At 40.8% G+C, this 144179-nt stretch overlaps 1 protein-coding gene across 2 annotated transcripts; it reads right to left on the bottom strand.

Moving 5' to 3' along the window:
- Positions 1 to 44813: 44813 nt before the first annotated feature.
- Positions 44814 to 136574, bottom strand: PTCHD4 (patched domain containing 4). 2 transcript variants are annotated; one of them, XM_086623649.1, is made up of 3 exons: positions 135975 to 136574; positions 108235 to 108715; positions 44814 to 46447 (listed from the first exon to the last, which is right to left on the bottom strand). In XM_086623649.1, exons 1-3 carry the CDS (start codon positions 136572 to 136574, stop codon positions 44814 to 44816), a joined length of 2715 nt encoding a protein of 904 aa, XP_086479775.1. The 2 variants fall into 2 exon arrangements, with proteins under 2 accessions (XP_086479775.1, XP_086479781.1); XM_086623655.1 differs by having other exon boundaries at positions 136149 to 136574.
- Between the last annotated feature and the right edge of the window lie 7605 nt (positions 136575 to 144179).

The raw sequence follows: 144179 nt of genomic DNA, 5'->3' as shown, positions 1-144179 counted from the left end.
TTCAATCTCATTTTGCTGTGACCTCACAGTGATCTCAGCTACAGGCAAAAACATGGCAGGAGAATCTGTAAGCAAAGGGATTGAGCTGGAAAACAGGGCTCAGCTGCTGCCTGCGCTCCTGACGCATTGTGTCTGCACCGTACACTCACAGCTCCAAATGCTGTGTCTCAGAGGAAATGGTGGAAGAGAGAAAGAACAGGTGAAGGGCAGCAAATGGTGTTATGGGACATGGAACAGCTTCTGTACAATGACGGGCCAAATGAACTCATCTTGGAAGAGGGAGAAGTCTGACGGGATGTGATGCGGATCACAGCATTGAAACAGTGAAAGTAACTCATTTACAATTTTTTCATGGCACAGAAATCGGAGGGCACCAAATGAAACGTTCCAGTGTAAAACAGCAGGCTTGAGTCAGAGGAAAGGACATGCATTGTCCTGGCAGCATATCATTAAGTGGCGGGGGGGCACTTGTCCTGCAGCAGAATTTGGGCCACTGGCCTATCGCGTAGAGGTGCTCCGTCATTATAATAAGGCAAAGGTATAAAGTGGCTTTTCTGTAGGAGCCACAGGAGATCTTCCTGGCAGGGTCTGGTCCCACGGATGTGACATAAAGCAATTTACCTGGCAAAGAGTTCAAGGACACTTGAACAGACTTGCTTTAATGGCCCTGGGGAGGAGTGCTCCTCCCTGCATCGCATGGGTCCATCAAAACAGAGCACGGCGCTTTGATTTCGTTGATGCAGGTTTAGATCCAACGACAGGTATTTCAAGGCACTGAAGAAGGTGTTTCGTCTTTCTTTGAAGGTCATGCTTATAAATGGCATAAAAATAGTTCTCTGAGTGAATCAGGGGTTATTTCTATTAGCTTTCTTCAAAGCCAGAATAAAAGAAAAGATTTTTTTTTTTGGCCTTTATTTCATAGCTGTTACTCTGATATACTAAAAAAGAAACAACAGGTTTTGTAAAAAAAAACTATGAGCAAAAAAATTATTTTTAGATCAGTAGGAAAACTATAAGATCAGAGAGCACACCATAACAGATGCATCTCCATGGAGATTTGGAGATTAGTGAGGAGCTTTCTGCTTATGGTAAGCTTTTTCTGTAGTGGAAGCTGAAAATAAAAGAAGAATTTAATCAGGATTTAAAAAACGAAGAGGTTCTGGTGCATGTAAAACTTATGTGTGGATGTTAAAACAACCAGGGTTTGCAGCTAGCAATCAAAGAGGGGTTTGAATCTCAATATAGAATCTTGGGCTCACTGTTACATTAAGCTAAGCCTTGCTCTTTATCTGAGTTTGATGTGAACCATCAGTACTTCCATGATGTGGTGCTGGAGCAACCCTAGATCTCACAGAGTTGGTGTTTTGGGTCAACCCTGAGCTTTTAAAATCCTCTCCACATGAGAGCTCTCCCTGCTTGGTAGGAGCTGCAGTCCCCAAGGGTGCAGGTCTGCAGTATGTGAGAATCTGGTTGGGCCAGAAATGGGCTCATAAAATTTTTAGGTAACAAGAAATCAAGTTTGTGCGAACCCGTCTTTAGCTTTACTGACATTTCCTCTAGGGTTCAGTAGGTAGAGAGGATGGTGGAGTGGTGAAGGCAGGACATCTTTTAGGGAACTAGTATTTAAAATAGACAGATATTCACCTTGTGGAAGTGAGTCCCCTTTTAGGGCATTTCAAGATGTTCACCACAATTTAAGTCTTGGGTTAGATATTTTTTCCAAATTCCTTCTCTTTACTTTTAACTGTTAAATAGAACAACAACAAAATCAGAAAGGGAGAGGACTCAAATGGACACAGTTTGAAGTGGGTTGCTTTCTGATCTCGTTCCTCTGGAGTATTATTTTTCATAATTTGACTCTTTTCTAATTTGGATTTTGTGCTGATAAATAGGGAGAACTTATGATTCCAGCTATGTTGGCTATAAATAACTTTTCTGAATTTCTTTCTCCTTAAAATATTTGGAAGTACACAGCTGTGTTTCGAATTATCTTGATATTTTGTTGAAAATAGTGTGCATAATTTTTCCACTCAGAATGGTGCATGCTTGATTTTTAAAAAAATATTTTAAAACCATGTAAAGCAAATGACATATATTTGCCTATCAGAAGGAAAGCTGTGATAGGCTTAAAGGCTACATACATCAAGTGGGAGTCAAATGTCAGGCTTTAGTAAAATTCTGCTCTTTGCCTAAATCCTTCATCTGTATACCAACTGTAATTATGATTTTTTTCCTATTTTCTATTAACACCTTTGAAGGCTTTTCTTGAGATCCAGAATAGTGAGTAGTGTAGGGTGCACAGAGAGCAAGTGGTCGATGAAGGTTCAAGTGCCTCTTCCCTGCCATTGGGAAAAGGGATTTTAATCAGAGTCTGCTGTATTTCAAAGACTCTCGATCACATGTCTGTACAGTTAGTTTCTCTATTTTTCTCTGGCTGAATTGCTATTCAATTGTTTAGCCAAAGCGAGTTGTCCTTTTGAAGAGACTGAGAAGTAGAAATTGAGATTCATATCCGTATCTCTCCAGGAAATGGTCTTGCTTTCTCTTCATCAATCTAAAGATGACTCTAATGCAGCTAATACTTAATTCTCTAATTCTTGTCCAAAGAAGTAGATTGTAACCTTGAAAAAGCTACCCTAAAACCATGTGCAAACTTTTTTGATATGGATGTGAGTCTCAATTTCTGCGTCTCTGAATGTTTTCTTCACTTAATTCACTCTCAATGATCAGTATTTTAGACTATGAAATCAGAGTTCTCTAGAATTATTTCCTAGGACAATGTCTTCATTACCATGGTGAAAGAAGTCTTTTAGTGAAAGATTCATTAATTTAAATATAGATGAATCTTGCAATACTTACAATTTTTCCAGGAATAATTTTGTGGGTTTCGAAATCCCTTAGGGGAGTGCCTGGAAAGGTGTTTAGGTTTTTGTGTGAATCAATAACCACAGGATGTAGTTTTGTGCCTATCTCAGGAACTATTATGAATTACTGCTATATGAAGAAGCAAATCTGAAGGAAAAAAAAAAGGAACAGGGAGGAAAAAAAGAAGAAAACGGTACTCCAGCCGAAAGAAGTTTGCTGCTCTGTATCATATTTGCAATAAGGTAGATCTGGGATAATGGAAAAAAAGTTTTGTTCTTGAAGTCTTATTGATGTTTGTGCGAAGGAAGTGAAATAAGGCATAAAAGCATCATGAATGATGCAGAGATAAAACTGCTAGCTTTAAATAAGATAAGGTTTGAAGTTGAAGCTTTGAAGTTTTCTATTCCTATTCTGTTCTCATCTAATGCGTAGTCTTCCAGAAGGTGCAAAATATACACTGGATTATAGTCATATGGAGTTTTACATAGAAATTGTTTAGCATTAATGCTCTAATACATCATAGCCATCTTTGAGCAAACAGAGGGCCGTGTAGCGTTTTGGAAAGCAAGTGAGAAAATGATGTCAGCTCTGTAGCTGGACTTGCAGCTTAGAAGAATGAAATGCATTGCTTATCCACTGGTCACTCCAAGCTGACCCTCTTCATGGTCTGCTGTTGGGGCACTGGTGCATGCACAGGACCTGCATACTCACCACCCACCTCCTTTCTACCAATATACTATTCCTGTGGCACTACAGGAACAGAGAAACCTCAGAGTACAACACATATGATTATAAGCGTAATATTGGATATACTTTGACTGAAGTCTGCTAAGCAGAAACAGAAATACACCAAGCTGGCTTTACATCTGTTTTGGCTTTCCTCGTGCACAGCTTGAAGGATGGGACAGCTTCATGGCCATGCTCACTCTTCCAAGATCGCAATGACTCTCAAAGACAGCCTACGCAAGCAAAAATACCTGCAGCATGCTAATATTCTGATTGCACTCCAACAGTCCCATGTTTTTGTTGCCTGTTATTATCTCCATCTCATGAGGGAATCACCTTTATTCCAAAGGTTTCTTTGCACTTCAGTGTCAGTTTGACTCATTTATATCGCTAGATTGGGAAATAGTCCATTGGCCATGCCACTGGGTAACTGTACATTTTGTTATCACTCATTCCTCTTCCATCTGTGCAAAGGGATTTGGTGTAAGACAAACAACCATCCAGCGACACTGCTGGGATTAATACCAGAAAGGGCTGTACGGCACTAAGGCAGTGTACAGCATAATAAAAGTCATGTTAAGTATCATAAACCTCACCCAGTTTTGGTGCCATAGCCAAAGCCTGTTGCTCCCAGAGCTTTTGCTTCAGGAGCTGAAGGAATAGAAGCAAGAAATCAGCCTGCAGTGCTATTTACCAAAAAGCTGTATCTCACTGAGGAATGGCAGCATAAGGAATGTTTTCACCTGAATGGCTGAATAGAAAGAGACATCATCAAGTAACAGATTTGTTCCTGTATAGATAGGCATATAGGGACTTGTATTAAGTACTGTCAAAGCCCTGCTGGGGATATATCCTCATCCTGCCATGTTTATTACTGCTTACATCAGTGACAAGGATGCTTTCAGGGATGCATTAAACTCTGCTATTTGAGACAGGGATATACCATTCTGTGGAAATAAAATGGGCATGTAACTGAGGCTAAGCCTTTTGAAGAAAAAGGTTTTAGTGGACAGCTGACAAACCATTCAGATTTGGCATGGGGGTTCCTTCACAGAGGGTCCACTGAGATAAGAAGAGAAGCCATAAATTCTTGTAGTCAAACATGATTTTTTCAGAAGCTTTTGCTTTTTTCTTCTCTAGTTCCACTCCCATTTTCCCCTTCTCTGGAAAATTCTTCCAGTCCTCATTTGTCACAATGTTTCATTAACTTTCTTGTTCTCTGTGCAGACACAAGCCAGGATAATGTTTTTATTACATTGTAGTCTCATTTTTGAAATGTTGCTGTCAACCAGGGTTTCGTAGAACAGCTTATGTGTTTTGCTTAGATATTGCAAGTCTGTTTATATCAGTAAGTATCATTTTTTTGGCTTAGATAAATGTTGAAAGATATACCAATGGGAAAAAAAGATATTTCAGAAAAATAAAAAGTAACAGCGGATATCTTATGAAAAGCTGTTTATTAGAATTTCAGTCTTGAAGGCTTCCAAAAAGAAAAAAAAAAAAGAAAGAAGGTGTAATTCACCTTCAAAAAGATCAGTTTATTATATTTGCTTACCTCCATGTAAAGCTCCTTTTCTTGTTAAAGGATGACAACTGGTTGAGAAGGAAGCTAGGGGAGAATACAGTGTTTTTCTGTTTCTGTATACAAGCCCAGTGCTCTTCCAAGGTCAAGTTCACCAGAAGGTAGGAGAGTGTGACACCTCCAATATATTTGTATTAATAAAAAGGGCATACTTGGCAAAGCAATGTTCCTGGAAGAGAAAAATGTAGAGTCTCAAGCCTATGAAAATGCTTAAGAATGGAAAGTTCTTGTCCAGAGAAAAATCTCTTTGCTAATTGGAAATAGGTTTATTTCCTCCTCTGCTAATAGGGACCATGCGTATGCCAGAAGCAAAGGAAGTATCAATAAGCTTAGAAGCATAACACAGTGAAGAACGTGTTCATTCAAACATTAATCTTCAAGGTACTGCCATCTAGATGGCATCAAAAGTGGAATTGAAATACTCACATTTAATGTGCATGTAATTGTTAACATTAGTCCCTTTAGGATGCCTATCCTACTATTGCTGGCAATCTGGGGTAAAATCCAAAGGAAGCGAAGTCAGTTCCCAGTAGATGTTTTCAAGGTTTCCCTGAACATACCATTTCTGCTCTTGGACATTTTGGTGCAATGCCCACAAAGCCAGTATAAGTATCTAAAATCTTTTTGGGCTGTGCATCAGCTCCTGCCAGAGCTGAATCCACTATTGAAAGAGGAGACTGCTGCCATATGCCCAGGGGCCAGCCAACCTTCATCAACAAGTCTGAGCTGCTTCCTCACTGTGGTGTGGGGAGATGTTAAGACACATCAGCAGGTCAAGAAATGGCAGCTGGCTGCTAACTTTAGTATAGGATGGCAACGAACAGCTCTTTCAGTAGCAGCTGAGTGTGAGCACTCCTCCTCCACCCCACTGTAATTACTGTGTCCAGTTACTGAGTCTGGCAGATGTTTCAGAAGAGCCTTGGTCTGCAGTATATAAGTAGAGAACATAAATAATAAATAAAAACATAATAGAAAACAGGATCTCTTTTAAGCACTGATCTTGATTAAGAGTTGCAACAAATTATGGAGGGAAGATGTCCTTGAAGTCTTTAGTTCAAACCCAAGTGCCTTTTAAGGAAAATAATTTAGTTTTCGGTAGTCCTATGAGGAGCAGGGAGTTGGACTTGATGATCCTTACAAGTCTTTTCCAACTTGAGATATTCTATGAAAATACAGTTTAGCCATATATGCAAATTCTGGGGTGTTATATAGAAGTGACTGGGTGATGCACAATGGTAGGGATATGGAAGAGGCCAAAGACAGATGGCCTGACTGTGGTCCTCACCTTAACCCAATGAGCTTCTGCAAATGTGCTGTTGAAGGATAGATGGAGATAGCTGGCTGTCTCTTGGAGGGTGACTGACTGAAGTTTACACAAAAGGACAGGAATTTGGCACGTGAGTTTTATCAAAAAACAGTTTCTGATTTTGAGCTTAGTCTTTCTAAGCCATTCAATCTTCTTCATTTTATTTTGATCAATTAGTGGTGTTGGAGCAACAGAAGGACAAATCAAATAGTCCATTCAGTTCATCAAATCTCTTCCTTACACAGCACTTGGGCAAGAATAACCCTGTGTTTTTTCTGTAAGCAGTAGGAGCAAGTAAGAAGATGGGTCTTTTGTGTAGTGACTGATGCGATCTGAGGTGACAGGGCACTGCCTGGGTACAGACACACTGCTCCTGTCCAAAAGCCTGTCGACATGGTATTGCACCTGGGAAAACAAGATTCCTCATGGCATCAAGTCCTCTCTGCTTTGTATTCAGCATTTAAAATTCTAGGTGTAACTTGCAAATGCCCTGTGTGAGGGAATTGTTATATGTAGAAAACCTGTTTTTGCTACAGGGCATCAAGAAGGGAGATATGGCTTTTAATTTTTTTTTTTTTTTTTTTTTTTTTTTTTTTTTTTTTTTGTAACACTAGGCGTAGTAATGAGAAAGCCTGAAGGTTTCGGAAATTAAGGATTATTACTAGAAACACAACAAGTTTGTTGCTTTCTCCTGTAACTCAGTATTGTAGGAAAACAAAATAGTCTGGAAATTAGTTGGGCAGGAAAAGCCTCTTAAAAACAGCAACAATGAAACTAATGATACAAATAGCGCAAAGTAATTAGCTGGAAAATCCAAATGCGTACAGATCAGCCCAACTGAATGGAATATAACCTAGCATGCAGCAGGAATTAGAGAAAGACATTCCCGAGGCCACGTATATTGTTTTAGAGAGACAGGGAGGCAGAGAATTTACCACAAAGCTTAAGAGAAGACAAGGGAATACCATTTTTCAAACAGTAGGCGTGACGATTTCCATAGGGTAACCTCGCGTCTGCCTGTAGCAATGCAACAAACAAAAAGGAAAATAACCAAGAGCAAGCACTTGAATCACATTTTTCATAATGTGTAATACCTTGTTCCTCAAACAGAAATGTTGATGGATGGAGACTGTTCAAAATGTGGCTTTTTTCCAACCGTTTTCTGCCACTGAGTTTAATAAATCTTCATTGCTCATCACCACTTCTTTTGTGCAAATGACAAGTTCTTGAAATTAACTTGTTGGCATGACTATCCAACAACTAGAGTGTTCATATAGCCTTCAGCTCCAGTTTTAATGATGCAGCAATTGCAAATGTTCAGTTTTTCTAGAATGCCAGATTGCTGTAAATATATATTTTCAGTAATTTCCATTCTCACAGATCTAAGCTTTCTGTCTAAAGCTACCAGGTCCTGGAAAGCAACAACTGATCACAGTGCCCAAGACTGCCTAACCCAGGACCGTCTTCCAATTATCTTGGAAGAAACCTGGGTCTGTGAGACATGAAGAATAGGAATTACTTGTTGGTTTCTTGAATTTATATCCAGTAATAGTCAAGATGACTTCTAGCAGGAAGTTTGAATATGAACACTTTACCTAATAATAATTAAGAATTATACTAAGTGAGATATTTGTCCTACCAGTATAAGTATGTGATCTAGCTGGCACAGTTGTTTGACTGCCTTGTGTGATAGGATAGTCAGGGAATTTGGGAGAAAGTGGTTTGCCAGGTCTGAGATAAAAGTCAATACTATCTGGAATGCGGCAATTCTGGCTTGGATGGAATGATAATTTAGGACTGAATAAAAAGCTTTGGGTTTGGTGGGGTTTGCATAAGCAATTCACAAAACCTTCTGAAATCAACTCAATTTCTAATGCTAGACACCGATCTCATTGTCAGGGGAAGGTGAATGGTTTTCATCTGTAACCCTGAATTCCAGACAATATGTACTTTTCAACCTACATATTTAGCATTAAAAAGGAAGACAGCCTCTGAATAAATTATGCTTGTAGTAAGAACCTGGAAAGTCCAACTAGAAACAAAAAGGAAAGAAACAAAAGAAATGCACTAATTCTTTCAGGTCACTGAACATACTTTACTTTGTTTCCTTTTCCTTTGTGTTGTTGTAACATTCCCTTTAGAAATTCCCAAAGGGCATGTGATTTGAAGACACACACTCTGACTTTTCACTGCAAACTAATACACAAGTTGCACCCAGTCTGACCCAGCCATGGGATAAAAGGAAATTTTCCATTCCATTACCCTTAATCCTGGGTCTTTAAAAGGTAGTACTGTTGACAATGAGCCAAATGTAGCACATAATGAACCATATGAATCACAGTCATTGTTCCTATGGGGTAAAGGCACAGTACAAAGGTTATTGAATATATTAACTACTTCAGTGATTCAGGTCTTAATTATGAAGAAAAAGACTTGAATGGCCACTTGGATGTGTGTCTTTTCATTTATATATATATGTATATATGAAAGAGCTTACTGATCCTTCAAGCATTGATGACGCTATACACATGGTAGATCTAGCTCTCTTCCTACCTTCCTAGGAAAGCCAATGAGAATTTAGCACCCATCTCAATAAAAGCAAAGAGGAGCATAGGAGAACTTTACCATGGCCATCTCCAAAGCTGATTCAGTTGAAAAGGAAGAAATAGCTTTATATGGCTTGTGCATTAACCTACACTGAAGCTTTATTAATTTCTCTCCTCAGTTGATTGTGCCTTGAAGGAGATGACTTCTCTGTTATGGTCTTTGAAGCTCTGTTTTCCTTACCACATGGCCTGTAGGCCTACGTATCATCTGTGAGAGATCTCAAAATACTCCAGTCCTGAAAAGCACTTTATGCACAGCATCAGAAGGGACTATACAAAAATTTGTTATAACTTGGAATTAAATTCCGTATTTATTATCATTTATCTATTACTTGTTGGATATATAGAATCATAGAATCATAGAATGGTTTGGGTTGGAAGGGACCTTAAAGATCATCTAGTTCCAATCCCCCTGCCACAATTTGTTGTTACAAATTAGCTGACCTCGATGCAATTAAAACTAGAACCTCAGAAACATGGTAGAATTTTCTTTACTTTTTCTAGATGACAAGTTGGTCACATACGTTGAACATTAAAGCAAATTAAAGTATGAGATTCTGTTCTTTTCCTTCTTTTTTGTTTTTCCTAAAATGCAAACCAACACTTATAAATGCTTTTTTTTTTCTTCTTTCCTATTAATAGCTATTTTTATTTCCACGGGAAATAAAACCAGAAAAAATCTTGCCTAATAATGTAAAAATCACTTCCCATTCCCCACAAAGGCTTTTTGATGCAGATGTATACTCTATATATGTATATAATGCCATCTATATGGCATTGTGAATAATCACAGAAGACAAGGAAGAAAAATGACAGATTTCTGGTGCGCAATGCCCAATTTTTGGAGCAGAAAAGCTCCATCTGCAGTAGACTTAAATAGTGTCAGAGTCCATTCTTTGGTGCAGCAGTCAACTGGCACAATTTGGACAGATCTATAGTGTTAAAATAAGATATTATAATATAAAATCGTACAATTGTAGACAATTTAATTTGGAAGAGAAAGATGACATCTGGAGGTCAGGTAATCCAAACCCCATCTCACATAGGTCTATCTTCAAGGTCACTTGGGTTTCAAAGGGCAGTTCAATGTCCAGCTGAGTTTGAATGTCTCCAAAGGTGGCAATTCAATGGCCTCTCTGAGCAACCTGTTTCAATATTTGACTACCCCTATGGTAGGAAAATTCTTTTCCTTGTATCTCATCAAAATTTTCCTTGTAGCATTTTATGCCCATTGTCACTTGTCCTTTTATTGTCCACCTCTGAGAAAACTCTGGCTTTATCTTTATTCCTTAACCTCAATCAGACTGTGGAAGTCTGCTACAAGATGTACCCCGTAAGTTTCTTTTTAGTAGTCTGAATAATCCCCATTTCTACAGTTTATTTGAGTATGTCATATATATCTCCGACCCCCTGACCATCTTAATGACCCTCAACCAGAATCTCCCCAGTTTGACTATGTCTTTATTGTGCTGTGGAGGGGAGAGATATAACTGGACAGTACACTGCAAAATTTGCTCCAAAACTATTCCAAAGACTGCTCTAACAGGTTATTAGTATAGACAACCAAGTTCTAGTAGATATATCTGGCCCTGGCATTAGTATGACAACACAGAACAGATGAAACCAAAAAGGCAGTGAGTATAGCAGGACTGTTATTGGAACAGACTCCCTCAATGTGAAGTGTTCTGTATTGGACGGAGTGGCCATTTGTCAGAGAGGTAGTATAGCACAGCTTTTGTGTTATATTATTGTCATGGTTTTAACCCAGCAGGCAGGCAAACACCATGCAGCTGCTCGCTCGCCATCCCCCACCCCTGGTGGGACGAGGGAGAGAACCAGAGGGGTAAAGGTAAGGAGACTTGTGGGTTGGGATAAAAAAAAAAAAATTGAAATAAAAATAATAATAAACAATAAGGATAATCATAATGTTAATAAGGAAGAAATTTTTCACTCAGAGAATGGTCAGGCACTGGAACAGGTTGCCCAGAGAAGTTGTAGATGCCCCATCCCTGGAAGTATTCAAGGCCAGATTGGATGAGGCTTTGGGCAACCTGGTGTAGTGGAAGGTTTCTCTGCCCATGGCAGGGGGATTAGAACTAGATGATCTTTGAGGTCCCTTCCAACCCTAACCATTCTATGATTCTATGATTCTATAATAATAATAGAATATACAAATGAGTGATATACAGTGTAATTGCTCACTGCTTGCTGACCAATGTCCAGCCCATCTCAAGCTAGTGAAGCCGGAGAAGAAAAATCCCAAAACTGCAGTCCTGGAAGAGAGAGTGAACTTCCTGGACACCCTCATCTATATACTGAGCATGATCTTGCATGGTATGGAGTACCTCACTGGCCACTTTGGGTCAGTTGCTCTAGCTCTACTGCCTCCTAGCTTCTTGCGCACCTGCACACTAGCAAAGCATGAGAAGTTGAAAAGTCCTTGATTTCTTAGCAATAACTAAAACCATCAGTGTTTAATAAACATTCTTCTTGTACAAAATCCCATACTAAATCCAAAACACAGCATTAGTCTAGTTACTAAGAAGAAAATTAACTCTGTCTCAGCCAAAACCAGAACAATTATTTGCATCTTTATCCACATTTTTTCAGATTGTGTTCACTACAGAAAGGAAAAGGACTCAGAGCGAGAACTGATCAAGCATCCACACCTCTGCTCCATGAAAAGTACTCTGTACACAAATTTAAACTTTTAAAATGAAATGTTAGAGTTTTGATCTATTTTAAGAATGAATGGTTCAAAGAAGAATACATTTTGAAAATTTTGTCTTGAAATGGTAGTTGAGATGCATCATGGTTTTATTTTTCATTGTGACTAGAAGCCTGAGACCATTGTATATATCACAGAGTGCACAACCATGTGACTCTCATGACGCAAATGGTTCAGGCAGTGGGGTCTGCTATTACAGAGAGAAAAAATGAGAATAATTTTCAATCAGAGATGGGATCACTGCAGAATGTCAGCAAGTTTGTTTTCAGGTTACAAGAAGTATGTGCAGACTTTTCAGGTGAACAGAAAACTTGTGAAATCTAACTTGTGGATGATTGATATGAAAAACAATAAATAAATAATAACCAGATTGGTCTGGTTTGTCATATGTGCAGCGCTGCATGTTGAGCCACAAGGAAAATGTTGTGTTAGCAAATAAAAAAGCCAACAATCTAGAAAGAAGGTTTGTCTTCAGAGAAAAAAAAAAAGATGGAATAAAAGGAAAATTTGGCACATAAATAAACAATAGAAACAAAGAAATGAAGATGCTAAGCTAGATTTCTTGGGTTTCTTCTTGATTTGGAGCCATTTTCAAGGTGGAGTCATGGGTTAGAATATTCCAAGGGGACAAGTGGTGTTTTCTGTCCTAAATACTTCTTTTTGTAAACCTTTAACATAAAATATTGTTAGCTGATTTATCAGTCACCTTCACACTTCAGTACAGAGGATGCTTTGTTTGTGCTTTACAAATGCAAAGAGCTCTCTGCTGTTTTGCTTGCCTGTTTTAAATGTAAATATGAAGACATATGTTTGCTTTTGTTTTTGACCTTTCTTGCTATCTTCTGCAAATGATGAATCTAAAATGACAACAGACTTCTTCCCAGCTGATATTCCTGCTAGAACTTCGACTAATTGTAAAACATGAAGGAAAACAGAGGAGCTGGCTGTAAAATTGTTGCACTCAATAACCTCAGTATTGGCCATTGATGTCAAAACAGGATGAGCCATTCCTGAAACAAAGATTTAAAGACCCACTAGAGAAGAATCTGAATTTTTAAGAGAGTAGAAAGCTATTTCTTACTAACTCAGGACTATTCTATTATATATACTACCAGGAGAGTGAATATCTTGATTAGAAATTCATATTTATGCATGATGTATAGAAGGAAAACATGGATTTTAGTATCATTTGGAGATCCTAGAGAGTCACAGGAAAGTTGTGTTGAACAATCTAATTGAAGCAGTTTTTCATTTACAATCCTTATTACTGAAGACAGTGTAATCTGGTATACTAAACCCCAATGTTTTGTATCAATTTTTCTCTACATTTACTAATACTGACACTAATAAATGCAGAGCACAAAGCACTATATGATGACAGTATTCCATTTTTGAAAAACATGCATTTCATTAAGTGTCTCAGCTGGTAGAGGAGTCTGAGCAGTGCCTGCATTCCTGTAGTGAGCCCCCTGGCCTCATGTCTAAACCAGATAAATAAAGATGAAGCAGGATTGTAACCACTGCAAAATCCTTCCTTACTTACTATAATACCAAGTGGCTGACTTAAAAACAGTCTGACCCTGTTTAGATACTTTTCCCCGAGTTAAATAGACTAGATGGGAATCATTTCACTTGATTTAGGGACCAACTTGAGGGATTCATAGCACCTAATTTTGCAGACAGGATGAATCTCCATATTCAGACTCCTGTCTGGGTGTCTACATGTAAGGAGCTACGTCAGAGATATTAACTTCAACCTAGAGTAGGCACATCAGTCATAGCACAGCTGCCTAAGATGAGAATTCATCCCACTCTTTGGGAACTTTTCCTGTTCCATACAGACAGAAATCAATATACATCCCGTCTATATACATACCCATATAGTGGGTCAGTATAGACATCCCGGTAAAAATTCTCACCTTTATTCCCAATCTCCAGACAAAAATATAATCAAAGAAAACTGATGGCCTTTTCTCAAAACAATCATTTGTTTGAGATGAAAGCAATGGCAAGAACATGAAACAGGCAAAATAGGAAGTACTGAAACTTAAATAATATAAAAATGGTTTAAATAATTCCATTTTTCTAACATTATCTCACATTTTAGGGTTGCTGTGACTATCTTGTAGGTATCAATTTGGAGGGGATGTCAGAAAATTGATTTTCAACATTGCTGGTACTATAAACTATGTCCCAGAAAATATATGACCACTGCTCGGTTATGCTTTTACAGAGATGAGAGATAGCCAGCTTTCCAAAGTGGGGTTAAAGGACTATTTGTACCGCAAAGAGCTACCTTGTGCATGAGGGTGATCCTGCATGTTTCAAAGATGAAGCAAACAACAGAACATAGAGGAAGGAAAAGTGAAACAAAAATAGATGATGTGATTAACCTTTCTCTGAAAGGACAAAAATGCAAGGGTATCAAAGACATCTGAAATATATAGGTGCTTTCTGAAAATTACATTTCTATCCCAGGAGTCACAGGAGTGGCATGAGAATTTTCTATACATGTACAAGGGAAGAAAGGAATAGGCATTTTTTTTTTTAATTAACATGATCTCAGCAAGAGGGGCTGAATTTCTAATGTGGGTTGTTAATGCCAGAGCATTAGATCTGCTTATAAGAGGAGACATGATAAAAGTGTGCGTAGAAATGAATGATTTAGGAATAGCGAAGAGAAATCTATAGCACAAGGCTAACAAGATTGTAAATGAAATCAAATATGGCAAATTATCTGGAATAGGATTTTTTTTAGATGATTTATGGTCAGTGGAATTCATGCTCTCAGCAGTACTATGTGGACCATAGTGACCTTTGAAGAGGGACTGACTGATTGCAAGGATAACAAGAATAGCAAGAGAAATTCTGATTAATATTAAGAAAAAAGTCCTTTGTTAGGGGTTTTGAATCTTATCTTCCAGATGTTTAATTTCTCTTTAAATAGTAAGAGATGTGAAGAGATTTTATTGTGGAGATAATTTACTGCACTTCTATCTGGTCTGGTTTTGATGTTCTTTATTTTTGATGGGTTTTTTTGCCACCTGCTTCTCAGCAGGACACACAAACCCAGAGTGAGTAGATTCATGCCATGAATGGACAGCTCTGGAGCCTGTTTTAACGCATTGAGCCCCATTCTGGTGCTAAAGTGCTCCAAAGTGTTCCTTTGCCTGCCAGTGAACTGCAGAGGGTGTTCAGACCCTCAGCGGGAACCAGACGTATTTTGTCATTCTTTTTGTCCCCTCCATACAGTTTCCAAATTTCTAAAAGACTTTCTATTTCTAAAAGAATAATTGCCCTTGAGATCTAATCTGAAATTTTATATCCAAGAGTAACGGCCAGCCTATGGCGCTTGTTATAACATAATGGCATACACTGCAGTACTATGTTATAGATTATTGATATCATAAATTGCAGTGATGAATTCAAAACTATTGTCCTTTGTATCAAAGATTGCTAAGGCACTTTACATGTTCTTACTTAGTGGGACTTCACATTTTAAAATGGATATAATATTGTGTAAGCATACTAGTGATCTGATGATAACACAGAAACTGAAGACATTACCGTTGGTAAAGAAATCCTGGAGACAGGATTTGCTTGGACTTAAAAAGATATCAAATGGATTCACAATGTTGTACTTTGGCCTGTGTAGTCAAAGGGTCAACTTGTGATTGGTACTGCATCATTTATGAAATGGCATTAATCCATAAAGCCATTGTGCTAAATGCTGTACTTATCCAGAACAAAGCCTGCTCAAAGTGCTTATGATCTGAACATGAGGACAAGGGACAAGGGATGAGTACAGGCAAGCTGGGAGTACATGGATGAGGACAAGTAGAGACTAGAAAGTGGAACATAGTTGTTCAGCATGAGAGGCCTGTGTTTCTGCACAGGAACACTCCAGATAATGCTAAATCTTTTTCATGGGCATTATGTTGGAAATGATTTGCAAAGTAGAGACAGTGTGGTAGTGTTTTAGATTTCTGAGATGTTCTGCAGAGTTACTCCAAAGGATGTCAAGAGCTCAGAAGAAAACTACTGATGGACAGCAGTGGGTCAAGACTGTCTCTCAAAGCCAAAAGGAGAACGTTGCATCTAGGAAGAGCCTGGGCCTGATTTTGCTTGAGCAGACAGGGAAGGAATATTGCATCATGGAGATAGATGCAAACAGGTTTAGAGAAGTTCGAAGCCTAAAGAATTATCTTCAAAATATCATGTAAAAGTGACAGCTGAATTTGTGTTCATAAGTAAGGAGATCAGGAGAGTGGAGACTATCTTCTCTGTAGAAACCTTACACTTTTAGAAACTGTGAGCATGTACACAGGAAAAACTTACCATATATGGATTCATTTTCTTATATTCTTTCCATAAATATCTACCTTAGCCATTTTTTCAGATGGATATGTGATTAGATGCCACTTTGTTGTAGGCCAGTGCAGCAATCTCGTGTTCTGGTGTTGACAAGAATGTGCACAAACATTCTTTTCTGTTTGTATTGAGGAAGCTTTTGTCTTAGATAGGATGTTTTTTGTCTTGTAAGCTGGACTCTTTTGATTTCCATGGCATTTGAGAGAGAAGTGAGATCTGAGAGAAATGGTCATGCAGACACCAAGGTCAGCAAAGATGGAGAGGGAGGAGGTGTGCCGGAGCTGAGATTCTCCTGCAGACCGTGGTGACATGGCAGGTGGCCCCCTGCAGCCTGTGGAGATTGAAGGCGGAGCAGAAATTCGCCTGCAACCCGTGGAGATCCCCATGCTGGAGCAGAGATACCTGTGCCTGAGGGAGTTCATAGAGGACTGTCTCTATGGTAAAGGACCCCCACGCTGCTGGAGACCAATGGTGGAGCAGAAATACATTTGCAGTCCGTGAGAAGGGACTCCACACCAGAGCGGGTGGCTGCACTCCCAGAAGCCGTGACTCTGTGGGAAAAGTAAGAGCTGCAGCTATCTGATGGTTAAGGATTGCATCCTGTGGGAAAGACTTATGTCAGAGAAGTTCACGAAGAGCTTTCTGTGGGAAAGGACCCTGTGTTGGAGCAGAGGAAGAGTGTAAGGAGTCCTCCCTCTTAAGGAGGAGTGACAGAAACAACATGCAATGAACTGACTTGCAACTCCTCCACTTCCCCATTCCCCGTCCTCCTGCTGCTGGGGGAGGAGGTAGAGCCGGGAAGAAGGGAGGGATGGGGGAAGGTGTTTTTAAAACCTGACTTTGTTTCTCTTTATCCTCTCTGAAGTAACAGGTAACAAATTGAAGTGATTTGTCCTCAAGCTGAGTCTGTTTTGCCCAGGGCCATGGCTGGTGGGTGATCCTTCCCTGTTCTTATCTCGACCCTCAAGCCTTCTGTTGCATTCTTTTTTTTTTTTTTCTCCTCTCCACCCCACCGGGATGGAAGAGTAAGCAAGTGGCAATGTGGTAGCCTATACTGCTGTCTGGGCTAAACCTCAACATTCACAGTAAAGGGTTTACTTCATTTAGTGCTTGGACACATGGATATTGTCTGGTTCATGAGTGAAGAAGGAGTTCCTAGAGGGCATCCAGGAAGAGAACTCTTCAGGGTTTTTTTGTTTGTTTGTTTGTTTGTTTTTTTGTTGATTGCTTACATCTTAACAAAGTATTGCAGAGTGAATGACCCTGCTTCCATTCAGTGAAGGCAGATGATATTTTCTTATAGACTTTGATGAATGTGATGGAAAAAGTTTAATGTTTCTTACCTTATGGGTGCAATGTCTTTGAGAAGGAATGGCAGGACCATTAAAAAAAGATTTTTCATGTTCAAATAGATGGAAAATCTGAGCCCAGAAGTTTTGAGAGTTGGGAGAAAAAGGAGAGATTGAGGGTTAAAAATATCATTATCCTTCTGTGCATGTTTCTTCTCTCAGCAAGTTCAAAATCTGCTGTGCAATTCCATTGAATTTACCACATGCAACTAATATCCCTCTCTGAAGTGACTGAGAAGATGTGGAAAGAAGACCACCGGATATTAATTCTGTATTTCTAACTAATCATGTCTGCTGAAATCAACGTCCAGAGGAGCTTTTACTTTGGATGTTAAGAGAAGAACAAACTTAGTATTCATTTTTCCTCTTTTTGTTTTGTTGAGATCCACCCTTGCACCGTATCTTTTCCCTTTTCCTGCAGGTCTGACAAAGAACTTCTGCTCATTAGTACTGACAGTCGCAAAACTCCAAAGTCCAAAGGTTACAATTTATTCAGTAAATCCCTTCACCACAACATATAAGAGGATTTTTGATCCTCAAATCCAAGAGAATCTGATTATGCCAGACATCTTATTCCCATCTAGCAACTGGTGGGCACTCACTCTACCTTCTTGGCATTGAGAAGTCCCTCCCATATGAGTTAAGCTTATGAGGCATGTACGTGTTTTGGGTAGGACTTGATAAAAGAATTTCCCCTTGCTCATGGAAATCCAGACCTTGGATTCATCTAGCTTCATGTGGAGCAAAACTTTAAGCGCTTAAGTTAGAAACCTTGTCTCTCTAGTCTCTCTGGGTAGTCAGGAGAGAGAGAGAAGCATAGGATAATCCATCATACATCAGTGTAAAAATGATATAACCCCCTGGCATAGCTGTTCTGCTTTCAGAACCTTGGGCACATGCATTTAAAAATGAGTAGACTACATTTGAAATTAATGCCAGGTTAAGCATTCAGAGAGATGATCCTGTTCTCTGTTTTATACACATTGCATCAATAATCGCTTTCAGTCCCCGGACTTTGGAAGAATTTACACAGAACAATTAAATGCATTGACACAAGACTTTGCAAATGCAGCTCAAACATTTTATTTCACATGACTGTCCCCCAAAGAGAGAAAATACATGCACACTTATTTTCTTTATTTGACAAATCTTTAATTAGAAAATCAGTTTTTTCTTTATTATAAAATTTCATAGGCTGATAAACCTTGGTAGGTTATAGAGAGAGAATATTTTTGCTATGAACCTAATAAAAAAGTTAAAATAAATAACAGCATTAATCAGATTATCTCTCCTCCTTACTATGTTACCTATTACAAAAAAGCCTACAGTCATCAACTTTTATTTAAAAATCATAGATGTATTTTGTAGCCTTTTATGACTGGAAGGGATGATATTAGTATTTGATGAATTATTAATAATTTTCGGTGACTGACTGACAGGGGTGGAAACGCAATAGACATGGATCTAAACCCATACATGGAATTTTAATGTTCTGAACTCAGCAAAACAACTATCTGCAGGGGAGAACATAGTAAAATTTAATGATTATAACACTGCCTTTTGAAAAAGAAAAATCCAAATATTAATTAGCCCTAAAACATTAAAATTGGTTGCACAGTAAAGCTTGCAATTTTACATACAGTTTTTGCACCGGAGTGCTGCTAGCATTGTGCTGGTGCGATGTGCTATCCATGAGGTGTGGGCATGCCTATGAACCAGGGCTCTCCAGCCGAACACTGTAGGGCTTCCATTCACATGGGACTGGCATGAAGAGACTTGGACTAAAGGTGCAAGACTATAACCCGGACATTTTTCTAGAACTGCATTAAATGATATGGTAACTACTTAACTCAACCATGCACCTACATGTGAGGGTACTTGAAAAAAGCCCCAAGTTTTTACTGTATGTTTACAAAACAGCAGCTTCCCCGGAAAGAAGTCCAAGTGATGGAACGAAATCTCATGTGAAAAATGAATATACATCTATCTACATTAACTTATGCTCCTCATTAAAATTATGAACAGTTTATCATTCATATCTAATTAATAGAACAGAGTCTAAAGTCTGGGATTTTGTATCTGTTTTGCATAGTCCATTTAATACCCGGTATTTTCATTCTTGCATGATTAGTGTCTAAGAGAAACAGTTAAATAAATACACAGTCATTTACATAATGCCACAGTTTATTTAAAGCATTTTGAAGCTGAAATGATGAAAAGAGGACTGGATAAATTACTTGGCAAACTGCACATAATTTATTACTGCACTGAGTAAGTATATTGCACTGTCTAAAATAGTCACTGTTAAATTACCAACTTTTACACACTGTCTAGAGAATTTTCTGTGATTTTATCCTCCCCCTCAAGCTAAAAATAAATATACAGTTATAATTCTGGATTTTCGTGGAAGCCCTACTGAAAATAATTAGTTGTTGTCACCCCAAGGTCAAGATCAGTGATGAATACAGCAATAGTGCAGATCATCTTTTTAGACACTTCATTGCTGATTCCTCTGTATGTATCCATACCTCTTCAGAGGTGCATTTGTCAACAAATTCTCAGATTTCTCTCTCAGCAGGCTTGCTCCAAAGCCCACTGATGCTCATAAAAATATTCTTGTTGCTAGGCTTCAGGCAGGTCTCGTGTGTCTCATCCTGATCTTTGTAGTTTTTCTTCTACTCCCTGGGAATAAGGGATAGATATTTGGCTGTACCCATTGTTCTGTCTGTTGACTGCCATCCTCAGAGGAGATGTATTCCAGAGAAATCCCTTCAGAACGACAGAGGATTTATTCACCTCACTTCACCTCTGCAATGTCAACATCTATGCCTGAACTAGACCTCCCAATCTCCCTTGCTCATCAACAGAAAGAAGCAGGTACTTTCAGGGCACGATTCATTTGTCCTGGCTTTTTTCAGCTTTGTTATGATACAATGAATTGTGCTCAGGAAAAGTCTACTTCTGTCTCTCTGCCAAACACGGACTCTACAAATGTGGGTTTACATATAGGTGTCCTTATTTTGGTCAGAAGAATTCCAGGCTCTCATGTTGGAGTCTTGGTTCATATTTATATTCCTTGGTTGGAATTTTTAAAAGCAGTCATCACTTACTTGTCAACTCTGATCAAAGTTTAACTGCAGAAGCCACTGAGGATCTTTAGCTCAAACATACTGATAAGTCTGATTTTAATCTTCCTTTTCATGAAACTGCCACCTTGAAATTGCACGAAGGTTCCTAACCACACGATTTGCTGGAGGATGAATATGTTTTAGCTAAGAAAATATAGCTGGATAGGAGAGAGGTTCCATCAAGAAAATAAAATGAAATCAGGATCTATTTTTTTGTAAATTCATCATAATGGAAAGAATCAACACTGTAGTATGCATGTGGTTTGGCTAAACATATTGATGCATTTCAAACTTCCATATGTTTCAAAATGCTGAATGTTTTATAACTAGAGATACTGTACACTTAAGAAAAAGACAGACAGTTCTTAAACATTGGACCTTTTGATGTTAATGAGATTGAAGTTTGGGCTTCATTGTGCTGGTGTTCAATTTCAAACATGAAATTGAAGAGTTTTGAGTTCCAAAAGAAACTTTGTGTAATGATGAAAACAGTCTCCCTTCCTAATTTATATCCTGCTATTCAAAAGGAGAAAGGAAAACTGAAAATAAAACAGATCAGAAAGCATGACATTATCTCCTTTTTGTCCTGAAAATATCATTAATAGCTGAATGGATATTGTGAAAGATTTAGACTCAAAATACAAGACTGATGGAAGTGATACTACCCTGGCAATTATGCTAGCATTTGTCTTTGTATTGCTGTTCAATCTATCTACCTCTGTATAAAAGGCTGAGGTCACTTATATTTCAGTCCAGTAATACCAAAAATTTTGGAAATAACACACTCTTGTCCCCCTGCAGCTGATGCAAAAACCTGCTGAAGTCAATGGAAGTGTTTCCAACAGTTTCAGGAGGCTGTGGAGCAGTTCTTGGTGCAAGTAAGTGAAATGCAAATTGTGGCAAAATGAGCAAAAGTGGGAGCCTGTATCCAAAAGGACTCAAGTCTTAAAAGCTATCAAGTAACTAATCCTCTCACAAGCTTTTGCAAGACTCAAACTGTTTGATGTTCATGTGCTCTAGTGACGGTCACGGCATGAAAGCACGCATAGACCACACAAACGGCTGTTCAATAAACACTAGACACACTACCCTTATAAGAATATAATCTAAATGATTTTACTAAAGCACTGGACATTTTAATGTTCAATGGTAGCTAATATCAGGAAATGCTGGAGCATAGAAACAGAAAATGAGGAGTTCCTCCTTTATGGTGTGCATTGCATTCTGTTTGAATGATGCATGAGATGTCACACTTGCAATGCAAGTGCTGAGAAAGCAGAACTGTTTACTGATTCATACTGTAAATTTTCACCCTTATGGAGCACAAACTAAACTCTGGGTCATGAGCTAGTAGAATCTATCATTTAATTGCAAACAGCTGTTTAAACATATATATATTTTTATATATATATAAACATATAAAATAAATGAGTCATTTATTTACACTTGGCAATAAAACATGAGGTTTCTTATCCATTATTTATCCCTGCAGTGGAAATCAAGAACAGGGATGCAAAATTTCACAGGAACTTTTCTTGCATCTGCAACACTATGTTCTGAAACAAAATCCCTGGTGTCCCTCCTCCCTTAAATTTTGATCCGGAGCAACCAGCAAAACTGCTGCACAGATGGGAAAACACATGGTACTCCTTGCCCAGGCTTTGAAGCAGAGAAGAAATGGCATCTTGCTCCTTTATTTTTGCTATCTTTTTTTTTTTTTCATTTTATTTTAAGTATAGTCTAACTTCACTTATCACAAGAGAAAATCTAAGACAATTAGGAAAGTAACAGCGACATGTGAGGGCTGATGGATGAATCTCTGCTAATTTATTTTTTTTTTGCCACAGTAAATCCATTGTAAAACCGTTAAATTTTAGAAATACTGGAGTGATATCACATAGGTAGCAGAGCGTGGGAGATTTCATGGGAAACTATTACCAGCACTGTCTCAGTATTTCTTCTGCCTCACTCTGTGTGTCTTTATCCATTTGCCCTCCCCAGAGTTGTAGCTGCCTTGATGCAATATGGGTTTTTTTGGTTTCAAGAGAGCCTAGACAGCACAGTCCTATAAGCTCTGCTGCACAGCTAATAGTTCGGTATAAACCAGTTTCTAGTCCTTGGAAAATGCTGTTTTATCAACACTCGCTTTTCTGACAAATTGGGATGAAAAGTTGGATTGTTCTGTTGCTATTTTTATTTACTATTTAGTAATTATTATTAATTTTATTCTTAAATCCTGAAAAAGATGGATTTATAAATGTTTCCTATTAGCGTGTTTAAAAATGGATGAATCATTTTAATATTTCTGCCTCACAATATTTTGTTTCAGTTTGGTGAACTTAAATTCTTTCAGTTCTTGTGCTTGAGACATTAAATTGTATTTCCCTGTCCTGGCAAACTGCGTCCTCTTAAGTGTTATAGTTTCAGCATCCTGACTGACTCAGAGCTGGGCTACTTCTCCCACAGTGCCAATGCAATTTCCCTGAGAATCAATGCTCCTGTGACCTCTTTCTTAAGGAGGACACTTAGAGATACATCAGCTTGGCACCCCATGAGATGTGCCATTTAGCTGTAGAGCCTGACCAATACGTGGTGGAGAAATAGGTTTTTGTACTGTAACTCCTATAAGGTTCTGAAAATCATCATCACACAAGACACTTGCACATCTCTCTCAGGGCAAGAGATGTTTCAACTGCCAGCAGATAAATAGTTATATCCTTCCATGTAGAAAAAAGTTTTCAACAACTACCCAAGCAAAGCCGCTCTTGTTCCAGAGTTAGGCAGGGTTTTCACACTTTACTTACAGCCATGCAAAAGCATTCACGCCAACGTAACACCGTGCACAAGGTGCAAAAGCAGAGAGATGTCCACATTGAAGAGCACAAGAATGTCTTTCAAAGAGGGATAATCTCTCACGGGATAAAGCAATTCTGTGTACTTAGCACAACTCCTTACAACTCCTTCAAGAAGCTGCTCATGCAAATTAATAGTCTAAAAATGTCCTTTTATTTTGTTGCTGTATCTGCACTCCTACTCTGTTGCTATCTACTGTATCTTCTTTTACCTCCTCAATGCTCCCTTCACTGTGTTATCTGGCATTTGATGCTTTACCTCTGCTCTGGCTATATCAGGGCATTATGTTTCTAGGACTTTGGTCCATCAGTTTTCACAGCTACTGAGATCACATAAAAAGAAATAAATTTCTGATATGCTTCAGATCTGGCTCTCCACACACTCTAGAAATTTTGAATTCTTTTGTTCCTTTTGATCTTAAAGAAATTAATGGTATCTGGATGTCTAAACCCAGAGCAATACACCATGCTGTAAGTTTTCTCTCTGCTACTGCTGACAACACTGTGGATGTATTCATTGTGTCATCAAGTTTCTCAGGTCCCTGTGGGCTGCACAATCCCTTCATTTTTCAAAAGTTTTAGTTTATGATGCTAGTTATGCTAGAGATGCCTGTAAAAATGTGTTCTTGATAGTGTCTGCTGGTGTAGAACTAGTTTTTCTCTTCTGTCTTTTTTATCTAATTAAAAAGTAGGCTGTGTTTTGCTTTGCTCTGCTTAAACTTTATTGAGTTTCAGGACACAGTGAATAATTTACTCTGTTTATTGACTAACTCAGTTAAAATGTATTCAGTGACTTGATATTCTTTGTTCTGCTCTTATTTATGTGATTTTCAGTTTCTGACATCAAGCATTCAGATCCAGTTATTCCCAAACCACAAAACAGAAGTCAGAAGCACAAACCATATGATGACACAGTTTTACACCTTATCCCAAACTCTGCAGTGAGTGAAACCAAATCCCCAGGTCCAGATTTTCGCCTCTTGAGAATGACCTAAATGACAGTATTGATGTGATCTGTTTCTCAGATAAGCAGCTCTCCAATTCTAAGGTGTAATCCAAAGATTACGGCTGCACACCGTGATCTTAAGTCATCACTGAGATCTCTGAAACAGTTCCTGATGACCTGAGACGTGTCAGGACAATGTAGGACACCTGCAGAACAGAGGAGAAGAGGGCAATGTGCTACCTGAATATTAAAAAGCTCTCGTTTGTAGGGCTTCTCTGCTTTAGTTCATGCAGGAGGGGCTTTTATTTTTGTAAAGAGACTTTAATTCTTTCTCAACTATGTGTGCCCCTTGCTTCCATTTCACTTACATGCAATTTCCACAGATGTGTCCTGTTCGTTTCCAAAAGCATTTTCATTTTGAGCATTTTTACTGTGATGTAATCAGGATTAAATTTTTGCTTGGATTTATCTTCCAGAATACAGATTTACTGTTTTTGAGTAGCTGATCATGCAAGTGGGTCAGCTTGGGTAGAACTCTACATAATGTGACTGATTTCAGTGAGACTCTGTCTGAATGTAGGATTGAGCCTTTCTTTCTCATTAATTGAAGGTATAGGGTTGAGATCAAAGGAATTCTGGCAAGGTTTTTAAAAAAAGAAGCCTTTTTAAGTTGACTTTACCTGCATCAATAGTGGAAACTATACCTTACACTATTAATAATGGATGAATTTTTAAAAGATTAATGCATTTTTAACTGGCTTTGCTTTCCATTTCCTTCTACATTGTACTCTTCAAAAGCAGTGAAACTTATTTGAGCTATTTTGGTTTTATTTCTAGGCAATTTCACATTTTTTGGGTTCTCCCATTAACACTAAAATGGCCAGGATATTCAAGTATGTCTAAAGACCTTGATTAGATATCCCTTACTGAGTACAAAAGTGGTGAAAGCGCAAGCTCTGAAAAATAGACCTCTTGAAGCTCTCAGTCTGGGGAGCTCTACTAACGAGGCGATCTCAAAGGTGCTGTACAGCCAGGCTTTTCAAACACTTTAGAATGATAAAAGTACGTTTCTGCTAGATTTTTAAAAGCTTCTAAGCAGTGAGCGTCAATGGGAGCTAAGTACCATCTTTAGGTATCTCTTAAAAAATCTGCCTCATTTCCCGACTTTTGTAGACGTTGACCGCCTTGGGTCATTAGTGCTTTATGGAGGTTGCTTATACTTTTGTCTGTGTTTCAAGGGGATTTCTTTTGCAATGGAACTTGTATTTTGATTCAGCCACATCTATTTTTAGAAAGTCAACACATGATTCACGTTTCCAGGAACCAGCTGTCAAGGGACTGCTTGTGAGACTTTATGAGCAGGAGATCCTTTACAATTCTGTGATCTTAAGAGAGCTATTCCTTTGGGGATTCCTCAGAGAAATTAAAAATAGACACTTGGCTAATTGAGAACATAACTGCAAAGTTATGCTGAGGAGATAAGCTATTTATAACAGGATGGCCAAGATGACATGGAAAAACTGCTCTGTTTAGAGGCCATGCTGTAAAACGTCCCAATGAACTCTTAAAGAAAAAAGGACCACCTATGTTTGAATGTCAGGGAGTGAATTACAGGCTTGAAAAGTGAGAGAATCATAACATACAGAAGTACACAAAAATCATATGTTATGAAGCTGTCGGTTGTTATCAAATATTTTCTTTACACGAAGGCTTTTCCATTATTTACTTTAAACTGAAAGAGGGTAGATTTAGATTAGATCTGAGGAAGAAATTTTTCGCTCACAGGGTGGTGAGACACTGGAACAGGCTGCCCAGAGAAGTTGTGGATGGTCCATCCCTGGAAGTGTTCAAGGCCAGGTTGGATGAGGCTTTGAGCAACCTGATCTAGGGGAAGGTGTCCCTGTCCATGGTGGGAGAGTCGGAACTAGATGATCTTTAAAGCCCCTTCCAAACCAAACCATTCTATTATTCTGTGATTCTATATAAGGATGTCAGAAAAAAATTATGATGAAGTCACCCTTATTTGTATCCCAACCATGTACAAATTGATTTGGACAAGTTTCAATGTTACAGTGTATTATAGACAGAAATGGATACCTTTTAATTTAGAAAGTTGTCTGTCATCTCTGTGACTGAATACGAATGGGAAATATGTGCCAGTGTAACTGCATTTTTATGATTGCAGTTATAATCCTAATTTACAGCAATAGCTAAATCATTGCTGATAGCAGTAAAAATGATTTCGATAAAAGAGTAATTATTTTGTCTGGTGGAGGTACTGGTAGCACAGTACTTTCCAGATGCAACTCAGTTCTGAACTGTCTGTAATCAAGCCTTAAATATAGTTTCATTCAGAGCTCTAAGAAGTCAAACTCTGCTCTCCGTTGACCTGAAAGCCAAGGACAATGCTGTGGTTGAGTCTAAACATTACTAATCACATGACATACAGTAAACAGATGCTTTTGGTGTTGCCCCTTTCTTACCCTCAGCCGTATTTCATAACCAATCACATAGGATATGTTATGGGGGTGGGGGAACAAGAAGGCTGAGACAGTAAAATGAAGTATGCAACTCACCTACTAAGCCAGGGAGTTGAAACAACCTAGGCATCTGCATCCATCACAAGCCTGTGAGTTTATCCAGAGGGACTGGGGTCTATGTGGGAAGGGGCAACTTGACTGGTTTTGGGTGTTTGAACCTCTGTGTAGGAGGGAAAGACAGACAGGAAGGCTGGAGAAGACACCAGGAAAGCGGATATACAAAAATAACCAAGACTACAGCCAGACTGGGACCATGGTTCTGAAAAATACCTACGTGAAACTTCTTGGTTTGAACTGGGGGAAAAGAGGGTACTTTCTGTGAGCCAGAGGAGCTGCTTCCTCCTGCCCGGAAGTAGCGTCTTTTGCATGCCTCGTAGGTGAATAGGAGGACACTGAAGAAATAGTTGAATCCTTTATCAATTTCTCTTGCCAACAGCATGACTTCAACCTCCAAATTTTGGATAATTGCCAGGAAGGGAAAGAAGAAGAAGAAAAAGTCCAAGTTCTAAAATTAGACCTACCCTCTCAGTTTCTATTAATCTTTTTGTTGGCTGATGTTAGACAATACACATGTAGGAAGAGAGAGGGTTTTCCTCTGCCTTCTGCAATTGTAGATTTACTAATATTCTGAGGGCTGTGGACTCCATTGGACATGCTCTGTTTCAAGATGTTCTCTGAGAAAATGATTAGGACTGTGAACTTCCAGCCACTTGTAAAGAAATATTTGCAAGAATCTTTGAAAGAAAACGTTGCATAACTCTGAAACTCTATTCTGAAAATGCTGGAGCTTGGAGAGTTTTCTAGAATTGCAGTTCTGTTTTGCCACAGGTGCACATTTTATTGAGTAGTCCAAAGAAAGCAGATGCTTAGCAGTACTTTTCATGGATTTGTTCAAATCTGTTTCTGCTGACCTCTGTTGACATCATTACCTTCAAATATAATTATTTATTTGTTAAGTATCATGAATATGAGCTGTCACAAGAAAATATTGGCTTCCCAAAATCTGATGATCCTTTGGCACAGAAGGAATTAATCAAGCTATGTAAAATTTGAACCGATCCACACACGCACTCAAGGGATTAGACTTTGTCAACTACTTAGAACAGACCGTGATCTGTACAGTACAACAGAACAGTGTTAGAGAGACATGAGCCATATTTACCTAATTTACAGATAGAAGAAATATGAACCTGATGTAGATGATCAGTCATAAGTCATAAGCTTCAAATTTACAGTGGTAGTTACTTGATCACTAGCTTTGAGGCAGATGATTCTCCCCCACTACTCTACTCTCATGAGACCTCATCTGCGTACTGCGTTCAGCTCTCGTGCCTCCAACTGAAGAAGCACATGGAGCTGTTGGAGTACGTCCAGAGGAGGGCCATTAAGATGATCTGAGGGCTGGAGCAATTCTCCTATGAAGACAGGCTGAGAGAGTTGGGGTTGCGCAGCCTGGAGACGAAAAGGCTCTGGGAAGACCTTCTAGCAGCCTTCCAGTAACTAAAGGGGGCCAAAAAGAAAGCTGGAGAGGGACTATTTACAGTGAAATGTAGTGATAGGACAAGGGGCAATGGTTTTAAACTGAAAGAGGGTAGATTTCAGTTAGATTAAAGCAAGAAATTCTTCCCTCTGAGGGTGGTGAAGCACTGGCAGAGGTTTCCCAGAGAAGCTGCGGCTGTCCCATCCCTGGAAGTGTTCAAGACCGGGCTGGATGAGGCTTTGAGCAACCTCATGTAGCGGATGGTGTCCCTGCCCATGGCAAGGGGGTTGAAACTAGTGATCTTTGAGGTTCCTTCCAATCCAAACCATTCAACAATTCTATGATTCTAAGATTTCCTGGGCAAGAAAATCTCTTAGATACAAATTTTCAAGACTATCTGAAAACAGGCTCCAGCATCACATGAACTGAAAAGAAGGCATTTCAACAAATTCTGATTTGCTCTGAGTTATTTCCTTAAATTTATCATCCATGCCAAGAAATATTTACACTTCTAACAAGAAGCCAAGAAGAAATGGCAGCATAGTTATGACATGACTGCTTCATTGCATTGCTACATTTCATTTTTAGCTTCATAGTGTTTTTTCCTCAACCAAAACCAAAGCAAATCCCATTTGCAACTGGTCTTTATTACTGCCTTAGAAGGAATTAAATATCCAGCTACTTACAGTTCAGTAAACTCCTCAAATCCTGCATGAACAAAATGAACAAAGCTCATAAGCATATGCTTCTTTCCCACAGACGCCACTGAGATGTGAGCCTGTGCTTGAAGATATCAGCAAAAGTAGGAATATTTATGCTTGTAAAGCTATGTTGGGTTAGAGCTACCAATGTTAGTTGTAAAGGATCGGTCTAAAGGTACTAGATTAGTTCTGAAAATGACATAGTTGTGTTGGTGTGATGTTACTCACATGGCAGCCTTATTTCTGAGCAGGAGTAACTAGCTCTAGCACAGTGCCATGCTTGCAAAGCTATCTTGTCTTATCATTGCAGCACTGCTCACTGTAGAAATTCTCTCTGCAAGGCTATGGGTTTGTACAGATTTCAAATTCAGTAAATATATTCCCTTGCACACTGTAGGGTGAGTCTAAGTAAGCTGTGCTTATACTAGTCAGTGATGTTTCTTCTACTTTATGCCCTGATTTGGCTATTTCCATCTTTGTCAAACTTGGATCAAAGGCCAACTGGTTGCACCTAAAGTAATAAGCAGTAAACCTGTCGACCATGCAACAAAGAGTATGTTTCAGGACGTTGGCATCAAGTTCTGCTAGTCTGGAGTTTTGAGAACTATTAAGAGTTACTCCAGGGAAGTGTCAGTGCTGGGAAGCCCTTGAGAGCAACTGCAGGAGCTTTCAGAAGTGCTGTGATACAGTGCTGATTGCAAGAAGCAACAACAATGTTGTGAGACTGAGCTCCTCTATTTGCTCCTTTTGCTCAAGGGGACTGAAGACTTTCCACACTGCAGCAGTGATTAAGCTCTTAAAATGCCATGGATTTGGAAATGGAGGGGCAATGATCCAAAGAATATGTTGCCTTGGCTCATTTCTTCCAGCCCCTCAGTACTCTGATATCCAGTTCTCTCAAATCACACAAAGCAAGAGCATCTATAAGATGAAGGTAAAGGGTTTGTGGCCTGGATCCTGAGCTCAGTATTCTTGTGTTCCTCTGTCAGGAACCAGCTGGGTTTCCAATCTCACCAGCTGAAGAGTAGAAGAGATTGCAATGGTTCTGAATGAAAATGTAGTAGATACCTATTATCAACCAGCACAAATTTACACAGTGGATAACATTCAGAATAGAGATAGCCTCCTTGTTGATCATAGCTCAAGAAACATTATGGGATTCCAATTTAATGTGATAAAATGTCATCACAAACATGAAATTCTAAAGCCATCACTCAATGATTACAATTAGCCCATGGAAAATTGCTCTGAATTCGAAAGCAACTATAAAAGGTGAAAATTCTCTTAATTAGCAAAGATGCAGACAATGTGTGAGACTGACTCACGGCTGGGATGGCTCCAATTAACCTGGCCCAGATTGAGATGATTAGGAGGGCAGCTCCAATTCTGTAAAGGATGTAAAAACTGGCAGTGTGATATTAGGTCTTGTAGTTTTCCATCCCTGGGCGTGTTCTTCAGTGCTACCTTGAGGCATATCATCTGCTAACATAAAACATTTTCCTGAACTGGTTGCTGAAAAATAGACCTAAATCCAGTAAGACCTGGTGATACTCTGCAAACTTTTTCGGATATTAACTCTTTCAGTGCGTATGATCTGTATAGCAAATTTTCTGCTCTTGGATGTCACACAGTCCTGTTCAAGCTCTTGTTCAATACAGTTGCAGGGAAGTCTAGACCAAAACGATTGGTAAAGTTACAGCCCCAGACTAATAAAAAGCAAGAAACCATTTCTTTCCATGTAGTGGCATCTTGTGGTCACATCACCTCACATAGGGTCTCTGATCATTGGATTGTAGTTGCAAAGCTGCTTAGCCTGAGCTGATCTTACACCTAACAAATTCAGTGGCTGCTTCTCATTGACTTCAGCAAGGAAAGATCACACCACTTTCTTCAGATTCAGACCACGGAAGTACTGTCCTGTCCTGCCAGTCACTGTACAAAACCAGAGCACTGCAATGTGTGTAGGAGCCACAGTTTAATTTAGTTTTAACAACAATAGTTACTACTGATAATCAGGGCACAAGCCAATCACTCGGGCACTTAAACGGCTTCTCAGAAATGCTTTGTTTGCATCCCATATTCTAAAACTCAGATATGCATGTATGAGCTACAGCCATACCTCTGTGATGCATCTTAGGAAAGAGCACTAAATAGTTGTATTCCTTCAAAGGAGATGGAAAATTGTCATCAGCACAACTGCAGTATTCCCAAGCAAAATATAACTTACAGTTAGAAATCCCAAAGTGGTCATGAATGAGATGGGCAGAGTGACATACGCTATTTTTTTCCCCAATCTCTCCTACTTCTATATGCATCCACAATCAGCCAGGACATAGGTCGGTTCATTGCAGATGACAGGTTCTTATACCAGCACCAAGAATAATATTTCTGAAATATTTCATTTGCTGTAAAAAACAACCTTTGAGTTGCAGCACCATATACATGGTTTTGTTTCATGATGCTATAGGTCATAGGAACTTCAAATGTTAACAACCACTGCGTCATTCCTCCATATTCTGCCACGAAGGTACCACCTGTCTTCCACACTATGCACTAATTTCTGAGGTGTGTGAAAGAACCAACAATTCAGAACAGATCTATGGTTCATCAATCAATACACCACCAGAATCCATATAGATACAATGTTGAGAGTACAGGGAGTTATTTTCAGAAATAACAATAATGAAAGCGGACATTTTTTTGGCAGTGCTAAAACTAAAAAATTGATTTGCATTAAAAAATGGAATTAATTTGTGACAGTTTAACTTTGGTAGGTCCAAAATGATATGTCTGTGTTTTCTTTTCATATTCAAATCCATGTTAGCTTTTATTTCTCACAAAAAAAAAATGATCTGCATTTACTTTTAGTTTTTCAAAAATTACAAACAAAAATAACTTGAACTGTATTATTATCTTTAGACAAAAAATGCCTTAAATTCTGGAATGAGAACTGCAGTTTTCAGCAAGAGCTGAGCAACGACTAGAAATAAGCTTCTACAAAAGCCAGATTGGAACAACTGTCTTTGTCACTGGAGGGCAGTATAAGTATCAATATAGGCTAAACCAGGAAAATCCCAGTGTCTTCAACTAAGTGACTTTATCTACCAGAAGAGTAATTGCTGCTTCTGTATAGTGGCTAGCTACAAGCAAGAGAGATCCTGCAGACAGCAGGTCAGACCTGCCACTGAAAGACAGAAAGACAGTTTTCTTGTCATCAATTTCTTTAATCATTAACATTTCCCAGACCAGAGCTAGATTGGGAGAGAGAGAAACTTTCCATAACCATAGAGATTCTGCAAGTGAAATTTCTTTGCAAAATTTATATTGAGCTTTTAGCTAATTTTAATGGCAAATATAGTTGCAGAAGGCCTCATCATGTTATGGCTGCTACCAAACTTGAATGCAGTCCCAAGCCAGGCGTACACTACCCTTGTTTCTTGGAGCTCAGCAGAGCTTAAGGGCTTGATGGATGAAACAAGACTTTAATTGTTTAATCTGCAACATGCACAGAAAATTTTGCCAAACTTTTCCACGTCCTTTACAATGAAGAGAAGAGGAGAATTTCGTGCCACAGTTCTGGGCTACCTTTTCTTAATAATAGCAATCTATGAAGTTTCTGGACTAGGCATTCCTTAGAAAACAGTGAAAAAAAAAAAAAGTTAATTCTGTGGGGTACCTCTATTACTTTGGGTCAAATCTGCATCCTTCCTCAGGAAAGTGAAACTAGCACAAGATCCACATGAAGAAATGACAGCGCCTAGCTCAGGCCAAGAGAAATACTGTTGGCTTTTGGTTTCATTCAAAGCCAGAGCCTCTGAAGCAGCAGTAGCTCTCTGCTTCATTCATTTTGGCTAATGTGAACATCTAGTCTGGAGTAGGACCGTATGAGTAGCTATGATATAATCAAGGAAAATTCTTTTATGTTTCCTCTTTAAATAAATCTGACAGAAGAATGGAAAAAATTGTGTACTTTATATCAAATCAGTTAAATAAAAACAGAAAATGGAAGAAAAAAAAAGAAAATCTTATGGCAATGTTAGTAAATTGGTTGGTTAAAGATTTCTGATGTGATAGCTTTAAGTCAGACACAAACTTGAGGGCAAAGTCCTCAGTAGGTAAGGAAGTATGCTACATTTGAAGCTATACGATTCAGGGTGACTTGTATCACTAAGATTCTTGGCTATATGTGCAGGAATCATTCTGATAAGATAATTAGTTTGATTTCCAGAAGACCTTGTGCAATGGATTGACAAGAGGGTGTTTGACATGGAATCAGCTACAGCTAAGTGTCTTTTGTGTGGGTTGCAATATTTGGTAGTCCTGAATTTCTAGGCAGAAACTTTGTGAATTACTGTAGTGATTTGCAGTAATGACTAGTGATTTGCAACATGACCTGTACAATTTTGATGACAAATAACATTTCAACTGAGATAATTTCATTACTTCGTTTGATTCAACTGAACATCCTCAGCAATATTCTACTAGCATGAGTTTTTTAAGCTTGATATTACACATGTTTGGTGGTGGAGACGTTTTGCAGGTCAGAAACACAATAGAGTTACTACTTCACTACGTGAGATGACAAATTGCCACTTTCCTTTCACCAAGGAGTTTCCTCAGCAGCAACTAGCAGAGGCAGTTTTCTAGCAGTGTTCTTTTTTCAGTGCTTTTTGGGATTACTAGCTGGAAAACTCACCTGGGGAAATGGTGATTGATTTAGAAATGAAAAATAAGTGTATATGTGGAAAATAACCAGACAAAGAGGGAGAGTCCCACATCTTGGGTCAGGTGCCTTCTCCAGTGTGACAGACAAGGTCTTTTCCTCTGATTCTGCACCATCCCCTCCTTTTCATTTGAAAGAAACTGAGTCCATGGGTAAGATAGAGTCTTAGTCCAGTAGGTTCCCTCTAGACAGGGTACCGAGGACCAGGACTTCAGGATATAGCCAGAGACGTCAAGGCGAAACCCAAAGGTTACCATTTGTACTTGATGAGGGAAATGTGAATGAATGTGAAATACATTATTTAATGCGTCCTAAACTCAATATTTACTCAAAGACCTAAAAGATGCTTGTGCTGGTACCTCTGTTATCAAAAGCAAGAGAAGTGATAACACAGAGGCAATGGCAGATCCCACAGCCGCGGGGCAGTGCTGAGCCTGATGTTCCCTCAGGCTTCCTAGAGATGGTCAGAGAAAACTTGAGAAAACTATGTCCACACCTTTGCACCAGAATGACTTGAACTCTCAACTCTACCACTGTGGAAAGAGGAGTTGAGAGCTACCAGAGGAGTTGCGGAGGAGAGGGGAGAAGCCTGAATGTAGAAAGCAAGTAACTTGGTGAGAAAGGAGCTGTTGGCATAACCAGTTGGTGAAGAAAGGAACTGGATTATGTCCTATAGAGGCCCTTATCTACTCATCTCTGCCTGAGAAATTTAAACATTTGGTTGCATTTAGTGTAGCTTCAGGGTGGCTGTAAATTATCTGTCTGCAGATAGTTTGTGAGAGACCATGTGCCAACTCAGGGTTGCCAGTTCCTTAACTCTGACCCACACTTCCCAAGCCCTGAAATGCTCTGCACCTCTTGTGAGGAAGGAGGTGCCAGGTCCTGGTGCTACCCAAGGTCTTAGCAATACATTCGCTCTTAAAAAAATTCCTTTTTGTTTCCTCTAAAACTAAATATAAGGAACAGGCACCTGACAAAATGGTCCTGTAATATGCACTAATACTGAATATCTTTCTATTAAAGAAAGGGAAAATTCTAATATTTAAGAGTAATATACTTTATTGAAGATTTCAGTCTTTAAAAGACATAAGTATTTGGTATAGAATTTCAAGCTCAGTAAAAGGCTGTTATACAAATATGGTCATGGTATAATCTTGAAAAATATTAACAGTTTTCAGCAGCAAGGGAGCTTTACGAGGGAAGAAAAACAATATTGACTTACGGTGTTTATTTGTAGCATAGTAAACTTGCCTACACCTGAGAAATTCCAGTAATTGAACACCTAACGCTAAATTCATACAAAAAAGGTTGAGCAAATTCTACAACTTAAAGGGAGATAGAAAAACTGACAATTATGGGCTAAAAAAAAAAAAAGAACAAGCATTACATTAAATTAGGGTGCAAATGAACTGTTGGAAAAAATGACCTTCATTTTCCCTACAGTACTTGCTTAATTCAGTCCTTTTTGTTTTCTCCCTGTAGTAACTCTCGCCTGCTCACAACTGTGTCATTTGCAATGCTCCAGTCACCCAGCTACCATCCCGCATCCATTGCCCATCACCCGAAAATTATCAACAGTTTCCTTGTAGTTACAATGAACAGAGATGCCTCAGAGGGATTAGTCTGACCCCACTTTAGACATGTGCTCTCAGGTATATTAACTAATTATCCTAGGCTATTCACCAGCTCTGGTAGCTGCCATCAGATGTGTGCAAGGGCCCTCATCCTAAAGTAGCTATCTGAGCTGGATGAATTGCAATACCTATTCCTCTCCTTTGACTATAGCCTAGGAGAGGAGGTCTTTGATATCTGATTTTTACATGTCTTTCTCCATCTGGTTGTGTGCTTAGGTGAAGTATTGGCTACAGACTTCACAGGGCAAGACTTATTTCATGAAAAGACACTGTTTGTCATTAAACTCTTAAATGCTTATAGAGCCTATGTTTCTATCGAGCTCGTATTTTAGGGCAAAGTTTTTAAAAAAGTATTATTCGTGTAAGAAACAGAGATCAGTTACACTGAACATTTTTAAGGATGTTGAGGAAATGTGTGATTTCAGACACATTGCCTCTTTTTCAGATTAGAATACCTGCTTATATTGGTCCTCAGATTGGCAAAGATATATCAGCGTATCTTTATATACATCCTGATGGCTTCACTGAAGCCAGTGGGATTATTCATAATGTTTATGGCTTGGCAGTTGCATTTCTTTTTTCAGGAGTGGGGACATGATTTCTTTTGCTGGGGTATGTAAGTGTGCCTCACTAGATGCAGCCTAAGGACATATATAGTGTGATTCTCTACTTCTGCCCCATTCATGTCACCATTCACATCTAATTTAATTAAAAAGCAACAGATTATGCCATGGCAAGTTTTACACTAGGCATGAAGTCAGGTTTTGGGGTTATTTTTATTGGCAAAGCTGAATTTGACTTCATCAAGCAATTCCTCTCTTATCCACAATAGAGGCATATCCAGGACTTCTCCAGAGCATCACTTGAATTACGTTAAATGAAAAGTTTCATCTTTTTTTCTTTTAAAAATGAGCTTTAACATCATAAAATATTGTGTTCTCATTCTGAGTCAAATATCTTCTTGTTATTTTTCCAAGAAAAGTACTCAGCGAGGCTTTGTTCTTGCCTGAGTGCTGTATGACTGTAACAAATCACTAAAATGTCCCTGAGATGTCTCACATCAGGGAAATTGAAACCCTGAAAAATATATGTGCTTGGCACGGTCTTTCTGCATATTGTGAAATTGCTACTATAATTGCAGGATTTAGTATGTTATGGGAAAAAGGCCTTTTCTTTTAAGGCCTCTTTTTCTGCAAACCTCATATTTAACTTGAAGCACAGAGATAAGTGCATCCTTATTTAGCTCAGTACTTAAACACGTGCTCAAATTTAAAGATGTCCCAGTCCATGAGACTTAAGAATTTGATTAAACTAAATCATTTACTTGAGTGCTTTGCCAGATTAAGATCTTTGGAAGTAAAATACCAGTACGAAAACAGGCTGCATTGGTGTCTAAAGTTATAACTTTACTAGCAAATCAAACAATGTCAGGGGCTGCTCTGGGGCACCGAAGGAGACTGGCACGGTCTGTCAATGTCCATACTGTCAAACTCTTCTGTAGTTTACAAAATGGTAACTGTAAATAAACTGTCCAGTGGGAATGGTCCCTGGGACATGCCAGCACCCAGACTGTGCCTAGGAATTGCTGGGGACAGAGTGGGTTTTTCTGGATCAAAGCTGTGCTAGGGACTTCTCTAGATATTTAACAATTTTGAAGATTAATTCCAGCACCTGTGTCACGTCATGACCTGGAATCATCTCTGAAGGTAACTGTCTCAGTCTTCAGAGGTTGCACCCTAAGTTCTACGCTTCAACTGGCTTTATCATGACCAGAACGTAGATCAGGTTTCACGGTTCTGTGCAGTAGCAGTTCGGTTTTATACACATTGCTCTCTGAGGTAGTGAGAAGAGAACAAGTTCTTGTTCAGGGCTAGATATTGACAGTTTAGGCTTTCACAGCGAGACCATCCCTCTCTGAAGTTCTCACGCAGGTACAATAATTGCAGCTAGACTGGCACCTTGGTCACTTTTTGCTTTTCCACCATGCTGGAAAGTTGATCTGGCCACAGAACTGAATTTTGCAACTGCCTCTTCTTATTCTGGAGAGGAAAAATCATGCATCCCACATATCCTACATGTTTAGTATTTGGATGCATATCTTGGGAATGAGGGCCTGAGTCTGTATAGGTACATACTAACACCCTGCTGTGCCAGATGCTGCAAAATCTCCCTTGACATGGAGTTGAAACCGATGGGGTTTCCGCCAAGAGAAAGTCTGTTTTTGACAGACAAGATGTTTTCATAGGTCAGGAGTTATCTTCAGTGTGATAAGTGTGAAAGTTCCTTACTGATGAAAGGAAAGAAGATCAAAGAAGTATCATGCCAGAATTGCAAGAGAAATAGAAAAAAAATGTTTTGGACCAAGGTTTCTCAATTCATAGAAACTTTTACTGTCTATTCAATTGACACTCCTATTCAAATTCCCATGTGAAAAAATTTATATCCATGACTGAATTTAAAATAATTCAGGTACTATTCTCAAGTGGGTTATTGAAACAAAAGTGATGCTCTTTGTCCTTTCAGAGGAACTCAGTACAAAATCCAACATATAGCTGGAAACTGAGAAGCAGTCTTACAGTAGAGGACTGCCACACTGCCTTACCCCAGGATATATCCCTTCTCCAGCAAAAGCTGTGCTAATCTGTTCATGATTTTAGTACATAAGCAGGGTAGACTCTGCTGTGGACTTGGGAGAACTCTACATCTGATATTGCCAAAATAATGCTCTTGTAAGTAATGGGGAGACCGTTATCAATCTGTGTTAGAAATACTGCCTGGATTATCCAGCAGGCCGGTGCAGAGGGATCAGAGTTAAACACAACACCGTCAAGGTACCATTAATTTTTCTTTAGTTAAGACTGTATCAGCATTTCCAGTAGAATACTTGTTTCCAGAGGCTTATATAGTTCAGCCTGCAAAATGTGCTCTGAACAGAAACTTGACATAAAGTGTTCCAAGCAGAGGCAATATTTTCTTTTTGAAGGCATGAAGAAATACTCATTTACTTTTGTTTCTGGGACAGAAAAGCAGTGAAAAACTAGGCATTTTTATGATAAAAGCATGTGGAAAGAAATGCCCACAGTAAAAAGAAATAGAAAGAGTAGAAGTGTATGAGATAAAAAATGCAGAAAAATGGAAATTTAGGCTTAATTATTTTCTAAGTTTCTTACAGATACTTTTCTGTCTGAGGAAAGTTTTTAGCTATTTGGGTGCTGTAATAAATTAGCTAGTTCTGTACCAGAGTCTGCACTTTGATGCATCCAAGCATCTTCCATTTATTTCAACAGAGTTACACTCTCAAGAGTTTTCAAAAATAAATAGGAAAATTGTGAAGAGGTTGAGAGCACACACAGAAGATTAAAGTACAAACTAAGATGAGCTGCAAAGCAAAGATAGGCTCAGGGGGCATGCAAGAGAAACTTTGTTTTCTTTAAGGAGGAAGCAGGAAGAAAATGAGAATAGTGTTGTGGGCACATTGATAGGTCAGAGAGGAAACAAAGCAAGCAAGGATGAAGTTCAAAACTGCTTCATGCTTACTTGTTTTCAGTAGGATTTTGATTATCTGTCTGGGCAAGAAGGCCAGATCCCTATATTTGGCCTGAAAAGCCACAACCCATATCAACCTTGTGGTTAAGCAATGACTTTTCACACCACTGTGGGTAGGATAAGCACCTGAGTTTCACATTGGATCCTTCACTTTTAAGCCATGAAGAGCGCAAAAAATACCTGGGGAAAAGAAAGTCTTGAGGATTAAAAAGAAAAGCTTCCAGAAAACTTTCTTCTACCTGACTGATGCGTCAGAAGAAGCAGTTGCAATTCTCCAGTGTCAGGCAGGTGAGTTGAAGAGTGGGGCTCTGTAGTGACAAATGGAGATGTCTCAAAGAACGCCTCCAAAAAAGCCCGTAAAACCTTCTTGGTTGGAGGTGTGTGCCTGTGAGCTGCTAGTGATCACAAATTCCAGATTACTCCTTGGGAAATTATGAATGCTGGCACTCAGCTCCAGGTAGGTGCCTTTGTGTATCTCCAGGAGATTGTACTGCTGCTGCTCGTAAGAAGGCAGAGAGCAAACAACGGGGCATGCAACATCTTTGCTTGTGGCAAAGGTGTGCACCTTTCATCTCTCATTCACAGCTTCCTCAGATAAGGAAGCAGCTCTGAATCTCTTTCTCAAGGATGTGTGAAACCCAAGATGGGAACCCTTTCTTGCTGTACTTGGGAAACAGGTCATGGAAAGGCCCATGCTGAGGTGTGGGAATCTGCACTCACTTGGTTTGTGAAATTCCTTTATGCCAGACTATGGTGAAAAAAAGTATTTTAGGCGATGAATGAGCTTCTTTCTGTATTCAGTTTCCTTTCCTGTTCAAATGCCCTCTTGCTTATGTAAGATGGTATGGAAGAAGAATCAAAGTTTTGACTGCCTATAATTTGATTACATTACTCTCTAAACAACATGTTTCACTGGGTTTCCACTTCACCTTAGTCTTCTGAGATAGCCTGAATATAGTTTTTTTATTAAGTCTTGTTGGAGGATGCGCTGTCTCTTTGTGAAGTATCCCTTTTCCCGAACACTACAACATGTCTCTTGCTCACTAACTGCCTAACTTTGCTTCCGTTCGGTGTTTCCTAGGACATCAAACGAGAGCTTGAGGTACTCAAAAACCTAGTGTTGCAATGAAAAAGAACTTATTAAATTTTATAATTACAGAAAAATTAATCAAAGAAACTTAGCATGGTACTTGCCTAAAGACAATAAGCCAAGCTCTTGTCATAGTGAAATATGGAGTAACTCAATTGAAATAAATCTTAATTATGCTACAGTCACTACCCAGTGTGACTTAATTAAGAGTAGAGCAGTGAGAGCCTTTTGGTAAAAAAGAGCACTGATTACACAACTACTTTACTTCATATTTCTTCCTCTCCCTCTGGTTCTTTTCTTTCCCACTGGAGAAAATTTCAAAGTTAAAGTTATTCAAATTAACTCAAATAGATATTAACATGTGGCAGGTTACATCCTAAATAGGAATTGTTTAAAGTAAAAGGTTGATAATGATAGCTCTGAAGATAATCTCTTTAAATTACACATGCAAGGTGCTATGCATCCATACCTATCTTGGCCGTTAAAATCTATGTTGCTTTGTTAGACAACACATTTATGAAACATCAAGTTCTGGACTACAGAGATGAAGACTTAATTCTAACAAAAAAGACAGAGGAATAGATTAATTAAAGTTAAAATACCCTACATGGGAAAGTACCAAGAAAATACTACAGAAAGAAAATATACCTTCATTGTAGCCTCCTGAATGCAGCATGCAACAATGGCTATAGAGTATAGGCAGATACATTGTTCAACAAGCATATCAACAATGTAAGAGTTCATTTGTCATGATTTCACATCTTGCCAGATAGCAAGCATGCAAAGCCACATATATCATGGCAATAAATCTGTTGACTTCAACAGTTATCTCAACAATGAATTCAAACCAATGTACTTTGAGGGAATGAAACCAAACCAAGTAGGAAAATGCACACAGAGTTTGTGGAAACTTATGTAGACCATACATAAAACTAAACATGAAAAGAATATGCATAATATCCCAGGGGACTTATGGTAACAGGAAAAAAAAGTGTATAATGAAGATCCAATATGCAGCATGTATCAGAGTGTCAAATTGTTTTGCATGGGCTATGTCCTTTCTTGCAGTACTTACGTAGCTCCAGTTGAGCTCAACAGGTGCTGGAGAAAAGGGCAGAATTTATTGAAATGGATGGAAAACAAAAAGAGCAAAAAAGGAGAAGGAATTAAAAATTATGGATTCCTCATCTCCAAATGATTCCAGTGTGAACTGAATTATAGAGGAAAATAATCTTTTTTTTAGCTTGAGATGAAAGTTTTTCTTGTTCCACAGAGACTGATGTATCTGCAGGAGTAACAACTGCAACAGCCTTTATTGGTGGATCTGGTAAATGGTTAAGAAATAAACTAATAAAATGACATCCATGGAAGATATAGTTTGTTTTCTGCACCACTCCCACATTGACATAGAAATAAAATGCTTCCAATCCCAGAGTGCAATGTATATATTTTGTGTCTGGTACATACAAGTGCTACAGCACAGGCATGATACTGAGAGACAAGCTGGTTTGACATCTCATCAAACTGTAGCTCAGTTGTGTGAGCCTACCTTCAATACTGACATATTCTGATTTTTAATCTCACCATTCTTGGCTAGTGGAATTCCAGTGACAATTTTAAAAAAATCTATTCTGCATAAAAACCTCATAAGCCAAACATAAAATTTGAGCTGAGTTTCTCCTGGGATTTAACTCTAAAATGGGTACTTGGGAGGCAAGTTTCTAAGATTTTTTTTTCTCTTTCACTTGGTATTTGGTCATTTTAGATGGGGTTAATCTCACCAAATCTGGATGAGTCTGCATTGCCGATGTCTCTGTCTGAACTAATTGTGCTGAGTTTCCTTTATCACCAATGGACAGAAATCTTGTGTGATCTAATCTAGGTGGTCTTGCTCCGGCAGGTGTATTGGACTGGATGATCCTTTGAGGTCCCTTCCAATCCCTAACATTCTGTGATTCTGTCTGTGTGAAATATGCATTTTTAAACGTTTAATTCATTTACTCTTAATGCATAGCAGTAAAAGGGTTCAGAAGTGTCCGTCTCTCTCCTATGGCTATAAAGGGAGCTCAGATATAAATGTCTGCATTGTCAATATCCAAAGTTAGATGAGATGAATCCTGGCTTTGATGGCTTTGGAAAATGCTACTTGCTTCATTACAACGCATGACAGAGATCTCTTGGATACAAATGGACAGTACAAGAGAAGACCAGCAACTACCCCTGTGACACCTCCAGAAGCGATACCCAACAGTCACAGTGTATGAACAGTGGAGGAAATGTGAGAAAGCTTGACATTCATAAACGACTGTTCTAAAAACAATGAATACTGCACAATGTCTTCAAGATGCAAATCAAGGTCAGTAAATACTTCCCAACTAGAGACATATCTGAGCCATAACCCAACATTAAAACATCCCCTGCTCCTAAATCTTATTAAACTAGATCTCAGTTTAGATCTCAGTTTTGCAGCTGGCCCTTGAATACCTTGGATCAAACCAGTAACTTTGTTCTAGCTACACCTGAAGTTTAGACCTGGATTCAAACTTTGGAAGCTTTATCTATCTAGAAAGTTTCTTTCTCTAAAACCTGTTGCACAGAAAAGATGCCTTGAACAATCAAGAGCTTTGACCACTCCTTAAACACAGAGGTCATTTTTGGCAAACGGTAATGGCAAAGTACAGAAACTATGGAGAAGAGGCGAAACTGCATTCCTTGGAAACAGAAGCAGCTAATGAACATTAGAACTGGCATTCAAATGGCTTTTTGTGCTGCAGGTGGATTTCCTCAGGCTCTCCCTAACCATGAAACAGTAGGAAGAGGTGAGATGTCACGAACAAAGAATCAACCTCTTGCAGAGAGCTTTTCAGTGAAACATATGTACATACCCTCATCAGCAAACTCTGCAGGTTTGAGACTGAGTTAACCAGCCACAAATAGACATGTATACATATTTCGGAAGGCAAACAGCTTCCAGACATCTTTTAAAGGTACCCACAAGTAATACAAAGTAGACATAAACACTCCATATAGTGATATCTTTACATAGTGTCCTCATGGATACTATATATTCAGGAAGACATTGCTTGTGTAGGTGATGCTATACCATACTCCAGAGAGTAGAAAGCAAGCCCTTTTAAAATACTGAAAGGGTAGATGGGCATGGCAAGCTCCAGTGCAGAACTGGGCCAAGAGCAAACCGAAATGGCTAGATCTGTTTTCATCCCTTCTCTTGGGCTACTAAGCTGTATAGTTTACAAAGCAGAGAAAGTCATTCATAGTTCTTCACAGTACGATTTCTAGTGTCACATAGTAACGGTGGATTTACTGCACTCTTCCGTGAAATTTCAACTGCCATAACAAAGCTTTATGTTGCAGACAATCAACACTCAAATATTTAGGAGTAATAATAATACAGACATTTCACCCTCCCCTCCCCTTCCCACAGGGGACTGATCTGTCTTTTTACAACGAAGAGTTGATTCAGCCCCGTGCAAACCTTAACAAGGTCTTTGTGTGTGGCAAGTGTTTGACTGACATTTTGCTTAAAGAAGGGGAAAATCCCACTTCCTGCAGCATATTGCAAGGACCAGCAAACATATCCCTTCATCCGTTGGACCAAATATATAATGATAATACTGTGCAGGTGCTCCAGAGCTGACTCAGCTGTTACACAATCGCATTATGCCTGTGATATGCAATCCATCATTACGTTTAAAGTGCCTGATTAATTAATATTCAGTATTTAATGCCAACACTGAGAAACTAGAATTTGAAAGTGTTACACTGCAGGAACTGCAAATATTGCTGCAGTGGTAATGGCCTGGGTTACTTTCATGAGATCTGTTAGTTCAAGGGGAATTTCACAATTCAGAAATACCAAAATGTATGTACGATGTTAACAACCAGCTGTGACCTCTTGGGATAAAGGTCATGTGTCACATTTAGAGAAATTAAATGTTAAATTTCCAAATGGCTATGACTATTTCTTCTCCTATTTTAACAGTACCTCTACCCCTTAGCAGTATAGCTTTGCCATTCATATTCACAATAACACTCTAATTGCAGTGTTACAGATATACATGGTATATTAGAATTGGGAAGTACTTTGGCTGAGATCATTTTAAACATATACTTCCCAAGTGCATAGGTTTCATCTTAACCAACTTGCTCATGAAAATAAGAAAAAAATACCATGGCATGTTTTCATCTTTCTTGGTCTTGTTCCCTTTTCTCATTTGAAATGTTTTTGTTTTTCTTTTCTGTGGACAATTTTATCAAACAATCTGCTTTTTCCCCTTACTTAAAAGTTACTTAATGGTAACTTTTTTTCACCTTTGCTTCCATCCTGCATACGACAGATCAAGCAATTCCCATTAGAGATTCAGGAACACTTAATGGTCAACAGACTCTTCCCTGGTGGAGAATAAGGATTCAAAGGAAACATTTGAGATTATTTTTACTTTCATTATTTTTGTTAAAAAAGTTTGCACCTTGATGTTTCATGAATACCCCTTCTTGATCTTCCTTTGCCTTGTCAGACCTGGCCAGCACAAGCAGCTGAGATCTTTGCTCTATTTTCCCTGCATCTCTGTGCAATGCTTTTTTAAAAAGAGAATATACTATTATTTTTTCGAAGCCTTTCAGACTGCGGTAACATGATCAGGATTCTCCTGAATCTCTATGCATTCGATCTCTTCTCGTTCCTTCCTTTTGGCCCGTTTCTTTTTCTTGTGGTGCTTTTTGGAAGGTGGGAAAAAGGTTAGAAAGACGGGCAAAATAACAAAACAGTGCAGAAGTGTGCAACTGCTGGCAAGCAGCAAGCATTTGAACAGTGTGAAGGTCAAGTTTGAAGGCACAAAGAGAAGGGGGACCAACCCAATAAGAAAAGAAGAAATGTTCTGCAAAATGGCTGTCCCATGCTCTTGGAGGGAGTTCTTTATACACTGAGTTCGGGTGTGCTCAGTAGCTAGTACAAATGTATAAAGCAGGGGTGCACAGTGATCTATGGCAAAATTCAAAGTGTAGATAAGGCACAGTATAGAAATGCAATCCATGTCTACGTTCCATAAGGTCATCAAGCCAAGGACACCCAGCTCTATCGAGGTGACACTGAGAATTAACCAGAAATTTCCCAGGGGATGGATAACCAGGAAAAAGGTCAGTATTAACACCAGAAGGATGCCAAAACCAGAAATCAGAACAGGCATAGTTACTGATAAACCATAGTGGTCCATGAAAACAAAGGTAGGATTGAACACAATGAACTTGATGCTTTGTATAAGAGACAGTGGCCTCAGCTTCTCCAACAATTCTACTGCCTCCCTCTGTGTGTTCTCACTAGTCCTGGCCACCAGATACAAACGAGAAGCAATTATGTTGTTTTCATCTCCAGCTTTGGAGAAAATTATGTCATTTTTGAAGTGCTGGAATTCTGGCTTTTTTAAAAAGGAGCTCTGGAGGATGCTGATAAAGTCACTTTTGTTGGTTGCACTGATGTTACCCACTCGAAGGTACTGGTAATACTGTTCAATCCAGGACACAGTATTGAACCCCTGGCTTAGTGTTTTTAGGTCTTCTTGCACAGTGCCATTCCAGTACTCCAGAGGTTCGTAAATGTAGAAACCTATCACTGGGCTGTAGTTGCTGAAATACTTTTGCTGTATGAGGGCATAGGAGACACTTGGAGACTCACTGGCAAGAAGGTTGATAATGTTGGCTCCATCATTAATCTGTAAGCACCCCATAAAGGAGAAAGAGGCATAGATGAGATACAGTATCACCACAAATGGCTTGACATAGATGTTGGTAATCCACTCGTTGTAATGCTCTCGGAGGAAATGCTGGATAAAGTGATGCTGGTATGGGTTGGTCTCATGATGAGAAGTATGCTGATGGCCATCGTTCATCATCGTCTGGAACCACATAGGTTTCCGGTCCAAGTATTCTGCTGAAGGAATTTTACAGCAGAAGATGCTGTGATAACGGTTCTGCTCCAACTGGCCAGCAAAGACCAGACAGGAGCCAAAGAAGGAGAAGATATAGAAGTAGTTCAACAGGATGGAGACACACATGTTCTGGCAAAAGACTTTTACAGCTTCAATGTTGGTGAAGGGGCTTGCACCCATGCCAAAGGCTATGAAATACAAGGAGCTTGTCATCGTGTAGGAAACCATGACATCTGAGTAGGCATCTGCTACTCTGTCCTTGAATGGCAGATTCTCTCTTGTTCGACGCCATCCTGAAAGAAGTTCAAACACTCCTTTGGTTCCATGACCTGAAATGAGAAAACAAAGTATATACATGTCCACATATAAAGGGAGTTCCATCATCCTCCAGGTTTTCCATTCTCCAGCAGGCAAAAAATTTTGTCAGCTAGATTTCGTTATGATTTTGTCGCAAGTTAAACAAACGGAAACTTGTGAAGTGTCTGTCTAAATCTAGATACCAGAATTCATACGCAGGTGCTTAAATTAGCAGCCTGATACTCTGCGAATTTTCATGTGCAGAAATGAAATTATGAAATAACATTTAAAAGGTACTCATTGATTTTAATGGCCATTGAATTAGTTCCCAAATGGACTGCCTATACAGGACAAAGCAGAACACTAAGTGTCGTCCAAGTCTGGGGTTTGTTCTTGAAATTTCTTGTGGCATCCTACTACATCTTTCAAGGTTTAAGGGATTCAGTTTGAAACACTTAAAAATGCAAGAAGCCTCATTTTCTTCTAGAAAGTATAAATTAAAGGAATTATTTGAGAAAAGTGGAGGTATGACCTATAAAGGGACACCTTGACTCTTCATGATGGACAAAGGAACAAATATAGCACTATTTAATACAAATGACTAGGATAGTTTGTATGATGGTTCTCTGCTGAGTGAAATTTGAACTTACCAGTGACTGTACACAAGTTTCCACACTACATGAAAGTTGACTTACTGGTGGTAATGATGGAAAGTACACTAATGGCTAAATTATTAATCGTATAGAATTTGGATCAAGCCCTGACAAAATTCTGGATAATGTAAGGAAACACACTACTCAGCAGAGAAAGAAGTAGAAGCAGATTGCAGATGCTCCTGTCTCTGTGTGCCTTCGCTCTTTGCAGTAGAAGAATTGCATACAACAAAGTATGTACAATGGTAATTTTCTTGTAACAAAATCAGAAATATGACAACAGGAGATTTGCAAATAATGAAGTGTGTAATAGAGAACAAAAAGTCTGTTGAGTTTGTCTTTTGATTTAAATTGTTTGGATTCATATAGCTGCTTATGTTGCCCAAAGCAGACTCCTGACAGCCATTCTAGACAGGGAAAATTACAGCATAAACTGTCAAGTTCTCTGAATGTTACCTGTTTTAGTGCAAATCAGTGTCCCCAGTGAAAGATAAACATACAGTATTACAGAAGTCTTGCAGTTAGCAAAAAGCCTGTGTGGAAACGCTGCTCTTTTATGAATCAGCGTCTTTGTTCAGGAGGGACCTTGAATTCCCTGGTAAGTTTAGGGAGAGTCTGTTCAAATTCTCGAGGCACGGCTATCTTGCACACTGTCACTTTTGGATCATCAAGCAGAAAGAGTTGGCTCCTTGGGCTGAGTAAAGTTGCAGAATCCAATGACTTGGCTGCAATTTTATATTATGCTTAAAGCAAGCACATAGCTACCCTGCAGGGAGTGGACCAGGCTGGCTGGTCCCCACTTCCAGTGCCTATGTCCTATGAGATTTTTGCATGCAGCCAAAAGGCCTGCCAAAACCAGAGGCTGCATTTGCAACATCCTGTTTGGAGGCATTGAGGAACCTTCATTCATCTGTCGAATCCATTTCTAAATGCACTCATACTTTTGGTCACCACAGCATACTGCTACAAGGAGCTTTATAACTTCATCACTTGTTGAACGAAGGAAGGACTTGCTTTTGTTCGTTTCAAACTCTCTGCCAGCATAACTTTATGGCTGAACTTAGCAAAATGTGAACTCGTTAGTCCATGAACAGTGTTTTTAATAAAATGTGTTTTGTGCATCTGTCTTCTCTTCCTGGAATCTACCATCTGAATAGTCCCAGCATCCCTCATCCTTCTGACGCCTCTCCTTGACCACATGTCCACAGCTGGGCACGTGCTCTCATGCTGGTTCTCCAACTTGTATACGCTAATTTGCCATCTGGATTTTACCAATAGAATATAAAATAGCTGTGTTCTGCCTTCTATCTCCTCTAGGAGGTACTAAGCAGGGTTTTTTTCCTCTTTTTAGGCATCAATTTTCACAAAGATTCTAGGATTGCAGTAGTCTCTGAGATCTCTATCCCTCTTCTAGATGTGACTGAAATGGGCCCATTATTTGCAGGATGTTGTTACATGTGCACATGTATGGAGAGAATAACTGTGGGAGGCTCTTGTTAGGAATCACAGTTAAAAGTAATTGACAAAATCAAACAAAAAATGGAAGATTTTGAAAATGTTAAAACAGATAGTGTGGATCATTGTAATGTTTTTAAATTGAAAATTTATCAAAAGAAGTCCCTTCACAGAAACGGTTTAACTTATGATGGATTGACGCTTTACAAATAAGCTTTAGGTGAAGCAATGCTCTACCAGTTCTATCAACAATTTATAGTAATATTGACTTTTCTCTGCTTATTCCAAAATCTTACTTATCTACCCATCTGTGAGGTTATGTTCACAGTTGCATCTTTACCATGTTTTTATTGTCATTAATTTATAAAGTTTAGTGTATCACGTTCTCAGTGATGAGTATCTGGTTGCATTTAATCTTAGGGTAGGTACATAATGACTTATAGAAAGGAGTTTTATTGTGAAACATATGTATGTAAAGACTACCCAAAAGTATACACTAATGTGTATGCACTAACTTGTGTCAATATTGAAAATTAAAATACTGTAATTAAACTCGACTTTTTTCCTAATAGAACAAGTAGTATCTGAAGGAAATAAAATATTGATATTTGTAACATCTTTGAGGATGAAAACTGACACTAATTTTCTTATCATTATTATTGCACAAACGTAAAATTTCCACTTGTCCCTCTTTTACAGATAACTTCAGCTCTAACACAGAAATACAGGAATTGGGAAATACAGTGCAGTCATTCCCTTGCTGCCACAAGAAGAAATCTTTGCCTGACTGGTTTTCCCACATCATTACTCTGGTACAAAGTTTTCCAGTCAGCCTCTGTTATTCTCCCCAGTTAAGCAGGTCTATTTCCCTTTCCCAAAAAGGATACAAATCCATTTTTTTTTTCTGAACATTTTCTGACATTTCTATGATGGAGACACCACAGTCACCTTGTAAAATTCTGTTCCTTCAGCTTCATCACTAATGCCACTGACAACATTGACAGTGGAGTTAAGTTCACTGAGCAGTTCTAGGAAGGTTCACAGGGTCTGTGGCTCTGGGTCAAAACTGCCAAGTTTCTCTAGTACTAACATGACATGAATGAAGTACAGCAATTTTTTATTTGCCAGACAGGCAACGGCCTATGACTACTTAAGAAGAAAGGAGACAACAGAAATTTGAAGTCCATTACTTGTGGGGTTAGGAGAGCAAATAAGGGAGGCTGAAGAGAAGGTGGAAATATATAATGCTTTTTCTGCCTTGATTTTAAAAACAAAAGTTAATTACGACCAGATGTTTAAAATAAGTTTGAAGAGCATAGGGATGGAAATGAGAAGAGTGAAATAAGAGATTAAAGATCACTTGATTCAGATAAATTTATTCAAGCTGGAAGAGCCTGGAGAAATGAATCAATTAAAAGCTAAGCGAAAGCAATCTCTGAACTATTAGCAGACACCTTAGAGAATGAATGTAGATGGGTTGGTCTAAGAAGAATGGAGAGAGCAAGCGTAGTATCTCTCTTCAAAAAGGAGAAAGAAGACAATCTGCAGAACTTAATGTCTATTATCTTAGTTCCTATTTCAGAAAATAATAGAATAAGCAATTGCAAACCAATTTACCATTACAGAGAGGATAGGAAAGTGATCAGAAAAAGCTGATATTGATTTATCAAAACCAAATAATCTTAAATTAACCAAATATCTTGCTTTGAAAATTAGCTAGCCTAATGAAAAGAAGGCTAAGAAGATAGGTTATCTATCTCAGTAAGGCTTTTGATTACTTTCCACTGGATTTAGTAAGTGTTTTAATATTATTGTACTTAGTATATTGACAAGCAAATTGATTGAACACTGTCTAGAGGAAAACACGGGAAATATGTATTCAACTGGTTGAAACTGTGCACGTGTAGAGTTGTTTCCAATGATCTAGCAGTTTTCACAGGGACATTTGGAGTAAGATTGCATCAAAGGTCCATCTTGAGTTCTTTTTGATATTTTCAGTTAATGATATGGACACTTTTGGGATTTGTGCATAAGGTTAAACTGGGGCGGAGTTCAGACTCTGTTGAGTAAAAATTTAAACTTGGAGAAGTGGTAAGAAGGCAACAAGATGACATTTAATGAAGACATGTAAAGTACTTTGTGTTAGGAAATCGAATGAAAGAAATGCATAATAAGGAATAACAGGTAAAGGAAAAGTGAGACAGAAGATTGTTTAAAGGATAAGAGAACTTCAAGGGGAATAAATAAAAAATATTCTGTCACAACACATAAAAATTGAATTAACAGTAATATAAGTTTTTTTAGGCAATAATTTTACTTACTCTATTATTATGGAGGCATAAACTACAGCACTGTTTTGAAATGGGAATAGAATCATAGAATAGTTTGTGTTGGAACGACCTTTAAAGATCACTGGGTTCCAGTCCCCCTGCCATGGGCAGGGACATGAGAAAAAAATAAATAAAAAATTAGGGTGAACGTCTTAGACAATAAAACCAGCAAACAGTAGCTTGTTTGTGAAATGTAAAAAGCACAAAGAAAAACTGAATGACTCGGCCTTTTTTCCCCTATAGATCAGAATGCTAATGGGGACCCAATAACATTCAACATTTAAAAAATTATTATGAAAAAACATTTAGGTTAGATATCAGAAAAAACAAATCTTTCTTCCTCTAAGGTTCATTAAACACTGAAGCACACTGTCTGAGGAAGTTGTAAAGTCTTCTTCTTTGCAAGTCTAAAAAAAAATTAAATTGTTAGATTAATATATCTCTGGAGAGACCTTCTAGAAGCCTTCCAATACCTAAAGACAACTTGAAAGAATACTAGAGAGGGGCTTTTTACAAGGGCATGTGGTGATAGGATGAGGGGTGACGGCTTTAAACTGAAAGAGAGGAGAATTAGATTAGATCTAAGGAAGAAATTTTTTACAATGAGGATGGTGAAACACTGGAACAGGTTTCCCAGAGAAATTGTGGCTGCCCCATCCCTGGAAGCGTTCAAGGCCAGGTTGGATGATGGAGCAACCTGATGTAGTGGAAGGTGTCGCTGCCCACGACATGGGGGTTGGAACTAGATGGTCTTTAAGGTCTCTTCCAACTCAAACCAACTCTGATTCTTCCAACTCTGATTCTAATATCAATATCCCCACTTACTTTTAGAAAACTGAAGCACAGAGATTAAGCAGATTGATCACAGTCACCAAGGACCATCCACATTTCAGAAGGGAAGAAGCAATAGGAAGAATGACTAAACTACTTTATGAAAAGTCAGTAAAACATTGGTGTCCCTTATGCAGAACGCAAAGAGGATTTGAAGCTTGGTGATACCTCAGGCAGCATTAGGATATACAAGGAAATATGTTTAGATCCTCTTCCATAAAGGTAAATCTCAAGACAATATACCTGGGCAAGAAGTGGACCTTGATCACAAGGTTGAGTAAACAACATCCTAGTTTGATTAAGGATAAGGAGAAGATAGATATTTTTTTTAAAACTAATCTAAAATATAGTTTGGAAAAGAATGATTTTTTATCTCTCTGTGTACCTCTGAAATTATTATAACTGATTTTTTCACACTGTTGGGTTGCTGATCATCTCTCCTTTATTTAGTTTTCCTGTAGCTATTATGCTGTTTTAGTGGTAACTAGAGTAACTAAAGGAGTCTAATGAGGCAGATGAGGGACTAAATCCCTCTCACAGTGGTTAATGGTTTACTCTTTCTCTAGAACTTCCTTACAAGAAGTGTAGTAGGACGTCATCTTACCAGTCAGATGTCTGGGATTGTTCAGATCTTGCGGATAGAGGGTCTAACTGTGGAAGCAATGCTCCACTGACTAGCATTGTCCAAAGGGAGGAGTTTCCTTGAGCCATAGAAATTATCAGTGATATTTCAGTATTTACATCTTCTGAACGTCACTGAGCTTACAGCAACAAATATATAAAGTCCAGTCAAGATCTTCTGATGAATCTCCTGCAGAAATTTCACTTTCTCTAAGCATATGATTATTTATCTTATTTGAGATATGGAGTTTTGTGATATTAAAAAGCATCTAAACAGAGAAATTAAACCATATCTAGGTATATTCTCCTTGTGATGCCTTGGCATACGTATTTTTTTCTCTAACCAGATTTATGCAGACATGTTGACAGAGCGGTTAGCACCCTGCTGTGCCTTTCCATCTTGAAAAGTATGCAGGGTATAATTGTTCTTTTAAACAACAGAGTCCTATCATAATAAATTGGCTAATGCACAGAGGTGGGTTCTGCAGTAGGAGTGTTTAACCAAATGCAGTGAAACCTCAGCCAGATTAACTGTGTGCCTTTAGTGACAAGGATCTCAGGGAAAACTCCAGTGCTATACAGGGATTTTGGTATTGCTAGATTTAGCACTTTCAACAAACACAGCAAATGCATTTGAAGCTATCACAAATATCATAATGAAGTCAGCTATGTCTAATAGATATTTTGATTTCCTTAAAAATATTTCTGCCAGCCTATGGCCACTTTGCTGGCCTGAATACATTTGTGGCTTCCAGTTTCGGTGTATTCCCATTACAATGTAAACCCCATTAAAAAAATGGCAATGCATCATGAGGTGCTTCTATTAAACATACAGATTACGACTGATGCCTTCATGTGTGCTCCAACTGATTGCATTTATTTCTGCTTGCATGAGCATTTCTAAAAGCCTTTTAAATAATTCTGGGAATTGCTGATGAGACCAAAACATAAAAGAGTTTGTCTCCTCATGGACATTTCAGTGGAGCTTGGCAGATAGCAACCCCATGAGTGTTTGAGACTGAAAAGCAACGAGGATAGAGGCAAACGTTTGATTCTGTCTGGTGTTTGCGGTAAAATGGCATTTCAGAAGAGCTCAGTATCAGCCTAACACTGTTCTCATAAAATATTGCAAACTTCTCAGCCATAGCTATAGCTGTGGTAGCTGATCTCACTGTGGTGACTGCAGCAGGAGATGTTGACTGCTTTAACCTAAGGTTACTTATTTGCAAGGCTTTTCCAATGAAATGCCTCTCTCTTTTCACCTATTAAAAAAGGGAGCTGAGACAGCTGATTTATCCTAGGAGCCTGAATTTTAGACCACTAAAGTTATGTAAGATTAACCATATCTTCTGTTTCCATCCTGTTTTCTTAATTCCTTCCATTGCAGAAGGAAGTCTGTACAGAAACATATATCTGTAGAAGAAAAGGAGACAATGATGTACCAGTCATAGTGGAGTCCCTCTGTTAATTTGCCTTCCAAGATCCTAAGGAGTACCAATCTGTAAATTACATTTATATTGTATAATCAATCTGTTGGAAACATAGATAAAAAGTGACGGTTAACTTACACTTTTGGTCTCCTTTCTTTTAAGTGCTTCCTTCAGCCAATCAGCTCCAAAATCCTTGACAGTCCTCTCACTCTACACTTTCCTATCCACCTCAAAATAAATGTTGTCCCAGACAATGTAAGGAAGCCCAGACATAAGCAAGCAACTACAGGAACAGGACTACATCGCATAGCGATCACTCACATGTCACATCCCTCCTGCACATTCTCAATCTTTGATCGGTTTCTGTTTCTCATATTGCAGACTCTCCAAGGCGAGCACTGTTATCCCTGTTTGCAGAGACCAGCGTAATGGGACCTTGATCTTGATTTAAATTAGGAATCATTAATACTAACATGAATTCGGCATCTCTGATTTTGAATCTTATCCACTTTTGGATCTTTCATATTGAAAAGGCCTTTCCAGAGCTTCACCATAAACACCCCTGGGTAGAAGCCCAGGTTTGAGTGCTGGAGATGAGCCAAAGACCAGTTTCCTACTGTGGTAACTCCACTTTGTATTCAAGATGTGTTTGCTACAGTTCATTTGAAGGTCAAATTTTACAATTTTTCATGCCTAGAAGCTCCTCTTCTTCTTGTTAGAAGGAATTGAAATATTAAATAGCAACCCCCTCCCAACCCATGCATTGAAACAGAGCTGAACATGGAGAACGTTTCAATGGATGCGATTAGTCATCAGACTGCACACCTCATTATGTGAGATTTATGTTTCAGCTAACGTATACTGCTTGCAAATTGTATATAAAGTTGGAATCCTGCTTAGTTTTCTGCTGTGCTTAGCAATGAATTAAAACGCTTTTCGCTTTCTCATCTAAGCCGCCTCTTAATGAACATTGTAAACAAGGACTGCACATATGGAAATTGCTATTCATTGATAGGAGTGTAAGTGACATATAGAAGACAGTGAAATTAATTTAGATCAAGTTATTAGTGAATTTATTATATATTCATTTATGCTAAAAGCATAGGATGGATTTGTGACACTGATCAGAACACACTTTGTTTATTACCTGGATTTTATAATCCAGTAATATCCAAAAGAAAATTGGATTAATAAAGTACAAGTGAGTCTCAAGAAAGGAAAATGCTTTGATCAAGTGTTGATTCTTACATCCAGAAGAAGTACTCTACACTCGAATCCTTATAGAAACAATTATTTTGGTCATTTACTGTTTTCTAACATAGAGGGCACAACGATAGATGTTTCAAAAAAAGTAACAAAATTATTAAATTGTTGGAGAAGTAAAGAAAAGATGTGAAAGAATACCTGTCTGAAAAATGACCAGTGCATTTGTAAGTCTGAGCAAATGATGAGTGTTAGAAGAGAGTGGAACAAGTTTCTGGAGTTACCCATGAGGGAAGTGATGGGACCCAGTTATGAAAGGGGAAAACTTTCACTGTTCAGTGACAAGATACATTTGCCTGCATGACCTGAAGTTTCTCAACTGCAGTGTAACAGAATGTTAACAGGCAATAAGCAGGAAAAACGTCACCCTTCACTTCCCTCAGTGAAATTAGTCATCCGACCCATCAACCAGCCCCTTGCTTGAACAGCTAGAAGCTCTCCTGGACAAAGCTTTGTGGGGCTTTATCTCTTTTTGAAGGGGATATAGTCTGTCTGATCATGGATATTTCTCTTACATTCCCAAAGCCTTATGGGGCACCATCTTTTCATGCTGGCTGAAGATCTGGTCCTATGGTTAGCTTGGTTAGCTTGGTTTGTAATGTCCTAAAGAGTGCAAGTACTGCATCTTGGCTGAAGTAGCTCATTTTCAACTGCTATTCCAGGGTCAGGTTCTAGCTGAGAAAAGCAGGGCTAACTTTCATCTCCATAGTTATCGCAGGTCAAATCTATTCCTTCTCTAATAATTTCTGCCTTGGAAATTACCCATGCCAGTGACACTGTGGTGCAGAGCATAGCACTCCTGCTCTTCACTAGGCCACTGAGGTTTCCATCTAAATTACTTATGTTGATGTAAAAATGCACCTTTTCTGCAATGAAGAGATAGCTCCAGACTGAAGGGAATGAACTCATCTGCTGACAGGGTGATATTTTTAACAGCGCTGTTAGCACAGGATTTGCTGACATCTGTTTACTTCCGAAAAGGGATGGAAAGGCAGAGCGGGAGGCGATGTTAGCCTTTCGCTTCTCTTTGCTGGGAGTGAAGGAAATATGGAGGACTGACTCAGCAATTGGAAAAAGAGGAATTAAATCTCCCTTTCCCTTCCCAAAAAGCTAAGGCTCTGCATCACACAAGAAAGCACAAGCGGCTGATGCAGCAATGTGGCTGCTGCTGCCAGGTGTTGCGATACAGAAGCTGTGCTGCTCACAGAGTAATGCTGTCAGGGAGCAACATCCCTCTCCCATATTCCCAGCTTGTCCTTATAAATCCATCCTGGGGATTGCAGGTTGCAGATCCAGGATGTGTAGGTGACATATATACCATTTATCAAGCAGCAGTGCCAGGGAGTGCTGTAAATGCAGGAATTCATTCAGCCGAGCTGCCAAATGGTTATAATGGTCCTCAGCGTGCTTCTGTATAGGCAAAAGCTTATCCTTGGATCTAAGAATTTCCTCTCATTAGACAAAGAATGAAAAGCAAAATGAACCAAAGAGAAAAGAAATGACTTATCCAAGTGACTGGAATAAGTCCATACTCCTTATGCTTTATTATGCAGCTCTATTGAAAAATTACAGCTGCGACATATTGATGCTGTGCCTGCTGCTCTGTAACGCTCAGATAGACTCATATTGAAATCGTTCAAAAACTTGTAACACTAATACAGACCATTCAGGAGGTTAGGCAGCCTTGCATACATCCACAGAGGAAAACTGCATGGAAAGGGTCATTAAAGTCAGAGACAACACATTTGAACGTGCAAGCCAGTGAGCCAAGAAGCAGCTGGAGCTAGTGGGGGAGTGTTTTGGGAAAGCATGACTCTATGCTTGACCAGCTGAAATCTCCATTTTTAAAACACTTATCATTGGCTACTATCAGAGATGATAGGATGCTGAGGCAGATAGACCCTTTGGCCTGAGTCAGTCTGAATGCTTTTACGTGCCTCGGTATTCATGGGGCTGACTGCGTTAAAATCCATATGCGCATGAAGAATGAATTAAAGCTGTGCCGCTCTTCCAGCCCTTAATTCTGGCATTGAAGTTTTTTACTGTACTAATTTTAGCCTTATAGTAATACCATTTAGAAAACTCTCTTTGAATTGATACAAATACTTTCACTGCATTGTCTCGGGTCATATTTACCCTCACCATTTGTACACAGTACTGATTACAAATTTATTATTTTGCCATGTGTTGATATGGCAGTGCATGCATCAATTCCCTCATGCACTACATACATTAATGAATATAATGACCTCTGTGAGATCGTTATAGGTATTACACCAATTTCATGTCAGGCAAATGGAGGCAAAAAGAAATCTAGTTTTAAAATATCACCGTGATCCATCAGTGAGCACTTGGCCTTACTGTACTGTGTAACACAAGACTTCTATTGCAATTTATATGTTTGAACCTTTATATCAACCCATATATGCATATGTCATGCTTTGGTCATTCATACCTTCGGTGTTAGACCAAAACTTAGAAGTAAACCATGCAAACTAATAGGCATCTGTTAAAATATGTTGCTTTCCCAGTTTTGAAGATGGCACATGAATGCTGCTTTTTCCCCAAGTCCTAGACTCCTCCTCTCATTGATTTCAGCCTTTTCAAGAGGCAGGGCTGTCACCAACAAAGACCTCTTTCCCTGCATGGCTCTGATTCACCCCCTGAATCACTGGCCAGAGGACCTTGTGAAGAGCTGGAATTAGACCAACAAGCTCTTTCCTGGTTTTGTGGTGCATGACCTTATCTTCAAGCTGCTTCTCATAAAACCTGGTGAAATGGTTGTAAATAAAGCACAAGACGAGCTTTCTTTTCATGGCAAAGCTCCCACAGACATCTGATATGCTCAGTGTTGGCATTAAAAATATGAGTGGGCTGGCTTGTGCGGGACTTAAAAAAAGCCTTTCCCAGTTAGCAGCATTTAGCAGCTCATGAACGTATCTGAAACCTGACCTTTAGCAGTCTGTCCCAGGGGAGTATAATTAAGCTCTTCACTAAATTATTATGCTGGCTAAACTCACCATAGCCTTAAAACAATATATGAGAAACATTTCTGTTTTGATGAGGGGGTCCTTTTTGCTAGGAATACCAGGAGCAGTGAGCCAGCTGGCTGCCCACCCTTTCCCCATTATTGTTTTGAATATCCGTAATTTCAAATGTGAACAATTTTGAACACAAAATTAGTTTCAGTGTGTACTTTCCTAATACCTCAAGGAAGGCTGGAGAGGGAGTGCTTTCTCTGATGAATCTTTTGTTGTACATAAATCCCTGCAGAGGTCATGGGAGATTCTTAATCTGCATCCATTTTAATGAATTAAATATTTCTAGGGTTAATTTTCTGTCATGGAGGCCAGCTGGTGCAATCTAAGCGTATCTATGGTATTTTACTTCTTCAGCCTCCAAAATAGAATGGCCACATCCAAACTTCAATTTGCACCTGGGAATTATTTGGGAAGGTGCCAGGGACAGGGCAAAATCATGCTAAGGAGCATGCAAACAATTTAATACCGTACAGATAGTCACAGCCTTGGCTCTGTTCTCTTTTCTAGTAAAGACTTTAGCCAAAGAGTGATGCTGTTCTGCCACTGCGCATGCACAAGCATGGCATTGATGCTGAATTTCCTAGTTCTGTTGTGGTACCTAACTTTCATATTTATATCTATAAACATGGGTGAGGGAGGTCTTAATCTCTTTGTGGACGTGGGAGAACACAATATTCTGATTCAGTTTATCTTGCTTTTATAGAGATAGCTACACTGATTGAAAGTACTTACAGCTGTACTGGTGGGAGGGAGAGGGGCTGCCTTACTTTATAGCATAGCTGACACTATAGTATATCACTAGTGCCAGCTTTAGAACCAAACCCTTGGCTGTTCTGAGCCCATCACTCCCACTTGACTTTACTGTGTCCATTCATTAATTTCTCTGAACATGAAAAATAGAAACTGGGGAGATGATCTCTGCCTCTCGTTTCATCTGACGTGCTGATTCAGCTATTCTTCTCTAGAAAGTCTGACAAACAGATTATCCCTTATAAGAAGCCAAGTGCTGTGAAAAAAAAAGGAGGAATGAGGAAACTGCTGGATCAAGCTCCTTCAACCCCTCTGGTTTTAGTGCTTTTGATACACTTGAAAGTATTGCATTGCGAATCATTGCGATGGGCATAAGGCAGAAATAACCTGAACTCAGACTACAGACCACATTTAATGGCTTGGTAGTTGTAAATGAGAGATGTAAAAGATCTGGAAAGAAGCACTCTGTTAGTCTGTTAGCAAAAGATGGTTTTGCTTGCTAAACTCAGAAGAAAGAACATTATAATCTACACCAGAAGCAAGGTGCTGACTGTTCTCAATGAATCAGTGCTCTCACGGCATGCTTCTTTTTATTACTTTTATGTCAGCAAAGCTTTGTGAGTAACACTTCACAATGGGCTCTCAGTACATTGAATTTACTCAGAGAGGCAAATAACAATAAATATGAAATGAACTAACTACACACATAAATCACTGCAATTTAAATGTGGGACAGAATGCAAAGTTATATTTCGGTTTAAAAAGAGATTTTAAGATTGTTTGCTTCCCACAGGAACCTATATATCAGTTTATTTTAGATGACTGCTTCTGAGAACGTTGCCCATTCATTCAAACTACGACATCGCAAATTGTGGTTTCCCTTCAGTTTTAAAGAACTAAAAGTGATTTTAGATATCGTCATGAGTTATCATTATAAGCCTGAGCCAGAAATTTGTACAGTTTCAGTCTATATCTCTCAAGCTGATAAATGATTGCTATAATGGTGATTTCATTCATAAGGCTCCAATTGAATTTTAAAAACTTAAAATATTGTTGAATGCTAAGCAGCGCACTCGGCAAAAGTTAAAAATATAACTAGGAATGTTAAAATTCTTTTTCTTGCATTATCTGGGGTCTGTAAGATGCACTCTGTGTCTTCCAAAGTGTATTTTTCAAGAGATGCAGTAAGTTACCGAAATAAGTGTTTACCCATAAGAAAAAATTACTACATAATCTACATTTTGGAACCTATTTTTAGACACAATCTTACTCTTGCATATGTAAACTTAGTATTAAACTTTTTTTTTTTTTTTTGAATGGGAAGATGAAAGCTTCCTGTAGCCATGCTTTCATTGTATGCACAGTTCTGCTGCTCCAGCACCAGATTACTGCAACTCCATGCTGTTTTCTCAGGACTTGCAGTGGCACTTGGGATTCTTCTGGCAGCTCCAGTTTCTGGTGTCCCGGGACTGTACAAGATTCCTGACCCTCAGCTGAGCAAATAAAAATTTTCTATATTTTTAGTTTGTAAACAAAGCCCCCAAATTCTGACGCCAGACTACCAGGAGAGTGGAAAACAGACACAAATATTACTCTCTTTTTCCTTCTCTTTCCCTTTGCCAGTCTCAGAAATTTGAAGCCAATTTCGTGGTGAATTCTGCTATAAAACTTTCACCCTCTCGCACCTTTTTCTGGGCAGTTCAGCTGATTTGTAAGCATTTATAAATTTCAGTAAACCAGAATTATCTTCTTTCTAATTAGCAACTCTACTGTCTTAAAAAATACCTATGGAATATAGAATCATAGAATCATAGAATCATAGAATCATAGAATCATAGAATCATAGAACGGTTAGGGTTGGAAGGGACCTCAAAGATCATCTAGTTCCATCTCCCCTGCCATGGGCAGGGAAACCCTCCACTACACCAGGCTGGCAAAGCCTCATCCAACCTGGCCTTGAATAATGTCCAGGAATGGGGCACCTACAGCTTCTCTGGGCAACCTGTTCCACTGCCTCACCACCCTCAGAGTGAAAAATTTCTTCCTTATATCTAATCTAAATCTGCCCTCTTTCAATTTAAAGCCATTGACCCTTGTCCTATCACTACATGCCTTTGTAAAAAGTCCCTCTCCAGCTTTCCTGTAGGTCCCCTTTAGGTACTGGAAGGCTGCAATAAGATCACCCCAGAGCCTTCTCTTCTCCAGGCTGAACAGCCCCAACTCTCTCAGCCTGCCTTCATAGCAGAGGTGCTCCAGCCCTCGGATCATCTTCGCAGCCCTTCTCTGGACCTGCTCCAGCAGCTCCATGTCCTTCTTGTGCTGGGGGCTCCAGAGCTGAACGCAGTATTCCAGGTGGGGTCTCACAAGAGTAGAGTAGAGGAGATCTCATTCCTTCAATGTATCTTGTTTTCTTACCTGAACGCTGGTTAAGCAGTGAACCTCAGATGCTATGATTTCAGTTGGTTATACCTCACAGAACCCATATAAAAAGTATTAGTTTCACTGGGTGCTGTTCTCAACGATGGAGAAATACTTCTCTGAGTAGAGTCTATAGGTTTCCTCAGTACCTCCTTCCAGGGTAAGGCAGGAAAGAACATGCCTGTACCAGCCTGACAGTCACACATGCACTTCTCTAAATCAACCACATCAGCCCCAGATGACTCACTACATCATTGGAGGAGAGAGAGAGGCCTGTGAACTAAAGAGGGGATTTGGAGCGAGATGTGTGGGAGATAGTCTGTGGATAAACAATTGAAAAAAAGGCTCATATTCAACCTACTGGAGGCAACACACTGCTCGTTTTGCTGCTGCGGCTGCTCCTGCTGTTGCCAGGGTCACAGGGGACAGCTATTGCTGGAGATGACCCTGCTGTGATCAGGTCCAGCCTGTGACACTATCACAAGCTCTGGTGGTGTAGGTCATCCCCCTGACCATGGGGTGTCAGAGTTGGCTTGCTCTCCTCTCTTAGGCTCCTCATTTCTGCTGCCCTCTTTACTCTGAAGGTGAGAGAAGGCTCACCTGCCCTTGCAGGAGATATGGAGGGTGAATTAAATCATGGCATTTCTGGAAAAATGTATTTATGATAGATATTTATGTGGCTGAAGGTGATGGTACAGAGACAAATGTAAGGAATAAGGGAAAGAGCTTGAAGTGTTTTAGTATCAGGGCTCAATGGACCTGGGAAGACTTTGGAGCACTGAGGGAAAAGGTAGGGAAGAGAAAGTATATGGAGAGAGTAGGACACTGGGAGGGTTAGGAGTATTGTGAGAAGGTGTGGAGCTGACCCAATTATGCAGGAGGCCACAGTCACAGCTATCTCTGTGGACAGTGATGTGAAGATGTTCTGCTGTGTTTCATGCTGGGATGTCACAATGCAGTAGTCATCAACCCTTCCTTATTGCAAACCGCTCCATAGCAGAGCACATCTTTCCAAACTAGAGTGTATCTGTCCTAACTTTCCTCTCTTTAGACTTCCAATTATTTGCAGTTCAGTTTGCATCATTCCTCCAAGCCGTCTCCAGAGATAGTGCAATCCACAGCGAATGAAGAAAATATAATTACATCTAGGCTGTTGAGGAAATGTAATCAGAGACGATTTCCTGGTCTGGAGGCCAGCTGCAGGATCTGGTCATAGCCTTAACACTAAATCTCACTTCTCAGACCGAATGGCTATCTCTAAATAGTTCCTAAACTATGTCTAATAGTTGGTTAGGAAAATGTGAGTTATCCCTGACCAAAAGCATGCCAGGGACTCTGTAACTGTACAGAGAACAGGAATCCACTGTCCTGTCTTGCCTTCCCTCCAGTGCTGTGATTTTGCTAGTACAGATGCAGTCTGAAGGTCATCCCAAGGATATTAATTCTACGTAGACATCCTGGGCAGTTCTCTTTCTCTCAGGTGTTCTATCTCTCTTTCCTATGTAACTCTAGGTATTTATCTGAGGTGTCAAATCATCATAATCTTCCTCCATAACCAGAGAGGCAGACAGAGGACAACATATCTTGCCTATCTGGAGATCTAGAGGTGCCTGTCTCCTGCCATTGACTTATAGGGAGCTTGAGAAGACAGCTTCAGATGTAGACAACTCAAGTCAGATGTAGACAACTGTCAGGTGGGATGAGTCCAGGTGTGTGTAAATAAAGACCAATTCCATTAGGAATTGGCACATTTGGTGAGTTAGGGATTTGGATTGAAGCCAAGGAGGCAGCTGGGAAAGCTGGATTTCCATACCATGATTGTCACATGTTGGCTGTTATGTGTTGGGGTTGTTTCTGGAGCATATCCTGAGATTTTTTGAAAATATGTGAATGGAAAATTGTTGTGGACTTGAGTTATTGCTGTTAGGAGGTCTGCCTTCTCCATGCCAACAATAGCTAGAAGAGTTGTCCTTGCATAGTAAAGAAACCAATATCTGATTAGTAGGAAATAAAACCATGGTGTCAGCAGATCATATAAATGTTATGGTTACGAACTGCCAAGAAGCCTGTCATCAATTAATTTTCTTGCAAACCATTCTGCAGAAAACTCATCTTTGGCACTAGCAGAACGATGATGGCAGATTTTATTACTTCTGGAACAGCAGAATGGGAGATGATGTGACCAAGCAGACTTGCCAGCAGCCCAGATGAAGGCAGAGTGTGCCCACATATCTCCTTTCTGCTTCCTGGGCTTTCAGGTATGAACTGAGTACAACACGAAACGAAATGCTTATCCTCACTATTAGCCCTTTCATCTCTTTTTCTTTTCCTCTTTATTTTAGCATAGAAGATTGAGAGACCTTTCTCAATTGCTTTTCACAGATTTGTTTGTTCAGGTGCAACTTTCTTCTTCTCCGATGTCCACTCACTGGTAGAAGGGTGCTTCGTGTCCCCTGGCACTTGGTGACTCCTACTGCAGTGATTTTTGCATCTTAGCAAGAAAGTCAGTCCCAGTCTTGCTGTGAATGATTGCACTTCTTCTATGACCCCCATTTTTGCCTGCAAATTCAAAAACCTTAATGCTGGTCAGTTAGCCCACAGCTTGCCTTAAACAGAAGACAAACTTCTGATGGAAATCACAAGTTTTTGTTTAAAGGAAACAACAATTCCAAGCACTTGGGCTACAAGGGTGAAGCACACAAACTGTAAAATACAGATATAAAGGTTACTGAAGGCAAGGGTCCTGTTTTGACTATTGTTTCACATTTGTTAGCTGGGGAACTTGTTCACGCAGTAGTTTACCGCATAAACACTATTCCTTGAAGAAGGACTTTGGAGAAGTGTTTTAATCTGCACGGGCACCGTTTGACTTGAACATCTACTCAAAGATGCAGCTAATCAAAGTGAGCTAGCTGTGAACCTTTTTATTGTGGTTATAATCAGCAACTTTTATCACTGCTCTTGAAGTATCCCATCATGTTTCAATAATCCTTCTCATCCACCTCTTATTTTCTGTTAATGGAGATGAATTACTTTATCCGTGTTGCTAAATATTCAGCATCCACGAGGGTGTTTTAAGCTTATTCGAGAGTAGATTTGGAACAATGAAGAATCTTGGTGGGAAAATTTTTCTATCCTTATTCTTTCAGGTAGTTGACTGAATTGTTGAATTATATTTCACTCTGTTTTCTGTTTTGTACCATAAATGTTGGTTTTCCTATAAATGTATAGAATACAAATATAACCAACTAATGTTTTTTGTAGCAACACCTAGTTCTTTCCTCGCCTGTTCTTAGGAGCTGGCTTTAAAACTGCCTTTTAAATGAATAAAACAAGTGAGATGAGATGAAGTGTAAGAACAGAGAAAGACTATCTTATAGAATCATAGAATGGTTAGGGCTGGAAGAGACCTCAAACATCATATAGTTTCAACATCCCTGCCATGGGCAGGGAAACCCTCCACTACACCAGGTTACTCAAAGCCTCATCCAACCTGGCCTTGAACACTTCCAGAGATGGGGCATCTACGGCTTCTCTGGGCAACCTGTGCCAATGCCTCACCACCCTCTGAGTGAAAAATTTCTTCCTTATATCTAATCTAAATCTACCTTCTTTCAGTTTAAAGCCGTTGCCCCTTGTCTTATCACTACATGCCCTTGTAAAAAGTCCCTCTCCAGCTTTCCTGTAGGCCCCCTTTAGGTACTGGAAGGCTGCAATAAGATCACCCCAGAGCCTTCTCTTCTCCAGGCTGAACAGCCCCAACTCTCTCAGTCTGTCTTCATAGGATAGCTGCTCCAGCCCTTGGATCATCTTTGTGGCCCTTCTCTGGACCTGCTCCAGCAGCTCCATGTCCTTCTTGTGCTGGGGACTCCAGAGCAGAATGCAGTATTTCAGGTGGAGTCTCACGAGAGCAGAGTAGAGGGGCAGAATCACCTTCCTCGACCTGCTGGCCACGCTTCTCTGGATGCAGCCTAGGATATGGTTGGCTTTCTGGGCAGCAAGCGCACATTGCTGGCTCATGTTGAGCTTCTCGTCCACCAGCACTCCCAAGTCCTTTTCCTCTGTGCTGATCTCAATCCATTCTCCGCCCAGCCTGTATTCTTGTTTGGGGATTATGTCACTCATCTGGGACCGAATCCAGTGACATCTCAATTCAATCACTGATGCAAGAAACGTGGTTAGGTCAGCTTAATGGTGCCTAGATAGGCACTGTCTCGCCCTCAGTGTTCCTGTTGCATCGTGATGTGGAGACTGTACTGTACTATGAACTAAGTGGGCACTGATGCTCTCAGGCAGACAGGGGAATTAACCCTGGATCTGGATCTAAGCAAGTGTAAGTGCTCTTTCCATTGGTCTACTGACAGAAAAGGAATACTTTTCATCATTTACATGTTGAATTTAAGTTGATAGACTTCAAAGAAACTTTGAAAAGATCTTCAAAGAAATATTTAGAGGACTGTAAGAAGAACCCAGACATTTCTCTATCAGTGAATAGCCTCAGTAAACGCTTTCATGTGAATTTTAGCTTTCTTAATACATGCAGTCCTACTCTAATATTGTACATGCTTAGCTTGTTCATGTTCATTTTTCAGGCAGTAATTAAGTAAAATAGGAAACAACCAGCCTGGTGTTCCCTCATTTCCTGCCTCCAGTTGTTTGTTCTGCAAGGCTGTACACAGTATGCCCTGATATTTTTTGTTTACTCTTCAAAGACACCAAGCCAAAGATAGGCACCTGAGCTTCCACTTTAGATAAAAAAATGGTTAATTGGATCTTAAAATAGATGGGATGGATTGCTGTCTGGGGACACCCACCTCACATCACTGACTATTGAGGGAGTCTACAAATCTGTTTTCCAGACTGCTAGCTGTAGATGAGATAGCATCAAGATTTTAGGCACTTATAACATTAAAAAGGCAATTAAAACTGTATGTAGACATCTAAACTGGCTGATAGACATTTAAGTCATTTCTCCATCTACCTCAAAGGCATATTTGTAAATCCTGATATGTTTGCATGTGTAGATGTATTAACACTTGTCAGTTTTCCCTTAGACATTTTTGAAATTTGATTTATGCTCAACTTCACAAATGTCACCCTACCAATTTTCCTGAGAACTACTTAAAACTATAAAAGCTGAGAAATTTCTGACTATATACAGAGAAAGATAAGTGCACCAAGCTTATTTAGTATTTATACGTCTTTCTAGCTGCCGAAATCTTTACTGCAAGTCAACTTATAATTCAGTCCATGTTTCATGTAATGAAATATTATGATTAGGAGTCCATACAGAAAAATCCACTATGATAGTACAGGGGAAAAAAAACCCAAAACAAAACACTGTAGACATTTACCTTATAACACCTTTAGCGGAAAAGCATAAAGAATGAAGCCTTGGGCTTTCAAAAATACTAGTCAATAGATTTCATATTAAATCCTAAGTACTTTGGATCTTCATGAGTCATTTTACTGAAAGCTTCTTTTTGCTCTAAAAAGGCTTTTGAATTTAGTATTGTTTCTGTAACTCAAGAGCCTGATCCATATCTCTTTTATATCAATGTAGTTTAATGATCACTGCGTTCTGAGTTCCAGTCTAAGTGTTGGGGGAATGAGGCTGATAGCTCCAATGCATTAATGCAGAATGTGATTAACTGAGAAATATTGACCATGATAGACATGGATGTAGAACTGTGATTCAAGAAGGGGGAATTTCTCAAGCACATGAGCTATTTCTCAGAGTGGTAATACTTTCATCAGAAATTCTGGTACATATGTCTCATATTCTTGCTAAGGTATGACAATTACTGCAGAGTGTCAATTAGCAATATGACATTTTCCTAGGAAATATACCACACATTAAACAGAGGCGTTTGCCATGTGTAAGACATAAAGCACACGAAGAGTGTCTAATGATCTGGTGTCCATTATTGATGGAAAAACGAAAATAAATACAAGAATCACTAAAACAAATCATTTAATATGTCTTTACAATAAAATTTATGCTTCTACTCGGTCAGGAAAGGATAGTAGATTGGTTTGATGTGACCTGTTCTTGATAAATACATGCTAGCTGTTTCTTATCACCTTACTATCCTGCCAGTGTTCTCAAAGTGATTGTTCAATAATCTTTATCTTCGTGGCTTTCACAGTTAGGTTGCCTGGTCTATAAGTTTCTGGATCCTCCTTTTCTGTTGCTATTTAAAGATAAGTATTATATTTGCCCTACTCCCATCCTCTGGGGCCTGCTCTGGTCTCCGCAACTTCTGAGGGAATAATTGCCAAAGTTTACTGGATTATTTCAGATAGTTTCCTGAACCTTTGGAAAATAAATTTCATCAGGCTCTGCTAGCTTGGAGACATTTATCTTACCTGACAATATACAGTTACCCAAGATCACTAGGGAATTGATTTAGATGCTTAAACATAGGTGTCCAGGACTTGAGTATTCAAGATATCCAAATACAACTGACAGGATTCATACTTGTCATGGTTTGATGTGGAGGGGGGGGTGGTTCTGGTGGCAGGAGAGGGATTTTGCTCCCTGCGACCTCCCCGGTTTTGGATCCGGGTTAGGCTTAGTTCTGGCCACCAGATCAGACTGCCATCCCCCTCGGGGTTGAGCCAATAGGGCGCCTCTGCGAATTGCCCTATTTAAGTCAGGACAAGGGAACCGGAAAAGGTGCTTCGCCCAGGATCGACCAGAGAAGGGAGGAGGGCACTGCCCCCGCTCCCTGGCTCCTGGCCGGGCGGCTGCCTGCGTCGGGCCGGCGCCGCCCACGGAGAATGGCGGCGGCGGAGCCAGCTGGGGAACTCGGGGGCACCCCACTCCCAGGGTGCCCACTGGGCTGAGTTCACCTGGAGAGGACTGAGATCTGAGAGAAACAGCTGCATCGACAGCAGGTCAGTGAGGATGGAGCGGGAGGAGGTGTGCCGGAGCCGAGTTTCCCCTGCGGCTGATGGTGAGATAGCAGGCTGCCCCCCTGCAACCAGGACGGCCTCGGTGGAGCAGCGACCCACTCGCAGCCCATGGGGAGAAGATGCCTGAGCCCGAGGATGGTCGTGTTGGGGGCACGGCAAGGCAGAGAGGCATCTGGAGTCTTCGTGACGACCCACGCTGGAGCGAGTGGCTACAGCTCCCTAAGTACCCGAGACTGTGGTATAGCCCACACCGGAGCAATCTGTGGGGAAGGATTGTTTCCAGTGGGCTGGACTCACGTTGGAGAAGTTTGTGGATTTTTCCTCGTGGGTAGGGGATCCATTGGAGCAGGGGAAAAGGGTGTAAGGACTCCTTCTCCTTTAAGAAAGAAGCAGCAGTAACAGCACGGAATGAACTGACCTGCACTCCCCCAGTCCCTGCCCCCTGTGCTGCTGGGGGGAGGAGGTAGAGCCGGGAGGAAAAGGAAGGTGGGGGGGGGAAGGTGTCGGTTTTAAGATCTGGTTTTGTTTCTTTCTGTCCTCTCAAGTAATCGGTTTTTTATTTCCCTTTGTCCTTCTAAGTAATCATTAATAAACTGTTTTGCTTTGAGAAAAGCGCTGCCTGTTTTGCCCAGGACCATGGTTGGTGGGTGCTCCCTCTGTTCTTGCCTCAACCCTCAGTCCTTTTGGTTTTTTTTTTCCTCTCCTCTCTACTTTATTGGAGAAGGAGAGACTGTGTGAGTTTTAGTTGCTGGATCAGCCTAAAACCACGACAATACTCCTAGAAAATTGAACTGAGTTCTGAAAGTGGAATTTGTTGTTGATTTAGAGACCCACAGAAAGGCAAAGAATTTAGATCCAGATTTAGTACGTAAATTTCAGTATCTGCAGTGTAGGTACGCACCTGAGAGGTAAGTATTAATTGTCTCATCACAGTCAGTGGAAGTCCTTTCAATAGTCAATGAAATCTATAAAAATATTCATAGAATCATAGAATCATAGCATGGTTTGAGTTAGAAGGGACCTTAAAGATCATCTAGTTCCAGTCCCCCTGCCATGGGCAGGGACACCTTCCACTTGATCAAGTGGTTCATCTTGAAGTGGAAAAAATACATTTGATCAACTGAAAAGCTCTCTTGACTGTGTTGCTTACTAGTGATGAAATCCAGTTGTGCAAACAGACATCCACTGACATTTCAAAGAGCTTTGAGCATCTGACACACAGACAAAGGTAAGACAGAATGACACAGGGCCTCTTCATGTCATTTTGATTTGGCAGCTGGAGGCTAGACAGAGTATGTCCCAGGGCTTCTCAAATAGCACAAGATACTTGCATTTAAGCAAGTGAATCCCACCTTTGACCTCTGTTGATACAATTGGAACCAAGAAAGTCTTGTCCTGATTCAGGTGCCCTTGATAGGCATCTCATGCCATTAAAGATGTCCTAGGGTAGAAAGTCCAGTGGATTTCTACCCATGATTCATGAAAATCATGAGTTTCCCATAGGTCTCTAAAATAACATCCCTTAGCATGATTGAAGCAGGAGTAGACATAGCTGTTTAAGTAACTGAATCAACTTCTGCTGCACAAAACACATAAACATTTACTATTCCTAAGTAAAAGCCTTTTCTCCTTTTCTTTCATCTTCAAATATTGTCTTTACTGTAATACTATTCCTCCATAGAGAAAGCTTATCTTCTGCAATAATCCTACTGTAACACTGTAAATTATGGTGATTCAAGGGAAAGCCTAGTGGTAACCATCCAGGTCTTGTCTGTTGTTCCCCAAGAGCCCAAGCTGGCTTTTATTCACCTTGGCACTCTCTTCGGAAGTCTATATTTTCAGATGGAGCTAGATATTTTGTTAGTATTATGGATGGTGGCATTCTTATTCCGCTTATTCCCACTGAGAACAAGTGTGAGTTGTCAGGACATATCCATTGTAAGACTGAACCACTTGCTACTCATCTACCAATGTGTAATATCATGGAACTCCAGATTTATCCTCTTCCTGACTTAAAAGATAAGCTGTAAGCTTAGCACTATCTTGTTGTGATTGCTTCATGTCGTTATATAAAGTGATCAGAAATAAACCATGTAGTCATTTTCTCTTCTTTTGGCCTGCTCTGACTTCAGTTATTTGCCAATGATTGCTTTAATGCCCATTTCCCATTGATTGTATCTCTTATATTCATATATACTTAGGTTACCCAGCAAATACTCCCCTTTATCAACACCAGCTGTCATTCATTCTCACTATATTATAGTCTTCTTTCATAGCTTTCAAATCTCTTTTTATATGAGAAATATATATACTGAAAATGCAGACACGATAACTTGGAGCAGGATTCAACACGCACTGAGGTATTTTTTTGACACTGTCTCTATACTGAAGTGTGCTACAGGTTATTGAAGCCCAAATTTTTAAAGTTGTTCTATAAAATAATTTTCTTATACTCATTCAACTCTATATCAGTACATTAAACCATGCCCTGGAACGGGCACTGTATATCTATTTACCATATTTCTGATTGCCAGAGAGGTTCCTGGCACAGGTTTTTTCTGGGCCAAGTAGCGTTCTCACAAATAGTTCCCAAGCAAAGTTTAGGATGCATTATAGGCCAGGAACCATTCCCAACAGGAAATTTGGATACAACCATTCTCTTTTGAAGGTTAGGATTATTGAAACATATGAGTGTAGTCAGATAGTGTCGTCTGACCTCCAAGATAAAAAATAAACAGTGGCACAATCTTGGTAACTGGTATGAATACAGTCATTGCTTCCAGTGGCTGTCAGATGCGTAAATACTTAACAGAATGGGAATTCAAGCTATAAATTGTTATTATTTTTATTTCTTCCTTACTAGATATAGATTCTACTTAGAATCAAATGGATTCTATTTTCTTCCTTGGACTTTCATACATTTACAGAACATCTAAAGTGGGGTCCATCTGAACACATGTAACTCTGAGCTAGCTGTTTAGACACTTTTTAGTCCATGAAAGAGTAATGCTTTTAGTCCTTGAAAGAGGAATGACAATTCATTTCAGTTTAGGAGTGCTTCTAAATCAGGACATCTGAATTACGACCCAACAGTGCATATTTCATTTCATTGATCACAAAAGAAATCTACGATGACTTGCTCAGGGAGTCAGCTCGGACAGATACACTGTGCATGGCTAAAGTTATGACAGATGAAGCCCAAACTTTATTTATTCTGGCTTCTGTGAATTTGAGGATTTCAATTCTACCTTCTAATTTGGTTTTTACAAAGCTTTTACTACTCAGCAAGAGTTAGTTGGCATCATAATACTGAAACGAAGAAATAAACAAAATAAAACAAGCTCAAGATCAATGTCATGGTTTGATGTGGAGGGGGGGTGGTTCTGGTGGCAGGAGAGGGGTTTTGCTCCCTGCGACCTCCCCGGTTTTGGAACCGGGTTAGGCTTAGTTCTGGCCACCAGATCAGACTGCCATCCCCCTCGGGATTGAGCCAATAGGGCGCCTCTGCGAATTGCCCTATTTAAGTCGGGACAAAGGAACCGGAAAAGGTGCTTTGCCCAGGATCGAGCAGAGAAGGGAGGAGGGCACTGCCCCTGCTCCCTGGCTCCCGGCCAGGCAGCTGCCTGCGTCGGGCCGGCGCCACCCACGGAGAATGGCGGCGGCGGAGCCAGCTGGGGAACTCGGGGGCACCCCACTCCCGGGGTGCCCACTGGGCTGAGTTCACCTGGAGAGAACTGAGATCTGAGAGAAACAGCTGCATCGACAGCAGGTCAGTGAGGATGGAGCGGGAGGAAGTGTGCCGGAGCCGAGTCTCCCCTGCGGCTGATGGTGAGATAGCAGGCGGCCCCCCTGCAACCAGGACAGCCTCGGTGGAGCAGAGACCCACTCGCAGCCTGTGGGGAGAAGATCCCTGAGCCTGAGGATGGTCGTGTTGGGGTGCACGACAAGGCAGAGAGGCATCTGGAGCCTGCGTGACGACCCACGCTGGAGCGAGTGGCTACAGCTCCCTAAGTACCCGAGACTGTGGTAAAGCCCACACCGGAGCAATGTGTGGGGAAGGATTGTTTCCAGTGGGCTGGACTCACGCTGGAGAAGTTTGTGGATTTTTCCTCATGGGTAGGGGATCCATTGGAGCAGGGGAAAAGGGTGTAAGGACTCCTTCTCCTTTAAGAAAGAAGCAGCAGTAACAGCACGGAATGAACTGACCTGCACTCCCCCAGTCCCTGCCCCCTGTGCTGCTGGGGGGGGGGAGGTAGAGCCGGGAGGAAAAGGAAAGTGGGGGGGGAAGGTGTCGGTTTTAAGATCTGGTTTTGTTTCTTTCTGTCCTCTTGAGTAATCGGTTTTTGTTTCCCTTTGTCCTTCTAAGTAATCATTAATAAACTGTTTTGCTTTGAGAAAGCCCTGTCTGTTTTGCCCGGGACCATGGTTGGTGGGTGCTCCCTCTGTTCTTGTCTCAACCCTCAGACCCTTTGGTTTTTTTTTTTTTTTTCTCCTCTCTACTTTACTTGAGAAGGAGAGACTGTGTGAGTTTTAGTTGCTGGATCAGCCTAAAACCACGACAATCAATCTACTGTCTTTCCCGTTTTCTGTTATAATAAGTGTTCTATTCTGTGCAATTCCTTTCTAGTCTTCATTAAAAAAAAAAAAATGTCCCTCATCTAGTTGTGTCATTTCTTTCCTGTTTGCCTAATTTACACTTTTCATAGGAATGATAATTGATGTATATCTTATTTTTTCTCCTTCAGGATTTTCCCTCTAATTTTTTACTGTCTTAATGATTTTATGTTTCAGAGTCTGCCTAAACAGTTCTAAAGCTTTTCCAAATTATCCTTTTCTGCGGATGAATTCCAAAGAGCTATAACATACTAATAAACTTCTCCTTGGAGTAGTAAATTCAATCATGTATCAATAAACACCCTCAATTTACTCCTTATCTTAAAGCTTGTGAATATTTCTCCCCTATTAGTCAACAGAGACTTCCAAACTGTCTCAATTCAGTTGCTTGTTCAGCCTGACAGAATAAATAAGTAACACAGTTCAGTAATTCTATGATAACTTTTCCTCCCTGTAACTGATTGGTAGAGGTGTCTTATGAAAGAATAATCCTCTGATCTTTCCTAAATCTTCTAAGGTGCACAGGAACTTAACCTTCACCTTATCATTGGGATAAGATATCCAAATACTTTTGAGGTTCTGGGTTTTTGTCACGTTCAATGATGTTTCCTGGATTGAGTGACATTTTCTCTCCAACGTGAAGGCCTAGAGAAGATGTTTCTTTTATTCAAGTGTTTTGCTTGCATGTTGCTGGATGGGCAAACAGTAAACAACTTTGCAAGCTTAGACACAGTCCCTTGGCAGAATTTAAAAAACAAGTGAACTCTTCTGCAAAGAGGCTGCAGTATTCTGCAATGGATAAAGTTATCGATTATCCTTTACATTACGAGGGGAAGGTGCAAATCTCATCTAATACTTGACTTTGCTTCCTCTGGTTCATTTTCCCATTTTCTCATCTTCTCCTTCCTTGTTGGCCGTGATTCTCCTCTGATGTCAAGAAATGGTCTTCGTGATTACTCCCATACAGATACCATATTCTGGCAATGAAATTCTATGTAACTCCTGCACGAGGTGCCAGACAACCCTACAGTCCTTCTTCACTTCTCCAACATCGGGTACTTGTCTCTAGCAGAAGCCTCATTTAAAGTTCTCTCCCTGTCAGGTGAAACCTTCTGACTTATAAATCATGTATTCCAACATTTATCAGATTGGCATTAAAAGTCCTGGAATGTTTTCAGTCCCAGACCTGGAAGCAGACTGAAATGTTTCAACAATAGGTGAATTGTTGGGATTTTTTGGCCATCAAGAAGCGTTCACAGAAATAAAAGCCTTCTTCCCAGAAGATCCCACTTGGAGTATTAACTTCCTTATCAGGGCCACCATGATAGACTTAACTTTGGAGAGCGACTTGTGTAATCTCAATGTGTAAATTTAATACTTAGGAAGAGGAAAATACGTGAAGTGAATATGTGACATTCACTAAAGAAAATGCCAAGAGCAGAAATAGATAAAGTAGATAAGAAGTTAATATTGACAGTAGTAGTTGTCAAGTAGGAAATACAAGTAAGTGTGGTTAGGGTTTTTTCTATCTTGTCATGCTCTGTTTTATGCCATATTAAACAACTGTGGAAGCAAGAAGTAGATCTTTTGTTTGCAGAAGACTGGAATGATTCAAAGGCTCACTGGTGTATGGGGACTATCTGAACATGTTTGAAAGTCACTCTCAACAGCACTAGCAGGTACTAAGTTTCATATGGGATGTTTCTTTAGCCAATCCGCTCACCGGTAATGTTCCCCACTGCTACCTGCTTTTCTCTACCACTGCAGCTCAGGGAAAATTGATACATTAGGCCTTTCTTTTTCCTCAAAAGCTAAGAAAAAATTTCTTCCTCCATTTTTTTCACCTGTATCTTGACCTTTGACTTGCATAATTAATTTTCTTACTGAGATACGTTCTTAGAAAAAATAAAATAAGGATGAGCTGTCAGTGCAAGAAGTTGTTCTTAGTACAATATGACAATGTCCCAAAGTGACTTTTTAAAACAAGTGTTGTATACGTTGTAATAAAACCAGCACCTTTGTTAACTATGTCCAGAAGTCAAGTTTTTCAATCGGTGTTCAGCAAGCATTTTCTGTGAGGTCAGTAGACACAGGCAGAGTCTTGCACATCATCAAGAAGAACAAGAAGAGTAAATATAAATAGAAAAGTTTAATTCAGAAAACTCAGGCTTTGCCTGATTTGTAACTGTGGAAAAGAAAATACGGAAGAATGTTATTTTTCTGCTTCTTATATTTCCAAAGACGAGGTGGGGATATGAAGGAACATAATTTTTCTTATCTTCTGCAAGCATTTACTTTGATCTAAACCTGTAGTTCAGCAGGAAGACTAATTTACAGTATCTTATAGTGGTTGTGTGTTCAATATGAGTTCAAATCACAAGAAGTCACAAATTTCCTAGAGGAGTTAGAGTTTGAGAGAAGGAGAGGTGACAAAGAATGTCCTACTAATGCCATGGTACAACCCGCTGTATGCATTGTGTCACATGAGGCAGGCAAAGCCTTGTAGTCTCTCTTGTACTTTTTTTTTTCCCACTCTATTGGATTGAATTGCCAACATTTTTTTAGAAGAGGTGATAAGGACGCCTCAAAACATTTCACATTTGTATATAATGCCAGCAAAATATATTGTAAGCTTTAATAAAAATGGGTTTGGAAAACACACTTTTTGGATTTAAACATTATTTTTTCTTACTTTGTGTTTCTCCAGCAAAGTAGATCTAGTTGTACTTGGAAAGAAAGTTTAAATTGGAAAATAAAGTAGGATACCACTCATACAAACTCATTTTTCTTTCTGATGAGGTTACATTCTTGCACAGTGAAGTGTCCTAAATTCAGAAAGAACTCAAAATACCATGAGATACAATTTTTCACAACGGATCATTAACTTTGAAAGCCATTTGGCAGTAAATATATTTTACTAAAATATTGTCCAGAGACATCTCTAAGGTTAGAAATGTGTTAGTGTAGGTCCTTTATAGCTAGAAGACTATAATAGATGTTATTTGAAGAGATTCAAATGGGGGGGAAGAAAGAAGTTATCTTCTATGACATTAATTTAAACAAAAATCTAATTGCAAAAATAGCCAAGAGTATTCGGCTGCAGTGTTGTGGTAGTGGTACTAGTAATGCTCAGTTCAGAAATGTGAGGGTGTAGAGAACACGAAGAGCCTGAAACGTGAAGAAATATCAACCCACTTTCTTTTCTTATGCAAGATATCAAAACAGACGTAGGTGAACATAGTAGATATGTTTCCACAAAAATAGCTACACATCCACCACAAATCTAATTCAGAATAAGACTGCACAGTATTTCAAGAAGCCATGGTTGTAAAGAACATTTCAGAATATCAAAGTCAGTGAGAAAAAACAAGCTGTTTTCTATCAGAAATCTCATCTTTTGGTGAAGTTTTTCACGGGATATCTTAATTTTTTAGTTTCCAGTTTCAGGTAGCTGGGACTTTTAACCAATTCTAGATAACTAGAAACGGCCAGATGAATAGCAATCAAAATGTGTTTTTTAGGATTTTTGAGTAAAAACAAGTGTTTGCTGAAAAGCAGAATCAATAGTTTTCTTTTGATTTTGTCAAAGAAGCACTACCTTAAGAGGAAAGCATGTGCTTTCATGTAGAAATTCTTTAGCTGAGAATGCTTTTAACAAATTATATTCTGGTCATCTATGCCTCAGAAAGAGAAAGTGAGAAAACATAAATGCAAATCTCCAAAACTGGCTTGCATAAATGCCATAATGAACCATGATTTCATGTCACACTTCCTCAGCTTCTGCCCTGTGGACTCAGAGAATCTAGAGGTGTCTGGAAATGGAGTTGTCTCTTCTTCAGTAATGGATCGGTCCATAGTGAAGATAACGTTATGGACACCAAGGGTGGTTGGGAGCCATCTTCATTATCTTCAGCCAAGGGGAAAGGAATCTAGTCCAAAATGATCACCTCTGCTCCCTCTTTGGTCACTGAAAAGACAAAAGACACCTTCCAGGTACCTAAGATAGGTACCTCTTTCTACTGAGAAATATTATGAATTGATTTAATGATAATTATGGCTTATTTATTTTAAAATAATGTCCAAAGACTTAGTCATGCTAGACAATATGCAGGATATAATGAGATTTTTTTACTCTAGAGTTCCTCATCCTCTTCCTTGTAATGATTGATCTTTTTAAAGAGATTAAGCTATCAAAAGAGTCTTTATGAAGACTGATGTGTGGGTGGGATCTGAAATTTTTAAGTATTACAAATCCTGCAGTTCAGAGCCTGAGAAAAAAATAAACAGTGTGTGTTTCAAGGGAAAGCTTTTTAAATGCTTGGATGTGAAACAAAAGTGGCTATCTCAATAGTTAACATTTTTGACTTGTCAAGGTATTCCAACAGAGCTTTGAAATTTCAAGGACATTGTTCACCATATAGCACATATCACCTGATTTTCCTCACCACTTTTTATGGGGCTGTCAAGACCTACTGACCTAGAGTTCAAAACACAATGGTGAAGTAACTGAAGCTCTCTGGAAAAAAAAGAAAATAAATTGAATTTTTTTTTGAGTAGAAAAAGAATTCAAAACAGCACTAAGTGCAGAGCCGCAAGCCGAATCTGCATGATAAACTGTTAATGTTGTTTTAAAACATCACTACCACTTACGTTTCCCATTCTGAGTGCCTCTGAAGTGTGACATTGTCTTAAAATATTACATATCATAAAACGTGAACATCACTCTAGACTCTACGCTGTGATTCAGGAAAGCATCCCATTCAAGAAAATACTTAAGCATGTGCTTAAGTGATTGGATTTAAACACATATTTAAAGCTGAACATGAGCAGAGATGGAGTTATGTCTGGGCTTAAATACTTTTCTGAATTGTAATCTTAATTATACTGTTTTAAACCCAAGTACATCCGCTAAAATTTCTTAAATAACTTTGGATTCACTCCTGTATAAATAACCTCACTGATTCAACTTCATTTTATCCATAGTAGTTCTCTAGTCTACCACCAAGTAGTAACACCAAGGATGAAGCTGTCCTGATGGAAATTAGAGAAGGGGTGATTTTTTAATGTCACAGTCCTTAGGAAATATAAAAACACTGTCACTTTTAGTAATTCTCCACAGAATTCTTCAAGTATGCCTATAGTGGAAGCCGGAGGTAAAACATTCATGGGAAACATCCTAGAGGAGAACAAAAGGATTTTCAAATGCATTTAAAATGGTTGGGGTTTGTTTTGTTTTAAAGACCGCTGAGAATAAAAACATTCAGTATATAGGTTTGCTACTAGAAAAAAAGTCTTCTTTTGTTTTCTAAATATATTGGATTTAGCTTGCTTACGAAATGTTATGTTCCCTGTTCTTCCTTTGAGCCCATAGGGATTTTTCAATCTTGTTAAAATGTGCCATCTGCTAGAGACATCCGTTATAAAATTACAACAACATAAATTTGTGAGCCTGCTTTATTCTTAGGAGAAACAACAACACCTTGAAGTTTAAAGAAAGTAGCATGCTTTTACAGACTCGCTTTCTTATTTTTTCTTTCCTCAATTAACACAATATAGAATCATAGAATCATAGAATGGTTTGGGTTGGAAGGGACCTCAAAGATCATCTAGTTCCAACCCCCCTGCCATGGGCAGGGATACCCTCTACTAGACTAGGTTGCTCAAAGACTCATCCAACCTGGCCTTGAACGCTTATATACACTTGAACACACATATACGAATAAGGCAAGTTCTCACTAGTACTAAATAGGAAGAAAATAACTCCTTGTAAGGCCAGCTAAGATTATATGATTACTCCCATCCCACTTTCCAGTCCAGAAAAGTTAACATTTTGCTTGGCCCCTCAAAATATGCAATATGGCATAAATGCAAAAAAGAAAAAAAAAAAAAAGCAGATATATGCTCAGCTGCATAAAAGATTGTACCTTTACTGATATTGTTATTTCATTGTATGATAGTCAAAGGCTTGTGCTGTTTAATCATAGAATGGTTTGGGTTGGAAGGAACCTCAAAGATCATCTAGTTCCAACCACCCTGCCGTGGGCAGGGAAATCCTCCACTACACCAGGTTGCCCAAAGCCTCATCCAACCTGGCCTTGAACACTGCCAGGGATGGGGCATCCACAACTTCTCCGGGCAACCTGTTCCAGTACCTCACCACCCTCAATGTAAAGAATTTCTTTCTTATATCTAACCTAAATTTGGCATTAAAGAAAAATTTTGCATAAGCATGACTCTTGCAGGACCACAGATGTGTCAAGGTGTATGTTATTCCATTGCATTCCATTCTTACATGAGCAATAAATAGCACCATATCCACCACAGGGTGTTAGAGAGCATAAGCTTACAGAGTTAACTGGAAGTATTCCTGTTCACGTCAGTCAAATAGCTAATCTATAGATTGGGTTTTTTTTGGCAAAAACTGGCAACAAAGAAATAGATTAAAGTGATAAATCGTGGAATATTCCCTGGTGGTGGTGAATGATACTGGATGCAATTATCACAGAAGTCTACCGCAAAGCTTAGATGAGATTTTGCTCTTGTATTTTAGCCTCCTAGGCTCCAACTTCATTGCTCACAGTTGTACACATGATTCAGTAATTCAAAAATAGAGCAAATAAAATTTTTGAGAGACTGAAGCATAAGAGACCACTTTCAGTTTACCAGGAGTGATGAGGGCTCTGTCTCTTTGTAAAGGAGATCATCTCTCTTTAACTTGTTTTCTCTTAGCTTGACCTGTCTCTCAGTCTGATCGTGGATGAAAAGCTGGATATGAGCCAGCAATGGGCACTTGCAGGCCAGAAAGCCAACCATATCCTGGGCTGCATCAAAAGAAGTTTGGCCAGCAGGTCAAGGGAGGTGATTCTGCCCCTCTACTCTGCTCTTGTGAGACCCCACCTGCTGTGCTGCATTCAGCTCTGGGGTCCTCATCACAGGAAAGACATAGACCTGTTGGAGTAGGTGCAGAGGAAGGCCATGAAAATGATCTGAGGGCTGGAGCACCTCTCCTACGAGGATAAGTTGAGAGAGTTGCGGTTGTTTAGCCTGGAGAAGGCTCCAGGGAGACCATATTGTGGCCTTTCAGTACTTAAAGGGAGTCTATAAGAAAGATGAGGATGAACTTTTTAGCAAGACCTCTTGCAATAGGACAAGGGGTAATGGTTTTAAACTGAAAGAGGGTGGATTTAGACTAGATATAAGGAAGACATTTTTTACAATGAGGGTGATGAAACACTGGCATAAGTGGCCCAGAAAGATTGTAGATGCCTCATCCCTAGAAACATTGAAGGTTAAGTTGGACAGGGCTTTGAGCAACATGTTCTAGTTGGGGGGTTGGACTAGAAGACCTTCAAAGATCCCTTCCAACTCAAAGTATTCTATGATTCCATGATTCTAAAAATGACATCAGAGAAACTCAACAGAATTATTTTCATGGACAGAAGAAATCACAATGAAAATTGTTATGAAAATAACAATCTAATAAAAAGTAGGAAGATAAGATCCATATATGAGCGTAACTAGTGATGGAGTAACTAGTGATGATTAGTGCTGAAAAAGACCAGACCGAGCAAGTGGTATTTTGTATTGCATGGTTGTAAAGAAAGGCTCATCCAGTTTAGGTCAGCAACTGCCTAAAGGACGGGGAGGGTACAATGTCTATATAGCTTCTACATGGAATATGGCATTCAGTTTTAGATGCTGGTTCCTGGCTTCATCCTGCCTAATTTTAGTCAATGAAGATGTACCCACACTAGTTAGTTAGTTTTATCAGGTTTCCCTCTAGCCACTGGAAGAGGTAGGTTACTGAGATCTCTCTTTCCCTTCAGCTACAGAGAGCACCTTTGGCAAGTGTGAATCTCAGCTGAATGCCTGAAGTTAGGAGAGAGCACGGGGAACCTCAGGGTACAGCAGAGAAAAGTGTAAAATAGATTATATGATGCATTTCCAGGAAACTAACCGCGAGTTGAAGAAAGGGGTCTAATTCAGAGGCAGTTCGTGATAACTCTGTCTTCAAAACCCAGCCAAGGAAGAAGTTTCTATCTCATGCTCAGAGAAAAATAAAAAATGAGGCAAAGAGAATGCAATGATAAACATCAGAGAAGTGTGAACACCAGGGAAGGAACCATATCTGGTCATATGAACTTCACCCTGGTGAATTAACCTCACATCCTGGCAATGACTATGATGTCACACAGCCTCAGCTATGCTCTCGACAGCCCAAGAACTGCGGAAGAGATGCTTGTACCAGCAGATATTGTTGTGGGGACATATCCGAACAGTGATGACAACGGTGTGTTTTTCTCAACATGTGGCCGTTGTTTGTCAGTGTTACAAGCTACAAGGTAGTTGAAGAGTCTGCAACATGTATTCTCGTTTGTCATCACCTCCATCTCACTAGGAAATGTTTCCATCTCCATCTGTTCAAGTATCATGGCCAGTCCTTAAACAAACTTTTCCTTTCCCTTTGGCCTAGTCCTTTTCCTCTTGATGCAAGTTGCTTCTCTGTTTTGTTTTGGTTCGGTTCACTGTTTTTTCTCCTTTACAATGGCCAGGTTTCCTTTGGGCCACTCCCAAGAACTACCTGCTGCCAAGGGCTTCTCCCTGCTCCTATACTGTCCTCATGAGTGTTTTTATTTCCCACGGTCATATTCCTCCACAGCTGCTCTCTGCCTATTGCCTGATTTCTTTCCGTCTGACCCAATGCAGTGGACTTGGGGAATAACGAGTTTGCAGCCTACATTTTTCAGAGGTTTTCACTCACTTTAGGGTACCATCTTGAAAAACCTCTGTCTGTGCTTTTCGTAAGGACCATGAATCTAGGGTTCACACCAAATTCAGTGGAGTTAAGGTAAGTAATAAAACAAGTAGGATGAGAGTGTCTTGTCTTTCATTCTTTTCTTGCTTTATGCAGTTGGTTCCAGAAATGCAAGAATTTCTATTGTCAGTCCTGAAAGGGAGGTCACATTAGAAAATCACAATGATCTCATTTGTTATTCTGTCCTACAAAGAATTTTACTTGAAAACTGTCAGTGTCAGCTGCTTTTCTTCATGGAGAAAGAACGTCTTAGCACAGACCAATGCAATGTGGCAATAACCCTTCATAAAAACCCCAGCCTTCAGCAAACCTGAAATAATTTGCTCCCACCTCTTGGAGTGTGCACCATTACTGTATCAGGAGACCTTCAACCCTAATCTGCCAAGGCTGTAAAATTCAGTTGGTTTAATCAGCCCAGAGAACATGTTCCTACTTTGTCAGACCTCAGATTCAGCTGCAGAAAAATTTGCAAGGATCTCACAACTGAAACGGGACACTTTAATTCTATCCTTAGAAATACAAACATATATTTATATACTTACTTCTATTTTAAGATCATTTTCCCATCTCATTGGATAGAGTAACTAAATGCCAGCCTGATTAGGGAATTTAAAATTTTGACATCTAGTTCCACTAAGTGCTCTAAGTTTATAGCAATTAGAAAGAAATCACATCATTTGCTCTCAAGCAGAGCTTAAACTCAGGAATGCCCAGACTATTATTCCCAGAGGTGACTTTTGCAGTGATTTTGAGATGCCTGAGAAAGATGTTATGAAAAAAAACATAGGGGAGGGGAGAGGAGGGAAGGGAAGGGAAGGGAAGGGAAGGGAAGGGAAGGGAAGGGAAGGGAAGGGAAGGGAAGGGAAGGGAAGGGAAGGGAAGGGAAGGGAAGGGAAGGGAAGGGAAGGGAAGGGAAGGGGAGGGGGAGGGGAGGGGAGGGGAGGGGAGGGGAGGGGAGGGGAGGGGAGGAGAGGGAAGGGGAGAGGAGAGGAGAGGAGGAGAGAGGAGAGGAGAGGAGAGGAGAGGGAGAGGAGAGGAGAGGAGAGGAGAGGAGAGGAGAGGAGAGGAGAGGGGAGGGGAGGGGAGGGGAGGGGAGGGGAGGGGAGGGGAGGGGAGGAGAATTAAAAGGTGAACTTCTGTTCTTTTTTTGTTCTCAAGCATCTGTTTCCTGAAAGTAAGTTTCTTAATTTACCAGCTGATTATCTATCAAATTCTTGAACTGATGGTTTTTCTACTATCTTCTCCATGTAATTTTCCAGCATTGCGATTAGAAAATGGGGCCCATCAATACTTGATTGTGATGTCATCGTGAGTCAAATATGGACACAGCGCTGATATATATGCTTAAGTCTGCAAGCCTGTGCTGTGAGAAGCAACGGACTCCATTTGTGCATCACCCAGGGCTGAAAACAATGCTCCAAGAAAAATGCTTGGGTAAAACAGCAGAGCTCAATTAATTCTAAGCTTCATTGGACCAATTTATGCTAGCTCTGCCACACATTTGCGTGCTACTTTAAGATGGAAATTTTAGCGTAATCAAATTGGAAATTTTTCTATCATTCCTTAAGTACATCAGAATTTAAAATAGGAAGGAGAGTATGGAAACATTGCTGCAGAATTTTGGCTCCCAGTGCTGTATTATGTTTTCTACGTTATAATAATAGTAGGGTAATATTGAAATCTGTTGGGTTACATTTTCCTTTTCATCATGATCTAGCCCTAATTCATTATCTTTCAATCAACTAGGCAATTCAGATCAAAATCTCAAAAGTGCCCACAGGCAATTATTGGACTAAGCTCAGGGAGACATTTAGAAACCAGAGAAAGTTGGTGATTACCCTTAAAATTGAGTTGAGACTTTTATCATCTTGTTTTCTTTTTGTGTTATCAGATGGCCTTTGTTGTCCCTTGCACAGTGCTTGGGAAACAGAGGCTGCCAGGACATTTTTCAATTAAGCCAAAGCCCAGGTAAAAATATTGAGGAAGCATCTCACCGTCCAAGTGGGAAAGCATGGTCAAATGTTTATGATATGGTTGTTATCACAAGCACTTGGCACTGGAGGTGGCACTTCTTTGCTTTAATTTAGGCTATAAGCCTAACTTCTGAGTGGTTAAGACACATAGCATGAATTTTTATGTAGATATCTCTCCACTGGGTGCAGAGAACCATCTTTTTGCCCTAGATAATAAGGAGCTCGAACTGCTCTTTGAGCTTCTTTATCATGTTAGTTGTTAAAATTCATCTTAGACACAAAGGTAAATAATCTGAATAAAACTCCAAATATATTTAAAAATGGTGGACTAAAATCCAGCACAGTTGTATTGATTAGATAAAAGCCCATGCAGTTTTATCTATCTTATTCTCAACAATGGCTTTAAAAACAGAAAACACAGACTTCACCGATTTTGTTTTATAGCAGAAACTTTTTCCTCAGCACTCTTGGTGACTCAGCACTCAAATTACCATATTTCAATATATGACCTAGTGTAATTAGGACAATATTTTTTTCTTAGCTGGTTGTTACTTTTATGCTGGAGCTGAGTCTCCAGAACTGGTAATTTATCTCCAGTGACGAGAGTCTGCCCTCTTTTCAGTATTAAATGGCTCATACGTTATAGCTGTTACTTGAAGCAGCAGAGATTGAAAGACTATGGACTGTTCTTTGGAGAGCTCTTTTCTGCCAAATCCCCTCATTTCTGCAATGGCAGATGTTTGCATTTTAAGACCTAGTGTGTTTCATGAGTTTTCGTATCTAACGGCACTTTTTCTGTGCTTGCATAGAGCGCGCGGGAGTTTTTCAGAAGACCCTAAGGATTAAATTAATCTCTCCTAACTTCAGCCATGTGGAGTTTTGTATATAATCTAAATTTGTTGTCCTTGGCTCCCTCTCTTGTCAACACAAGAGAGAGGAGAACATAAAAGAACATCAAAGAAGGGATTCAAACTCATTTCCAACTTCCACCCTAGATGGGAAGAGCACGCCTTAGAGGTAATACTCGGGCCACCAGAGGCTCAGTCGGGACAACTAACTGGCAGATGCATTCTTGTACAAATTGTCTTTGCATGGCAAGTCAGACCCTCTGCTTCACAGGTCTTGGGAAGGCCTCACAGAGAATTGTGTTAGTCTTTTTGCTAGAGGCAGTTACATCTTGGCTCTCTCCTGACAGACACATGGGGTGTACAAATGTCGAGAACACATTGATGGGAAGATGGATGGATTGAGAAAAGACACTTCAACGTGAGGGGACAGGGAAGTGAAAGATAAAGACTGAGAAGAAACACCAGGGAGCCCAGAAGGTGTGATGTAAAAGGGAGGCAAAAGCAGCAGTAGACCTACCACCTTCTGCCTTGATATTACTGACCCAGCTCTGGCCGGCGATTTTCAAGGTTATGTTCTGCCTCAGGGCAATGGTGCAGTGGAGCAGGAAGAGAAGAAGGTGAGAGCGGAAGCTACAAGTTACAATATCCTCCATACTTCTTCCACTTTAGACAGTAGGACAACAATTTGGGATCTCAAGCAGGTTACCAGTTTACAGCTCCAGTACAGTTGCAGGATCCTGGCAGTGAACATGGAAAGGTCTTGTCTTCCCCAGGTCACAAGCTTGTTTGATCTGTACATTGATTTACAAGTTCTCGGTCCAACAGGAGAAAAACATCCAACGGTTTGATCTGCAGAGTCAGCCCAGTCAACTTCATTACATTATTAAAAATGGATTGATGCAAAATCTCTCCCTAGTGCTCATTCCAGCATCTATGTGGATACAAAATATCATGCAAATTAGGTAATTAACTAGGTTTTGCTTCATTAATAGATAAATCAGAGCAATAAGAGTCTTCCTAAATACTAGCTATGCATTCCTCCAAAAATAGGACATCTAAGGCAATTATTTTTATTAGATCTTTTGTATGTGATCACAGAGCATAAAAAGGAATTAGAATTCCGTGTTTATTATTATTAAAGAATCCCCCTAACCTCTTTATTTTGTTTGGCTCAAAATAGAGAGCTATGCTGCTATTGTAATTCATTAATTATCAGACTCATTTTAATTCGTAAACCAAAGATTCCTACTTTCAGCTTGCTCCTAGTTATACTGGAGTTCAGGGTATGTTGGAAAGACGGAAAGTTAAAGCTGAAATTATATTAAAATACTCAGATGACCAAAGAGGCTGTATACTGTTTACTAATCAGTATTTTTGAATATTCTATTTAAACAAATAAGGATGAGTGAACTGCAGCTTTTGAGCATAGATTCTTTCATGGAGCTGATATGCCAGATGAAAGAAGACCTACCAATACTTTTTAAGACATCTGGCTTTGTTTTCCAACCAGATCTGCCACTATAGTATCTGATCACTTCAAAAGTTACCAGTTATACGTTCACAGTTGTACACTTCGTTATATAAAACTTCTTGTAGAGGACGATAGCATTTCAATTATGCTGTAATTTTGAAGTTGTTTCTATAATTATATTTTAGGCTAAAACACTTTTGTTGCTACTCCTATGCCACAAACTGTGCTTATTAAGCATGAAAGAAATAGAGAAAAAAAAATCAATAACTCCATCACGTACAGAAACTGTCAGTTATGTGAAAAATGGGCATGAAAAGTATCTCAAAGTTAACTGCAATGTAGCTGTTATCATCTCATCATAACTACGGTGTAATTATAGTAGCTGTTCCCGAGAATATGTCACTTAGGCCTTTTCTTCTGTCAGAGTAGAAATTTATTTTTATGGAAAGATATTAAAATTATTTTAACTAACACAAAGAAGAAACTTAAGTCATTAAACCTTCATCAGAATAGATAAAAGATTCAGGATGTGTAGTTGTTTTTTTTGGGTAGTTTCTTCCTTTTTTTTTTCGTATTTTTTCTTTTTCCTCAGTCTCATCTTGAATCTTTTCACCCATCCAGGGACACCCTTTCATCTAAATTATTTATCTCTACATTTTTTCCATATTAGATAAATGTTCCATTTTCTTGCAAGAAGACGTTACTGATGGAAGAACATAAAGATGCTTGTGGTTGCTTGTTCTGTTCCAGGCTCAGTTCTCAGATCAAAAACCTGGTCAGTAATTTTCCAAGTTCTAACCTTATCTACTCAAACAAAACATATTTGAAGGAGAAAATCTGGCTTTAGTCCATATTTCAGTGGTAGCTTTAGGGCTTTTGCTTACCTAAACATATTGCAATGCTGGGGGATGAAACAGGATAAAGCCTCATCGACAGTCCAGCAACAGCTGCTTGCCCATCCCAAATAGGGTGGCAGCCACTAAGACAAAAAAGTCTCTCTTCACAAAATAACTGCACAATGCAAGAACAGCTGTGCAAAACTGCCTGCTGGTGTTTTTCTGGGGAGATCGTGTCTTCCTCTCTGGTGTGAAAGCGCATGACAGCGCTGTGTAGTAAGGAAGAATACAGCAAATCAATAGCACCTTGATAACCACAGTTAGTTACATATTACACTACTACTTTGGTAACCATGAAAGTATGTACCTGAGCCTCATTCCATTTGTGACTCTGGATGTGCTTCTGACATGCAAAAAAAAGTCTCTCTTACAAAGGCTCGGGCCTTATATCTCACCTTCAGCACATTTCACTCCTATAAATGCTCATATTTAGCTGTGAAATGCCATATGCAAAATTTCTAGTACGATTTTTATATGATTTTCCCACTCATACATGTGACAATACATATTCTTTCAGTGCAAGTCTCTTCAGGACATTGCTGATCTTATAACCCAGCCAAGGTTAGTTATGCTGTGACTTCAGCTAGATACTTGAACAGAACGATGCTGATATCAGCTAGGGATTATTAAAATTGTTTGCCTTTGCTGTTGCTAGTTCTCCAGTGAAGCTGGTGCCTGTAGCAATTCTGCTGGCAGTATGACTGATACTCTTGTTCATTTATTTTTCCATTGAGCAAAAGAGTTTTCTTCTTTTCTCCTTTATCAGTCAATGTCTAGTACATCTGAAGTATTTCCAGCAAGACTGACCTTCCCAATATCATTATGACTTTACTAAGAGGATATGGTTATTCTTACTTGCTTGTAGCTCTTTGGGTGGGCACATCTGGGTGCAGACCAGCAGATGACAAGCAAGCTGCTTTCCTTCTTTATCCTTTTTCACCTTAAACGCAAATCTGCACTTGGATGGAGGTCCCAGAGTGCATAGCATAGACATACATAGCATTAGAGCAGATGTCTCAGTCCTCTTGACAGAGTTTTGGTGGTGGCTCATAGCCAAACATGAAGCAGACAGCTATACATCAGTGGTACAATGCACCTACACCTCTGCAGCAATACCCTCCTTAGCCAAGTAACCTGTGGCCTGATTCCAATGGAGTTCAGTTGCATCTATCACAAATAAATGCTTTGTAGCAAGATAAAATATTTCAATGACAAGTATCAAATTAGAAAGTAGTTTGAGTGGCTTGCTCTCCTCTTTTTTCACGTGGTGATGACACCTTCCTAAGCAAACATCTGGCCTCCTCCATGGTTACTCCTGTGTTTTATAGCAGTTGTGTGGCATGGTCCAAAATCAGACCATGAAAGGAAGACACGAGGGCCACGTTAAATTTCTAAAGCTGGGTCTCCTCTGTGACATTAGTCGAATCTTTCTGTTTTCCCTTCTCTCATCCTCTGGAGTGAGTTTGTGTGCAGGGTCCTCAGGGCCTGGAATGGATCTCACACAACAGGGCCATGATACCAGCACTGAAATAATAAAAGCAGAAGCCAACAGCACATCTGTTGCCATCTATCCTAGACAAATTAATTTCTGAGGCAATTCCATTGACTTTGATAAACTCATCCTGTGAATTCAGCCATGACAATGAGAAGCCAAGGAGAAAAGGGCATGATTTCTGCCATTTCCACATTGATTTATTGAGAAGAGTTTTGGGAAGGGGGAAGACTGATGGAGGGTGAAGTAAAGAAGCTCCTTCTCTGACACACCACATTCATATTTTGTCTGACTACAAAGCCAATAATATTTGTTTTTTCTAACAGAAAATACAATCACATCCTATTCGAGCATTTGGAAATATCTGGTACAAGGCCTTCTCCTGTTTCACAATGTTCCTGTTTCTCTGCTCATACCAGAACCAAACCAGCAAGTCCTTCCTGACATAGGCATCATGGAGCTCTTCAGAGCTCCCTCCAGTCAATGGAGGTCCTCTCTGTAGGCACTTGACCACCTGAGATTGGATAAGATGGAGTCTGAGAGACAAGAAAAACCTAAGAGTTGGACTCTACCTGGAGAATCATGAAGAGATCCCACTTAGGCAATTAGCAACACAGCTTCTGCAGCCCTTGGCAGATTTTTACCCATCAAAATTCAAAAAGTAAAGTGCAGATGATGAGCATAGCCTAGCTCATTTTACCAATACATATTCTGAAAAGCAATGAAATAATTTCAAAAGATACAGGAAAAGTTGCCAGGATTCTGAGACCCAAGTATCTTCTAGACCATCATGTCCTTCAGTGCTCCTCATCATGGTCCCACTCTCAGCCCCCACAAGAAGCTGTGTTTTTCCAGGTCCTGGAAGCTGGTGTGGGGAGACCCTACAAACCAGCACCTGGGTGAGCAGGCACCACATATTGCAGGGCTTCTGGGATGACTGGAAGATTTCCCTTCTGGCCTTACTCACTGCTTGGATCCTCTGGTGCTCCATGCAGATAAGCTGTGGCCTTAGTTGTCACTTTGACTATTAAAAGAACAGAGTTAGCAAATATGAAGAGGCAACAAGGAGACTATGGATTATGGCTCGACAATGTCACCTCATCTGGGGATTATCAGCACATGCAGCATGTGGCTGGCACAGAGGGATTTATGAGGATGCTGCCGCTAAGAAGAAGACGTAGTGGGGAAATGCTGTTATCCTGAATTCTTTAGGAACCAAAGAAGAGATTTGCAAAGCAGTAGGAGGAGGCTCATGATCACATGTCATGCACTTAATGCAAATAGGAATTAAATATTATAGCTGGAAACAGAGAAACAAGAAAGACCACGGTTTGATGCTGAAGAGCCAAGGGCATATAAGGTTGTGGGAAGAAAGGATGAAGGAAGAACATTTGATGAACTACATGGACCACAGGAAGCCTGGAGTATAGGAGGTGAAAATAGAGTGGAAGAAAAATGTGAAATTAGATGAATCTGTGGAAGCAGGGAAGTGATATGGCAATATCTCTAGGAGATGGTCAGAAAGTAAAACTGCCATAATAGGAATAAAAAGGAAAAAAATAATATAACTGCCTTATTTCCACTTCCCTTAAAAATTACTCCCTTCTGCTGGTAATTCTAAACATAGATTGCATAACACAGCAGTTTCTGATTTCCAGAAAGTGCTGGGTTCCCAAATGATTCAGATATTGCCTTAATCTGTTTTACTGGAAATTCGGTATCCAGCAGTGATCTGAGGAATGCAAGCTACTGAAAGAAAGCCATAAAAGGGTAACTGTCATAAGAGAAAACTTTAAGCAGAAATTTCTGCCCTATGTTATAATCTGAGACACTGTGCATGGGTTTTATGTTGTGAAATCCACATCGTGATTATCACAGAACCAGTAAGTGTGTTAAGAAGCAAGTGCTACAACTCTGATCAAGAAGAGCTTGAGTTTCAGCTCTTACTGAGACTTCTTCCTTCACGGTATTTCAGAAAGCCAAAATACTCAGCCTTCTCATCTACAATACCAGTGTGAAGGGAACACTGGTTGTGACCAGCTTCACTGAATTGCTACTGCTTTGTATTGGGAAGACATAAAAAGAAGTGTCAAAGGACTGAAGACATGAAGAACTAATCATGATGCGGATCTTATGAGATTGAGTACAGTGATTGCTAACCGCCGAAACTCACTTTCACGTCTAGGCAAAAGGAAAGATAAGTACTTAAGAGGAACACCGCTAGATAAGGGAACTAGGTGAAATTAATCTCTGTGCTGAGAGGCAATACACAGTTTAACAGATATATGAGCATTTCGATGGTTCTCTGTTGGGACTACACACTCGTCACGAGGTAGAAACACTGAATGGGTTTATGTAAGAGCAATGTTTTTAAGACTAATGTGTAGCTGGAAGTAAAGTGAAAAAGGAAACTAATAGAAGAGATGCAGTATGTCTTGGTTAGAGAAAATCCTTGTGATGCAACATCTCTTGCAGTCCTACTGCTATATGAGTTCAAGCAAAATGTGATCAAAAGCCAGTGAGCCATACAAACAATAATGGCTTTCCAGGATTTTTTTCACACCATTGGACTTATATGAATAAAAAGACATATAGGTCTGGAAGAGTTTGCCAGACGAGTCACAGCTGCCGTGAAGAGCCTAAAAGTTAGAAATGTTCTAGAATAAATGAAGCAAAACAGCAAAATCTTTGTGTCTATCAAATGGGTCAGTGGAGCTTGGGCACTTACCAAAATGTACTAAGAAGAAAGTTTTTGGAAGTGATTTTGGATTTTTAATATGTTGGTTGTAATGTAACGATCTTAAAAATGCCATTAAATGACAGTGTTTTTTATTATCAAAGTCTTGCAAAATAAAAGATATGTAACAGAGATATGAATATAAGATTATTTTGTAGGAATATTTGTAGAAGTCGGGTGAGTAAAGATAATTATCTGAAGTTCCTTTAACATAGGCATAAAATAGGAATCATGAGATAAAGTTGAGAAGATGAAAATTTAAGATGAACAAAAGTAAAACTGATTTGTCACACAGACAGAAGTCAAAAACTTCTGTTCTTCCATAACAGAAACTTCATAAGTTTTAAGACTAGGGAAAGTTATTATGATCATGTGTCAAAACATTGTAACTTATAATTTCTGCATCAAAATCACAGTTCTTGAGACATAGCCTGTATACCACGAAATGCAGTTTTAGTCTGAAAGATTTTAGTCATAGAGTCCATCAAACCCTGAAAAAATTGTCCCAGACATTAATTCCTTTCGGTGTAAAATAATTGCACCTTTTTTTGGTATGCAGTGGTTTAACTGCAGCTTCCAAACACTGAATCTTTTTATGTCATCTCCACCTGCTGTATACAATTGCCTGCTGTTGAAAACATCGACACCGTTTTCCTCCCAGTGAAGGACTACAGTTTTGTAGTTTATTTGGAAATCTAATTTAGGAAGGGCTCAACAGTGCCATAGAGATACTGCATACATGATAGACATTTTATCAGGTGAATCCTACTCAAAATGCCAATTAGCATCTTTCTAAAGTTGTTCACCCAACTGATGTCACCTTCCTAGGCTTTCTCCAACACACATTTGCAGTTTCGTCCTCCCATGTTAACAACAGTAGCACACTCAGAATTCATATTCAATGCCTTATCTACTGTGATCTCATTGTTTTTGCTTTCGGGGGGCATGAAATCACTCATCTTGCAAATGTAAATACATTCTTTGTTTCTAGATGCATAATCTGGCACTTAACTGTGATGAAGCACATGTTGACAAAACGAGTCTGCCTGATGATGAGCTTGGGCTGCATTTTCATTATTTTTATCTGCCAAACCTTGCACTATCTGAGAATGTTACTACTATTGATTTATTCTGCGCTCCAGAACAAGGGAAAGGGTGTTGAATGGCATAGAATTTTTTTAGGGCCTAATTATTTATGTCTTCCTGGAAGGAAGAGTGTGAATTTATGAATTAATATTTCATTATTACATTTAATATAAGCCACAGTGATTAAATGCAGTACAAATACATGCATGTATCAAAATGTGCAGGAGTAAGTCAAATTGCCGTTACCCGAATATACTACACTTGCATGGTTTCTTTTCTTGCGTAAACTTGGAGATTAATTTAAACAAATCATGTTTATCTAATAAAACCTATTTTTCATGATATCGTGAAAGTAATTACTGCACCATTTAAAAAGTCATCTTATGGGATAATATTTACTGATTTTTTCCCAGATAAATATTTGATCTACGGTGTTAAAACCTTTGTTGCCACTATATTTGACACTAAGATTTTAGAACATAACATTTTTGGAACTTTTGTACTTAAATCTTTTATCTACTGAAGTATGTTCTTTTATTTTCTGTATGTTTACAATTTAAAAACCAAAAGGAATTCCTGGAAGTTTTCCTTTCTTCATTTCCTCACACCTTGATTTTTTTCTTCCCCTTTGTCTCTATTTCCCTTTTTCCCAGAGGAAAAACAAAATGAGATTTTAGAGTGGAAAGTAAAGAACTTGAGAATTATGAAAACTAGAAACAGTTATTGCTTCTTTTTCCTAGGAAATGAGAAGTTTCTTACATTTGGACCAATGACATTATTTTTGAAAAATTCTTTTCAAACGAATTTATGAGAAATAACTGTCTAACTTTGCTGACTTTTAGTGAAACTTGTATTGAAAATTGAATTGAAAACTTGAAGATGCTTGAATGCGTCCAGAGGAGAGCAACCAAGCTGGTGAAAGGGCTGGAAGGCATGTCCTGTGTTGAATGGCTAAGGACTCTGGGTTTGTCTAGTTTGGAGAAAAGGAGTCTGAGGGATGACCTCACTGTTCTCCACAGTTTCCTGAGGAGGGGAAATGGGGAGGGAAGTGCTGAGCTCTTCTCCCTGGGATCCAGCAATAAGACGCGTAGGAATGGTTCAAAGCTGTACTAGGGGGAGGTTTAGACTGGACATTAGGAAGATTTCATTACCAAGAGGGTGTCAAACACTGAAACAGGCTTCCTAGAGAGGTGATTAATGCCCCATGCCTGTCAATGTTTAGGAGACATTTGGACAATGTCCTTAACAACATGCTTTAACTTTTGGTCAGCCCTGATGTGGTCAGGCAGTTGTAGTCAATGATCATTGTAGGTCCCTTCCAACTGAAAATATTCTATTCTATTCTATTCTATTCTATTCTATTCTATTCTATTCTATTCTATTCTATTCTAATTCTCTGAGGACTCCTGGAAACGTAAACCCCAAATTCTTGGGAGAGTCACAAAATGATAAATATTTTTAATTGTTAGTTGTCCCTCCCAGCAATCTAGACAACTGGATAAAGCTCATGTAACTCTCAGTAACTTTGTACTAATCCAGATACAGACAAGGGTCGTTTGGATTTTCTGACTACAGAAGTTAATCAGGGACTACAAAATCTAACTAAGGTCTTCGAGAGACTTGAGCAATTTCCTTGTGATGAAGCTCCATGATGCTTTTGGCTGCCTAGATATTGGCAACCATGTTTTAACTTGGCTCTAACAATTTAGTTCCAGCTACATTACTCGACTACAATGACAGTTTATCTCTTGTTCTGTGAACTTCCTTTTCTTTTTAAGGAACTCTAAGAGAGAAATTGATATTTCTCTATATATTGTTGGATATCGAAACTTGCACATAAGCTGGTTGCCACAGCTTTGGGCAGATTTATTTTTCCCTAAACTGTTAAGTCTGCAGGGTAGTAATTTTTTCCTTTATGAACTTAATATTCCTCAAGTATTAGGGTTTGGATTTTCAAAGAGTTTTCAGAGAATTTGGGTTCCAGGTGTCATTAAAAAGGAATCTAGCATGGCCAAACCCATATAGACTGGCTACATATGACAGATGCTTAAACAGATAAGACCTCATCAGCCTTATGGAGGAGATAATTAAAAAATCATGAATGATATGAGGAAGATCTCTAAGGAAGACATATTCCCTCTCTTCCTGCACAAGAACTAAGGTCATCAGTGAAATTAATTGGTGATATAGTTATGAAAATCTTGAAGAGGTAACTCTTTACACAACATGGAGTTAAGCTGAACTGGTGAATGCTAAAAGTTCACATGGCAAAAAAACAACTCAGCAAAATCCTAGAAGAGCTGCTAACTGCAGAGACATTATCCATGGCTCCTTGAACCGGAGAGGTAGGCTAAGAACCATGCACTTGCCTTGTCCTGCTGTTCCTTCCAAGGTATCTGTTATCAGTCATTGACAAAGATAGGGTATTCAGTCATGAAATCTTGGCCTAGTCTGGCAGAGTCATTCTTAGATTCTTTGTCCTAACGATATGAGAAATCACCCTAAAGTTTAGAACAGATGCCCAAATTTTAGAAGGTTAAAGCTAGCTGGATGATACTTGGGCTGCATCAAGAGGAGCGTGGCCAGCAGGTCGAGGGAGGTGATTCTCCCCCTCTACTCTGCCCTCGTGAGACCTCACTTGGAGTATTGCGTCCAGTTCTGGAGTCCCCAACATAAGAAGGACATGGACCAGTTGGAGAGGGTCCAGAGGAGGGCCACGAAGATGATAAGAGGGCTGGAGCACCTTTCCTATGAGGACAGGCTGAAGGAGTTGGGGCTGTTCAGCCTGGAGAAGAGGAGGCTCCGGGGTGACCTTATAGCGGTCTTCCAGTACCTCAAGGGGGCCTACAAGAAAGATGGGGAGAGGCTGTTCAGGAGGGCCAGTTGTGATAGGACAAGGGGTAATGGTTTTAAAATAGAGGGAGGTAGATTCAGGTTGGATATTAGGAAAAAATTTTTTACTATGAGAGTTGTAGAACACTGGAACAGGTTACCCAGAGAGGTGGTGGATGCTCCATCCCTGGAGACGTTCAAGGCCCGGTTGGATGAGGCCCTGAGCAACCTGATCTAGTTGGAGATATCCCTGTTCCTTGCAGGGGGGTTGGACTAGATGACCTTTGAAGGTCCCTTCCAGCCCTAACGATTCTATGATTCTATGATTCTATGATTGTCTGCTGAGCTTCAGATTTAAGACATTCTAAGATGAAGACTTTGCAGTCATAAGAAGTTGTTTTCAATAACCTAAAGCTTCCTTTTAACTTCACTCACATATCACAATATACCAAACTCAGAATTTTAGGCTAAAATTTATCATCCTGAAATATATCATCTTTGTTTTGTCTTGTAAAGTTAAAACCAATCCTCTCTATGAGAAAGTAAAAATAATTCCTAACAACTTTATCTTAAATTTATTGATACGAGACACCTGATATGACCTGTGTACTCCATTTGCCTGTTCAGGTTACCAGTGGATCAGTGACCTGGTTACATACACTGTTAAGGGAAAAGTCATGGAAGAATCTGATCTGCAGGTAAAAAAAATACTCTATTTTTCAACAATTTCTGTGATGCTTTCGTTTTTTGTTCCTAATGTCAAGTCAAATAATCCTCTCAAAGAGTTAAAGAGTTGCAATGTGTTCCAGTAAAAGACATTAAATGGGACATTTGTGTCACTCACTAATGAAACTAAAAGTACCCTCATCTTTTCAAATAAACATTGAATAAACTCCCAGAAAAATTTATCAATAGTGAAAATAAAAAGTTTCGTAATGAATGCATTGTTTGATGCATGTTTTGCAATATAGTATCAGATCCTAAGGAAGTGGTATGTGAACGTGACAGGGTTGGATAAAAGAGGTCACAAAAGGTAAGCGAAGGTCTCCTGGAGCACTGACAATATTCTTGCAATTTAAAAGCTGGCAAAGACTGTTTTCTAACTTGTGAACAAAACTCCCAAGTGGATGAGGTTTAATGGTCTTTGTTGCTGTGAAAGCTGAATCATGACTGTTTACCACATATACAAATATTTACTTTTTCTTTTGTACTATATGTAAAGAAAATGGATTGACATTTTTGCCTTGTTTTACCCAATATTCTATATTTGTGTACGCATTTGGGTTTGTTTGTCTGTCCTTGACCATCGACTATTTTCATATCTCCTGACCAAGTGCAAAAATTGCAGCATAGAAGAACAGGTCTCAATCACAATAAATGTCTACACTTTTTTTTATTTTTTTTGGAAATAGTCCATAAAGACATTCTTTTACTTTCCCCTGAGGGAAAGAATAAATATATTAGAGGTCAAAATCCACGAAAGAGAGATCTTTTGAGACTTGCTTCATTAACTGTGTTGTTCAGAGCCTGGCTTCAAATAACCTAAGAAAGAGGTAGAACATCTGTATCTATGATTAGTAAAGTCTTCTCTGCCTCAATATCCTATCAAGGTTATTCATTTAAAAGCAGGCTAACTGTATGATAAAGTCCTTACTGTTTCTTAAGTTTGATGGGAGAGATGTTGAAGGCCCACATGAGGCATTACAAAAGGCACTGAGCTGTACTTTTGCAGAGAGCCAAAGACCAGGTGAGTCCAGCAGCTCTCACTCTTACAAGTGATGCCTTGAAGTTGACTGGAAGCGTGATGGGAGGGATATTTGCACTGGTTTTTTGCTTAATATATTCAGCTCTTGCATATCCCCAACACTGCACTTTCTGGTAATGCTTTCAGTAGCATAATTAGCATTTCTCCTATGGGCTCGTCTTCTCTTTCAGCTGCACCCACAACAAGATTGTGCATTAGAAGGGTTTTGGTTTTGCTCTTTGCACAGTTTCTTTTTGCTGTGCTATCTACTCTAAGCACAAACAGGCTTTTTGTTCCCAGGGCTCCCAGTCTAGTTTCAGAGGGTTTAAATTGCCTTATCAGAAAACTTTGTGCTAAAATGTTTTAAGTTGCTGTAGAAGGACAAAAGGGTTCGTTGCTCTGCACTCAGTATGCAGAGCACCTCTCCGCCTTCTGCAGAGCTTCTGCAACTCTGTGTCCTCTCTAGAGGACAATAATTTCTCAACAGTAATAGTAAAAATATCAACTAGAAACTTAAACAAATACAGAAAATTTCACCCTCTCGGGTCTCACTGGGCGTGCAGTAATCTGCTGCTTGGTGCTCTTTATAAAGCAATACAAGTGCTCCCTCTAGTAGGTTATACCTGCAGTTTCTAAGTTTATGTAAAGTTTGCAAAATGATATAGTACTGATTGGTTTCATGGCTATGCTAGCAAAATAGTTTTCTTTATATGCAGGATATCAACAGCAGTGGAGTTCATAACACCAGGAAAAGTTCCAGAATTTAAAATTTTTATGGCAAATTTACATTTAAATATGAGTTGGGACATATGGGTTGGGCAGGTCCAAGATTCATATCAGGCTGTAAAGATATTTTTTTCCCTTGGACTTAAAGAATATAGAGTATGAGCAAAAAATTCTCTACTGCTGAAATACTACAGATTACTGCAGGAAAATGCTACAATAACATGCTAAGAGACAGCCACATATTCTCTAGTAATGCAGAATGATTTTAGAGACTACTGTGCCACGTAATGTGGCCGTTGCATTCACCAGTGAAATATAACCATGTCTGGGAAAAAAAACAGCATCTGCTTAACAGAGCAGCACCTGCCCAGCAGTGCGCACCAGTACTGTATCTAACCTGCACAGCAAGGGGAATTGGAAAAAGATAGAAATGCAATTATCCACACTGAAACTCAGCCAAGACAGAAAGGACAGTATACCCACTCTTGCAGAACAGAAATTAAAGAGCATCTTTAGTGATCCAAAGCTGCAAAGACCTGAGGTTTTCATCTCATTCAGTTGGTGATACCACTTGCAGCCCTGTGCCTACATCTATTGCTTCTGCAGCTCTCGCTACCACTTTGAGCATCCAAAACAGCATGTCCTTCTTCATCTTGTGTTCAGACAAGTGTGGATGAAACATGACCTGCTTTGTCACATCCAGCAGGACTAACACATGGCAAGCCACAGCTGTAATATCTGTGTATACCTTTGTCTGAAAGCCAGTAACACAGTCATATGCCAACGGCACAGAAGATGCTTCTTGAATAACACAGGCTGCTGCTATCATTTGTTACCACTTATAGAGCAATGAGCCCTGAGCCAGTGTGGTTCCAGCAGGCTGTATGTTACTGCAGGCAGTTATCCCACCAGAGAGAAGTCACTTCATGGGAAAGAAATGGAGTGAAATAAAAGGTTCGGAAATGGAAGGATAAAACTGAATTATTAAAACCTCAACTGGCTAGTGGTCACACAAAGGAGGACATATAAATGATACAATATAGAGTAAGGTCTTTTTAGTTGGTTTTGTATTTCCAATAGACTGTTTAAGCCTTTAATTCTATGCAAAGTTTTTGACATTGTAGATGAATACAGCAGATAAATATTGATTTAGAATGTTTGGCAAATGGTCTATTGAGTTCCGTATGCTTTTCTTAACTCTTCAGGGGAAAATCGTCAGACTGAAAGAGGGCAGCTATGGGAAAATTTCTTCACAAGTGAAACTCCTTTGTACCCATTTTTGAACTGGGGTTTTGAACATGGTCATTAGTTTTTATACTTCTTCCTTACTATTATGTTTTAGTGTTGTAATGTTATTCAAAATAATGAAGATGCTTTAGCTAGCTATGTAAAAATCCAACTCTTTCTGAATCAGGCTGAATTTTGAGCCACAACCACATCTTGCAATAGTGAGTTTCAGGGGCTGCTTGCACACAAAATGTATTTCAGGAGAAAGTAAATGCATTCGCTGCCTTTCTTTTTTATTTTTTTTTTTTTCTTAAAAGTCAGAGGCACAACTTTGAATTTCCCTACAGAACAAGGTACCTAAGGAGAGCAGACAGTGTGCTTGACAGAGCATAGGATCATTCACTCTATGCTTCTGCAGGTAGCAGAGCCCATCACTCCAGTCCAGCAGAAAAGAAAGGACAATGTAAGACTGCATTTCCCTCCACACACCAAAGAGCACAGGACACATCCTTCTGAGGCTCAGCCTATCCCACATCTGCTCTTTCCTGCAGATCCACAGTCCTGCAGCAGAGATGAGAAGCCACCATCAGTCTTCCCATATGGATGGAGTTCACAGGACAGTGAACTACAGTGAAGATCTGAGGAAAAAAAATCTGGTAGGGAATATGCACAGCCCTACATACGAAATATCCTAAAAGTGTTTGGGAGTCCAGTATTTGCCAACCGTATCCTGGGCTGCATCCAAATCAGCGTGGCCAGCAGGTCGAGGGAGGTGATTCTGCCCCTCTATTCTGCTCTCGTGAGACCCCACCTGGAATACTGCATTCAGCTCTGGGACCCTCAACATAAGAAGGACATGGAGCTGTTAGAGTGAGTCCAGAGGAAGGCCACGAAGATGATCTAAGGGTTGGAGCACCTCTCCTATGAAGACAAGCTGAGAATTGGGGTTGTTCAGTGTGGAGAAGAGAAGGTTCCAGGGTGATCTTATTGCAGCCTTCCAGTACCTAAAGGAGGCCTACAGGAAAGCTGGAGAGGGACTTTTTACAAGGGTGTGTAGTAATAGGATAAGGGGAAATGGATTTAAGCTGAAAAAGGGTAGATTTCAAAAAGATCTAGGGAAGAAATTTTTTACAATGAGGGTGGTGAAGCACTGCAAAGGTTGCCCAGAGAAGCTGTGGATGCCCCATCTCTGGAAGTGTTCAAGGCTAGGCTGAATGAGGCTTTAAGCAATCTGATGTCGTGGCAGGTGTCCCTGCCTCTGGCAGGGGGATTGGAACTTGATGATCTTTAAGGTCCTTCCATTCCATTCTATGATTCTATGAATCTGTAGATACTGTGAAAATTTACACTCCACAGTCAGGCCAGACAGACACTGAAGTTATAGGCATAAGCTGCAGCAGTGAAAATATTAAGAAATACCTTTATAAATGCATGGCTTTTAAGCACTGGAACAAGCTGTCGAGGCAGGTTATGGAATTGTTAGCAATAGTGCTATTCAAGGCTGGATTTGACATTGCCCTATTAGGGATGATATACGTGGAGCTAAATCATTTCTGCCATGATGTAGCTCCTTTCCTGCCCCAATGAGCCAAATGTAAATGTGATGTGCATCGATACATATCAAGTACAAGGAACAAAACTCCTGCTAAATTAGATCAACACACAGAAAAGGTGCATCCAATAAAGCACCTTAAATAACCCAGTTGTAGGAATGAGCATTGCCGTGAAAGGGTAGGAAAATGAAAGCAAGAGGTTTTCAGAGAAATGTGTGAGGCATCTGAAAAGGAAGGATCCTTTATGATCTGAACAGAATTTGTGTATTGATTAAGACTACTAAACATACGTTTTTAAGTGCAAAAAAAAGCCCCATTCCTTTTAGCCTTTGACTTTTTAGCTCAAAACATGCTTTCTTCTCTTATGAAATCACTTTTTTCAAAGAATTGTAGAAATGCTTACAGCAAATTCGAAGCAGCTCAAATGACAGTTACCAGTCTGTTAGCTACAGATGAAGAGCTGAGGAAGTTGTTTTAATAATAATAAAAAAAGACAGCTGTATTTGGAAACTTCGCTTTGGACAAATGGTTTAATTGAGTTTCCACTAGAGTCAGAAGGACGAAACGTTTAGCTGGTTGTTCTCAAGCAACAAATCCAGACAATGTCTTTTGTATTTACTCTATCATTATGGAAGATCTAGTAGTGACGATCTGTGCTTGGACAATGATCCAAGGATGAACATTTTAACCTGAGCTGAGCCTCAGAATCACTGACCTGCTGACCTGCAGACTCACCTCTTGGGGTGGAGCAACTGCCCTAAGGGATGATGACATTTGGGATGATAGGAGACCTTCTGATAAGTCTTTCCAGGAAAAGAAGGGCTAAAATTCAATCTGTAAGGCATACAAGTCATTTTATGCATATATGCTATTTATGCATACATGTACATATATCTTAGAGCTTATTTATATAACCTTAGGTGTTAAAGTCTAAGTTTTTTCAGAGACAGATAGGACCTTCCAAAGATTAATATAGCTCAGTCCAAATATGTACTAAGTGATGGTCTAAATGACTTCGGAGTTGCCTGTTTCTCTCTATTGATTACAAAGTAAATTGTGGTTAGAATCATAGAATCATAGAATGGTTAGGGTTGGAAAGGACCTCAAAGATCATCTAGTTCCAACTCCCCTGCCATGGGCAGGGACACCTTCCACTACATCAGGTTGCCCAAAGCCTCATCCAACCTGGCCTTGAACACAGTGGTTGTGCCACTTCAGTTAAGGGAGGAACACTGGGGACACCTGAAATTAGGTGCTATAAACCCTGTTGTTAGGACTGAGGCTGGTTGTGTGTCTTGCATCCCTTTCTGCTGGGCATGAGAAGGCTCAAAGGAAATATCCTCATCTTGCCTGTGCTTGAGGACAGGACAGCCTCAGTCCTGTTGCCTCTTCCTGATCGTGACAGCTCTAAGATATAGCAGCAGGGCCACACTACATCGTGTAGCAGAGTATCCCAGATAGGCGTTGATCTTCTACTCAAAATCCAGGAAAGACAGTTCTAGGTGGAGTGTTTGTGTTATTCTTTCATATTGAAATGAAAATAAACAACCCTCTGCAACTGGGAAGAGGCTCGTTAAGGAGTGTATCAGGTTGGGGGGGGGGGGGGCGGGGAGGGAGGGGGGTGTCGGAAATCGACCTTACAAATACGAAGAATGTCTAAACCTATTCATATGATTATCTAAGTTATCTGCCCCTCCAAATAGATCATCTTAAACATTTCTATATCTTTCTATTTTTTCCTTCTGCTGCCACAGTTTTTTTGTTATACCCATTTCGTACTGTAAAAGTCAAGAACAGACATTTTCTAATTAAGAACAAGATATTTTCAAAATTCTTAATGATCTTGTGAAATATGTTCATTTGATTCGTGTCAATATGGGACAATAGATGGATAGGTGGCAAGGAGTAAAGTGTGCTTATTCAAGATAAGCGATTGTCTTAGTTTAAGATCTCTGTGAAATGCAAAAACGTAAACCTGCGAAATGCCTCATGATGCTACTAACCAGGAGCCCCAATTGTGAAATGGGTTCACCTGATACATGGCAATATAAAACAGTGCTAGGGCCGCACAGTGAAATATGACCTTCTCTGTATAGGTAACCTTTAACCATTCTGTTCGTTCTTGTATAACCATAGTCCTAGAGAAAGCAGAATGGTATGGATATAGTTCTCACTTCTTGCAAAAGCCACCTAACGTTTTGGGTTTTTTTTTTTCTCTTCTTCTTTTGCTTTACTGCCGGTTGAAAGGTGTTAGACAAGAGGGGCCTGGGGGCCTGTATGCGCTTAATCTCTAATCTCGCTTAACCACTTTTAAGTTAGCTTACTTAAGTCATGTATCTGTAAGTTGCATAACCCTTGTGTAAGATAAGCAGGAGCCAAGATGGAGAACAAAAGGCGGTCCTGATGACTTTGAAGAGCAGAGTCATGATGACTTCACTAGTTTTCTGGGGAGGTGAAAAAGTCATCACGAGGAAGACATACAGCCTTCATCCCTGAGACCCCTACTCACAACCACCAGGAGACACTGCGCACACGCAACTGGGAGGGTTAGGGGTGGAGACTATGGAGATGACTTCTCTGAGCCCATTGTAATAAGACCACCTTTTTCTCGGAAATAATTGAGAATATGTATTAGTAAAAGGAATATAAACCAGAAATAAGAACTACATGGTGTGCATCTTGGTGGAGCGGAGACTCCCGGCGCACCCAGCGCTGTTTGCTTGCTTTATTCGCCTAATAAATTGTAAACTTTAATTGGAGTTCTGTTTGGGACTCACTCATTTATCACAATCTGTTGAGTGAGTGGAACATGAACTGCCACAACATCTAAAATGACAGATTCACTGTATTTCTGAGGCATGGAGTAGTGGGGATTTATGTCAATACGACTCTTTTCAGGGTCATTCCCTTCCTCCTCATACAGAGAGGAGATGATCATATAACATGAGATTCATATGGGATTTGCTTTACTGTTGCATCAAAAGGACAAAACAAAAGTCAGAGTCACTCTTGAAATATTTCTACATTGCAGCTGTCATCAGAAAGTCCGTTGCTTGAAGCAAAGGTTAGAAATACTATGATACTCCATGTACAGGTAAACTAGCGATCACATGCACTTTAGCACTCACATTTGTCTTCAGAGGTTTAAAAAAAATAATTTTCTCATCAGCACTAGGACCTTTTTCTGTAATTTCCCCACAACTCTAGCAATAATGGTAGTATTGTGACATCTCAAATTTGCTTCAAGGTGATCATCAGCCGTTATTTTAACAACTGCCATCGGAAAGAGGTTAGATGGCTTCTGTCTGAAATGTTAATAACTGCCTGGAGTCTTATCTGCTTTTGCCTTGCTTCCTCCTTCCATTTGAATAACTTGGGGTAAGGAATAACTGCGAATTTTAACAGAAAAGTCTGCACTGTAAATACAAGCTTTGTCATTTATTTTGCATTCTTACATCAGGTGTGGAGCTGCTGCTGGAAACAGGAAATCTATTGCTTCCTAAAATTTCTGTATCTCTTTACTACACCACTACTAACAGTATTGTTATTTGTGGTAGTAGTAATAATATTGCAATGTGTTGTAGGGCATCCACTGAGCTTAGTGTTCTCTGAAGACTCAATGAGAAATAGCCATTCCCATTAAGATCTTATGGTCTTCATGGTATGGACTTACAAAGGGCAGGAAATATTTCTTACTTCCACTGTGATTCTAGCCTTCTAAGAAACATATACATTTTATAATACAAAAAGCGTAATTACACTCTAATTGCACCCTAGTTACATTTTTAGCATAAGATTTCCACTAATATATATAACAGGGTACTTCGTGAACTGGCCAAAAATAATTACTCTGTTAAAAACCAAAATTGATATACCTGCATTTAAAAACATACAATCAGATCCTCAGCTGAGTTAAATCATTCTCTCTCTGATGATATCAGTCTGGTTTCTGTGCGTTAAAAAGCAAATCATGGGAGCAATAATATCTCAATTATGCAGTTAACCTTCTGGTTATATTAATTAGTGATGATTAGACACGGGAAACCATAATTATGTCATGTACCTTTGAAATCATGTTGCAAACCAAACACAAAAAGGCAGATGTGAACATCTAACCAGGTCCATTTCTGATGTCTAGAACAAATCTGAAAATTCATGATTTGACCCTCTGTCTCCTATCTGAAACATGCCCATTGGTGACAGCTCTGCTGGTGTCAAACTTGTAGAAGAAACTACAGTTTGTATTTGATAAATGCAATGTAGAACTATCCCATATTCTGATTTCATATGAAGGTTACTAAAACCCGACTTAAAGGAAAAAAAAAAAAAAAAGACAAACCAGACATCTAAATGCGGTTCAGTTCCCAAAGGAGGAGTCCTGAAACTTAAGAAACATTTTTTCTCTAACTCACCACATCTAGCCATTTGTCTGGGGTGTGAACAGCTAAACATCAGCAGCTCCTCCTCCTGTTTGCAGGAGATTCTGACAGCCAGAGCATTGTTTGCACTGGACCTTTCTGAAGAGTTGCTCCTCACTGACTGCAAAGCCACAGTGGTAGACACTGCACTGGGGATACTGGTTTTCCTGAGGCAGCTGTTTGACAAGACTATGGTATGGGCAAGAGGGAGTCAGAGCAAGCAGGATTTTACACCCCTGTCCTGTCCTCATGCCTAACTTAAGACTGAAGTTTCTCACCTTCAAGGGTAAAGAAGAGAGAAGCCCATCTGAGATAACACTCTTCCCCCAGTGTATCAGAGATATGCTCTATCCCAGCAGACTATTGCCTTGCAGAGGACTGCAGTAAATAATTAATGTGTAGGTCATTCAGTCCAAATTTAGAAAAATATTAAACATTTCACTTTTATGTAGGTTTCTATCACCTACTGAAACCCACAGAAACTCTGCGCTGCAATAGGAATTACGGACCTAAACATTTGTACAAATCCAGGGTTGTTCCTGTCATTCAGATGGCAGCATCCTGTCATCTCTGCAGGAAAAAGGACAAGTGCAGAAGAACATCACTGAATTTCCATTAAAATTAATCCATTGAAAAGTGAATATAAGAAGAAATTGTACATTTTTGACTAAACAAATATATTTTAAACAGACATTTTGCAAATGTCATGTTGAAGTGTTCCAAAGTTAGGAGTTGCCAGAATTAAGGTATTTTGTGTAGCGTTGCACTTGCAGACACTTTGTGGCTGTTGTTGCCTGTTTTTACTTTCCTTTTTTTATCTAAGCAACTCAACTTTGAAAGGATGACTTGCAAATCTGGCATTTGTTATTCTGGAAAACCCTGCTTTGCACACTTTCTCATCTATATTTGGTCAATTATTATTTGATGAATTGTTTAATTTCTGCTGTGCTAGCAGCAAGGGACACTGGTACAACATGGGACACTGTCATGTATTGACCCACAGAATTAACAGTCTTGGGGTCTTCAACGAATCTACTTTAAGGTGTCAGGTCAGCTCACAGCCAACCAAGTTAAATAGAAAACCTTTCCCTGTGAGGACCCCAGGTCTGTGAGGCCCTGGGCATACCATGGGCAGAGAAAGGTCTTATTAGCTGGCACTGTCATTTAAGGGACTAAAGGCACATGGTGTTTTGCAGGATGTAACCCAGTATGACGTTGGTTAAACACACTTCCTATTTTTTAGTTCACCAAACTGTAAAACTCTTGCCTAATATTTACAAGCAGCATCTCCCAGGCATTGCAAGCTGTTCTCTAATGGTATTTCCAATTCAGTCCGAGGTTCCTGAATGAAATTTCTGTAGAAGGGTTACTTAAACACTTTCTTTTTCAACCTGAAGTTTGTTCAATATAATGTTATAAAAGCAATCCTTGAGAAACCTCTCACTTCAAGAGAGGGTTTTTTTCCCTTTCTTTTGCTCTTGGCAGTGACTGTGACAAGAATGACAGCGCAAAATGGAACAGAGAGTTATAAACATTACTTTTCCTCAGACAGCAAACAAACTCCCATATTACCACTATCCTAGATGGGAAACTGAGCCACTTTGCTTTCAGAAACTCCCACCCTTGTCCCATACTGGGGCTGCAGATATGCAGCATGATTGAGTGCAATGCTATTGCCATTTCAATTGATGCTCCTAACCTGTATGGATGCTGATGCTTTTGAGGTCAGCCTAAAGATGAGCTTCACCTACAGGCACCATTTGGGGCTTTTTGAGAGTGACAAATTTGGGGCCTGTCAAGAAAAGAATATGGGCCACCCATATCAACAGCCATCTAAAAGGGACACCAGCAGAGGAATAAACAATTGAAGGAAGGTGCTTTTCATCAATTCAGTGGTTTTTTGCCTTTACTTCAAGTTGCTGCACAAGCAACGCAGTGCCCTACTCTTTAATATGTGCTTCCTGACATCCCACAAAAATAACAAATATGAGCCTCCTCTTCCCTTCTGTCATCCTTTCCTCCATTCTGCCATGCAGATGTCTTTTTCCTAAGTCCACACACTTGCTTAGGTTGGGATTCATCCCTGTCACAGCCTGGCACGTTCTCTGCTCGTCCTGCTGTCGTTCTTCCCTTTCCCTTCTCAGCACTTTCCTTCCATCAAGTACTTTTACTGAGGTCTGAGTCTGAAGAGCTGGCATGGGGCAAACCATGCCAGGGGATGATCGAATTAGAGGTTTTGGCACAGCTTTGTTTATTAGTATTAATAAGACTGAACCAATCATGCAATTCTTTGGGGTCTTTGGCCTCACTCCTCCCTTCCTCTTCTGGAATCTCAATCACCCACTCCATCCCACTCCTTCCCATCTTGGCCAGCAGCTCCAGAGATGCTGGGTGCAGGAGTGATGAGGCCACGGTTCAGTCTCCTTGGTTCGTAACACAGAAGCCTTATCAGGGGACAAACAAAATAGGAGGCAGGAGTCTGCGGGATGCATATACCTATAGGACTTTGCTTGAGGGGAAGAGCAAGAAAACGTAGGATTTTGAGGGGTTAAGGGTTTTTTAAAAAATATAAGATCCTTCTCCAAACCTTGACTCTAGCTTCTGACTTTGCATATTTAGTTATCGCTCAGCATAGTGTAAGACTTGGGCTTGAGTACTAGAATCATGAACAGAATTTAAGATATTAACTGTAAAGATGCAGTGTTCTGTCCACAGGTAATATTTCCTGCTATCAAAAAGCCAGCACGAATCATTTTGGGTCTGGGCTGCAACTGCTGAGATTTTGCACAGAGTCATCGCTGGCGTTCAGGCTCGTGATATGGCGAAACTTGGATAAAGTTGGATGTGAACAATGCTGCCTCAGCAAGCCATTTCAGGCATGTTTCCCTCTCCCTTTCCAACGTACCTTTCCAGCAAACTCATTAACCACACAGATGCACTAAAATGCTTGGAACAGAAATGAGAACAGAAGGAACGAAGACGATTCTTCTGCTAAAAGAGCTAGGTTTGATGTTTGCTCTTCGTCTGCACCTTCCCCTGTCCGGGTGCAACACAAAGGAAATCTCTGTAGCCAATCTGAGACTTCACAAACTGAGGGATTATGCGCTACGGATACTGACAGGCCCCTTCGCTCACAGCCTGGCAAACACCACAACAGTAATCTCCTCTCTCAGATAAAGTCCATCAATCTTATTCTTACACTAACCTGTTCCCCTCCGCCCCTCAGGAAAAGCTGGAAGAGCAGCCCTCTCTGGGAAGGATGTGAAAATCTCTCCTTTCTCAGTGCCCTCCTGCCTTAACTTACTCTTTGGGCTGGCCTCCCGTCAACGTCAGCTCAACACATATCCATTTTTTGTGCTGAGCTGACTGGTTTTCAATAACAATTTCTCCTTCATTTTGTCACAGAGATCAATAAAACTGCCCCTTTCTCATATTGGCTGAGACTCCAGCAACGTCATTTGCTCTTTATTGTTGCTACTGCTTTCTTTTGTTTCCCTTTTTCTTTTTTTTTTTCTTTTTTTTTTTTTTCTTTTTGGCAAGGCACAGATCAATTTAACAAGATGAAAATGACTTAGACTTTCAGTCAAGGTAAAATCTGCACTTTATAACCCAGGCTGCAATTTACAAGCCTGTCATTAAGCTCTGTTAATCCTATTATTATGAAGATAAATAATTACCCATAGCGAAGAAAGGGATTCCCAACAGAGTAGAATTATATTTTCCATCAGTAATGAAAAATATCCCTGCCGCAGTGACACTGGAAATACAGATAGTGAGTACTCCCAAGAGTCCCAGGAAAGGTTTGCTACGCAGGCAGTCCTTCATGGAGCTCGAGAGGGTAGCAGTCAGGAGAATCAGCATCAGGCTCACCAAAATCTTGCCCCTGGCCAAGAGACTGGTCTGGTGGAAGTCCTTCCAGAGGCTGAAGGACGCTAGTGAGTAGAGCTGCAGATCTTGGTGATCAAGCTGCATCTTGTGCATCAGTTTACAGAATTCACTCTCCCACTTCTCCCCAATGAGGTCCTGGGTGACAGAGCCATACGTTTGGAGGTAGTAAGTGATTTGGATGGCTCTGGCTGATTTGACTCTCTGGTCCTTGCTGTTTGGCACTTCCATGACCCCTCCGAGCTGGTGGCCAATAAAACTGCTCCTTCCATCCTGGGAGGGAAAGTAAAAAAGATGAGCATGTGGTTATCCTGAGTAAGATGTGATACAGCGATACCGTTTGAATCTACCTTCCTTTCACGGACATGCCAAGAGCTCGACTCAAAGGCCATTGCAGTCAACAGCAGTTGTGTCATTGACTTCAGTGGGCTTTGGGACGCATCCTTTTCCCCTGTCGCAACTCTGTTCCTTACTCATTATAGACTCATTTGCAATTCTGTGCTGCAGTTCAGGGACTGCCCAGATACTAGTTATGGTCCCAGATGTTCTGGGACTGAAAAATAGCATGCAAGCTCCTCACCCCATGGGAGAGGATTGCTTTCCCACATTTTAACTGTGACAGACAACAACAAATCTCCAGTTACTGAAGTATGAAATGTTTGAGATGAAGATCAATTTTCAGAAGATTTGTGATTTCCTGTCATTTTGGAAATGCTTTTAAAAAGTTGGAAATACGCAGAAAATGAGGGATGTTCCTCACTACACAGATGTAAATGTAGACAGATCCAGTTTAATAGCTACTTTGTCTCTAGAACAACATAACTAAAATCAGATTTTTTGAATTGTTTATTTGAAGTTTCATGCATTTCTATCAATGGCACAGAGATAAGAATCTACCTTATATCTCGATTTAGCTAGGATTTGTTTTTTTTATATTTCAAGAATACAAACCTTACTCTGTTCTCACTAATTTTGATATACGCTAGGACATAAAAACTCTATGACAATCAGTAAAGGACACATTAGGTATGCTCAGGATCAGCCCCCATCTATTTACAAGACCATACTATTTTTTTCTAGAGTTATCTGGTCCTATTTGCATGTTTCTTTTTTTCTTTTTTTTTTTTTTGTAAGAAAGGTTTTGTAAGAAAGGTCCTTGCTTTTTAGCCACTGGTTATTCTAGTTCTCTAGAATAACTGTTATGTGCCCTTTTCAAGACAGGGGAAGCTTGCACGGATTTAGATCAAACCTCGTTGCAAACTGAGGAAGAAGACTCAGTAGATTGGATAAAAATATCCTATCACAAGTAATCTCTTTGATCAAAAACTCTAAACCCAGGGATTAAATGTCTGTTGCGAACAAAAAACATTTTGCTTTTTTTTTGAGTAAACAGGATTAAAAGTTTTCCAGTTTCTTTCCTCTTGTAGTCAACAAAAACATAAAATTATCAAGCCAGTTAATATATAAAACATCTTGCAGCAGTAAGTTCACATGAGATAATACTCTTTGCCTAGATGCGCTATGGGAATGAGCTGACTGACAGCCTGAATTTGGGAGATGCTCTGCCCTACTTACTCACACGGAAGCAGTCATCTGCAAAAAGGCCAAAACCATTTGGAGGAGACACTTTTAACATCTATTACATCCAACATTAACCATTTCTAGAAACACCTGTGCTGCACGCAGGTCATTATCTGAAATTACCAGACCTGCTCGCTGTAATGATTCCCATCCTAAGGAAAAATCAATGAAGCAAGGTACCAGGCTTTATGAAATGCAGATGTCTTCCGGCACGTCTGCTCAGAGAGCAAATAAATATCAGAAATTGAGAGACAGCACTGAAAATGTTTTACATACTCACCTTGCCTTGTCTCTGGTATGTAAAGGAGGTAATCCCCCCACCAAGAAATTTCTGCCTGCACCTGCTTTCAAGGCAGGAGCTTACACAGTTTTCAGCATTTGCCTGCCACAGCTCAGGGAACGTGACAAAGTGCTTTCCAGAAGTTCATTTTTTTCCCTATTCCCAGTTGTTATTTCCCATTGAAATAATGGCTTCTGGCAAGGTATCCTGGCACGAGCTGACATGAAAGGTGATTTGCAGTCTAATGCCAGCTTCTCAAATCACCTGAAGCCTCATTGCAAATGTCATACAAGCAGAGACATCTAGCACAGAGGGGCATCTGGTGCTGTCTGGGCTCCAAAAAATACCCGTCTGTGGCATTTCATGATAGAACCCTATTTTGATTCATTATTTCTATTTATTTTTTTTCTGAGGAGGGGTCATACCTAACACTCACATACTCAAAAAAGGTACATTTCCAAACCAGTAATTAAGGTTTGAGCAATGCAGTCCCTGCTCGCATCAGAACCAACTTTGCAGTTAAAAATTCCCTTTGGCACTGCTTTGAAATTTTAGGGACAAATGTCATATTTCCTCAGTATATATGCAGTGTTGACATTCAAACGTTTTCAGCCACTGCAGGATACTTTAGCAGCACAGCTCCAAACTCAGACAACGGACTGTAATTCAGGTTTCATTGATTCACTATGCAGCACACACGGCAAGGTTACAGGAAACTTTGCGATGACCATCTGCCTTCCTCTGCAAAAAGTGCACTGAACGACGGCAACATTTCAAAAGAGGCAACAGAGCAGGCACAAATAAATCCTGTTCTGCCGTATCTCCCGTGGAACGGAAGATAACGGCTATTTGTTACACTGATGTACAATAGGGCACCCAGCTCATATGTCAGCAAAATAGAGAGTGAGCTTTCAGATGGAATCGAGGAAATCACAGATTCTGAATTGCTTTGAGGTCGTTTTGTCCATTCCCTTCCTTCCAAAGGCAGATTGCTTCCTATTTATACAAGGGGTTTTGCCTTTGCTGCTTTTATAGCACGCAAACATGAACCTGCCACCGCGGCATTTGGGAAAATGTGTCCCTGTTCTAATACAGCTCCTGTGCTGGCTTTGCCAAATACTGCAAGTGAGATAAAGGTCCTGTTGTGCTAGGCAGGGCTGTCACAGCAATGGTTACAATCTCAGCAAGGAAGACAGAAGAAAGATGGGGAAAAATACTGCCTTTCATCTCATTTTACAGGTGGAGACTGAAGTGTGGGAAAATGAAGACCCAGTGCTGCCAATATGACTTTCAGGCATTTCCTAGAGGTCTCCAAACCAGGGGCTTGACTACCTCTTGATGTCTCATGGGTAGTTCAGGGCAGTTTTTCACCATCCCAAGTTCTCCGTTGTCCTCCAGGACCACCTTGGTGAAAGGAGACATGAACAGCTAAGCTCCTGGGCTAAGCCCAATGTTTGGAAAAAAAAATGAGGACACAGTGACTTGTATAACTGAGGGCTGAAGACCAGGCAGGTTATAAAGAAGATCCTTCATTCTGCCTAGTTCCTCAATGAAAAAAAGCACTTTCTGTTGTGCATTAACACGTCCTTCCTGGTATATGCCTACATGATGCTACTTTTAATTTCATAACAATAGTTTAATGTTTCAGACTACAGATCCCTTTCACATTTTACCTACATATGTTGGTACTCTCTGATGTTATACACAGAAAAGCAAACTCAAAAAATAGAATAATAATACTTATTGGTTGTACACCACTTTCCGGGCTGTGTCTACGTGTATTTCTCTTTTTTTTTTTTTTGTCTACTGGAAACTTCACAGTGTCTCTTCTCTCAGAGAACAAAAAGGGCCATTGTCCATTCTGATGGCAGCTAATTCTCTTCAGATCTGAGCATTTTTAAAAATGGTATGAAATATAGATCACTTGCTGGGACATGTGATATTTGATCTTAAGCAGAAGCCAAGCAAAAGTCTTTGCTTTGATGGATACTATTAATTTTGTGTGTGTACTCCCTTCTCTTTTTCTAGATGCCCCAAAGACATTTGGTAGATTCACACTCTGTAAGGGAGGAGGACGAAGAACTAAGGTCTCTCAGAGGAGTGAGAGATGACAGATATCAACAGTGTCATCCACCTTTTCCCCCAGGATGATGGATTTTGCCACCTGCTTTTATGCAGAACTGGCCTTGCACATTGTTGAAAATCCAAACTCCCAGTTCGTTCAGCAGTAAAAATCACTAATGGTGAATGGATGGACGCAGGATAACTACCATATTTCAGACTAGCAACTTGTCTATAAAGGATGCTTGGACCTTTAATATCCTAAAAAGATGTGTAAATGGCATGGGGATGTTTGGCTTGCTCCAGAGCTGAGTGTGGGATCTCTCAGGTTAAACAAAAACAGCCGCTCCTACTGAGGTAACTATCTTTTGCTGATGCTAATGTAGGTATAGATCCTCTCTGCATGCAGCCCAGAGGGATACCAGCAATACATCCTTACTGCTAAATCACTGTCCCAGTTTTAGCTGGGACTGGGTTAGCTCTTCTTTTTAGCAGCTAGAAGAGCTCCGTGTTTTGGTTTTACTCAGAGGCTCACTCTGAGAAGAATGCTGATAGCAAGTTGATGTTTGTGGTTGGAAGTGAAACTCCAAGGACTTTTCAATGTGCCAGAGTGCAGAAGCACGGCAGGATAAGGGGGGAGCATAGCTGGGACAAGGGGGACACGATTCCCCTTGTGATTTGTGGTGGAACTTAAGATTGAGGGCCAAACTGGCCAATTAGTATTCCATATCATGCAGCGTCATGCCCAGTATAAAAGTGAGGGTCAGCCGGACAGAAGGGCTTTTGCGCTTTGGCTCTTTTGCAGCTTTTGCTCTTTTGCGCTTGCCGCGCTTTTGCTCTATTGCTTTTCTTTCTTTTTCTCTCTCTCCCAGTACTCCCACTCTCGGAGTACTATCTCTCTCTCTCTGCCCCTCTCTATTTCGGGGCCTCGCGTTCGTCCGGGATTGCAGCTCTGGGACGAGACGGGCTTCGCATACGAGGGGGTGGTGAGCATCTACCCTGTGTATTAAATCATCTGTATTAAATTGTTCTTATCTCAACCCACGGGTTTCCCGTTTCTTCTTTAATTCTCTCCCTCATTCCTGGGGGTGCGGGAGGGGGAGTGACCGGCTGCGTGGGAGGGTCAGCCTAACCCACGACAATCATCTGGGAAATTTTTGGCTCCTTAATAGTCTCAATGCGGCTGCTGCAGCCCCGACTCCCATCCCCGGGGCTCTCCGTGGTCACTGACCACTGCCACACCAGCCCTGGGCAGATCACCTTCTCCTCCACGTTTTGAATGGCACCAGCCTCCATTGACTTCCCTCCCGTGTGAAAAACAAAAGTTTTAAGGTACTTTTGAGATGGGATGGCTCCTGCCTTCCCAGTGCAGAGGTTTAAAATTCATTTCAGATCCCTGGCAAGGAGGAGAGGAGCCCTTGTGCCCTACTGCCAGATCACTCTCATTCAAGTGCATTCGCAGAACCTTTGGCAGTAAATTTATCTCTATTTTTATTTTTCTTTAGCTGCTACCTCTTATCAACTGGAGTGATGGATAATTATCAAGCTACATTCTAGAAATGTTAAGATAAAGCGTGCAATCTCAATTAAAGACTATTTTATTTTAAAAACTTAAAAATGTTCAACAGAGGGCAACCAGGAATGCACGTCAAAATATATGGTGTGAAACACATTCTAATGAGATCAATGCAGGTGCTTCTCCCCGTAATGAGGACGCTCCTACTCTAACAAACATAGGTCATAGAGAGTATCACACTAAAATCCACAGAGGGTAGGATGAAGTCAGTTGCTTTAGTTCATCTAAAGTTTTCAACGTAAAACAGAATAAAAATCTCCTTTCTTCAAGACGTTATTTAAGGCTTAATATATTTGGTTACTCCTAATTCCCTCTAGCTCACTGTAAAACTTTGGAGAGAGCTCTTTTTCTCTGCAATGGAAGTGATTTCTCTCTCCCTGTCCCTGGTATAGTTATCCACGGAGACCTTATACCAGTCGATTCTTATTACACAGCCACCAATTAGCAACAATTCCTGAAGCATCCCTTTCAAAAGGTCACACGTAGCACTGATTTATGCCAGCACAGCAATTTTCCTGCCCTCGGAGCTTTGTAGGTGCTCTTGCACACCCACCAGACTGCTTGCTGTGCTTGTCCCTGTGCAGCTATTTTGTACAGCTTAGTGATGGAGAGTTTAGGGCAAGCGAGCCCTGAAGGCAACGCATTCCAAGTAAAACTACACCTCGACTGACTGGGAACAGGGACACAGCAATGGCCATGAGGTCTGTTCACTTAGCAAAACCAAAATGTATGAAAGTGGCCATGAGAAGCTATCCAGGAAATAATCCTCTAGGTCTCTGCTGCAATAAAGGGCAATTCAGTCATTTCCAGCTGTCTGGCAATGATGAGGTTCAGCTCACCAGCTAGTCAAGCAAATTTGTTTTATAGTCACTGGGAAGAGTCAGGTACATCCAAAGGATCATCCGCCCCACTGTGAGGTACAGGTGGAAACCAGACTTGCCCTCTGCAGTTATCTGTCTCTCTCCATTTACAGCAGAGGCACAAGATTACTTAAGACCTGATCCTAGCTTTTATCAGGTGAAAAAGTGGCTAATGTAAACACAAAACTAGCTGATCTGTCTTGTTATCCCTAGCTCTTATTGGCTTCTTTGCAGGGATGTCCTGCACGTTAACAAATATAAAGACCTTGAGCCTCCTCCCAGAGAAATTAAAGATCATCAGAGTGATGTTCAAATGCAGGAGATGTGTACCCAGAACATCTAAAAGGCAACCCAAACCACCTAGCACCTCTTTCTGATGAATCTGGGCTCTTGCTCCTTTCCTTTACTGCTTTGGGTTTCTAGTTTTTGATCAGGTAATTTGAAAAGAGAAAAGAATAGGAGAAAAGTATTTCAAGACTTGCATATTTTAGGATTAATAACAGAGAATAAGAGAAGTGTTCCTAACACAGGTCTATTCTTTCCAAGTAAATCAAATTATGGAGGAATTCATAAGGGTACAACAACAGAGTGTGATTGCTACTGGAGCCCTTTTCTGTGTGGAGGAGCTTCTGGTGCTGGACATGTTGTATTTCTGAGTGGTCCTCCCCACTTTGCTGCTTCAGTATCACCTCATCAAGTTTTCAGCTGTCAAGAGAGGGCAAGGCCAGACAGAAAGCAGAAAAGGCTGCCCCTCCACCTGTGCTTCCCCTGCACATCCCTCTTATCCCGAGATAAGCCCTCTCCCTTCTGAACCAGTTCATTCCATTCCAAACCTTCCCTCCTAGGCTGTATTTCACCTTTACAACCTTTCCAAGCTTCCTGTATTCTTTGTCCTATCTTCAAGGTCTTCATCGTTCAAGTGACTCCTTCACTCTCAAGGTCAGACTCCCACTCGGTCCATCTCAGATGTCATTCCAGTTCTTCTAGGAAAAGAGGGGTGGCTTTACTGCTCAGTTCACTCCCAGCACAACTTTGTCCCTGGTTATCCAAAACTGCATCTGTGCACCCAAGAACACAGTGATGTCCTTGAAGCTGCTGAGTAACACTCATGTTGGCTTTGATTACACACCTACTCTACGTGGGCATTGCTGGAAGATGGGGGGTTACAGACAGCACAAAAAGGATGGCAAGCACTGCGAGATAATTTTGGGGCACAGTTGGTCTATCTGCCTTTTCCTTCTTCTCCCCTCCACCTAGGGCAAGATCAGAGGCAAAGCAGTGAAATAGCTTTGACACTGACAGTTCAGGCAGCAGCAGATGAACTGGCAGCTGCACCCCAGCCCTGCGAGACGGACCCAAGGATGAAGGGTGTAGATGGCTTTGGGTGTCCAGTGGCCAGGGAACTGGGGAGATGGCAGGAGAGGAGGCCCTGCAGTGGGTGGCTCAGCAAAACTTGCTGTCAGTGACATCAGTTCACAGTCCACAGGAGATTCATGTCAACAGGACCTCTCAAGTCGTGGGTAAGTCTGGGTGTGTAAATCTACCAGGTCAGGCCTGAAAATACTGCTGTTCTCTTGTTTCCAGCAGACACAGAGCCACAGCTCCCTTCTCGTTTTATACTGTTCTTTGAGTTTGTGCTCTGCCTTCTCCCAGGTCAAAATCCCCGGAGGCAGTCACCTTGGGCTCAGCCCTCTGCTTTTCGCTGCCTGTCCCTGCCAGTGGAGCTTCATATCAAGGAGCAAAACGTCAGACCACATCTAGCCCCTAAATCTCCCCAGTTGAAGGATGATGGTAGAATAATCATCGCAGACCAGCGTAGTTTCCCCTGCCCATCTATGAATGGGTTCCTGTCCAAGGGATGGAAAATAGGCAAGCGGGAAGCATGCTCTGTGGGGGGGGTTATGTAGAAAGAAAGTGGTCAATGATGCAAAAGAAGCAGAGTTTGTTCTGACTGTCAAATAAATTGTAGAATCATAGAACGGTTTGGATTGGAAGGGACCTCAAAGATCATCCAGTTCCAAACCCCTTGCCATGGGCAGGGACACCCTCCACTACACCAGGTTGCTCAAAGCCTCGTCCAGCCTGGCCTTGAACACCTCCAGGGATGAGGCATCCACAGCTTCTCTGGGCAACCTGTTCCAGTGCTGTACTACCCTCATTGTAAAAAATTTCTTCCTTATATCTAATATGAGGTTATGGAGAGGGGTGCCCTAATGAGACTGAAGGTGTGAAAAAGAGGGAAGCAGGAAGGAGAAAACACAGTGCGGGGTAAGGAAGCAGCACTTCTCGCTGCACCCCGGCCACCCAGAAGGCAGGTGGGAGCAAAGTTGCTTTGACATCCTCTTGCGAGCAGCAGAGCTGCATCTCCCGTGCCCTGTGCTGCTGTGCTGGCGGCAGCAGACGAGCACAGCCCTGCACTGCAGTCCCTGCTTCAGCTCTCACCACCTTGCCATCCCCATGCAGCCTCCCTCTTTCCCACCTCCCCACAGGGACCCAGACTGCACCGAAGCATCAAGCAGAGCGGGAATAACTCGGGGCTGGGTTTAGCTGCCTTAAACTGATCCCCTACCCCAACAGAAGAATAGGAAATTTTAAGCATTCCCACCCCAAAAGTCACACATCAGGCTGGGTAGCACGTGCGTTGTTTCTTCCTGCCGGTGTTTATCTGCTCCCAGGCATCTGGTTTGCAAACTGCACGGCCATAACGTGCTGCCCTACACCTGTGTGTAGGGATCCGTACAGTGCAGGAGGATTCAAACCCCATCTCCAGCTTGGGAGGTCTCTCCAGTGGCCTGTAACAGGTCAACAGATAAAGGGGGAGCAGTGGGAAAAGAGGGTGTCATGGATAACTCTAGCTCTGTCTCTGGTCTGTAAAGAAGCAGGGACTTGGTTTATGGGTCAGTGGCTTCCTCTCGCGACGCACAGGATTGTGCCCTGATTACTGCAGATTTTTGGCTGCATTTCCCCACCCACTGAAGTGTGCAAATTTCCTCAAAGACTGTTTTTCTATCCCAGGACCTCCATGCTTCTTCACATCACCAAGCAAGAGGAGCCACCATATTTTTCATATATTCAAATTCTGCTTTATGACAGACTTTCGTGAGGAGGTGCCACATGGCTTTAGAAGGGAAATTTAAGCTCCTGCGTCACATGGTACGGTTGTGGTCCTCCACCTATGCAAACTAGGACAGTATCTAAGCCTCTGCCAGGTACCAATCCATGAAGAATTCCCAAGTCCAATTAAAAAAGTCAGTGCTCATCCCAAAGCATTTTGTTTGCGCCAAGGAGAAATGTAGAAATGAATCACTAAGGAGACAATGGTGCCTCAAAGGACATGCACAAAACACAAAACACCAATATTTAGATATATACAGGTAAACATATGTATGCAGGTATGCGTGCGAAGAACACTTTTACCATCTCTCATATTTGCCAAACTCTAGAAATCTGTAGCATGAATACTTTATATTAAAGAACACTCCATGATTTCACCCACAGCTCAAGCTCAGTGTTAAAAATATTCAAAGGGATGAAAGAAAATTACAAAGAGAGTAAGAGGACAAGAAATGCTTGCAGGCCAATGGTCCATCTAGCCCAATTTTCAGTTTCTCTGCATTTCTAAAGCATAACACACTCGGTGTCTTCCATACCATGGCTGGAAGATACCTTTGGGAGTCTCATAATCATTGTGGATTTTCCAGCTCTTTAACAAACAAAAAAGTGAAATGAGCTGCTGGGAAGTAGGAGAAAGAATGCAATTCTTCATTTTTTAATAAAGAAATCCTTCTCCCAAATGTAAGGATTTGAATGAAATTGGCAGGAAAAAGTAAGCAAGATTAATGAATTAAAGCTATCTTGTGCCCCACTGAAATCCAAGAGAGTTTTTCTATCACATCAAGAGAGTAATTGCTTTTTCCAAATGAGAGTAAATAGAACAATATTTGACCAGAATGATTTCTATCTCTTGTGAAGGTCTAATCTTAAGGCTTTCTTGAAGTCCATGGAGTTACAAGGCTAAACAAGAATAAAATTGCTAAAGTAAAAAAAAAAAAAAATCAAGTCAGCAGAAAACACTAAAAATCAAGAAAACCCTTCTTGTCATCTTTCCAGATCAATAAAAGCAAAAAGTCACAAAACTGTTTTCAAAACTTCACCATGCACTTCATATGCCCAAGCTGAAAAGTTTTGGGTGTACGAGAATGGAATCCAATAATTGTCCTTAAAAGGAGATCATAAAAAGAGGACACACATTTTCACTGACAGGTTTGTAGGCCCTCTTGCTTTGTGTGCATCCTACCGTGTACCTCTTCTAATTGTTTTCCCTACACTGCTTGAAGCCCAATACACACAAAAAATAGGAAGAAAACCTGCCAGGAAGCAAAAGGAATTGAATTTGCCTGGTTTTATTACTCCATCTAAAGAAAATGTTAAAAAATAAACATCAGAGAGTAAAAAGTGAGGAGTAAAGCAGATCCACAGGAATCATTTAAGCCCTTACGATCTGAAGTTTCAATAATGACACAGAAAAGAATGCTTTTTTCTTTTTAAATTCAGTTTTACGTTGGCAAACATCTATTTAATTTTCTCTTGTCTCTGCTCTTCCTGGTTTCTCCGGGGACCAGCAGCCAAAGTACTGAAACGCTGCGATAATGTTTTATCAAAGGCAAAAAGCAAAGAAATAACTGAGAATCAGACAGAGCCAAGCGTGATGTGGCAAGGTTTTGGGGCTAGTGTGGTTTCGAGGTTAACTTCTAGCTAAGCAGTTTGCAGGCTTAAATAAGGCCAGTCTTCGAATGCAAGGTGCTGCTGTGCTCTTACCCAGGTCCTATCAGGAGCTTCTACTCTCATGGTGCTCAACAGGATATAACAATGCACTGAGCAAAGCAGATACGGTTAAGGACACTTAACACTTCCAGTTGAAAATTCCTCTCTTTTAAGAGGTAATTAATCAGTTTTCTTTCTTTTTTTTTTTTTTTTTTTAATCTCAAATTTGGCATTGTAAGGCAATTTCTCTACCCTGAAGCATCCCCCTCTTCTCTCTAGCACACACTGGTTTTTAATGAGTTTGGCCATTTGTTAGCTGGAGAGAGCCAAAAAAATGTCTAGTTTCAGATGGTTTTCTTTTTTTCTTTTTTTTTTTTTTGTAACATTGGATCAGAATCTGGAAAGAGGGAGTGGGAATGAGGCATTTAAGTAGGGCTGTATTTATGTATTAAAATATAACTGAAGCTGGGGTTCTGGATGTGCATAAGAGATAGCAGATAGAGATGACTCCCACCCAAGGTACTTTTGAATTCAGCACTTTCTTAGAGATTTTTCACCCCTGCATATGAACATCAGCAGGTAGGTTTTATATTTGTAAAATCTGTCTCAATGTCACCTTGTAATGCATGCCCTTCATGATCAAATCTTACATTCTTAGTAGCCCATAGAGGTGAAGAATTGTCATGTGCAATTCTCTAACGTATTTTCTTTAATTCTTTTTTCAGTCAAAAAAGTAAAGCTCAGGACATCATCTCATGGAAAGTGTCCCTGCCTATGGCAGGGGGGTTGGAACTAGATGATCTTTAAGATCTTTTCCAACCCAAACTGTTCAATGAATCTATGATTCTGTGATCTCTGCTTTGGGCTTCTCATTGCCCCCCATCACTGGAGAGCTCTCTCACTAGAAGTCTGCTGACATCACAAGGGCCAACATTTCTTTATTCTTTTCAGGCATATTCTGTGGGAGAGGGTGTTTCATGCTGTCTCAGATGGCACGTAGCACAGCTGCAATGATAAGTGTTAAACAACAGTGTTTGACAATCTGAAAATTTTGCATCAGTCCAAAACCTTAATCTAGAGATTGCAGGAGTTGCCAACTACTGCCACTGAAGCTCCACATGCTGAGAGCAATTCATCTTGATGCAGCCTGTGTGCTGTGGAGGTCTGAGAGGACCCACATGAAGTACGGCAGATGCTTGAGGTCTCAGTTCAGACCTTAATCACTGGTGACCAGTGAGGTTCTGCAATGGCCCAGGGGCCCACTGTGCAAGGTGCTGTGCAAACACACAGCTGGAGAAGCTACCCATGCTCCAAAGATATTCCCATCTGATGCTGGAGTTTTCTTAGTTTCTGTATTTCACAGTATGGATTGGTGATGCTGCCAAAAGAGGAGTCCCTTCCCTCTCCTTCCTGAGCCTGCATCTCCTCCCTGCCAAGCTCGGGAGCAGCAGTACATGTGGCATGTGGTAAACTGGGTTGGAGAACTAATCCAGGTTTAAGCAAACTCAATGGGAAGGAAAAAAAGAAAAAGAAAAAAAAAGATTTAATTCCCTTCACGCTGCCAGCTGGCTCAGAGTTTCTTTAATTCCTGTGCTCAAACCCCGTAGTCCGATGGTGGTGTCAGCTATGCAACACCTGAATAGCTTCATCTTCAGGGTGGCTGTATTTCACAGCTGAGCATTTGTCCTTTCGTGTGAGGTGAGTACACAGTAGCCATTAACCTCAAGAAGAGTTTCTGATTTGGATATGTCTCTTCAGCCAGAGCAGGACTCAAAACATGAAAAGTCAGAATTTAGACTCTCAGGCCCTTGAGTCAGGTTGCCTAACCAAACCTGTCAGGCTGGAAATGCCAGGACTGCCAGGCTGCCTGCTCAAGGAGAAGAGAATAACAGGGCATCTTTGATCTTAAATGTATCAAATCTCATTCTTAGGGTTTTTAGTCCTCCTAAAGCCTACAATGTTCCAAACTTCAATTTAAGTACCTTCATTAAATACTTAAAGTTAGATTACATGTATTCCCAGCCTATGCCATTCTATGATTCTATGATTTTATGATTTACATGATAATGTAGTGCTATTGTTAAGAATGAGCTCAAGATACCAAGTAAGATGAATATTTAGTTACTCTGTATAAGTACTTCTGAAGAAATATTGTATATTCATTGAAAATAATAACAACAATGTCAAAGCCACCTTTTCAACTTAACTGAGACGTTTCCCTGCAAGGCATCAAATAGATATTTTACAGTTACTTTAATGCAATACACGTTTTTAAAAAAAAAAAGGCTTTTTAAAAAGTCCCCTGAAGTACAAAGTGATTTTTCAATTTATATTAGTATAATCTGTTTCCAAAGGTTTTGGTTCTGGCAGAACAGGAAGAACATGACTTCTAATTGTAAAACAAAAGTGCTGCAGATGGTGGGACCTTGTGGTATCTAACCACATTTGGATTACAAGCAAATAAATACCTAAGGAAAAATTCAGATAAAGTAAACCAAATAGTAATCAGATGGTAAAGCACTGTCAGGCGATAGAACCTCAGCATTTGTCTTCTGAATACTCTGCAAGATCTAAGTCTCTCTTCTATAGTAAACTGCCAATATCTGGCAATCTATTTTGCAGGAGGATGGCATTTAATTCTGCTTCCTTCAGTGAAAGTTAATTCCTTATTCAGATTAATGTATTTTAGTTCTTTTGCAACTGTCTAACAATAATTTCAAAAAGTTTTTGAAAATCTTGTCAGACATTTGGTGTGAGACAAAGCTGCAATGGCTTGAGAATAAGCCTTGATTTTCCCCATGAAATTGTGCTGGGAAGTTTTTTCTCATGTCAATGTGAATGCAGATTATGCCCTAGGTCATTCAGAGGCACTTCACCTGAGACAAGTTTTTGTTATAAGGATCTTCAAATTTAGCTTATTCATATGCTTATGAAAATTTCTTGTGTTGTTTTTGGTTGTTTTTTTTTTTAATTTTAAATGAAAGTATGGTGGAATTCAGCTCACCTAATTTTAACCAGCTGAAAGGTAAATGCATTATCTGAATATTCTTCCTCTGGTTCATGATGTCTCTGAAGGGCAAATTTGTCCGCCTCTAATGTAGTGTTTAGAAAACGTGAAATGCATTGCTTCGGAAGGTTCATCCTTCTCTCCTCTGATTGCACAGTAGGTCCAGTTTAGATTAGATGCCAAACATAAAAGGGCTCAAATTAGAAGAAATATATCCCATCATAACAGTCTGCGTGAGCACCCACACACTGCTACATCATGAAATCTCAGTGACCGGGCAGGATCACAGCCTGACTCTGCAGACCAGACCAGGTACCATCTGCTGCAGCAAATGGCCTGATATTGTGGACATTTGTCAAGAAGAGGAGAAGAAATGGCCTGACTCCACAATTCATTTCACAAACATCACCAGTCTGTTCCTAGAGACTTGATCTGCAATCACATTCAAGTTGGACAAAAAATAGTAGAAATGATCCAGCTGAATATTTTTTAACTGTCCTGCTCAACCAAGTTTTAAGACTGTGTGATAGTTTGATGTGTGGGGGGGTGTTCTGGTGGCAGGGGAGGGGATTTGCTCCCTGTGCCACCAGATCTGAGTCCCATCCCCCCCGGGGGAGGTTGAGCCAAGGCGGCGCCTCTGCGAATTGCCCTATTTAAGTTGGGACAAAGGGGCGGGAACGGGCTTTTTGCTCAGGAGCGAGGAGAGAGCAGGAGGGCGCTGCCCTCGCTCCCGGCTCCCGGCCGGGCGACTGCCCGGGCCCGGGCCGGCGCCATGTGCTCAAGATGGCGCCGGGGGAGCCGCATGGGGGACTCGGTAAGCGCCCCGCTCCCGGGGTGCCCGCCGGGCCGAGCTCCCCCAGAGAGGATTAATATCTAAGAGAAAACAACCACAACGACCGGGTCAGCAAAGATGGAGCAGGAGGAGGTGTACTGGAGCTGAGGCTTCCCTTGCAATCGGTGTGAGATGGCAGGCGGCCCCCCTGCAGCCAGGGTGTACTCGGCGGAGCAGCGACCCACTCATGGCCTGTGGAGAAACCCACGTCGGGAAGGAGATGCCTGAGCCCAGGAGAGGTCGTGGAGCAGGGGATGCGCGACCAGGTACTGTTGATAATGGGGCATGGAATGCACGACGAGGTCGTGGAGGCATCTGGAGACCGTGGGACGACCCACGCCGACGCGAGTGGCAGCAGCTCCCTAAGAGGCCGAGACTGGTAAAGCCCGAACTGGTGCGATCCATGGGGAGGATTGCAATCCTGCGGGCAGGACTTACTTTGGAAAAGTTTGGGGACTTTTTTCTTTGTGAGTAGGGGATCCACCGAAGCAAGGGAAAAATGGTGTAAAGACTCCTCCTCCTTTAAGAAAGGAGCGGCAGTGAACAACATGGATGAACTGACCTGTACTCCCCCATTCCCTGTCTCCCTGCGCCGCTGGGGGGAAGACAGAGCCAGGAACGAAAGGAAAATAGGGGGTGGGGAGGTGTTGTTTTAAGATCGGGCCTTGTTTTCTCTTTCTCCTCTCAAGTAACCGGTTTCGTTCCCTTTTGTCTTTTGTTTAGTAACTGTTAATAAATTGTTTTGTTTTATTAAGAAAGCCTGAGTCATGTTTTGCCCGAGACCATGTTTGGTGGGTGCTCCCTTTCGGTTCTTGTCTCGACCCTCAGTCCAAAAACCACGACAGACTGTCTGCTACAGGAATTTTTCCCTGGCACAACCAGAATATAATTAATAAACGTCAAAATTCAACAGGGACAGAATGGAGCCAATTTGTGACATTAGGGGTATGAGGCTATTTAAATCTGGAGTGCTGGGGAGCAATCAGATGATGCACAACATGGCAAAACACCTTCAAGGTTGGCCTGTCCAAACTCCACAAAGTCAGCACAAAACTCCAGAAGATGACTGATTTTATTCTAGAAAGATAACAAGAGTACCAAGACGAAGCAACAATCCATCAAGGCTTCACTGATTATTTAACACATCATCTACAGCCTCCAAAGCACCATTCAAACTCAACATACGGAGCTGTCTTTGTCCTGCAGAACTTGACCTGCAAGAAAGTAAAGGATGAAGGACACCACTGAGTAGTAAAACGTCCATACTCGCAAAGCAGTGTCAGAGTCAGAAGTAAAACTAAGTGCCCTTTCTGTGGAGGTTACAAAATCCCAACTGTAGCATCAATTTTGTCTTTGACCTTGGTCCTATCATTTAAGCACTGCATCTTCAATTCGACATTTGCAAAACTCAGCTCATAAGAACCAAGGGAGGACCCTAGATTGTCCTTGGGGACCAAGATGCAACCAAAACTCTTCAGAAAATTGTTTTATTTTCTATTTGGGTTTCTAACTGCTCTGGTTCTGTCTGTGTAAATTCTCTGACTCAGCTGCTGCTGACATCTCCTTCTTGTTTAATATTATCTGTGAATTTCATTCCTGTGCAATTTAATTCCACTTCCTGATAATTAATAGAGATGTTAGATGAGACCAGACCTAACACAAATTCTCCAGATACCCTGCAAGATACCTTCCATAAACTTGTTACATTATCATTTATCATGGTTCTTCATTTACAGTCTTTCAGCCAGTTTCCAACCCACATGACTGATTTCCCATCCAAGCCAGTTTGAATTAATTTTTCTATTAGGATTCCCTTATAATCCTGCAGAGACCAGGGAATGGGCTAGACTGACCTTATAAGTCTTTTATGTCTTTGACCTCTTGATGTTACATGGAAGAGGCACGAGATTGCTCATAAAACTCCAATGGCTCTTTGACTGAATTTCCCCAGCTGCACCACAGCACTCCTTTATGACAAGAAAATCAATGTAAGGGAGAGGAAGATCTGAGTTGCAGCAGAATATGAATTCCTGAATACATGATACTGCACCAAAATCACCATACGACACTCCAAACTGCTCCTTCACAAAGCAGTATCTGAAATATTGTCTTTTCTGTCCACTGTATCCTCAATGAAGAGGCTATAGGAAAGATCCAGTTCGAGCTGGTCCTATTATTTCAGGATGCACTTAAGTTTCTTTGAGATTCATCCTGGGCTATTCTCTATCCTGGTTACCTTTTATTTAGCTCCTCTAAAGGACGTGAAAAAATGTCCTATTCTGCCTTTATTTTTCCTTGTCATTTTTGCTATTTCAGAGAGTAATTTGGTTTTCCACAAAAAAAAAAAAGTATCAGAATCGTTCCTAAAGGAGCGTTGTTCAGATCTGTTAAGTAGTGAAAAATGACCTGCTTTAACTTCCATTTTGAGTTGAATATTCTGATGAAAAGACCACTGAACATATGCAATTACAGTATCTGACATTTATATAACACATTCTTTTCCCTTCAAGGATGTCCTCGTCTTTCTCCAACCTCCAAAATCTTATACTAGAGGCAAAAAGATGGTAAAAGTCGTAAGGATACAAGTTTTATTCTTCTAGGAGAAAAAAACCCTCTTCTTTAAAATTAAATTCTTCCCCAAAATGAAACACCATGAAATACTTTATGAGAACAGAGGAGCTCTTAAGCTTGTCAAGCTTATGAAATTTATTTTTGGGTATATACCTAAAGTCTAGTACTTGTGCTAATGTTGAAGCCTGGGGAAAAAAAGGATTGGAGACAGATTTGTAAATATTCAGAAACGCTCGTGTTTCTTTGATGGTATATCGGCTTTCTATATAATTTATAATTATAAATCTTTTGTGCATCAACTAGGTGACCAGTGTTTTTTTATGTGCAGATAGAAAATCAGTTATGGACAGAAAAATTAATGTTAGTTAACAAAGAAACACCACTCGCAGAGCATTTATTACCACACCTTCCAGCCACTCCAGAAGAGAAGAGGGTTTATCATCCGGATCCGCAAGTCTATGTAGTACAATCTTTATTGGAGGATGTTTTATACTTATCCGGGAATACCTCACTCAGTAGGACAGAAGCCAAGGACATAAGCAAATAAAAAAGTGGATTTTAAGGAGAAAAATGCATACGAATATTTCCGTGTTGCATCTGCTCAGCACTGAACTTGTTAATGTATTTAGCTAATGAATCAGAATCTACTCTAAGAAACCATCCTGGAAAATGGTTTGGAAAAGGATGATTTATATTTAAGTCACAGGCTCTGTCAAACAAGAGATTGTGTTGCATAATGAGGTACTGCTAACAGCATCTTTCTTCTTAACGAACTGCAAATTGTTTTATCAACTCAACCTGCTCTGGAAACTAGAAACAAGTATCCCTTGGCCCATCAATACAATGCCTCGGTCTCCAGTGAAAATGGCATTCAAAGAGCCAAAGCACCATGTTGCGGAATATATTTGTGTCCATGGGGACTGGTCTGCGTCCTCAGCCACGCGGGGATCCTGCCAGGCAGAGCTGGTGGGGTGACTTCTTTTCTCTGTGGTTTTCAAACCAGAGTGACCTCTCCTTCCCTGAAGTTTGAACATGGGAAAACATTTCCTTTTAAAGTAATATTTTTTTCCCTCCTTTATTTTCTAATCTACAGTATAACAAGAAAGCAAAATATTTTGGAAATAATTTTGAAAGAATACTTTGTAAGAATAATTTCAACACAAGAAAAATGAAGCATTGTGTTGGGGACTGATCAAAACGAAACTATGGGAACCTTCCCTTCGCTTTTCTTCCTCCAAAACAAAATTAAGGGCAAGGTAGACATTGTTTCACAGAAGCTTTTGATTTCAAGAGTACTGTAACTTCTGACAGAATAGGATTTGGAGGAAGTTTTATGGCCCTGCCCTACATGCAGGATGGGTAACGCGGGATTTAGCACAGGTAAATGAGGGATTTAGCACAGAAGCAACAAAACACTCCATGGCCACTTCTGAATCGTAGTATCCTTTACGAAGCTGTTGATACACGTGCAAAAATACACTGTGTATGTGGTAAGAATAACACCTCTCCGTTAGACTGACAACACTTGTGTAACCCTGGTGGAAATCATTACTCCAGGTGTAAGAACAGCGAGACCCTGTCTTACACCAGGGCAACTTTTCTGTCTTGCTTAGGTACCTAACTTGGGCACAAGTTTTAGATGCCCTCTGAACCAATCCTATAGGTGATGTTTATGTTCCCTATATGTTGGAAAGGATACACTTTAGGTGTTTGGGCTTCCCTATGGAGGTATTCAATGGCACCTTTCATGTCTCACACTGACTGCACGAGGAAACGAGTTGTGGTGAGCTGCCCCATTAGGAGCTTGATCTTTATTCCCAAATTGCGTCCCGTAGGTAGATGGGCTGTGTTACACTTCAAGTCTCTGCGATGTGCATTGCCTTCAAAGGTGTAGGACAGGACTGCCCTTTGCTTTCTCAGATGACCTCAGAGTAGACAAGCAGGCTTTAGGGCTTGTGCAATTGGTATCTTTTAAAGAAGAATTATTCTGCGAGACACTGAAACATTTGCCATCAAATGTATTTAGGAAACACTATACACCTGTGGTGCTGACTGATTTTTTCCATCTTAGTTATAGATCATTACCAGATCAAAATCTTTCTGCAATATTAGCCAGGTAGTGACATGCCGGTCTCTCAATCTGTGATCCCTCCAGCAGCTCCCTGGCTGTGGTGCTAGTTTCCTAGCAAGAGCAAACTGGAGAAGGGCACATTTGGTGCCAAAAGACAAAACCAGGAAGAAAAGCTGGTCTTGCCAACTCAAGACATCTCACAGATCTGCTGCTGGGCACATAGAACAGGCACCATGCAGGAACTACCCACTAACGTGTGAGCAGAGTTAAAGAGGAAAAAAAGCTTCAGCAAAATTCCAGTACCATACCAGAGCTGTCCACCAAAAAATTATTCCCAATTTGCCCTTGAGCCCGTTCCACAGTAATTCTCTTTAGCTGCCACCAGATCACACTTGCTAGTGTCATCAAAGATCTCCAGGCACTTCATCCAAAGCTCCTGCTTCCGAGTGGCCTAACCAATGTAGAATTGAGGCTATTTCACACCCAGCGGATACAGAGCTAGGGCAATGACATGTGCCACTGCATGTGGTCATCTCTGCAATGCTCAGGAGCTCTGTCACCTGACCTTTCTGCCTCCTGCTGTCTTCTCTCTTCTCCATCACACACTGGACCTGCTTTCCTACGTTGTTGAAGACTTTGTTTCACCTGTATTTAAAGCTGCTTTTCAGCTCAAGTCCCGGCCACGCACAGTATGTCTCACTGTTTGCACTAGGAGCGTGCAACGAATGTGGGATCTGCATAAATTAGAAGCTTTCTGTAGAAATGCAAGATCATGATTTTAATAACTCAATTCACTCAGGAAACAAGTCAGCAGGTTTTTTCACCACGGCTTCTGTAATAATAACTGTGCAGAGCTCTGCATAAGGGTCTTTTACTTCTGAATGTCTGAAGAAGTTTAATATAGGTTTTATTCTTAGATTACTATTTTCAGTATGTCTAGCACAACCTTACCTACATCATTGTTTACCAGCCAAGAAAGATATGTATATAATATGCATATCCACATATATATAATAGTATTAAATAATTTAAGAACTTTTTTTGACATATTTATTAATTTAATTTTCTCCTTACAAAGTTCCTCCCACTTCTACCACAAAACATATAATTAATCAGTTAATGTTGGTTTAAGGATCTCCTCTCTGTTAAAGCATCATTCTCTGGCTGGGAAGATGACACATCTTCTTTACTAAGGCTCGTCAATTATATCCTCTTGCCTTGCTAGCATGGCACCATCTGAATTTGTTCTAATCCTTGTTACAGTTAACAAGAATACCAATCTGTTGTAAATTCAGAGGGAGAAGTTCAGAGCCCTCCAACAGCTCACACAGCCAGTACATTAAGGGGCTCGAAAGATATTCTGGAAAGGCATAGGGATGGCTGAGATGAGAAGATGTTATGTCAGTGTACAAACACTGCCAAGAGTTAACTAAATGTTTAGTAAAGGAAATATATCTTTTCTTTTTTTTTTTTTTTTCTGTCCACAGAGGAGTAGCTATTGTAGGAAGATGACAAAGTGCAACTGGACTTTCTACCTTTGACAAGTGGTTGACACCCATCCCAGACCCGTGGTGAAGTGCAGTTACTAACTGAAGGGGCTTTCAATTGTATCTGCCTTTTCTCTCTACCCAAACAACCTTTCAATTGCTTCTTTATTATTACTTATATCATGGCAAGGTCTCCAGAAGGCCTGGCACTGCATAAAAGGCCATGTCTCCCAGCAAGTGCTGACAAAACTGAAGAGTGCAATGGCTGGGAGGGAAAGGCGTGAAGTAGCTGACCAAGGTCATCTGAGAGGTCAATGGAGAACATTTTCTTTGCAGTTTTCTACATGGTCACTTCTCTCAGCTGCTTGATGGGAAAGAATGAGCCTCACACTCAAAAAACCTGCTGTCTACAGTCCTGGCAGAGTGAAGTTGGAATTTACCCCAGACACGGATAAGGAAATTTAAGTTCATAACTGAAGAACAGCAATACAAAAAGAGCACCCTAAACCCCATCCTTGATTTGACAGGTTTTTGCTGTCTTTCTGCTGTTTGTTTATGTTGGGACAGCTTGTCCTGGTACAGGTTAACCCGGCTTTGTGTCCCTGGTGCAGCCAGGGCTCAGTCTGGCCTTCCTTTTAGACAAGAGGGTTGTCTTAACACCTGGTCTAGCAGAGCTAAGAAAGAGACTGTTCCTAATGTACTAAGCAGAGGAAGGAGCAGAGAATTTTCTTACAAATGCAATGAAACACTTCATTTCTTGCCGACACGGAGTAGGTAGGCTGTTTGATCATGTCCTCAAGAGCTAATAGCTGCAGAGACATCTCCCAAGAAGAGCACAGTTAACCTGCTGCAGACACCAGCTCCGACAGCCCCTCCAAGTGAGGTGGGTGAGAAGCCCTTCCTAGTCATAGAATCGTAGAATCATAGAATGGTTTGGGTTGGAAGGGACCTCAAAGGTCATCTAGTTCCAACCCCCCTGCCACAGGCAGGGACACCCTTCACTACACCAGGTTGCTCAAAGCCTCATCCAGCCCGGTCTTGGATGCTTCCAAGGATCCACAACATCTCTGGACAACCTGTTCCAGTGTCTCACCACTCTCAAGGTAAAAAATTTCTTCCTTACATCTAATCAAAATCTCCCTTCTTTCAGTTTAAAGCCATTGCCCCTTGCCTTATCACTACATACCCTTGTCAAAAGTCCCTCTCCATCTTTCCTGTAGTTCTACTGGACACTATGGAAGCACAGTTGGAAGAGCAAGAGGATCTTTTTCTTGTTTGTTGTTCCAGTTTTCTGAACCTGTAAGCCAGAAGACTTTCTGAACATTTTCAGCTTGCTTTCATGCTACTGAGCAGCTACTCTGAGCTCAGCCTGCCCAATCCTCTCTCGATCCGAGAGGCTGAGATGGAAACCATCTGCAGCCTCCAGCCTTCGTCTTCTGATCCTCTCCCTGCTCATATTTTGTTATTTTGATTTGGCTTAGCAGCTTTTGCCAGCCAAGGAGCACTTCACAGGGTCCTGAGCCATGGGCTTTGATTGGGATGTGTGGTACCATAAATGGGTACACATTGCCTCCGAGGAAGCATCTGATCCTTAGAGTCAGAGTAATCTTATACTTGAACCTACTTGATTGAAGGAATAATTGGCTTGTGGATATTACTGATATGCAGATGCCTATTCTGGTGGAGGTGGTTTCTGGTCTTATACCCTTTCTGTCCTACGGATGTGGTCAGTGCCCCAGGGTCATCGAAGGAGGGGTTAATCTTAGACCAGTGGGAAAGGCACCATGAATGCAAACAGAGAAAGACTCATTTAAAAGTACAGCTGCTAGTGTGAGAAAAATTGAGAATCTGGCCAGTAGCAAATCTGCAATTACAGGTTTCAAGATGCTAAGTGAATGCAAGTAACTTTTCTACTTAAGCAATAAAGGATTCAATATCCATCTGAGGTGCTTATCACAAATGTGGTAATAAAGACGTCTGCTTTATTGGCTGCTGTTTAGCATAGTGTTCATAAATGACTGATATTTAATTAATCGAAGGCAGCATTACAAAAAACAATCTGTTTACAAAGGCTCCTTTTAACCAGCAGTTGTCATATTCGTTCTGATCTCAGAGAGATAAGTTCTAAGTCATTATCTTTTCTCAAACTAGCAAATAAACATGAAAAGAAACAGTAAAGGTGAAATACCTGAAAAAATACTTTCATGCTTCCCCTCCCCCCCCCCAGGTTAGGACTATGTTCATAAATCGTCATTCTTTGTAGTGATTTGTTTTTCTTTTTTCCTGATAAGAACAGCAAATTTGCTGGGGTTATTGGCAAATTAGAGTCAAAACCCAATCTCTTTCCTCATATCTGATAGTATGCAAGAAGTAATCCCCATGTAATCAATAATTCTGTCTATACCAATAAATAAAGTGTGCCTCAGACCATACTCTGGCCCCAGGGGCAGAGACACAACATATCCAAGCAGATACACACTGTTATCTCCAGAACAGAGTAGATCTACCAACCAGGAATAGACCCTTTCCCATGCTGTCTCCCAGGCCATGCCCAGGCACTGTCCTGAATGTCTTAATTGACAAAAATGATGTCGGGACTTGTTAAAGCTTATGATTTAACAGTTTGATGTCTGAGGGTCAGTACTTAGCCTAGACTTGCCCAGTCTATGTAGTTAGGGCACAATCCAGACCCCCAGACAGGAATATAGGTTTGTTTTTGTTTTTGTTTTTGTCCTGGGCTGGGGAAAACATGAGCAATCTTGCTCCAGGATGCTATCTCAAAAATCTTCATCAAGACTTCATACATCCAGGTTTGCTTTCCTGCTATGCCACCGTCTATCAGCATGACCTTGGGCAAGTCATTCTTCTGGCTGGGCTGCAGACTGCAGTGTAGCGTAGTAATAACTGTGAACAGGTTAGAGAGTGTCCCCAAAGCAACGAGAGCAGGTATTTTCATACACCCTGGTTCACCTGGTCTTTCAGGAGAGTAATCTTTTCTACAATGACTCCTGTGTTGTCAGAGTGGGTTTTAAACCCATCTCAGGCATTTGAAACCACTTTGCAGTCTGCACTCTGGATGTAAGTGGCATCTCTCTGCTCCTCCTCTGGCAAGTGGAGAGACCAAGACTGCCCGACTTACAGAGAGACAGTGAAGACAGATATATATTCAAGGCTATTCAAGAAATATATATATTCAAGGCTATAAACTCTTCCAACACTACAGCAAGTAATGATTAAACAATCATTACCCTTCACGGCCAGATTTTCTTAGGAAAAGCCAAGCAATTTCATTAGATTTTGCAGCCCCGTAGCAGCTGTTTCAAAGCCAGCGCAGTTTACTGAAACCTGCTCATACAGCTCCCACAAAGCTCCCATGAAAGAGCTGGCAAGAGCTCTCCCACAGCCAGTCTTCTGCCAGTCTCACCCAAGACACCCGAACCAATCTGGGCTCCAGCAGGGCATAAGAAGAGGGACAAAGTGAAAGGAACTCACAAGGCTTGAGAGAAAGAAAAAACTAGATGTTTTTGCAGCTCCCAGATGGAGCAGGAGAGACATTGAACATCTCAACATTGTCACTGCGGTTCCCAAACCAGTGCAGGTTGACACTTGACCCATGTCAGCTGCAGACTAAACACATCTGGGACACCTTTGTGGTTTGTAAACCCACCATATCGTTCTTAGAAGAATTTTATTCAATCTGAGGCCATTATTAGAAGAACAAGACAGAGCAAAATCTTCCAATATTAACAAAGCAACGCGTCCTTTGAGAAAGTGAGGCAACCTAGAAGATCCTAGTGGGTCCTTATGTCGCAGGAAAGTTTACCTGAGAAATCTCCCAAGGACATGGACTGGTGAATGCGATTAATAGTGGTCCACCCTGAATAAGGGCAGGTGGATTTGCCACAGTCTTCATGTCATGACTCAAGTAAAATAAATGAAAACCCTCATAGATACAGCCACAGGGGTTGTTTCCCTTTACTGAACATCCAGAGACTGATCTATCCCAGTGGGTGCAGCATCTGAGATATTTCTAGTTAAATACGTCTGGACACCCCAAAACAAGTGACACAAGCCTGGGTTTCTACAGCCTTTTCTCAGAGGTGTGGAGAGAGGGAGGTGCGTAAATAGCCTGGGAGTCTAGACTAAATGAGTGTTTTGGCCATGTCTGAAGGAGAGCAAGAGATGTTTGCCCACAACTTCCTAACCGTGTAGCTTGGTAGATGACAGAGACAGAGCTCACCGAGTGAATTTATCTGTACAAAGTAGTAATTTATTCCCAGCAGCTGGAGCTGAAGAGATCCAAGCAGGTGAGTCTCTGAGGACATGCCATAGCTGAAGGCCAGTCCAGGTTCAGGACTGACCGCGGTCCTACAACAGTGTCCTTACCGTACCAGAAAAACAAAAACTGTGGCAAAGCATGTTTCTGTTTCTCAGGGACACCAGGGACTTTCCCTATCCACAGAAATAAGTTGTAATCATTAGCTTTTCTCTAAAGCGCAGCCACAGATTTTGGTGGCTTTACCTTCCCTCACTGAGAAGCGGGTAGAAAGTGTCCAACTTTAAACTGAGATACTTAAGGGCATTTATTCTTTCACCTGGAAGATGACACGTAACATTGAAGGTGCTGCGCTGGTATTGGACAGTGCTCAGAGTCAGATATTTACGCTTTGGGAAAGCCTTTTTATGTGTGAATTATCTACCAATGACTTATGCCAACAAATCTCTAATCCAGACCAGGTTATTTTCTCCTTCACTTTTATCTTTAAAAAAGGAGGAGCTGTAGGCACTCTCCTAGTAAAAAAACACATTGCAAGTGACCCCATCCTAGTTTCTCTAAACTCAGTTAAGGTTTCTCTATACAGGAAATTAATCTGGATTGAGAGAGTAGAATGACTATTTCTGTATAAAGCTGGTTTATAGTTATGTCAGTCCAGATTATCAGTGTTGTCCACTGAACTAACTTAATATTGACTTTAAAAATAAGCAAAATGGAAACAAAACACTTTGTTGGAAATGGAAACTGCAATAGCAGGATTGTCTTCACGATGAATTAAAAGATAGAATTTGTTCAGAGATATTTAATCCAGAGTAACTTCTGTTTCTGAGCACTCCTTGCACTCAGGACTTTCCCACAGCAGCAAGGACAGACACCTTTTCATTTCCACACACTCGACTTGGCCACAATTCCGCACAAAGCAATCACCATAACATCCAGAGCAGTGGTACCAAATCCCAGCTGTCCCATCTGGCCCTTTTGCTGAAGCAAAAAGACCAACAAAATCAATCTGTGTCTCTGCTTCAGTTTTGGGGGCAGAGATCAGCTTTACTTTTTTTTCCTGGTGAATGAACAGTAAGAAACAAATGATAACTTCACGATGTGGCCGGTACTTGCAAGAGCACTACCTCTCTCACCCCTGAGGATCTCTTTGAAAAAAGGGGGACAGTTAACCCCAAAGAGCCTCTCTAGTTTGCAACGAGGACCTTATCCTCTTCCCTATGACCTGAGCCATGAGTAACTAGTGGGCTAGGGAGTTTGTTACACTCTGTTAATAGATCCTGTCTCTGGTGCAATGCCTGGGGAAGCATGCAGATAGACTGTATTTCACAGAAACTTCTTTCAGCAGCCACCTGCAAACTTTGCACCTTATTTGCTCATAGCAGGTTAGTCCTGGTGAACTGGATTGCTCCAGATGAGGGGGAAAGCAGACGAATGCTTGCATGCCAGGGAAATATTCCTAAGATCATTTGTGCCAAATTGCTTATTCTTTTATTTGGAAGGACTCAAACTTCTTTCACCTTTTACCTTGTTTTGCCTTTGCCGGAAGCCTCTAGCTGATGGGATCCATCCCAAAACTCCAGCCCATCCATCAGCAGCAGAGTTAACTATTTTCACACCGAGAGAAAAAAATTCCACCTCCCTTCCCCTTTCTTTGCATGCAGGTAAAGAAAAAGAAGGCAGGACACCTGAAATCGCTTCTGTCCCAAACCTCCTGCTGCTCCTACGGCACTCGCAGAGGCAGGGAGATACAGGAGCTCACCGTGCATTTGAGGAAAGCCTTTTCTGACCATATTAAAGATAAATTAACCCATCACAGCAGTGGGGCTGGGAAAGGTGATAGTGAAACCCCAGCTCTCAACCCCCCCTTCTCCCCAACCTCCTGTCCCTTTTCCCGGGTGTATTGAGGCATCGCAAGGTCTCCCGATTCCGAAGCTGTTCTCCACTCCCTGCTTCTCCTGGTGCGTTAGCGTACAGTCCCCCCACCCTCCCTCCTCGTACAGAACAATAGCAAGGCACCGGTTTCAGCTGCTTCCCGAGGAAAGCCCAGATCACACACACATATAGTTATCGAGAGAGAGATAAGATTATATTTCTCTTTGCTGTTTAGGACAAGAAATGAAGTGCTGCCTCTTTAATTGGCAAAAGCATGCAGTAAGAGCATACCTTTAATTTAGTGTTGGGATAGCTCACTTGCACCCTGGCTGTTGTCTTATTGGAGAGGGCAGCCTGCCTCAGATCCTCTAGCACTGAAATAATATCATCCAGCACGCATTTCTTATCCTGATTTCTCAACACACACAGATGGGAAAAAGTATAATTATAGCCTTTGTAGTTCACCTTCATTTCCAGCACGGCTCGGTGGATCTGCAGGATCACATCAGCCTGATGCAAAATATTGCCTCCGGGTTTGGAGAGGAGAATCACCCTGCCATACCTCCCCGGGGTGTGCAAGTCCGAATACAGCTGGCTTTTGGATTGATCGAGGGAGAAAAGGCTGCTGGCTAAGCTCCTCTCGATCTTGGCCAGGCTGTGGCTGGGGGCTACCAGGCTCTCCAGGTCAGTGTCAGGCTGGAAGCGGTTGAGCAGGCTGAAGCCGAAGATGATGGTCAGGACTGCGGGCACAGTGAGGAAAAACACCGGATGCCTGCTCACGAATAAGCCCAGCTTGTAGAAAAACGACTGGAGCCCTCTGTGTATCACCTGCCGCAGCATCCTCCACCAGATCCAGCCTGCAGATGCTCCTGGCCGTCTTAGAAAGCACATGTGACATGTGTAGCTCCTTACCCCTTCCTGTCAGTTTCCCTTTCTCTCTCCCTCTCTCTCTACTACTCCTTTAAAAGACTGCAGCAAGTTGCAGCAAGACAGCCAAATATTGATCAATGGGGTGTGTGTGTGCGCGCCTGTGTGTGTGTGTGTGTGTGTCGGGGGTGGAAGGGACCGGGCAGAGGGGGGGGGGGGTCCTTGCTTTTTTTTTTTCATCTTTCTTTTTTTTTGGGTCCTCCTCTCTCCTCCCTCCCCCCTAGCCAACTAGCATCGCCCCCTCCTTCCCCCCCCTGCCCCCCCGGCTGGGTGCCCCCCTTTCGCCGGCGAGGCTCGGGCGTTGCACCGGCAGCGCTGCCGGCTCTGCAGTGCCCGCTCCGCGCAGCCCCGCGGCGCCCACCGCTTCTCCGGGGCGGTGCAGCGAGCGGCGGTAGCGGCCCCCCACTCCCCTCTCGCCCTGCCCCCCTCCGCCCCGCTGCTCGCTTTTCTCCCTCCACCCCTACACACACACACACAGTTTGCCGGGGCGGGAGGATGATGCTGCATTTTAACGTCCCCTGACCCCACCGTGCCCCTCCCTCACCGCCCCTCCCGCCCCAGCTCCGCCCGACCGCAGCCGCGGGGCTCCCCGCCGGCTGCCGGAGGAGGGAGAGCTTTGCCCGGAGACTTTGCGAAGCGCTTTCCCACAGCAGAAGCAGCAGCAGCAGCCGCTGCCGCGCTCCGCTTTCTCTGTCCCGCGGTCCCACGGCTGCTGCATCGCCCCCCGCCGCACCTAGCCCTGCCCCGGCCGCGCTGTGGCTCCTGGAGGAGGGGGGACATGGCGACACATACCGCTCCAGGCAAAGCTCCCAGCCCGAATTCCCACCTCTCCCCTTTCCCTCATTTGCAGCCCGAGGTCGCCCAGCGGGAGCTGCCCCGTGGTCCTACGAGGGGAAAGGCTTGGGGCAGGGGGAGGAAGGGGCAGTGGGCTGCTCCCTTCTGCTGCCCGACAGCCTGGCATCTATCCCCCCACCCACCCTCCGGCCAGCAGGTCCCTGAGCAGTGACCCAAGAGAGGTAGGACGGGGCTCCTGACACCCTCCAGCTGAAAAAGAGGTTTTCCAAGCAAAGACACCAGCAGACCGTTACATAAGAGCAGGAAAATTCTGCAGCTCTCCGGACCGAAGGGAGAGCAGCAGAGAAATGCATGCATTTGCAGTAGGAGAGCTGCCCACCAACTCTCCAGGCAGCGAGCTCTGCTCCTCCAGGAGCTTCAGCCAGGACTGCTTGGGACAGCAGATCCAGCCCTAGCAGACCTGACAGTCCCTTGCAGGCAAGGCAGGAGCAAAGGCAGGCTCGCTTTGCGGGAGCTTTATACTTAGCTCCTAAGTTCAAGACACAGAAATGTAATTAAAAAGCAAACTCAAAAAAAATGCAAATCTCTGCTTGGTGCCTCCCCCAAATTCCTGCTGTATTTTAGCTAGTTTTGTCAAGAAGAAATTGATTTATTTTGAGACGGGACCAAGGAGCTTGTGCAAAGCCTGAGAGAGCAAGGTTCTTCCGTAATAAGCCCTTACTGAAACAGAAGGAGGGAGAGTGGAAACTGGGGAGCTCGAAATCATCAGTCAGCAGACTCTGCCCGATCCAGGACTATACTAACAGCGGGTTATGCTCACCTTGAAGTAATTATCAGTCTTTTGGATAAAAATAGCATGTTCAGCAATCTCTTTCATGCTGACCCCCCCCCCCCCCCACACACACACTATTCTGTGCGGATGAACAGGACATACAAAGAAGGACCCCATCTCTGAGGGTTTTGGAGGGCTTGTGTTAGGTCTCAGCGATTCAGATTGGGGAGCCTGAGGTCCTGCAGAAGTGCAGAAATGTGAACTTCTTCCAAGTGATGCAACAGAGAGGCTGGGAGCATTGTGTTGGAAACCCACCTGACTGAAGTTAGCAGATAAGATTCACCACTGCCTTAATTTTTAGATGTTGCTGCAAGCACATTGTGCCTTTCAAATTCAGGCTGTTTGTATTTAGTGGCCTAGATACTGCTGATCTGGAGGTGCTTGCAAATGTAGACTGAAGTTCTTACAGGCAACAAGAAAGATAAATTGAAGGTGGGAGTTTTTGTAGAAGAGACCCTATCAGCCTCCTATTTGCTCAGCTTAAGGCATTGTCCATGATGGAAATCTGCCTCAACAACCCCAGGAAGTGCTAAGCTCCATTGATACAAATTACAGCTCTCTGTCTATTTTGTGATGCACTTATGCTGATGGTTGAGTGCTCCCCGTGAAAAAAGTCTGAACGTAAAGGCTTTATTGAGCCTTTGTACTTACACACGTAAGCGAGACCTTGAGTGGAGAGTCAGAACCTGATTCTTCATTTCTACACATGCAGCCTTATAATAGCCTATGACAGAGTATGTCACCGTAGCCAAGCTGTGGGTGCTGGTGGCAGAGATACCTTAGCACTGTGGGCTTCAGCACAGGCTGCAGAAACTCTGCCTGAAACCTTTGGGCCCTTGGTCCTCATTGCCTCTGCGGCTTATATTGTGTTGGTATCTGGTCTGGTAGGGAGAAAACTGCAATCACCTCTCTTGTTTGCTGTGGCCTTGGCCAGTAAGCACTCCACAAAGCTGATCATTGCTCAGGAGGTTGGCCAGATCTTCCTGTTGAACCACAGGAATAGCTCAGGAACAGCACAAGCAGTCTGGACCACCCTAGGAGGAGCAGGTCCCTCTAGTGCCTAAATAAGATATGGCAAAGGATATTTTTTGTCTGCAGCTTCTCCAGGTCTTGGACAGCTTCTATCTGCCAGAATGCTGCAGTGAAGCATTCAGACACGGCATTGCTGAAGCACAGACCATGCAAAGAGAAGGCACAGAAATACTTTCAAAGAAAAGTGTGACCGAGGACACGCTGATTCCTTCCTGAGTAGGAAAACAGAGCGATATTGCTGAAGGGCGTTGACAGCTGGTCTTGCCTGTCCGTTGGAGTACGCAGTAACAAAATGTGATCTGGCACTTGTGCCCCCACAGGTAACATGGGTGATAAAGTGACCAGTGTATTACGTTGATCATCTCAAATGGCAAAATCCATGGAGGATCTAAAAAGTCAGTTTGAAGTACATCTCAGAAACAAACAGGACATCAGCACCTTTTCTGAGAACAGTGGTAGGATATGATGATATTTATATCTTCCCTGGTGTCATCCAATGAATCCTCTTTAAAAGGGAATCCAACACATCAGGGATGTTAGTTGGGGAAACTGAATGATGGTTCAGAGTCTGGAGCCCAGAGAAATCACAAACCACAAAGAGATTGGAAACACTCAGAAATAATTGAAGCGAGATTCAGCTTGGAAAAAATGCAACTATATCTGGGGAAAATTATTGGAGATGCCTACTCCCAGAAAGGAGACTACTTTGGGAACAAATGCTTGTGTAAAAAAATACAAACAACAAATTGCAGTACAGAAATTATTTTGGAAAAACATTGCATAGCTGAAAGTCAAAACAATACAAATTTACTTGCAGAGATATCCTAAAGCAGGGAGGGAACAGCCCCTCTGTGCTATTCTGATGTGGCTGCTCTGGGGGACTGTGCTCAGCTCGGAGGATTAAAAGTGAGACACAGCAAACCTGTTGATAATTTAAATTAGAATTATCAGTGGACTTGAGGGGTCAGTATAGGTGCACTGATTAAGTATTGAAGAAGGTAGTCGGATACACGAGAGCCAGATTGTCATACGTTGATTCACAAACAAGTAAAGCTACAAACAGTCCTATTGACATAGTGATTTTAAGTTGTTATGGTTTAATAGCTGGGTGGATATAGTAAAAATTAATGGTACAAAAATACACTAAATAGTGAAAAAAACAGAGGAATAATTTAAAACAGCCACAGAGGCTGTGTATATAAGAGTAAATAAAACAGGCCTCAGGACGACTAGCAGTTCATGTTCATACACTTACATGATTTTCTACCTAGAACTGGGAAAGAAAAACTCTAGTGTGACAGTAAATTTAGTTTGAGAGATGTGGATATTAAGAGTACATCCCTTCTTAGGAATTCTCAGTTAAGTTCTGAACTTCCCCGAACTGCAGGACCAACACTACGCAGGAGCCAGGCAGGAAGTGCAGGAGTGGAAAGGGAGAGACAGAGGGGGTCCGTGCATGGTCCTGGGGGATGAGGGCACTGGAGAAAGGCTGTAAGAGCTGGGATGAACCTTTGGAGAGAAAAAAAAATCAACAAACCAAACTGTGGTTACTGTGGTTGAATGCGCTGGTTTGGTTTTCTGCCATGTGGTGAAAATAGTTGGGAAAACCTTGTCAGCTGCAGAAATGGAGGGTATGAAACACTGAGGTGTCTCGTGCCTCTTGGGGAGGATGTCAGGACCAGAAACCTTCACCCATTGACTTTTGAGATTTTAAACAGAAATGCCTGAGGCTGATGAAAAGCGTGGGCAGACAGGCTTGTTAGTAAAGGCACAAGAGACTGTAGCGGTAATAACAAAAAGATTAGATGGTCAAGAGTCTTTGAAACTCTTGTCAGGGAGGAAGCAAGTATCAGAAGCTTTATGGATTGATATCTTTTCAATTGTTCTGCTTTATTATAAAAGTTTTCACCTCAGTTAGGTGTTATTTCCTTAAGTAGCTACAGGGCAGTTGGTGAACTTGCTACTCATGTAAGTAAAGATTGCCAAGCCAGGGTTTTCAAAAGATTAATATTTGTTGAATAAAATTGATTGATACTTTCACGTATGAAAAATAGATTTTGAAAAACATTGGGCACAAAACCACTTTTTTATCCTACATTTATGATGTTGTTTTGCTTTTCCTACAACAAGCAAGTTTTTTTCAGTTTTGAAAAGCAAAAAATATCAATTCAAATATCAAACTTTTGGGAACAGGTTTAAAATATCTTTTTTTTTTTTCTGATTAATTCTCCAATTCTTTTTAAATTTCAGTTTTTCACCAGAAATTGGAAGATTTCTTGGAAATTTGCTAGAAAGAAATAAGCCGGTTTTGCTGCTGTTTGTTTTTTTTTGTTGTTGTTGCAAAAATATATTTGCCATTTTCTAAGGAACTATAGCTAATTCACACTGTTACCTGATAAAAGCCTCCTGTGTTATGAAGGAGCTGCAAGATCTGTAACAAGTAAGAGCATCATAAAATGCATAATGCTAATGTATTATATTTCTTGAGAAGACTGAAAAATTAAAATGCTGAAAGAAGACAGCTTGCAAAGATAGCTGGGAGCAGCAGGCAGTTAAGTAATATGTTTTGTGTGGGTGGGAAGGTTAAGTTGTGGTTTTGTTTTCTTTTGTGAGAGGGAAAATATTGATTCAGCTGGAGAAAATGGAAATGACTGAGGAAGCTACCTCAGATGAGTGAAAAAATCAAACAAATACTCTCCCACATTTGTTTCTCCTTATCACTTCTGCAAAAATTAAACCCCATCTTTTCAGCTCTTGTTACTGTGTTTCCTACTATCATAAAAGACTGACAATGAATATTCATTTCTTCCATCACCATATGTCTTTATTTTCATGTCCCTGCCTATGTGGAAAAGTACTTTGAAGACGCTACAACCCATCTCTAGATGGAGATCTGTGGAACTTTAAATTATACCTGCTGTCCATGTCCTCCTTAAGGGCTTTATACAGAGCCCATATCTATCCTGCGGGTTTTCAAGCTGACTGGCAAAGCTACTGCAAGGTGTTTTTAATGCTACAGATCCAAAGGAAGCTGGAAAAGACACTCCTAAGCACAGGAATCCCAGTAAGAAAATAGATGGTACTAATCCTTGGTCTGACAACATCTTGGATACTTGCCTTACATTATTTCACCTCCTCGTTGACCGTGGAGGGTAGCGTTGTTATTTATCCCAAATCAGAGGGTGGTGCCATACTGCAGTGTTGTTTTCTGTTACAAAGGTGGGTTCAGAATGGAAAAGCAATACCATAGGCCTTGTAGAAGAGATCACCTTCATAAAACATCCTCCTAAGAAGCTTCCTGCTTCTCCTTTATTGCAAACTACCTCTGCTAATTTTGTCAGCCATAGTCTGCCTTTTCAGAGGCGGCCTGAGATGGCCTTTGCTGTGAGTCCTGTGAGGACAAGGCTGAATGCAGTAAGAGAAGCTGCTACAGCAACTGATGGGAAGGAGCAGTGTGCAGTCAACTTCAGGACTTTATTTCTTTATACTGACATGAAATCAAGAGATATGCAATAAATGCGACATAGTGGTGGTGGTGGTGTTGGCTGTTTAATGACATGAAGGTTATGGTGGCTTGTGATAGTTTGATGTGGGGGGGTGTTCTGGTGGCAGGAGAGGGGATTTGCTCCCTGTGCCACCAGATCTGAGTCCCATCCCCCCCGGGGGGTTGAGCCAAATCGGCGCCTCTGCGAATTGCCCTATTTAAGTTGAGACAAAGGGGCGGGAAAGGGCTTTTGCCCAGGAACGAGGAGAGGGCAGGAGGGCGCTGCGCTCGCTCCCAGCCGAGCGGCTGCCCGGGCCCGGGCCGGCGCCACGTGCTCAAGATGGCGCCGGGGGAGCCACATGGGAGGCTTGGGAAGCGCCCCCGCTCCCGGGGTGCCCGCCGGGCTGAGCTCCCCCAGAGAGGATTAAGATCTAAGAGAAAACAACCACAACGACCAGGTCAGTTAAGGATGGAGCAGGAGGAGGTGTGCTGGAGCTGAAGTTTTCCCTTGCAAATCGGTGTGAAGATGGCAGGCGGCCCCCCTGCAGCCAGGGTGTACTTGGCGGAGCAGAGACCCACTCGTGGCCCGTGGAGAAACCCATGTCGGGGAAGAGATGCCTGAGCCCAGGAGAGGTCGTGGAGCATTGGGATGCACGACGAGGTACTGTTAATAATGGGCATGGGATGCATGATGAGGTCGTGGGGGCATCTGGAGTCCGTGGGACGACCCACGCCGACGCGAGTGGCAGCAGCTCCCTAAGAGGCCGAGACTCGTAAAGCCCGAACTGGTGCAATCCATGGGGAAGGATTGCAATCCTGCGGGCAGGACTTACGCTGGAAAAGTTTGGGGGTTTTTTCCTCGTGAGTAGGGGATCCACCGAAGCGAGGGAAAAATGGTGTAAGGACTCCTCCTCCTTTAAGAAAGGAACGGCAGTTAACATCATGGATGAACTGACCTGCACCCCCCCATTCCCTGTCCCCCTGCACCGCCAGGGGGGAGGTAGAGCCAGGAACTAAAGGAAATAGGGGGTGGGGAGGTGTTGTTTTAAGATCTGGCCTTGTTTTCTCTTTCTCCTCTCAAGTAACCGGTTTCGTTCCCTTGTGTCTCTTGTTAAGTAACTGTTAATAAATTGTTTTGTTTTAAGAAGAAAGCCTGAGTCATGTTTTGCCCGGGACCATGGTTGGTGGGTGCTCCCTCTCAGTTCTTATCTCGACCCTCAGTCCAAAAACCACGACATGGTTTCAACAAGACGTAAAAAGAACCATGAAAAATAATGAATTTATTATCTAGGAAAAGAGTCTCAAGATAAAGTACCTTATTAGTCCGAAAAGCTGCATTGCCTTAAGATATTTATGATAAGGGACCAGAGAATATGTTTCATGAAGAGCAAACCTACATGGTCATGAGTCCATGCAAAACATCTCA

Source organism: Tauraco erythrolophus, chromosome 2, assembly GCF_009769465.1.
Source record: "Tauraco erythrolophus isolate bTauEry1 chromosome 2, bTauEry1.pri, whole genome shotgun sequence".
Classification (NCBI taxonomy): domain Eukaryota; kingdom Metazoa; phylum Chordata; class Aves; order Musophagiformes; family Musophagidae; genus Tauraco; species Tauraco erythrolophus.
This window is presented reverse-complemented; position numbering and strand designations above follow the sequence as displayed.

Excerpts from the sequence above, each read along its gene's own strand:
- PTCHD4 (XM_086623649.1), bottom strand. The coding sequence starts at position 136,574 with ATGTGCTTTCTAAGACGGCCAGGAGCATCTGCAGGCTGGATCTGGTGG. Across the intron at positions 108,716-135,974 it reads ATCCCAACACTAAATTAAAG|GATGGAAGGAGCAGTTTTAT; the intron begins GTATGCTCTTAC and ends TTTCCCTCCCAG. Across the intron at positions 46,448-108,234 it reads AATCCCTTTCTTCGCTATGG|GTCATGGAACCAAAGGAGTG; the intron begins GTAATTATTTAT and ends TTCTCATTTCAG.